Source organism: Astatotilapia calliptera, chromosome 15 (assembly GCF_964374335.1).
Source record: "Astatotilapia calliptera chromosome 15, fAstCal68.1, whole genome shotgun sequence".
Lineage (NCBI taxonomy): Eukaryota > Metazoa > Chordata > Actinopteri > Cichliformes > Cichlidae > Astatotilapia > Astatotilapia calliptera.
In genome coordinates this window covers 11,363,539-11,507,717 of record NC_137436.1, presented here as the reverse complement: position 1 = coordinate 11,507,717, position 144,179 = coordinate 11,363,539, and the positions used below count along the sequence as shown (strand labels likewise).

Here is a 144,179-nt window from a genome sequence, read left to right as displayed (position 1 = left end):
CAACATTACCAAAACTTAATTCTGAAACAAAGAAACAATCATATAGATATTAATTCCCCCCAGAGGAGCTAACTAATTTTTATAGCATTATTAGGCAAATATTGCAGAAAAGATTCAAAAATCATTGCATTTCATTATTACGTCTATGCATGTGTGTGCGCGTATCTGGCTGAAGAGGAAGTGTGGTGTTGGGAGTGAGCGGTGGTGTGGATCTCCATTTGTATATACTCCAGGCTACAACACGAGTAGCAATCTGGAAGTTTTAGACATGGTGTAAAGAATATATTAATGTCCAAATGGCTAAAAATCACAAAGAACCCCCCAAAGGAATACTTCTATATTTCTGAGAAGATTTTTTTATCCACTTACTTGCAGAGAGTTTGCAGAGCAAATATATAAATCATTCCCACGTCTGTATATTAAACATGGAGCTACTTTCAGTGAGGTGAGACTTGTTTGAAACGCAGATGGACCACAGGTGACTCTCAGGCTCTGTCTGAGGGTAACAAGATGTGCCTACTAGCACCTCTACACCTCAGGTTATTAAGTTATAAACTACACCCTATTTTCCACTAGGTTGCCTGATTGACTTTGCTATCCTTTTTTTTCTTTACTGCTGGCTTGAGCTGGCTTTTGCCTCATGAGGTATATAGTTGGATCAACATTTGCTGTCATCCCAATAACACCATTTTCAGAGAAGGAAGCTCCGTATCAAAAGGGTCTGGGGCGCTAAACTAACCTACCTGCAGCCCAGACCTGTCACCCACTGACAACCATGAAAGTATCCAACAGGCTTGTTCTTTAGCTCCTCAGACAGGAACCTGTTAACTGTTCTCACCTTATGCTTAAAGACAAAGGAGGTGTTTGCGGTTAGAGCTCCTCAGAAGTGGAATGACCTGAGGAAATACGCATCGCCTCATCTGTGTCTTCTTTAAATCACTCCATTCATATTGTGAGGCTTGTTTTTTTAAATTTTGTTTGACCATCTTCTAATATAGATTCAGAGTTTTTGTCACTCTAAGCTCAACTTATATCGTTAGTTTTTATGTCAACCATATAATTACAGTGGAATCACATTGCTTCTTAATCTTAGTTTGACGTTGCACTTGAGTCATGAGGGTTATTTTAATAGAAATGCCCATTTTTGTGCTTTACAAATAAAATGTATTATTAATTTCAAAGCTGTTCCAGTTGATTTCTCAGATGTAACAATTATAGAGAAAAGATGCAACACAGAGTAAAGGAAATGTGTTGCAAAATGGTGATTAAAGAGCTATTTATTAGATGGACCAGTTGTGTCCATCTGACCTTATTGCTAGCATACTTCGCCTTTACTTCAACATCTGTGCTCTTCCTCTTTGTCACCAGATTGGCAGCCCCATATTCACCATCCTTTGTCCAATACGCACACTATCCCTCGTCTGCTCACGTCCAAACCACCTCAGCCTTGCCTCTCTAGCTTTGTGTTCAAACTGCTTAACCAGAGCTGACCCTCTGATATACTGATTTCGACTTCTGTCCATCCTGGTCACTCTTAATGAAAATCTTAGTATCTTCGTCTTTGCCACCTCCAGCTTGGCCTCCTGTCAATCTGTCAGAGCGACCATCTCTAAACCATACATCACAGCAGGTCTCACTACCATCCTTTAAATGTTCCCTTTCAGTCTCGCTGCTATCCTTCTATCACAAATCACAAACCTCAATCACCAAAACAAATAAATAAAATAAAACCAGCCTTTCCTAACCCACTGAACTGTGATCATCATAGAATTACTTAGTAAAAGTGCAAAAAACTGTCTTTACATACCGAAATTTTAAGAAGTGTACGAACGCATAACACTGCAAATTATCCTATGATTAGAACATCATGTAGAAAGCGTGTATATGTACTGTATTACCTGGAGAAATGCATGGCCTTCTGACCAGCCACACTGAAGTAAAAGTTGGTGGTGTGCCTCATCTCATCTGTGTGCCCCGTTTCTTCTATCCAGTGGCCGATCGGGTGGCAGTACACGCCATCCACCACATTCTTATCATCATATGTACACCATCTGTCATGGCTCGGCCCGCTTCCTGGTGACAAAGATGACAAGCACGTTAATGCATATAAATCAGGGACGTCAAACTGATTTTCCACGGTGTGTCACATGCGGCCCAGATCTCGAGTGTAAAGTGTAAAGAGGTTAAACCACACATTTAGCTGAGATGTCTTGAAATAAGAAACAGATTTCAACAGTATTTCTCAGTTTTTCTACATGATAAAGAGATGGTGTTGTAGTAAACGAAGAAGAAATGTGTCAGCATGATTTAAACTGTATGACAAAAATATGTCAAATTACATAAAAATAGAAATGAGTTTCAGTTTTCTGGGCCCACTGTAAAAAGCATACATTTCTATAGTGATTGTAAAAAAACAAACAAAAAACAGGCACTTTTCTGTTATTTAACTGTTAAATAACTTAATTTCTGGGATGCACTATAAATAGCCACTGGGGGGGAATTCTTTATCAACAGGAGAAGTTGTAAAACTTCTTATATTCTAAAGCTATCCAGTGTGGCAGATTGGAGTAATCCCTGGGACGGGGGCTGATTCTGGCCTCAGGGCCTTATGTTTGACACCCTTGTTATAAACTGTCCAACCATCGGCGTAACTTTGTGCTGAACATTGGGGGGGGTCAAGATCTATGTCTAAATAAATAAATAAATTCCTAGATGATTAAACATGTAACTATTTTGCTGGTAATACCTGAAATGCGTAAAGAAAATCAACAGCCTATTTATGCAAGATAATTCATAATTTTATTTGGGGGGGGGGGGGGGGGTATATTGGTTGGGTCTGATTATTGGGGGGGTCATAACCCCCCTTACCCCCCTGGAAATTACGCCCCTGTGTCCAACAGTAGGACCATATGACTAATTTCAAATGAGAAATATCCATTTATCCATCCTACCTGTTAAAGAAACTTTCAGAGGAATCCAGTATTGCATTACTGTGCATTCATTCCTGGGTGCAGATGATGAAGTATAAATGCTGAACTCTATCTGTAAACCGTTATATTCACATGCTGAATTTCAACTGTTAATTTAAACTAAAAGACTCAATAGATTTTTCGGATGTTTTTCAGAAATTTTAAACTTTTTTAGGTTTGCAGATTCAATGCAATTTGTTAGCCACTGAACATTTAGTGTCACTTACCGCCATCATGTGGCACTATGAAAACATTGCACAATAGCAACCAAACATGGCGCAGTCATATTTATGTCTCTCCCCGCTAACCTTACAGTAATTACAGCAAATCTGTGAGACGTCTGGAAAACCGTCTACATGTGAACCAGATGTGATGCGCATTAAACCAGAAGTGCACAGGTACCTTCCCAGATAAAGGTGCCTCTGACTCTTTGGATGAACTTGAACCACAGTGTGTCTCTGTGGGGCTCGGCCAGGTGCACCTCACCGATCCACAGACACGGTTCTGCGGGTGACGGGAGTTTCTGTGTGGCTTTCATCCGAACCGCTCTGTTCGGGTCCCAGTTCCCCATTTCAGCACGCGAACCCAAAACAAAGACGTCGACCTCCGAGGACTCCGGAGTGAGAATGACGCCGAATCTAAATAACATGACCGCAGGCTTGCCTAAATCTGTTCAGCCGATTATGGTATGGCGACCTTATGGGTTATTATGGCTTATAATGTTATAGCAGCTATTGCGTTACATTCGCGACGGTGTGACTGTATGGTGTAGCCTAAAAATAACCGGGTGTAGTTGGACAGTTCAGTTTGCAGCAAAGACAAGAAAAAGAGAATGAGGTCCCACTCTGCCAGGATTATCGGGCACCTTGCAGAAGCCACGTAAGACTGGACGGCTCAAAGTACTGCGCTTCAGAAATCGCATTACTCTGTGGGCAGCATCTACTCTTAAGGGAAAAGTATTGTATTTTCAATACATTCATTTTCTTTTCTTTGTTTTTTGTTTTTAACGTACTTCTGTAGTGCAATAAAAAAAGGAAGCGTGACAGATGGATAACATTTATTGCTTTATAAATAACTGGACACCAATAACTTGAGTTTATTATATAATATTATATTACAGTGCATTTCTAACTACTGTAGGCAGCAAACAATACTTTTAACTAAAGATTTTTAGAATTTGAAAGAAAGGCAGACGTGAAGTGCGAAAGTGAGATCAGAGGTCAAATGTGACATGATTTTTTTTTGCAAACTATAACGTGATATTTAGAATACCCAGATACCAGTATAATTTTCTAATTGTGGCATTTGAATTTTAAGTACAGCTTTAAAAGCAAAAGAACAGGTACAAAAAAAGCACAAAGTAATGTGATATTTAAAAACATTATTTAGAATAGGATTCCCTCTATGCTTGTAGTTTGTCAACACGAACAATGGCAGTGAGAAACGTAGTTTTAAATAGCTATACGTAGCTTTATCATCACTTTGGCCTTCAGATCAGCTGTTGACCTAGAACAAGCCAGAGGTCAAACTTGACACAATATTTAACATTTTTATATAGTACATTTTATGTGTAGACAAAACCACCACACTGGTAATGGTATCTAAGTTCTCAGGGGTTTTTTTTGTCAATTTTTAATCCATAAATTATTAAGTTGACCTTCAACTTTGGTGGATATTTATTGTGTGCTTACATTTAAACATGTAGTGCTTCTAGAGGCAACAAATGCAACAAAATAGCATTTAAATAAATCCTACAAACACAATGAACTAAATTTGCCATCCATAATTTACTACAAAAGATCCTTTTTAACACAGAATAGAACATCTTAAGCTGTGTGGTGTGGTTGTGATTGTTGCCATCAGGCGTTTTCATTTATTTGGAATGAGAGAAGGTATTACCAGAACAAGCACATAATTGCTTTGGGTGGCCGAGTGCCAAAACTTGGGCTCTGTCCTCTAATCCTTCACAATCACTCTGCATGTATAGGGCTAACATCCAAATATTTCTGGTCCTCAGTAATAATAACAATAATAATAACAATGACAAAATGCTGGTTTTATACAGAGTAGAAGTAATGTGGTGCACGAGAAGGAGGAGAATCCAAAGAAAAGCAAGGATGCGTGTTAGGCAGCCAAGTTCTGTGTTGCAGTGAGCCGATAGGTTTGCAGTGCTTCAGGGTTTTAATCACATTTCTACTCAGAGATTAGGCAATAACAGAAACTTTAACAAATCCTGCAGCAGAAAACGACACCAGCAATGTGTGGATTAATCACAAGGCACAGTAACTTAATTAATAGAGGCATGCTCAGGACCTGACTCGACCCTAAATGGTGATTTGTGTTCTTCTACACACATCTTTTAAAGTAGAAGCATTTTAATAAAGCAGCACTTTTCTAGATGAATCCTGCCCTTTATCAGCCTCTAGAGAACAGCTGCCTCTAAGACTGCACAACTAGCTTCGATTTCAAATAAAGGGGGTCAACCTTATAAACTGTATTGATTCTTCTTTAGCCGTCTCTTGAGCATGTGTAAAATCTGCACTTACATAGTATTCATTTTGTTAGATTACTTGTTTTTCCCTTATTAGATCTGCTCATTTTTGACTTATGGATGTGCTCTCTTGTCGGTAGAATTTAGGCCATCATGCACAGAATTTGCCACTCATCTGACCGGATGAAATTATGATCCGTACATGCAGTTCACCATTTGATCAGTTAAAGCTGAATAATTGTTGTACACTGCCACCGTGCATGCTATATGCTGTACATGGACTATTTCTAATACTGTGCTTTAGAAGTGACCAACTCCTCTAATGTGAGCATCCGCAGTATATGGACATGCGTGCAATTGGTGGCAAGGATCAGTTTGTATAATCAAGAGACTCTAAACACAATCCCTTTGGAGAGTTCATGTTTTTTACTATACCTGTCATGGCTTTTGTGTTTAAGTTATATACCATTATTATTTGTTATTCATGGCTTTGGTTTTGCTGATGGTTTTCTGTTCATTTTATATTTGTAGTTCTAGCTCCTGGTTTCAGTAACTGTGTCTTCCCTGTGTTCTATGTTTCATATCCAGTCAGTCATGTCAAGTCTGGGTCTCTGAGTCTGCGAATGTCTTGTGCTTCCTGTTTTACTTTGAAAGTCCTTTCCTTAAGTCGGGGTATTCTGCTTTGCATCCTTTGTCTTGTTATGTGTGATTTGTCCTGGCTTTGTTGTAGGGCTGAACGATTATGGAAAATAATCTAATTGCGATTTTTTGCCCCAATATTGCGATTGCGATGCGATTATTTTTTAAGGTCTTTGTCTTCTGTATTATTAAACAAAGACAAGCAATACATCATATAGTATGGCCAATACTATATTACATTAATTTTAAACTGTTCTTTCCTGGAAGACAGACCTCTGTTATGATGACATGAGGTGATGCATGAATTGATGACTGACATTTTTATTTAACTTCTTCAATCACAACAGTATATTTGAACATACACAATAGTTTATTTTTAGCTTACAAACATCTGAGCATAAAGTGCTGACAAGGAACCCTGGTGTAAACATTAAAATGAAAGTCAGTACAATGTGCAGATTGCAGAAATATACATAAAAAAAATCAGTGGCTTTACCACACTCAGTTTTTCGACATCTGTGAACTACTAGACAGTCATTCAATTAAAAAATAATATTAAATAAATAAAACTAATAAATAAAAAATACACACATCTTACTGATCTCTGCAGTCAGTAACATTACACATAAAGTGCAAACATAATAGAAATTGTATAAACACACACACAAACACGCCTTTAAAATTTAAAGGCGTGAAATTGGACGATCTAGCCTTCTGATTAGCTAATCAGAAGGCTAGTTCTGATTAGCGTCACCGCTGTCTCGGTGGAGTTTAATAAACTCGGCCGTCTGCTTCTTGCTATCTAAAATATAACCAGACACTGGTGTAAATTCTCGACTGTCTCATACTTCTGTTTAATAAGTTTTCTGTTTGACGTTTAGTCAGCTGTGTGAAAACCAAGGAGGAACCCACCCGGGGGATTAATAAAGTTTTATTTTATCTAATCTAATAACTTTAATCTCAGCCAAACCGATTTACTCACGAACAAACAAAACACTGAAAAAAGCCCAACAATAACATTTTTAGGTTGTCTAAGTGACTTATATATTACGTTTAACCCGAGCAGCGAAACTCCGCGGTGATCTGAAAATGATGTGCCGGGAGTTGTGCCGTTCTCGGCCGCATCAGTAACCCTCGAGCTCCCGGCTAGCTGTCGAGCTGGTGGGTAGCAGACGCCTCTGAAAACGTCGAAGCACTTTTGCAAATATGGGATATCTTGATAAACCGAGCAGATATTTGATGTTTACACAACTACTTTCTCGCCTGAAAATATGTTAAAAGTTTATTTTGTGACCCAGAAAGATTAGTATGAGTAATTTTAAAACTTAGTAGCGGCCGCCATTGTTGGAAACTGGAGTTTGGCTGGGCCGCGCTATGAATTCTGGGATATGGTAGTAATTTGGACAGCCTTCGGCGCGTCGCTGTGACGTAATCGGTCTACAAATGCGGCCTCAGGAGGATGCAGCCCATGAATTTGGACATGTCCAGAGTATAATCGCAGCCTTTGCGGTTAGAAAATTGCACTTGATCATGTCGCGATATTATCGCAAATGCGATATATCGTTCAGCCCTACTTTGTTGCCACCTTGTTCCCCAATCGCTCGTTGTCCTGCCTGTGTATTTAAGCCCTGTGTCTTCCTCTGTCTCAGGTTTTTATGTTTCATGTCCTGGGTTTCTAGTCCCAGACTTTTGTTCCTTTGTATCATATTTTAGTTTCACCCAGTTTTGGTTTTGTTTTAGTTTAGCCGCTGCCATGTTCAGCACTTGCTTGTATTTCATTTCCCCCACTGTAAATAAAGCTCACGTGTCAGTCATTCATCAGTGCCTGCACTTGGGTCCTTTCTCTCACCACTCCACATGTCTGCTTCCGCAGCCATGACAATACCACATTAGAGTAATCCACCTACCACAAATCAGTTGCTCTTCTTTCCACATGAATGTAAGGTTTCAAAAAAGTGTATAATCCTGTTACTACTAAATAAAAACACTATAAGCTTTTCAGTTACAACCAAAAAAACTGTTCTAGCATGAAAATACCTTGTCAGGCATGTATGAATTAACCTCCTACCATGTAAGTTAGCCTGGTGGTGCCAGTTGACGCCTTTCTTAAATAATTATGCTGATCTCTATTTTAATCAGCTTCAGATATGTGGAGGGTACTTCAAGCTGAGAGTTTCTTCCTGTAATTGCTTCACTGAGTTTTGACAGCTGGGCTAGAAACTCCTTAATCATTTGCTTTAAGGCAAACTCATCAAATTGCTCTTCAGCGCACTGACCCACAAGAACCTGCAAAGTAATGAAAAAATGTCAACCGATTTAGTGATATGATCTTTAAAAACCTGAATTACAAAACCTTTTTGTTACATCTGGCCATTGTCTACTTCACAGTTTTGGCCTTTGATCAAGGACCTCAGTTTGTAGAAATACCAAACATCTGGTCTTACCTTCATGTCTGGGCTTATTAGTGAAAACAATAAGCTTTCACAATAAGCAGTAAGTGTCCATGGCTGATGGAGTTTCAGGTAAGGATTGTGACCAGAACCATTATTAACAGCACAGTCATGACTCACAAGAAAATGTAATAGTGTGTGATTTTATGTATACAAAATAAAACTTGGAGCATTTACATCTTACCAGAGAGTTTGTTTTCCAAGAAGAAGATGATCCACATGAATATCTTGTGGATCATCTTTTGAAGCTATCTGACAGATAGTATTAATCCACTATATTCCTCACAAAGCTGGCAAAAACATGACAGTTTGACTTTCAATGAATCTGACATCACTGCAACATTTTTAAATGAAGAATTAATCACCACACTTCCAACGATGTGCAAGACTGTTTATTAATAAATTAATTTGTAGACATTTATGTAATGCTTGAATGGATTTCCTGAATTACATGGCCTCCAGTATTACTGTGAATTGCCAAAATGAAGACATCCTGCCTCTGAGTGACAAAGTAGTTTATTACTCCTTTGCTACTCTATTATAATTCTTCAGAGTCAGGCTGTCCTAAAAATGCTCTGAAAAACCTTTAGCTGATCCAAAACACTGCACTGAGAGCACTGAGAGTACAGTCTTTGGCTCTCGGAGGAGGCGGATGCACTTTTTCTCCTCTCCCTTGTGTTTTTTGTATTACTTTTCCCTGGAACACTCTCTCACAGTCTGTTTCTAAAACCTAAAAGAGAATTATGGATTTGATCAACTGGTCTCTGAATGCTATTGACACCCTTTTCTCAACGAGAAGTCTGGGCTCGGGAGAGCCCGAGTGCCCTGGAGGGACTTTCCCTGCCGGATACACGATGGACGGGTGGCAGACATGGAGGATCGTGTGCCTGGCGGGACTGTCAATCGAGGACGCTGAAGATATCTACCTATTTGGAACCATGATAACAGGGTTCTTGCTGATCGGAGCTGGCTTGGCCCTGGCTTATCGGAGAATTGAGAAAGCGGAAACGGCTGTTCAAAACCCCCCAAGGCTTCCCGCTGGGATTGAAAGGATGCGACGAGGCGCGACTTCTCAGAATGGGCTCACTGAGTGCAGCATGGTTAAGATCTTGGAGAAGCTTATGGCTGCCGTGAATACTCAGAATAAGACCTCTGAGCGAAAGTTGGATCACATCTTGGAGCCGCTCACTGCGGTCGTGACGTCTCAGAATCTGCTCTTTGAGCACAAGAATGACAAGACCACGGAGCGCAAGTTTGATAACATCATGGAGAAGCTTGCTGCTCTCCAACGGGAGATTAAGAGTCCAGTGTCAAAGAACAGCTTTGAAATTCTCATGAGTTGTTCGCATAAACGAAAAACCACCATCATAATGCGACTATCCCTTCAGCGCCAGCTGTGGGCTCAAGGCTGGAGCCGAACAAAAACTCCCTGATAACGACTGTGTTTAGACTGTTCATTCCCATTCCATGCAAGGCCACCTGGGTTGGCTGGAAGACTGTTTACTTAGCCTGCCAGGGCGAAGGACACTGTCTCAGCTGAACTATGGCCACGCACACATATACATATACACTGATAAGCACTCACTCATCACCCCTCCACATGGACACGCACGAAACACGTACACTGATACGCCCCCGCTATCACCCTCCCTACCCCGGATCCAACACCTCCTCTCATGCTCACCTCGCATCCGATGTGGACACCGGATCAGCTGGAGGCGCAATCGAAGACTGCAGCGGTCCCAGATCAGCTGTACACACTGGAATACTCTCCCATGTTGTTTGTCTGTGTTTATTGTGCTATGGTGTGTTGATATCTGCGCATTCCTGTATTCTGTGTTACACATTTCAATGTTTTTTTCCCCCCTTGCTACCTAGCCTGACCTGTCTCCCCAATGTGATGTTTGTGTATTGTATGTACGGTTGGCTAGGTCTGTCATCTCGGTTGTGGGCAACTGCAACTGACAAATAAAGGCTATCTCATCTCTCATCTCATCATCACCGAGACTCCCATATTAGCTTCTACTCATTGGCTTCCAGTTAAATCCAGAATTTATTTGTTTGCCAGAGTTTGCAAAAGAATAATGGCAGGCAGACCTTTTAGCTATTAGATCCCTCTCCTATGGAACCAGCTCTCACTTTGGGTTTCGATGTCTTTTAAGACCAAGCTTTCTTTTTTGATTAAACTTAATATAACAGTTATGCTTCTATGTGCTTGAGCACCTCCCGTTTCTTTACTCCTCATGCATTTGTCACAAATTACCTTTTGTCTACTTTCTCTTGTAGCCCATCACCCTATACCACCCCACCCCATTTATGGTTCTCTTTATGATCCATTTATTTCTCTCCCTACCAAGTGACACCATATTCATATTATTGCCCTTTCTAAATTTAGTCTTTCATCAAGTTCATACTTCTCTACTTCTCCCTCGCTTCTTTACAATATAAAAGTGCCTATAGACAACTGTTGTTGTTAAATATATAATGATTGAAAAAAAAGTTCATACTGTAGCAGTTTTCATACTCTTAACTTAATGCTGAGGTGTAATAGAAGTTGGGGATCGACTGCAGTCTTCATGCAGTGATGTTCTCTGTCAGGCAGAGGGAGCTGCAGGAAGCGAGACCCCATCTCATGAGCTCTTTTATCCCCTCATATCCAAGTGAACTTTGTTGGTAATCAGATAGGTGTTAGTTGAAATTTCTAAATATATTGCATAAAAAAAGAGAATCCACACATTGCTTAAAGTCCCATCAGGTCCAAAAAATAGAGTTGTACACAGCATTGATGTGCAGGGTGTACCGGAAGTGTGGGATCAGTAGCTGTACACATAGAAGGTAATTATCAAAGTAAAAATTTGAATAAAGATCAGAATAAAGTCCTCTATATGATATAAAATGATTTAAGTAATATAGAAACATCACTATAGAAGGGTTTTATAGTGTATCTCACCAAATTTCACCTTGTAGAGAGGATGGATCTCAGGGAAGGTGCGGAAAGTAGCAATAGCAAAGACCTCTGCCAGATAGTGAGTGCTCATGAGGTGATAGACTGCTTGATGTTCCAATAGATCTGCACTTTTAATAAACAGCTTGGCTAGCAGCCATTCTGCCTCTGAGTCACTGGGCAGAAAGATGTGGTTCTGCTCAGAAGGCTGTTGATGCAGCTGTAATAGAAAATATATTGAAAGATATTGTACTGATGCTTCTGAATAAAACCCCAACCCATTTATAATGCAGATTTCCAATGGTACCAACTTCTATTACACCTCTGTATTTACAGTCCTGTTGGAAGTCATCTAAAAAGCAGTAACCTTGCATTACCACACCCTGAACTGCCCCTCTTCCTAATCTTTGACACATGACACGTTCCCGCCACGACGTTCTGTGCACCTCTTGATCCCATTTGGGATTTTATATCAGGGAGAAGGAACACGAGAAACTGGAGAAACACCAAGGGCTCAGAGAAGAGCTCGAGAGGATGTGGAGGGTGAAGGTAACGGTGGTCCCCGTGGTAATAGGAGCACTAGGTGCGGTGACTCCCAAGCTAGGCGAGTTGCTCCAGCAGATCCCGGGAACAACATCGGAGATCTCTGTCCAGAAGAGCGCAGTCCTGGGAACAGCTAAGATACTATGCAGGACCCTCAAGCTCCCAGGCCTCTGGTAGAGGACCCGAGCTTGAAGGATAAACCGCCCGCAGGGGCGTGCTGAGTGTTTTTTTTTTATTTTTTATATATGAGGGATATATATATATATATATATATATATATATATATATATATATATATATATACATACATATATATATATATATACATACATGTGAGTGTGTGTCTGTATGTATGTATGTTAATATGTACAAAGTCAAGTTAATTTAAGGGGACAAATTTTTTTATATATATAAGAGGTATATATATACATATATATATATACACATATATGTATATATATATATATATATATATATATATATATATACACTCAACAAAAATATAAACGCAACACTTTTGTTTTTGCTCCCATTCCCCATGGGATGGACGTAGAGACCTAAAATTCATTCCAGATACACAATATAACCATCCCTCCCAAACAGTGGTCACAAATCAGTCCAAATGTGTGGTAGTGGGCACATCTGCCATATTGAGATAATCCATCCCACCTCACAGGTGTGCCACATCAGGATGCTGAGCTGACATCATGAGTAGTGCACAGGTGTACCTCAGACTGCCCACAACAAAAGGCCACCCTGGAATGTGCAGTTTTGTCTCACAGCAAAATGCCACAAGCAATGAGGGAGCGTGCAATTGGCATGCTGACAGCAGGAATGTCAACCAGATCTGTCGCCCGTGCATTGAATGTTCATTTCTCAACCATAAGCCGTCTCCACAGGCGTTTCAGAGAATATGGCAGCACATCCAACCGGCCTCACAACCGCAGACCTCGTGTAACCACACCAGCCCAGGACCTCCACATCCAGCAGGTTCACCTCCAAGATCGTCTGAGACCAGCCACCCAGACAGCTGCTGGAACAATTGGTTTGCACAACCAAACAATTTCTGCACAAACTGTCAGAAACTGTCTCAGGGACGCTCAACTGCATGCCCGTCGTCCTCATCGGGGTCTTGACCTGACTCCAGCTCGTCGCCGTAACAGACTTGTGTGGGCAAATGCTCACATTCGATGGCGTCTGGCACGTTGGAGAGGTGTGCGCTTCACAAATGAATCATGGTTCACATTGTTCAGGGCAGATGGCAGCTGAGAATGTCCCAGTTCTTGCATGGCCAGCATACTCACCGGACATGTCACCCATTGAGCATGTTCGGGATGTGCTTGACCGGCGTATACGACAGCGTGTACCAGTTCCCACGAATATCCAACAACCTCGCACAGCCATTGAAGTGGAGTGGACCAACATTCCACAGGCCGCAATTGACAATCTGATAGACTCCATGCGACGATGTGTTGCACTGCATGAGGCAAATGGTGGTCACACCAGATACTGACCGGTTCTGGGTCCCCAGACCCCCAATAGCGCAAAAAACTGCACATTCCAGGGTGGCCTTTTGTTGTGGGCAGTCTGAGGTACACCTGTGCACTACTCATGATGTCAGATCAGCATCCTGATGTGGCACACCTGTGAGGTGGGATGGATTATCTCAATATAGCAGATGTGCCCACTACCACACATTTGGACTGATTTGTGACCACTGTTTGGGAGGGATGGTTATATTGTGTATCTGGAATGAATTTTAGGTCTATACGTCCATCCCATGGGGAATGGGAGCAGTAACAAAGGTGTTGCGTTTATATTTTTGTTGAGTATATATATATATACATACATATATATATATACATACATATATATATATACATACATAGATTAATGTCAGGTATATATATATATAGCGGCGTATATTTTAAAGTAAAGGTTTTAAAACCCAGTTAGTACTAACATCGCTAATGGCACATAACTTTGCCGGCATGTAGGTATGTAAAGTTAGGGTATTATTGCTTTTAGCGTTGCTTTAATGAATTTTGTATATTACAGCAACTTGTTGTGGTATGAGGCCACTTGTATGTGACCGTTTGTGTGGTGGAACCACAGATCACTTGTGAATGTGATTATTCGTGGCTGCTCTGATTTTGTGTTGTAGCAGGTTGAATAATCATTTTGGATTTGACCTTTGTACCCCTTTATGTTGGTCACATGTTAGTCTTTATGCATTCAGTGTGGCAACTTTAAATCCTAATGCAGGTGCATCCTTGCTTAAAGATGCCAAGTTAAGAAATGCAAGTATTTAGTTTTGTGTCAGGAGAGCAGGTAATAAACTGCTCAAGTTTTGGCTTTGGCTTAACAAATTTAGGGGTCCTAGAGGAACCCTTTTGAGTGAGGTGGTGTTACGCCCCTCTGCAGCCCCTAATCTCCTCAATGTGTTCAGCTGTTGCTAATTGGCCACACCTAGTAAGGTATAAATAAACGCATACCTGTGGCAGGCTATTCAGGAAGCTCACTAGTCTTTGCCTTTGTGGCAACAGCCATTTGAGCCAACCTGGGATGTCATTTTAAGCTAAAACCTCTTCTCACTTACACTCTGATATTCGTCTCATTTTTTATGTTGCAGCCTCGAGCTGGGTCATAACACCTCCCCTTAAGTTTTCCAAAAAAAACAGATAGATGATCCTCAGGGAAAATATTCTGTGGAGTCATGAGACAGTTTGCGGATAGTTTGAATTCTGTTATTTGTGGTAGTGAGATCATAAAGCTAAAACAGTATTTCATAAAATGAACATCAAACAATTGATGGAACCATGATTCTGCTCTGTCTGAAAATCCTGAATGCTTTTCTGGGTTCTCCATTAGGTCATAGTAGTTCACAGCCCGGGATTCCAAGCATTCTGATCAGGTACTACACTGTGACGTCGTCAGACTACATGCCACCGATTGGCTGATAAGTAGCGCCAGTTAATGAGTCATTGAGCGCCATTTGCGAAAATTAAAACCGCAATTTTTGAATTTCGGTGATTATATTTGAATCAGGGAAATTTTGCCCCATACAGTCAGAAATATTGTATTTCTGATCACTTATCAGTACAGATCCTTATTTTTACATCTATAAAAACAAAGCTGACACTCAGCAGATGCCTTTGTGTCAAAGTAACTGAGGATAAAACAGAAAAACATGAAGGAGATTTTCCTTGCCTGGGATTTTATAGCAGATAACCTTAAAAATATTCTGCAGTAGATACATTTGTTCAGTATTGAAGTGAAGAAATTAGGCTTTCGTGTTGGAAATTTAAAAAACAAAAAGCAGTGGCAGACACCGCTGTAAACAACGGTAGCCTGGTGGGTAATAAGCAAGCGAATAACGCAGAAAACAGACTTTCTTATGGGAATCTATTCCTGAGAGAGAAAGACGGAGAGCTCTGCATGACGTGTGATTTTTTATCATGGTGGAGTTAAAACAGCAAAAGTAAGAGGGAATTTAAGGTGTTTATTTAATGTTGATGTGAAGCGAAACATGAAGCTAGTTTGGATCTTCTTTTGCTGCTGGTTCAGTCAATGTTGTTTGAAGATAGATCAAACCTACAGCTTCAGAATCTAGCGCAAAAAAGACAAACACAAAGAGCGGAGTGTGAAAATGTTTCACTCAGTACAGTGCGCTCCAGCTGTGAGGCTCCAGCTGCTGTTATGCAGCTGATGAATTGGTAATTGTGCACTGACTGGTCCTGGCATTCTCCTAACCCCAAAGCTGTTGCTGCTGAGAAAAATGTAATTTACACAGCTGGAGAAGCAATGTACAGGAAGTACCTCCCCACTCTGCTTTTTCTGATTTCACAGTAATCCTCCAGTCTGTCTCCCAGTCATTCTCACACATCTCCATAATGATGTTGGTGGTACAGGACCACTGTTTTATCTACTCAGACAATCACTATCAGACAAGTAGTAGTAAACAAAACTAAAGTAAACAAAATCAAACATCAACATTTTTATGTATTTCAAGATTTTTATTATTTGTATTGTAATGGCTGATGGATGGTGAAGACTTTGCAATATAACTGTTGTTGTGAATATTTTCACAACAACAGTTATATTTTCACAACAACAGTTGTGAATATTTTCACAACTGTTGTTGTGAAAAAAAAAACCCAACAATCAAATGATCCCCTATGAGCAAGCACATGGCGACAGTGGGGAGGAAAAACTCCCTTTGAACAGGAAGAAACCTCCAGCAGATCCAGGCTCAGGGAGGGGCGGCTATCTGCTGAAACCGGTTGGGGGGGGGGGGGGGGGGGGTGTAATTTATATTTTACTGCTGTTAATATTTCCATGTCTCTTATAAGTGTGGTGCCCAAGGTGCAATAATCTTGTGTTGTTTTTTAATAATGGGGGCATGCTGTGTTTTCTGTGGTTTAACAGCAATAGGAGGCAGGGGTGGGAGTAAATTCTTATTCGTATTTATGTCCGACTTCTCTAACATGCTTGTTGCGTAAGGTGCCAGAACCTTGTGTTGCTTTGTAATAATGGGGGCATGCTGTGTTTTCTGTGGTTTAACAGGAAGAGGAGGCAGGGGTGGGAGTAAATTCTTATTCATATTTATGTCCCACTGCTCTAAGCTTTGTGCGTAAGGTGCCAGAACCTTGTGTTGCTTTGTAATAATGGGGGCACGCTGTGTTTTCTGTGGTTTAACAGCAATAGGAGGCAGGGGTGGGAGTAAATTCTTATTCGTATTTATGTCCGACTTCTCTAACATGCTTGTTGCGTAAGGTGCCAGAACCTTGTGTTGCTTTGTAATAATGGGGGCATGCTGTGTTTTCTGTGGTTTAACAGGAAGAGGGGGCAGGGGTGGGATTAAATTCTTAGCTGGTGAGTCTTTAGCTACAGACACCACCCTATTTGATTTATTAACAAACAGGCATTCCGTTTTCGGTGCTGTTTGTTCCGAGCTGCTCCGTTGCTGACAACGGAAGAAACCAACCCGATCAGTACTGCCAGCCTGACCCCACTCCGGACTTACCCTTTGTTCGTCCTGCACTGCAAACCTGACGCGTTTTTTCTCTTTTTTTGTGGCTTCTTTTTCAGCCCGCAACTCTTCAGTTGTGCGAACCTTTTTAATAATGGGGGCACGCTGTGTTTTCTGTGGTTTAACAGGAAGAGGAGGCAGGGGTGGGATTAAATTCTTAGCTGGTGAGTCTTTAGCTACAGACACCACCCTATTTGATTTATTAACAAACAGGCATTCCGTTTTAGGTGCTGTTTGTTCCGAGCTGCTCCGTTGCTGACAACGGAAGAAACCAACCCGATCAGTACTGCCAGCCTGACCCCACTCCGGACTTACCCTTTGTTCATCCTGCACTCTCTCTCTCTTTAGTCGGATTGTGTGCTCCCAGCACACACTCCCGTGGAGTGACGGGAGCGTTGCAAACCTGACGCGTTTTTTCTCTTTTTTTGTGGCTTCTTTTTCAGCCGACAACTCTTCAGTTGTGCGAACCTTTGCATGGGAAACGCGATCGTTAGCTCTAGCATAAACGTGAGACATATTTAATAAAGGTTGACTTTCAGCGGTATTTTAAACTCAGCGATACTTTAGACGGACCAACTTTGGAGTTCACTGGTGTAGAGTGTCGCCAAGGCTCTATTTATGCTATTTGGAAGCTCCTTCGAAGCACCTTTGTTGTGACGTTGCAAAGGCCTTTGTTGTGACGTTGTAAAGGCCTTTGATCTGTCCGAGCTTAAGCCCCGCCCCCGACTCTGTTGTCTGTGATGGTTCTCAGGCTGTGGCAGGGTCTGCACGCTTGAAGTACGCGCACTACGTGTACTACGTACTACGAGAAGTGCGGAAGTGAGAGGCTTGTGAAATGGGACGGTCTAGTCTCCGTCGCGCTTCCCAGGTTGCCTAGCAACCATGATACTAACCGCTGGAAACGTGTCATACAACTTTGTTTGACAGAAATGAAGGAGAACATATTTTGTTCATTTGTTTGTTTCTACAAGAGCTTTGTGTGATTTGATAAGTATCTGAGGCTGAGACCACAGGACAGTAAAACATGATTTTTGGGCTTCATTTCTGTACTGAACAGTCATTTAAGATTAGTTAGTAAATAACAATTAGCTAATGTTGTTCATGAGACTAAAGTCATATCACTTTGGTAATGTAAGTATAATATGGCCAATATTATAGTTATTATATTAATCATTATTAGCTATTACAGCAGTGAACATGAACTGTGTCAAATACTGAGCCTCAGTACAGATTCAAGTTGCAGTTATTTATATGTCTTATCACCTTAAATCTTCACTCAAAGACAAGTATCTTTGACAGTGCATATATAGGTGTATCATATATAGGAGACAAATGTTGTTCCTTCAGTATCAGAATCAGAATACTTTATTGATCCCTGGGGGAAATTATTTTTTTGTTACAGTGCACATGTTAGTCTTTGTGCATTCAGTGTAGCAACTTTAAATCCTAATGCAGGTGCATCCTTGCTTAAAGATGCCAAGTTAAGAAATGCGAGCATTTCACTACATATCGTACTGTGTATGACTGTGTACGTGACAAATAAAATTTGAATTTGAATTTGAGTATTTAGTTTTGTGTCAGGAGAGCAGGTAATAAACTGCTCAAGTTTTGGCTTTGGCTTAACAAATTTAGGGGTCCTAGAGGAACCCTTTTGAGTGAGGTGGTGTTACGCCCCTCTGCAGCCCCTAATCTCCTCAATGTGTTCAGCTGTTGCTAATTGGCCACACCTAGTAAGGTATAAATAAACGCATACCTGTGGCAGGCTATTCAGGAAGCTCACTAGTCTTTGCCTTTGTGGCAACAGCCATTTGAGCCAACCTGGGATGTCACTTTAGCCCTTTGACTGCCTCACCAAGAAAAATACAATGAAAAAATTATTTGTTCATATTTTCTATTCCTTTAGCTCAATAATGATCACAATCAAAAAAAAAATTTATACACACCTTATAGTTTTTTAAATATTACCCTCTAACCAAACGGTTGAGATGTCTCTCTATGGTACAACTACATAAAGTTCTACAGACATAACTAGTAGAAAAAAGTAAAGGTTATACTCATTTTGCAAAACAATAACTACCAAATTTTGTGTTTGACCCACTTTATTGTGGTAGTAAAACATCAAACATTGTTGGATTCCATTTCAACAGTGGGCGTTATAATAACAAACCACAAAATGTATGAAACACAAAAATATTGTAAATTTGATCAAAAATTTGATCTGCAATTACCGAAAATTCATAAACATACAAATTCACTTTTGACCTGTTGTTAACATAAACTTTTCACTGTAGTGTTGGAACAGCACTAACATTTTTTATTTTATTTTCCAGAAAATTCTGGTGGTATATTATATACCATTGCCATTTTGCACTGAAAAATTTGAGAACACACTGAAACAGTTCTGGCTCTTTTCTTTTGCCGTTCATGCAACTTCACCAATACCCCTTGATGATTAGATCTTCTGGTGGTACACTGCAAAGCATTCCTGACTGGCATTCAAGCACAAGAAAACATTGCATTTTTGGCATTTCCATCTTGAGACGCCCTTTGGACAGTAATTGCATCAGCCTCGCTTGTCACAGTGAAGTGGCCAATGCCCAAAGCAGTCATATCGCACATCTGGCTGTGGATGTGAGGGTCTTGGGGTGTATCGTTTCTTTGGTGGTGGTGGAGAGCTGGATGATGGTCGGCCAACTTTGGATGCTGGCTTGTTGACTTGTTTCAAGCTATGCGCAACTGCCAGGCGGAATCTTTTGAGTGTGATTGGTTTCTGGTTTAGTTGTCCACATTCCCTCTTGTAGACCAGCCAGGAATTTGCAATGGACAGATCAAGCATGTAACCAAAGAGTGGCAGGTACCATCTTGTAGACTTGGCTGGGGTCTTGGAAGATGGGTCTACTGTATCCTCTGCTTCATCCAAGGGAACTGTTTTTAGGATAGGTTTCCCTTTTTTGCTCATTTTACGCGAAAGTTTATTAGATCTACTTGTTGAAGGAGCATCTTCATCCAGGGAAACATCAAAGCAGCTTTCATCACTATCATCTGCAAAATTGGGTTGAAAATCTGGATCCTCTATTGGGTCATCATCACTCAGTTCACCATCGGAGTCCTGAGAATTTTCAGGTACAAGGGCCAGGTAGGTGCGTTGTCTTGCTCCATAAAAGGATTTGCAATCCATCTAATAACCATTAAAAATAAATAAAATTGTAGAAATATAGTTGGTTTGATTTCCATGTGTCATTTAAAACTGTACTTTAAAAAATAATCACAGAAAGTGAGTAAATCTTTAAACATTAGAACATTTTGTAACATACAGTATTTGTCATGGAAAAATTTAAACATGTCATATTTACATGTATAGATCATTAAATTATTTATATTCAATAGTAAATAGTCAATTTCATATGTTAAAACAACAGTTCTAAACATTAGCTAAGTTTCTACTCTTACCATCAATTGACAAATCAACTGTTTGGTTGAGCATGTTTTTAAAAAAATATTATGGATTTATTACAGCTATTTTCTGGTATCAAATGACATAATCATGTTCAGTAAAGACTCTGACATGTTTATACAACACGTTCTCACTCCCAACTCATCAAACGTGTGAGGCATGGTCAGGTTCCCTCTGCTTCACTGATGGACGCGCAGGGTACCCTCCTCGCGTCGGGAATTGACGTGACGGGTCCTCCGATTGAAGAGATTGCCTGTTGTCGGTATATTTAGACATTTTCCAAATCACATTGTAGTGACGTATACAGAACACAATAAATTGTATAATGTAAACAACTACCTGAAAAACAGGTAGAACGATGCTTTTGTATCGTTTATTGCATTTATGGAGGGAGTGATGTATGCTGGGTAATGGCACAGCTAGCTACTGGGTGACTTTATTCACCCGCTTCGGCTGTTATCAGTCCATACATTAGCGTTATTAGCACAAACCAGTCCCATAGATATGGGCCATCTCCTGCTAGATTGTTCAGAAGGTTGTTCTCATCCATCCAGATGGAGGATCACTAACAGGAGCGTGGAAGACTCCAGAACCCACTCTGGCTGGAATCCGGTGGATATGCAGTGTGTACAGGTAAGACCATTTAAACGGACAGCATTTATAGAATGACTATTAAAAGCTAGCGAGTGTCAGTAATGTTAATGTGGTTATCTTAGTAATACACCGAGTGCTAATATAACAGCTTTAAGATGCATTTGTAGATGTTATTACGTGTTTTACCGTCTTTATGGTGCTAGCTTAAAGTTACGGTGTAAACGTTAGCTTATATTGGAGGAAAGCTGTTACTGTTTAAACGATGTTAGCACAGAAATATTAGCTTCTGTCATGACTGATGAAGTTACTAGTTAATAAAGTTTCCAGTAAAGTGTTTAATCGCAGCCACAGATTGACAGCAAATATCTCGATTAGCTTCAGTGCATCTATAATAAATATGTGCAAGTTTCAGTGCTTCGTTTAAACTGTATGATACTTATACTGACCCAGGGTCAGTGTAAAATACAATCCTAGCTGTGTGAACAAAGCCACTGTAAATTTAATCCTGCATGACAAACCTCAGGATGCAGATTATTATTACTCTTTCCTGCTGGCACACCTGTCACACCTGAGAGTCAGCTAGAAACTTACAGTGACGTGGACATCATGCAAAGACTGCCAGACTCTGTAATACTGCAAATGATCAGTGACTCAGGTTATCACTAAACTTTAAACGGTACCTCTGTGTCTCTGTGTGCTGAACATCTAGGATTGAGTCAGGCTGCATCAGCTGAAGCTGTTATTTGTATATATCAGTATTTTTTATTCAGGTGTGGGGAAAATACGTAAGACTGCAGTGAAGCGATGCACCAGATTAATCCCTGGCCAAAGGTATCGTACTTAAATCAGACTACTGATCCAGCCACATCAGCCTGTTGTGAGGTCTGTTTAAAGTTGACTAAAAGTGAACTGCAGGTTCCTGAGAGGTGGACTGTGAGCACAGAAACACATGTTCATACATACAGCTGCAGCAAACTTACATTAATTTTAAATAGATTTGTTACTCTGATGTCTGTCTCTGTGTTAGTCCTCTGACAGACTGGTGACCTGTCCAGATGTGCTCTACCTATGACTACTGGGACAGGCTCTAGCCTTTTTAATAGAAAATTTCTGTTATTCTCATTTAAAGTATTTAAGTGCTTATGCATATGCTTAGTTGTGACACTGTTACTGTTCAGTGAAAGTTTCTAAAACTAGATGAACTTACTTCAGCGTCAGCAGTTTGAGAAAAAAACTCCCTTTACAGGTGCTGATAAGGCCAAGGGCACAAAACAGCTTAACCATTGATCCGTTGAAGTGTGGTAGGATCAGTTTGTAACTTCCTCCCTCTTCCTTGGAATGCATAAAGGAGTAGGAGCACAACTTCTGTGGCAGCGCTGACATGACTGAACCGTGATGTTTGATGTGTGTTGGCGCAGTAATAAATGGCTTGATCACAGCTCTTTTTTTGATTGCTGATTCCAAGAGAGTCTTTGTGGAAATCCTGTTTGGCTTTTTGTTATTTTAATTCTCTTCTCTGTTTTCCAGAACAGTTCTCCACAGTCGCTGTCCACATGGGTCAGTGGGACCAAGAAGCACTCTGCTAATGTGTGGACCCTGACCAGCAACATCCAGCAGGACCCAGACAGCGTTTTCTTTCTCCCACCTGGAGTTTTTGTTTGTCTGTGACTGGAGAGTCAGATTTTTGTTGAGCTTCACACTTGCAGAGCTAAGTCAGTTTGCAGAGATCCCTCCCACCCTGGCTTTTATGTCCTAGATTTCTTATCTGAAAGAGTAATATTTCAGTGACTGCTGCTTATACCACAGGTTAATACACGCTACTGATCCCTGATAGGAGAATCATCAATTTTGGCAACAAAGAAGCCTGGTGGCTGTTTGTTTACAGTCTGATGATGGGACATTATGCTCTGCATCTTCAAAGTTTGCCTCCTCATTATTATTCATACCTAGTAATGTGAAGTATGCTTATATCTACTATAACTGAACCAACCTGGTGCTCTTCATTTATGGAGGCTGTTGAGTCTGAATGTTGGATATTGTGTATCTCGTGTTCTCTGGGCTTTGTTGTCCTCAGTCTTTTCGCAGGATCAGAAAACAAAACCAGGAGGCGCATAAATGTTTCTTCTCCATGATGTTTCTTCAAATGTTTCTTCTGGATGATGATAAGACTGTGACACGGGATGCCACCTTTGGTCTTGTGATGAAGCAAAGCTCAGGAAGAAGTGGGATTAAATGGTACCCACATGTGTGCTGCTGAGAAGGATGTACAGGGGCACCTGCAGCCAAATCCAAGCTTCAGGTTAGTTGTAGTTGCAGAACGCTATAGACTGAGACAGCTGAGGCATCAAATGTTTGATTAAACGGATGAAAAAGAGAAGTTTCTTCCCTATAATTATCACTTCTTAAAATCTGTAGCAACTTCAAGTCTGTCAGCGTGCTGAGCATGCTCAGAATGTGACAATATATTTTTGTTCAATATTTAATTTCTTTCAGTTGCAATTGTTAAATGAAAAAATATATATATATATTCTTATAATTTAGCAAACTAATTTATCAAAAAAATATACATATATCTGTATTAGTTTTAATAAATTAATTTGACACCTGTATTGAAAATACCATATTGTGTCATGGTCCTGGGTCGTGCGACCCAGTGTTTTGTGCTTAACCTATTTTGATGTTTATTGTTTGTTTAGGTTCTTTAAGGTAGTCCAGTCCTTTTGTAATTATGTTACCTTGTATCAAGCCTCCCTTGCCCTTCGTGTGTTTATGTCTGTGTGTCTTGTATTGTCAAGTTCATGCTGTCGCGTCTGTCACCTCCCCCTGTACTACGTCTCCCCGGTTCATGTCTCATGTCTAATCTCCATGTTTCCTGTTTTACTTTGAAGGCCTGCATTCACTGTCAGTGTATTCAGTTTCACTCCTTCTGTCCTGTCGTTAAGTTCATGTGTGTCAGCTGTGTTCCCATGTGTGGCCACTTACCCTGATCATCCCTCATGTGTATTTAGTCTCTGTGTTTCTTACAGTCTGTGTCGCGTCGTCTGTGTTCCCACCCTCCGTGTTTCCATGCCCGGTCTGTTGTAGTCTAAGTCATAGCCTTACCATAGTTTATTCCCAGTTTAGGTTTCTGTTTAGTTATTGCTCTTGTGCTGCCCTTATTCTTGTTTGCTTCTTTTGTATTCATCAGCCACAATAAAAGGCTCGCTTTTGGTTTAAGTTCACTCCCGTATCACTTGTGTCTGCACCTGAGTCCTCCACGCACTCTCCACACGGTCTGTCACAGCGGACCGTGACAATATTGTATTCATACAGAATCAGTATGGTATCATTGTTTGTCTGCTCACTGATTACTGAAACTAAGAGCTGCTTTGATCTGTTTAGATCTAAAGTATCCAAAGTTGAGCTCTGATGTTTCTTCACCCCTGTGTGTGTGATATGTGATTTCCTACATGCTTGCAGAGCAGAGTGGCAGTTTGTGCTCACAGATGGTGACGGTGTGGAGAGACGGTGGTGTTTCCTCAGAAGAACCAGCAGAGTCACTTGCTGACTGATGTTCGTCTGCACTGCACAGAGGAAATCAACTGACCAAGGTTTGTCCAGTGACGTGTTATGAATGTATATTTGTTTTATGCTTACAGTTATGTTTTTCTTGACAGAGGCTCTGCAGAGGTTAGACAAAGCAGAGAAAACATGTGCTTTACATTTTACTGTGATTTATTGAGATATTTGTTGCCTGATGTTCAGCAGGAATGGAGAAATAGAATCAAAGGAGATGTTTTTGATGTTTTTGTAATGATGTAAGTAAATCTTCAATATTATTTATTTGCTTGGTTATATTAGGAGTGTTTCTGAGTGAGGGGGAGAGGAGTCATCATCCAGGTAAAGTGACGTGGATCAGTGGATACACTTGTCTCCCCTTTAAAGGAGACAATCCAAGTCATCCTTAAATGTTAGTGCTTTCAAATACACAAACATTTTTAAAGGACAAAAATGAACATCCAACTTTGACTGTAATACAAAATAAATCTTTGCATGTGTGTTTTCAAACTCTCAGATGGGCAGCATATCAGTCTTGGACTGTCTAACCTGCCGGAGCAGCACTGAATGACCACCACACATGAGCATGTTCCTGCAACATTCAGCATCTGATCCTTCATCTGTGTGCTTCTGCTTTTGGTAAGTAGAGTTACCCAACTCCAGTAACTCTAAACACATGCCATCCATTTCTAACGGCCTGGTTACTTCCTGTCAGTTACTTTAGAAACCATGTGGTCACCTGACCTAACACTGTTTCTTCTTCTTCCCCTTAATGTTCAAGTGTCACATGTCAAACAGCTGGAGAGGAAACTACACCAGTGTACTGAGATGTTTCACCAACACGTGCCAGATGCTGTTCCTTCATGGTGACATCACCAGAGACAGCCCCACCCACCTCAGGACCTCGCCATTGATCATGATGATTATAATGATGACAGCGAGCGGAACTAAGACTGTAAAAATCCACGACCAGAATGTTTCTTTCTAATTATTAATGAATACTGAGAGCCTCTTTCTGTGTTTTGTCTGTTTTGGGGTTGTTTTTTTTGTTTTTTTTACCTCATTTGTTACTAACAAAGTTCACCAAACTCACACAATTTACATTCTGTATGTTTCCATCTTTACCAGCCACACTCTAACTGCATTTAAGAAAATAATCCTTAGAAATCGTCGTTTTTCTCTTTTGTAATTGATGATAATTCAGTGAATATACTGTACTGCTTCCTTTTATTGCGTCACACATTGCTTTAAGTTTTTCACTGTCCAGTTATTTTTTTTTTACTGCTGTTTGAATTCTCTGTATGTTTGACCCTGTAGACTGTTTGATGGACTGCTTGTCTTCCTGTTTGTAACCGCCGCCTGTTTTTTTTTAATAAAGATTTGGATTTCTGACTTCAACACAGCCTCTGCATGTCCTCCCTTTGTGTCCTCTTCCTCTGTGAATGTGTTGCATGTGTCACAGATTCATTTTATTAACAGTTTTCCCACAGTGAGTTGCATCAGCATTCATTCACAGCACATTTCAGAAGGATTCAGATTAATACAGTGATCTTACAGTCAGAATGATCCTGACAGAGTGCCACTGTAAATTATCTTTCATCAGGTAAATTTTAAAGTTCAGTATTTCAAAGCAGGAGTTATGAAGAATCATACTGGCATTAGGACTAATATTATGTACTTACAAAGTCAAAGTTTTTTAATTATGCTAGAATATTGGAAGACAATCAACTTTTAGTGTTTTCTGCATATTAATTATTCTGAAATAGAGACGGTGACCCTAACTGTACAGAAGCACTAAACAACTGACAATCTAACAGACATCATTGGCCCGAGCTGTCATGCACAGTGAGTCTGATCCTTTGCTGTGAGAGTCTGACAAGCATGTTTCTGGTCAGTTTGGAAGAAATAATATCACAATGTTGATCTTTCTTTCCAATATTCCTTGTCTTTTACAACATAAACTGTGATCAAAGGTACTTATGTTCACAGCATGTAATAATACTGACAGTCCAGGGCATTGTGGTCTGTTGAGCTAGGGTTAGGGTTAGGAATTCAGACATATGTAATCAATATTAAACATCTCTGACGTGGGCCACTGTCCGCAGTGTTGGGAAATCCATACCAGGCTGGAACGAGTCAAGGTAGGTGAGCATCCACAAGAAGACACAGCAGATGCATCCTACTAATACTGACAGGACCAGGAGACTCCAGAAACCGAGCATCTTCTCTTCAGTGCCATCCTCGCCTGTCACCCTCTCTGCCTGCAGCTCTTTGAGTATGGTGTAAAGAAGGGCGCAGAGAAACCCTTATTACTAATTTGTATTATAATTCAATTTTCATGAAATATTCATATTCAGTATTGGTCCTTTTATATTAATAACCACGTATCCACCCAGGCTCATGGTGGGGCAGGGCTCTGTCCTGGGATGCTTGAGTACAAGGTAATGTAGACCCTGACCAGGTATCCAGTCTGTCAGAATTGTTTTCAATATTTGGTTCAAAAACATGAGTGACAACAAAAATCCAACTAGGATTCTTACATATGATGAATGAAGTCTGTCTTTGACTGTATTGTCCAGCTGATCCATCAAACCCCCAGCAGGTGAACCTTATTCATGACATAACACGGCAACAATGTAAAAAATGAAACAGCAACAGTCTAAATGTAAAGTGCATTCTAAACTCCTCTTCAATAAATCATATGCAAAGAGTCATTCAGGACTGTAAAACGTGAACTACAGAACCCAGAGTCTTCATCATTAAATCTCTGGTTGCTTCATTTTTCTATCCTATATCAGATACTTTAAGGTTAGGTTAGGTAAACTTGCATTCTCATGGTGAGGCAAAGTGCTTTATGTGTGTGTCATGAACGGCTATAAAAGGCCTATAATTAAAGAACAAAGCGGGGTTTGAGTTCGAGTTGCGGCAGATTGTCACTACTTGTAAATGGAACGCAGCCTTCCTATGGCGGACAGCTAATAACAGGAATCGGACGCGGTCCACCCGAGTCCACAGCAACCACCATAGCAACCGCCTAGCATGACCTTAAAAACATATTCTGTCTTCATAACTATCAAAAACGTGAAATGATTTGCAAAGTGTTTAAGTGTTACAGCTGCAGAGAGCTATGGCGGTATCTTTGGAAGCTGTTTACATAGCTAATAATATACGATGTAACCATGGAGACAGTCACGTGAGCTAGCGGTGCATGTTTACTACAGTGAATAAGGTGATTGCGTGCACACGCTGCAGAGGGTAAAGACATTACTTCAATATTGTTTTATATTGATATATATTTGCCTTCTGTTGACCATCACCTCAGGTTCACCATTACAGTTTCAGCATACAGATGCACACTGTCTAAATATCAACACATTCAAAAACTCCTGTCTCAGAAATAAGCACAGCTGTTCATGTTTGTCATTATAGTTTTATTTGTAAGAAAATTATGAACTTCATATTGTGCATCAAATAAAAGAACATTTCACAACTCTGAGTCAACAGGAACAGGTAACAGAAATGTCTCTAATGTAGACATGTACAGTGTAGTGTAAGCATTAAAAGATCATAAAGGAAACTAACATTTATGTGAAACTAATTGTAATAAAAAAATGAACAGGTGGTTTATAGATGTAAAAGAAAGAATCTGAAAACAACACTTTTTTGGTCTAAGTGATCAAAGTAGAAAACAGAACTGATGTTCAAAAACAAACCGTAGCTGCACTAATATTACACATCTCCATTGTTGTGGTGAACAGACCTGTTGCTTTTAAAACCACATGCAGTGTGTGACCGTGACTGTTCACTGAGACCATGAACGCCACTTCGCTGAAGCCTTCGCCTTCTTCTTCTAAATTGGAAGCAGAAGGAGCATGAGCTGCTTTGATCTACTGAAAGGAAAAAGCAGAACATCTGAGCTGAAACCAGTCAGCTGAAATCATTAAGACAGGAACAAATTCAATGCAGTGGCTCAGGTGGCTTAGCCTGTTATAACTGTTGATACAAGCTAAATACGGTTAACACACAGTGTCAGGGAGCTCCAGTGTGGGAACTAGTGGCTTTAGGTTTGTAGTCATTTAACTTTCATCCATTCATTCATTTAATTCAGGAGGAAGAAATGTCAGGTTGATGCAGGCTGGTTACATGCATTTGGTCCCATGCTGTCTTTAACTAAATGACTTGGTTCACTTTATGGCTGGGCTGTATGTGGGGTTATATCATGTTATTTGGGCAGGAGTACCTGTCCTCTGTTAGACTTAGAAAGTTTCTCCATAAGTAGAGTTTCTAACTCTTATAGCACATCTGTGGCTGACAGCTTTTTGGTGGCTCTTTTTACCCCACACTGGTTGTGAGTGTGTAAATAGCCCCACTAGTTCTTTTGGGTTGCAGTTAACTTGGGAGGAAGAGGTAGGTCTGCCATGACTAGATGAATAACAATTATCTGGGATACATAAATTTCATAGTGCATGCATGCATCTCTATAAACCTGCCTGAGGGCTGCCATTTTTTACATTCAGTTATTTCTTTGTTGAATCTAAATAATGAATGTGTTACAGTTAAACTGACACTGATCAGTGTAAATGGCTCATTGGGACACAGAAACCTTTAAATTAAACCCTATCACCTGATATCGAGTGTCAAACAATATCAAAGCTGTAAAATCTGTTTACAGTCAGAATTTATAAAACTATGATTGTAAATAAATTCAAACAAGTGAGCTTTTCTCTTTGTGCTGAATATCAACACTGTGATTTCTTAGACTGTAAGCTTTACTTTAGCACAACCAGTTGTAGAAGCTGCCACTCCAAATGTCTTTTGATAACAAGAAAAAAAAAAATACCTTTTCAGTCCACGGCCTGAAGTTCTTCTCTGACATCTTCTGCAATCGGCTTTGGGTCCACTTGCTACATTTGCAAAACCGTCTATCAGGAGCCTTGGTGTTAGTATTGACTCAGCTCTGACTTTGGATGCCCATGTAAAATCTTTGGTTCGCTCCTGTTTTTATCATTTGAGAAACATTGCTAAGCTGAGTCCCATTGTATCGCGCTCCGAATTAGAAATTGTCATTCATGCATTTGTTTCATCTCGTCTGGACTACTGTAATTCTTTGTTTACTTGTTTATGTAAAGCCTCTTTGGATCGTCTGCAAGTTGTTCAGAATGCTGCTGCAAAGCTTCTGACCAAGTCCTCCAAGTTTTCCCATGTCACACCCCTGCTGATTCAGCTGCACTGGCTCCCCGTTAAATTCAGGATCCAGTTTAAGGTTTTGACCTTTACTTTCAGGGCCCTGCATGGACAAGCACCAACATATATAAGTGAACTTTTGCATCCATACATTCCCAGCAGGTCCCTGAGGTCATGTGACCAGGGCTTGCTTGCTGTCCAGCACACGAGGCTGAAAACAAAAGGCGACAAAGCTTTTGGAACTGTGGCCCCCAGATTGTGGAACTCTCTCCCTTTGAGCCTGAGATCTGTGGACTCAGTGGTCGCTTTTAAAAAACAGCTAAAAACCCATCTTTTTAAACTTGCTTTTAGTTGATTTTTATTTTTAGGTTTTAGCTTCTGTGAAGCACTTTGTGATTTTTATCTTGAAAGGTGCTATATAAATAAAGTTTTACTTACTTAGTCTGCTGGTTTGAAGACAATAAACCACAAAAAAGATGATTTAGTCACTTTGTCTGCATCATGCAGCTCGAATGTGTCGTGTAACGATGTTGAATAGCCATCGTTATCCCTCTGCTGTGACAGTAGGATTGTACTGTATAGCATCTCATTGATATGTGAGGAATGCTAATGTAAACAGACTTACATCATTAAAACATAAAGGGCAGGAGATATTTAGATATTTTTATATTTATATTACATTTTATAGCTGACAGATATTACTAAATAGATAGAATTTACTAAATAGCTGGATGAACATGAAAAATATGTCTATAATAACAAATGACCATGAGAGCCAGTAGAATTAATTCAACTGGACACTCAAAAGATGTCCTTAAATGCTCTTTAAGTGGCAGAACAGATGAACAAACAGTTAATTGCTTACTTGAGATGAAATCTGCTCAGCTACTTTGAAAACAGCTTCTAACTGGTTCCTCCTTTAACAGGATGACTGCTCAGGGGTAAGGCCATCATGCAGTCCAGCAACCTTTATGGTTCTGCTTTGATTCACCAGGAACTATTAGGGAAACCTTCCAGCGCCTCCTGTGAAAGACACAGGCATAAACACACAAACATTTATTAACATGTTCCACAGTCTTCCAGTTTGATTTTCTCATCCTGTGGACAACAACGTACATGGATGCAGGTTTATTGTTAACTTTTGTAAGGTTTATTTAGTGAACATATCCAGCTGCAGCTCCACTGTGATCCTGAGCTGGATAAGCACTTAAGAAAATGTGTCAATAAATGGACATACATCAACTTACTATATTTATCCAAACAGACGGGACCAATAATGCTTCACTGAGTTAGAGACTTTAATGTCTCTTCTATGTAAGAATGTCTCATGCTGATATACCTGAAAACTTGATAACAAAGGTTTTTCAGACTACATGTAGCTGTCCTCTATGTCAGCTCACACATTTACATTTATGTCACACTTATTTCTGCTTTCCCATTTTATAATTATTACTTACATTTTGATTAGATACCTTGAGTTTGTAAATGATCAGATTACATAATTGGAATAAAATGTATCCAATTCAGGGTTGCGGGAGGACGAAGCCTATCCCAGCTGATACAGGACAAAGACAGGCTGCCAGTTTATTGCAGGGCTAACACAATATGTGTAACAGAAAATCCACTTAAATGTTTGATATTTCTTAATAATCATAATTATGACTATTATTTAAAGGTTTCTTTATAAATACATTTTGATTTTTTATAACCTCTAAAATATAAACCTGAGCTGTTTCAGATTCTGACCTCTGACCTCACTGCAGCTCCCTCTTGGAAGTACGTCTGCTTCTTGTCTACCCCCAGTGTTGACCGCCTGCCCTTGATATCATGTACTGTACCTGAGGAACAAAAAAGGACAAACACTTGCCTTCATTTAAGAAGTACATTCATACAGAGGTAATCTATGGAAACACACTAGTTCAACCTTTGGGAGAAATCAGTTCCTGTGAAACATTTCTGTAAATGAACATCATGTGGAGAATGAATGAAATGAGTTCTTCAGGTGACTCAGCAGTCCCACACTGACAAATGAAATCTAGTTAAACTATTAAGCATATTTGCTCTTCTGAAATCTGTGTTAAACAACAACAAACATAAATTAGTAACAAAAATACAGCTGAGTAGAGGCTTTACAAACCACCAGCAGCCATAATGCTAAATTTTAATCTTCAAATGTTTCTGAGCCGTCTTCAACCTGCTTTTAACACATTAAAGTCCCACAGTCAATGCAGCCTGACTCAATCCTAGATGTTCAGCACACAGAGACACAGAGGTATCGTTTAAAGTTTAGTGATAACCTGAGTCACTGATCATTTGCAGTATTACAGAGTCTGGCAGTCTTTGCATGATGTCCACGTCACTGTAAGTTTCTAGCTGACTCTCAGGTGTGACAGGTGTGCCAGCAGGAAAGAGTAATAATAACCTGCATCCTGAGGTTTGTCATGCAGGATTAAATTTACAGTGGCTTTGTTCACACAGCTAGGATTGTATTTTACACTGACCCTGGGTCAGTATAAGTATCATACAGTTTAAACGAAGCACTGAAACTTGCACATATTTATTATAGATGCACTGAAGCTAATCGAGATATTTGCTGTCAATCTGTGGCTGCGATTAAACACTTTACTGGAAACTTTATTAACTAGTAACTTCATCAGTCATGACAGAAGCTAATATTTCTGTGCTAACATCGTTTAAACAGTAACAGCTTTCCTCCAATATAAGCTAACGTTTACACCGTAACTTTAAGCTAGCACCATAAAGACGGTAAAACACGTAATAACATCTACAAATGCATCTTAAAGCTGTTATATTAGCACTCGGTGTATTACTAAGATAACCACATTAACATTACTGACACTCGCTGGCTTTTAATAGTCATTCTATAAATGCTGTCCGTTTAAATGGTCTTACTTGTACACACTGCATATCCACCGGATTCCAGCCAGAGTGGGTTCTGGAGTCTTCCACGCTCCTGTTAGTGATCCTCCATCTGGATGGATGAGAACAACCTTCTGAACAATCTAGCAGGAGATGGCCCATATCTATGGGACTGATTTGTGCTAATAACGCCCATTGTATGGACTGATAACAGCCGAAGCGGGTGAATAAAGTCACCCAGTAGCTAGCTGTGCCATTACCCAGCATACATCACTCCCTCCATAAATGCAATAAACGATACAAAAGCATCGTTCTACCTGTTTTTCAGGTAGTTGTTTACATTATACAATTTATTGTGTTCTGTATACGTCACTACAATGTGATTTGGAAAATGTCTAAATATACCGACAACAGGCAATCTCTTCAATCGGAGGACCCGTCACGTCAATTCCCGACGCGAGGAGGGTACCCTGCGCGTCCATCAGTGAAGCTGGCGGGTAAGGCTCAAAAAGTTTGTTCCTCATTGTCAGCTCAGGACAGTCTGAATTATGACAAGCTGAAAAGTGCCATCCTGCTAGCTTACGAGCTAGTCCCAGAAGCTTACAGGCAGCATTTCCGGGGATTAAAAAGGGGACAGGGTCAATCCTACCGAGATTTTGCAAGGAAGAAAAGTGTGCTTTTTGATCGGTGGTGTGTGTCCAGCGAAGCTACTGACCTGGCGTCAATGCGTGAATTAATGCTGGTGGAGGAATTTAAGAACTGCATCTCCGAGCAGATTGCAGTATACCTCAGTGAACAGAAGGTTTCCTCATTACAGCATGCTGCAACACTCGCTTATGAGTTTGCCCTCATCCAGCATACATTGGAGCAAAATGGCCCACGAATCCCGTGGCCAGTGCAAGGCCGTGGCTATTTGTTCAAACGACTCGAAGTAGCTGTCGACCTCAATGTCACGGAACATCGGAACCAGACGACTGTTTTTCCCTACGTCAAACGAGGTGTCGGCCTGACGAATGGAGGCAGTCGGAGGAAGGGAAACCTGCCAGAGTTCCAGCTGTCGCAACCTCACAGCTGTCTGCCTCCACCTCCACCTTCCTCAACTCGACCTCCCTGGCTCTAGCAAGCTCTGCGTCTAAACGCCTAAGCTCCAGCTCTTTCTTTAGCTGGAACTCCCTCTCACGATCCTCCTTTTCTAACTGGAGACGAGCCAGGCGTACACGGAGCTTAGCATCCAGCTTCGAGCCTTCACTTGATTCAATGGAGAGGGGTTCGAAGCGAGGCACTGTCATGGGTTTGTCCTCAGGCAGCCCCTGATCAACAGGTGTCGACACCAATGGACCTACAGCTTGAGCTGGCGCCTGCGGAACGGGCTGAGACGCTGCACCACGCTCACCCTTAAACACTGCAATATCAAAGGTAGCCATTGACTCTAAAACAAAAACTACCTGAGGCTAACAATAACAACAAAGAAACACCACCTCCAATACACAAATGAGAAACAGGCGGGAAAAGTGTGGCCACAGGTTAACCAATAAATAAAAATACCGCCGACCCTCTCCCCAGACCTGCCTACTAAAATCTTAGCCTAGTTAGCTTCTGGAGTGTACCAGGCTCGAGGCAACTTTAAAGGCTAAGCATCAAGTGCACAAAGCACCGACAAGCCTACCCCCGACAGGGAACTAATCCCCACCCAGGATTACTCCGAAAATAATAAAGGAAAAATAAAAAACGAGTGCCTGAAGGAGGAGCTTACGCTCAGCTAGACACTCCCCTTTCGCTAACTGGAGAGAGAGCGCAGCAGATACAACACAACTAACCAGGCCACCGGCAAACAACTCACTAAAACTCAATCGCTGTTCCTTCCATTCATATCCCGGACGAGCCCCCACTTTGTTACGTTCCCCCCGAAGGGGTCTAGGCATGTGAGTGAGGGGACCAGTAACAAATGAGTCCGGAATCAGAATGAAAAGGAAAACAGACAGAGTTGTTCTGTATTAATAGAACTTTATTACGAAATGGTACAGGTGGATTACAAACGACATTAACATTAACTTAAAGGGCCGGCAACGCCGTCTTACCAACAACGCCAAAGAAACAAAGAAAACGCTCGCAGCAGGAAGACTACCAAACAAACACAATAAAAAAGGAGGCACTTCCCACACTTCCTACCCTACTCCCCACCACGGGAAGACACTCTCAGGGCCCACAAGCCCATCTGCTCACTGGTCAGAAAGAGGCTGTCTGTCCAAAATCTAGCACAGAAACGCGTAGAGCCACCGAGGAAAAAGCCACCCTGCTCACAGCTCATCCCCAGTTTAAATAGCCTCAGAGGATGATTGCTGACTGGAGTCAGGTGGCAAACGAGGCTAATCAGCAGCAGCTGTGTCCTGGGGAGAGAGGAGAGTGAGAGAGACAGAGAGGGGTAGGAGTGGCAAGAGGGGTGGAGGCGGGGAGAGTGGGCAAACACCCCACCCACACACTCCCACAGCCTCACAGAACGTAACATTCCCCCCCCCCCCCCCTTACATTGAAGCCCTACCAAAACAACAACAACAACAACAACAACAACAACAACAACAACACCCTATTGCGAGCTGCGTGAGAGTGCATCAGCCACTATATTGTCAGTACAATATACCGACAACAGGCACTTCCGCAGCAATCTCTTCAATCGGAGGACCCTTCACGTCAATTCCCGACGCGAGGGGGGTACCCTGCGCGTCCATAAGTGAAGCAGAGGGAGCCTGACCATGCGTCACACGTTTGATGAGTTGGGAGTGAGAACGTGTTGGTTGTTGTTAAATATATAATGATTGAAAAAAAAGTTCATACTGTAGCAGTTTTCATACTCTTAACTTAATGCTGAGGTGTAATAGAAGTTGGGGATCGACTGCAGTCTTCATGCAGTGATGTTCTCTGTCAGGCAGAGGGAGCTGCAGGAAGCGAGACTGCATCTCATGAGCTCTTTTATCCCCTCATATCCAAGTGAACTTTGTTGGTAATCAGATAGGTGTTAGTTGAAATTTCTAAATATATTGATGTGCAGGGTGTACCGGAAGTGTGGGATCAGTAGCTGTACACATAGAAGGTAATTATCAAAGTAAAAATTTGAATAAAGATCAGAATAAAGTCCTCTATATGATATAAAATGATTTAAGTAATATAGAAACATCACTATAGAAGGGTTTTATAGTGTATCTCACCAAATTTCACCTTGTAGAGAGGATGGATCTCAGGGAAGGTGCGGAAAGTAGCAATAGCAAAGACCTCTGCCAGATAGTGAGTGCTCATGAGGTGATAGACTGCTTGATGTTCCAATAGATCTGCACTTTTAATAAACAGCTTGGCTAGCAGCCATTCTGCCTCTGAGTCACTGGGCAGAAAGATGTGGTTCTGCTCAGAAGGCTGTTGATGCAGCTGTAATAGAAAATATATTGAAAGATATTGTACTGATGCTTCTGAATAAAACCCCAACCCATTTATAATGCAGATTTCCAATGGTACCAACTTCTATTACACCTCTGTATTTACAGTCCTGTTGGAAGTCATCTAAAAAGCAGTAACCTTGCATTACCACACCCTGAACTGCCCCTCTTCCTAATCTTTGACACATGACACGTTCCCGCCACGACGTTCTGTGCACCTCTTGATCCCATTTGGGATTTTATATCAGGAAGAAGGAACACGAGAAACTGGAGAAACACCAAGGGCTCAGAGAAGAGCTCGAGAGGATGTGGAGGGTGAAGGTAACGGTGGTCCCCGTGGTAATAGGAGCACTAGGTGCGGTGACTCCCAAGCTAGGCGAGTTGCTCCAGCAGATCCCGGGAACATCGGAGATCTCTGTCCAGAAGAGCGCAGTCCTGGGAACAGCTAAGATACTATGCAGGACCCTCAAGCTCCCAGGCCTCTGGTAGAGGACCCGAGCTTGAAGGATAAACCGCCCGCAGGGGCGTGCTGGGTGTTTTTTTTTTATTTTTTATATATGAGGGATATATATATATATATATATATATATATATATATATATATATATATATATATATATATATATATATATATATATATATGTGTGTGTGTGTGTGTGTCTGTATGTATGTATGTTAATATCTACAAAGTCAAGTTAAAATATAGGGGAAAAAAAATCAAAGTACACATAGTGACAGCCATTCCTACAATTCCTAAAATGATATTAAACAAATGTATGATACAGTGTACAATAGATAACCGTGACTTATTTAACACGAGTTCAGATGATTTAACTTGAAAGTGTTGTCAAAGTTTAAATGTAAGTTTGGTATTGGAACATAAAATCTGTTTCTCATTACTGGAAAACAGTACTGGTCAGGCAAGATGTTTGTTTCGGGTGTGTTTTTCTTCTCTTCCAAGATATCCACCTCCCTCAGGCATCACCAGGAAAATAATCTGATTCGTGATAAAAGTCAGATAATGATTAACATCTTAAAAATCTACAGGCTTTAAAGTCACAGTCCTTATTTACAAAGAATAACATTTACATATAAAAGTTTATTTTCCAAGATTTATTTTGAGAATCACTGTCTGAATGTTCGGCTGAAATTGTCCACTCCCCTTTCTGTTCCACATAAAGTGATGTACTGTATATGTGGTCTAGTGACACCAGCTCACATGCGTAATGCGTGCGAGCTGTTGTCACCTTTAGCTTTTATCCATGATTGCATTGTGGAAACTACAGAAAAAGAAATCAGAGATGCAAAGAGATTTTTAATGCTTGAATTTGCTGCGCCTCATTAGTATTTCTTTATTGGTATTTAATGTCACAGCAAGATGAAAATTAAAACATACAGCTTTACACAAAGAGTGATTGTTCCCACCGTTCTGTCATGAATAAATTTCCTCCTTTCAAAAGAAAGTGAAAAAAATGTATATTGTACATTGCTTAACATATTTGTTAGGCCATCTGTCATGAAAACACAAAATAAATATTTTAGAAATTTCCCAAAAAGTTGTTTAAAATTAAGAATTATATTGTTATTAGGGAAATAAAGTGAGTTCACATTTTTATACCCAAATTTTAGCCAACACGTTGGACTTGAACCAAACATATATTTTTTTCTGTTCAGGAATGCAAGTAAATAATAAAATTTGGTATCTTAATTAAAAAATAATGAGCTTTACTATTTCTTCTTCTTTTTTTATAAAACAGTAAATTTGAAAATTAATGGATAACAATACTTACAATGCAGCTCGTGCATACTGCTGCACTAACCATTACAGAAACATAAAAAATGATTTTGGTAATTACCAGTGCTTTTTATTTTAGACAACTGTGCTATAAACCTTACATTGGCTCACAGTCTAAATCTTCAGCATTGTAAAAGAAGAACTAACCTTTACATATCCTTGGTAACATTAGCTATGCACACACTATGTGTCAATCATGTGCCTCCTACAACCAAAAAAAAAAGGAGTGATAGTCTCAGATGTGCATGCTACTTTTAGGCGTATAGGAACAAACAATTTTAATTGTATGTATATTCTTTAAAAAGCATGAAATTCTAACAAATTAAAAACCATTTTATCATTTTATTGTAAAAAAAAAAAAAGTCCCCCAATGTCCCCAAACTAATCTCTTAATCTATGTAATACACAGTAGATACAAAAAATGAACATGCCTATTTATCATGATACAACTAACATATAAAACCTGAGAAGCTGCCAGCGTCACCTCACTTGGTACTATATGTACCAGAATTATAGACAAAGAAAGCAGGATACCATGTATTGTTGACTAAATGGTTACACTGTTCTCTATTTCAGTCGGGTTCAGATATGTGTAGGGTACTTCAAGCCGAGAATTTCTTGCTGTAATTTCTTCACTGAGGTAGGACAGCTCTGCTTGAAACTCTTTAATCATTTGTTTCGGGGTAGGTTCATCGAATCGTTCTTCAGGGTACTGACCCAACAGAACCTGCAGAAGCAAAGTTAGTTAGTCAGACTAAAAATATTTTATTTGTGATACTCTTTTTTTTTAAAGGAATATAAATAAAGCATGAAAAGCAAAAAAGATACATACCACATCTGTATACTTGTGGGAAAGTACCCAAAGCATTCCTGCAAACTTTACTGTCTCCCCAATATTTGGAAGAGTCTCCAATAATGTCGTCATGCTTGACTGCCCCTTTGTGGTTGGAGCAGGTTTGTGAAGCAAGCCTGAGCCATAGGGCATCCAGGAGCTGTAGTCAAACTAGAATGAAACAAGTTTTTATAAATGACTTGCTTTATTTTTCAAACAAAGGACATAGCTATTGTATCTATGTAAATAAGGGTAGATATCTGTTCTCATGTTAAACATTATCCACCAATATCTTCAGAGCTACAGCAAATTCTATTATTCTTCTATTATGTTTTTCTGATACATAAAGCAAAGGGAATTATAATCGGAGAGAATAACTGAAAAAGAAGATTTTACTAAATGTTTTATATAGTTATATAAATGATAAATGTGGTCCAAGATTTTGCGTGCCATAATGTGTGTTTTTTGATTTTTGCTTCACCTTATGATAACATTAGGTGAAAGTTGAATATCTGGAAAATGTAGTTGGTTTCAGAATGTCAGAATTTGACAACATTCACATGTTTGCATAAAATCTGATAACTCAGCTTATCGCAGCATGATGGGACAATGATCCAAAGAACTGGGTGCAGTAACTTGGAATGACTTGACTCAGCCAAATGCTCCTAAATTTCTTGTTAAATTATGAGGTGTTTCTCTGGATCTGCTGCAGTATGTATCCTTTACAAAAATGCAAACCAGGGAAACATGGAATAGAGACACTTCTCTGTGGCCAAAAGGCAGTTGAATCAATTCCTTATTGGAGATGCAAAGACTCACTGTACTTGATCAAACATAATTACATAGCGTGCTGTCATACCTGTCCATTATTGAGTGCAGCATGTTGAACTGACACTGTGAAGATCACCATGGTGATAAACTTGATCACCTCCTCAACAGTATTAAAGGATGCCGGAAACCCTGTTAACAGAACGCTCACTGTCAGTCACTATATTTTTCATTATAACCTAGGCTTTATGTGACAAATATAATTAAGGGTATTTATTATTTACCAGAGAGTTTGTTTCCTAAGACGCCGTGTGTAAATATCTCATTGATCCATTCCTGCAGCTCGGTGTCCTTGCACACATCGGATAATAGTGCTATATACTTAACAAAGCTGGTAAAAATATCTACTACTAGCCGAGGGGGGTCTATAACAACCCACAATGGTAATAAAATAGCCCTTGAAAAGTTGGAGCTTGAGGGCAAGAAGTTCAAACTGTTTACGAACAGATACCGATGAATCGACAGTAACATGGAATTTGCTTTTTACATAAATTGCAACACCGCCATCCTTTCTGGGGCGGTCGCAACGGAAAAGATTATAGCCCGTTATGCCTCTGTCAGTAATCAATTTTGTAAGCCAGGTTTCTAATAATATGAGAATATCGGTATCTAACTCTCTCATCCAAATTTTCACAAAATCAAGTTTGGGAAGAAGACTTCTGACATTTCAATGAATGATACCAAGACCTGTTCGAGTTTTAAAATCACAAGGAGTACTTAAGCATTTGCAATCTGGACCGGGATTAGGTTGCACATTTCCAGATAAAAGAAGCAGAAGAACAATAAAACATTTTCTTTTTACACATATTGGAATAAATAAATCAGTTAAATCAGTTGAAATGAGATCTCTGCTGATGATCACGTTTGAGAAGCTTCTAAAAGATGTAAAATCCCACCTTGTTCCCTTTGAGAGGAGTAAGAAGTATGGTTTCTCTTGCTCCACAGACTGTTTCTGCACCTCATGTAGACAAAAAGCTGTCAATAAAAGCAATAAAGGAAAAAAGACTACCGAGGATAACATGCTGACTGACGGATAGACCTGGTAGACCTGTGGTAGAGCCTGGTTGTGGCCTGCTAGGTGATGGTGGAGCCTGGCTGTGGGCTGCTGGCTGGACCTGCTAGCTGATGGTGGAGGCTGGCTGTGGGCTGATGGTGGAGCCTGGCTGTGGGCTGCTGGCTGGACCAGCTAGATGATTGGTTGGCTTGTTCTGCTTATTCTGTTAATTTAATCTTCACTTGCTAATGATGTTTCACTATATGAGTCCGGGAGGAGAAACAAATCCCTTTGGGGTTGCATTAGGAAGTGCATCCGGCAAAAAAAACCCCTGCTAAATTAAACATGTAAAGCTACCCACTGTGACAACCTCTTGTGAATAAGGAAGCAGCATTTAGTATATTATATCTCTGTAGTAGAAGTTGGGGATTGAGTCCAGACTTTGCAGTGATGTTATCTGGCCAACAGATGGAGCTGTAGCTCATTTTAGTCAGACTTCTTTCCCATACCTGCAAGTAGGTAGGATGAACAGCTGTACAGACTCTGAGGAAACATGTTTTTCATGAACCGTTTGATCCTGTCAGACCCAAAAGAGAATAATTATTATTAGTTAAATATAATTAATAATCAAAAACATTAGTAGTAGATGTACTTTTTGAATTAAGAATAATCTAAATGCAAATGTAAAATATAAATACACTGATGCTAAATCTAGTACTAGACGCAATAGAAATATTTTCACACAATTATAAAATGTAGATGATTTTTATCACTGAGTAAATACCACAGTTTTCCTGTATATTCACCAGGAGAATATAAATACTGTTGTATTTGTTTATGAATATTTTAATGCTGATATTTGACTAGAAAAAGAAGTGGTGAAAATGTTTTATAATTAATTTAGCTGAGGTTAATCTAAATTATACCATAAATGTTATTCTAGAGTTGATGACAATAATAGATGTAGCTATAGTTTTTAAATGCACTGTTTTCATAGATTGCAATAATGGCCAAAAAAATCTGCAAACTGCTGCCGATTTATTGGCAGCACAGCCAGGATGAAACCTCCTGTTCCACCACATGCCAAAGCTGCTGTACTGGGTTGAGGTCTGGTGACTGTGAAGGACATTTGAATACAACGACCTCATTTCCACGTTCAAGACACCAGTTTGGGATGAAATCGGCTTCGTGACATTAGCGTTATCCTGCTGGAAGCAGCCATCGGAAGATGGGTACACTATTTAAATAATGCTCAATCCGTACCAAGAGGCCCAAAGTGTCCCAAGAAACTGTCCCACACACTATCACACCACTAGCAGTGGTCTGAGTTGTTGATACAAGTCAGGATGAATCAAGCTTTCATGTTTACAGACATGTATTGCAGCAGAAATAGAGACTCGTGAGACGTTTTTCCAATATTATGTCCAATTTTGGTGAGCCTCTGCAAATTGTAGCCTCAGTTTTCAGTTTGTACCTGACTGGAGTAACACCCGGTGGCGTCATCTGATACTATAGTTCATCTGTTTCAAAATTTGCCATGTGTTTAGGGAACACATGGTAAACACATGTCCAGGGAACTGATGCTCACTTGATATTTTGAAGACCATCCTCTTTAAACTCAAGAGATGGTTCTGCAGGAAATACCAGTAGATCAACAGTTTCTGAAATACTAGTTTTAGAAAGACATAATTTAACTGTGATTTAACTATACTAGCCTAGTTACAGTAGTAGAAATAAATAAATAAATGAAACAAACCCTCCAAAAATAAGAAATAACTTTACAAAAATTGTAAAGACTTTATTAAACTGTATTAAAGCACATGCATTTCTGTGTTATCCATCTGTTTACACTCACATTCGGACATCCTACACACCCAGACAACAAGTTTGCACTTGGCTGACACTTAAAGAGATCAGAGCTATATCATTTAGGGTCACTGAAGAGGGAATAGCAAATATTATATAAAGTGCTAGCATACCTTCTGACAGACAGAAATTATGCAAACAAACAAAAACAACAATCTGCTTTTCCCCATGGCTACTACTGAAAGGCAAGAGTGTGAAAACATTTAAATTCCTGTTAATATAGATATCATATCACATAGAATAACATAAATCCACTGTGCATATCTGTACTCAAGAAAATATAGTTCATCTTATCAGAATAAGTGCGTATTTTCAGATCATATCCATGCGAAGTGAAATGTTTGTTTTATTTCTCTCTCTCCACAGGGACCTCAAACACACACACACAACAAACCTGGCAAGTGAAGTGTTTTCATTAAGGCTTCTTCATAATCTAGTGTGATGCAGGAAGAGATTTTTTTTTTTAGTTGCAGCATTCACAGATTACGGCAGTGAATCTCATGCAGCTTTGACTGGTCGGTTGTGTTTGGTCAGATGTTAACATGGCGTAGGACGCGACGGAGTGAGTGTCCATCCCGTGCGGTGCACATGGCAGGAAGGGGTACAGGCTCGGTCTTGTGCTCCACATTGTTGAAGTGGCACTTCTTAAGGTGGTTCGACATGCTGGGGACATCAGTGAAGCCCCACGCTAACACCGGGCTGAAGGCAGTGCTGAATCGCCAAACCTGGGGTAGTAAATAAAAAAAGTAGTTTTTGATTTATTATCTTTAAAATCTGGCCTTTTATATATTACTTTGCATTTAATATAGGTAGTACGATAGCTATATACATTGGTGCTAACAAGAAATTTTAATAACTATTTTAGAGAAATAGTTAAACACCAGTATACAGTACAGTACACTGGATTTCTGCTTACTTTATTTTTCGTCTGCCATGACACAGTGCCATGAGGACCAGGGCTTTGTCTTCGCTCCCACTGCAGGTCCACTACACCCCTGGTCTGAAGGAGGCTGGCACACACTTCCCTCATAGTCCTTGATACCAATGACAGCTGGCACAAGCTGAAACTGTCCAGGAATCCAGCTATGTGCCACAGTATCTCAATAGGAAGCCCACTAAACTGGTCTGACTGGGAGTCACCTGGAAGTTTTGCTTTAGGGCAAGGCTGGACTCCAAAGGATTTGAGGTGCCTGTCATGAATCACCTTTGCCCCCTGGACAGATGGGTAAAATCTTCTTTGGGAAAACGTGCAGCCATAATATGCCAGGGGGCAGCGTTGCTCCATCCAACCATTGAGACCAGCGTGAATGTCACCGTGGACATTTGTGAAATGGGATGAAAACTGGTCCCGGCGGAATGACTGACCACAGATAAAGGGGAACATATGCTGGTAGCGGGGGTTAGGGGGGAGGTAACGGTTATGGGGGACTGCCTCGACCTCCAGAGCTTCCAGGACGAGACCTAAGCGGAGGGTACGGAAAGGGCTGGGGTAGGAGATCTGTGGGGCAGCATGGTCGCAGGCAGAAGCAGAGGCCATGTCACCCACTCTGGTGTTAGTTACTAAGATTGCAGCAGGAAAGGTGAAAGTCTGTGTGCCAAAGTTAACATGGTAACCATCAATATAGACTGTATCAGAGATCCTTCTGCACTCTCTAGACTCCTCTAAACAGAAGAGCAGGGCTGCTGTGATCAGATCGATCTCTCCTAGACCCATGGGGTCGTCATCCTGCTCTAGCTCTGAAGTATCCACTGCCTTGTCCTCCATTACGGGTTGGAACCTAGACAATGACCTGCCTGGAGTGATACCCATCTGACCATTAGAAAATGAAGATTGGCTTGGGCCCCTAAAGGTCTGGTAGTTCCTCTTGACCCCATGGTTTTCTGAAAGAAAGAGCCCTCTATCTTCTAGAACGATATGACCAGCCCTCTGTGCCACAGGCTTTCTGACATGGAGTGGAGGTGCCATTTGACGGGCAAGTAATTCTTGAGAGTCATCAGCATGCAAGTTATCTTGAACCTCAATGGGACAGGCCGTCTCAAGACAAGCCTCAGGTGCCCCTAAAAATGGTCCATTGGCTGTATTCACAATCATTACGTCTGTTTCGTTTAGAGACCCATTTCCACTCAAGCAGCTTGAACAAACACTTTCCTCCTCAATGCCGCTTTTATGCAAACTATCTGAAGCTGCAGGTGTTTCGTCTTCCAGTCCATTCTGAAAGTCTCCATTGTTGCTCAATCTACTTTTCTGTACAGCAGCTTCTTTGTTCACACGCTCTGCGCTGGTTTCACCAGAGCTGGCACTGCTAACAAAGTCTAAAGCAGCAGCTAAGCTTCTTGCAGTCTCAACTGTGGCCTCATACAGTTTACCAAAGTGCTCTTCATTCAAGCCATTAATTCCACTGAAAATTTTCTCCTTTGCTGAGCCTGGTGGGTGTGGCTGTGCTTGATGAGTGGCTGGCAGCGGGGAAGGTGACTGAATAAATGAGGAGGCCTTAGGAGCACATGTTTGTAAAGTGGAGTGTGTCGCTCTGTTCTCTTTACTAACACTGACAAGTGGCTCTCCTTGTGCAGTAGGTGCCATGGCAATCACCTTGAGGGACTCCAGCAGTGTACGCTGGTCCTGAAGGGCAAGTGCCATGTCCAGCTGCTCCACCTCTTCCACACCACGGCTCAGGCTTTCATAGGAAGTATAATCCAGGCAGCTAACAGGCCATCTGTTCCACTCCATAGTACAGCACACAAGTCCAGCTGGACACACTTCCAGGTGAGCATACATCTGGTTGCGCACCAGGGTGGCGGGGCAACCATATCCACTGTTTAGGCAAGGAATCCTCATCAGTGGGCACATAAGTTGATGTTCATCCACTTTGCAGGAGTGAAAAACAGCCCCACAAACCAAAGGACACGTTATAAGCTCGCAAGAAACTCCTGTTTCAGCTTTGACCGTGCACCTCTGGTTAAAACAGGAAATACAGTGAACATGGTCCTCTTCCATCTTCAGACCAGAGTGATGGGGAGTGACTCTGGAAGAAGACAGTCCACAGTCCTGCCAAAAGATCAAATGCAGTAAGTGTAGGGCGACGACACATTAGCAACAAAGTCTGCTCCACATCTGTGGAGCAGACTGCTTTAATACAGTATCGGAGCTCGAGTCAAAAAGCAACAGAATGCAGTGTGATATTATTACAATACAGTAAATGACGAAACCAAGATTTTTTTTATTTTTTGCTATATTTTGCGTTTTACAATTAGAATAAATAGCATCATCTTGAAAAGACAGTTCACAATGGTCACTGGGAATATACCTGCTAACAACAATAACTGACATGTACGCCATCTCGGCACCACATGAAGTATGTTGCACATTGCATATCTGCATTTACTACAGCTGTTCTTTCTAAATGAGAAATATTAAAGATAAAAGAATTAAAAAAAAAAAAAAGTAGCCGTCTGAGCCCTTGCTTGCACACATAAAATAAAGGAAACTATAAAATCAGTATTATGCTGTCCTAGAGTTTTGGTCAAGTCTTGAAAGGTTGTTACAACTACAACAAACCAGTAGATGTCACACATGAGAGCCATGCCTCAGTACTAAAGATCTTTATTTCAACCAAATAGCATGTAAGCAAAGCATCAAAGCTTCTTAAAAGTGCAACAAGAAAAGTAGGTAATACAACAGAAATGATATTTCTAGGTAGCAGAAACTGCATTTAAAAGAGACTTTTACTGTAGTTCATTGCAGTATATTTCAAAAGAAGTGTACGAACCGTTTTAATTTATTGTCACATATTATTTCATGAAAGAGCGGCGCATTATACTTGCCCCCTCTGCATACAACATAACATGCCTCATATGAATGCACTGGGGAAAAAAATCAGTAGTTACAAAGCAAACCTAAATATTCTGCAGTTTTCTTCTTTCCATGAATGAAGCCTGCATGGCAACTGTGAAACAGTGCCCTCTCTGCTAAAGAATAACAAACTCAGCTGCAGTCACGTGACACACCTAAAAGGCTGTCTCATACAGTACCTTATTAGGAAAATTCCCTGGTCAGTGCAGGACGCTAAAACGTTTTCTTTTTCACATTTTGGACAGGAGAATAACATATCTCCCTAATTTTGTGCATGATTTGAGTCGGCAGTGTGTTCTGTTTATAACATGTTACAAATGAACTTATACTGAAAAACAGCATACTCGTTTTGAGTATAATAAACACATTGCTGTATCTATTATGTCATTCACTGGCAAGGCTCCAAAAAAATCTTACAAAACAAATAAATTGTATTAAAGCAAATTTAGGAGCAAAATAAATCTTCATCTTTAAGAATCTACATAGCCAGTGTAATTCCACTGTTGCACTAGCATTTGATAGTGCACTTAAAGTTTAACTTCCTACGGGCATAAAATGCAAAAGTGTGTTGGCTCATAATGAATGATTCTAGATTATATTAAAGACTTTAACAGAAGTTGTGAACAGAACACATTAAATAAAGTTATTTTGTAGCCAGAGATCAGCTAGTGACATCTTTAAGAGTAGGAAACACGTCTAAAATGTATCCAACGAAGCTGGACATGTAGAAAGGACACTTACTGTGCAGCCATTTTTAAATCTCACGTGTAAAAAGATTAAAAGCAAAGCAAAACAAAATAAAAAAAACCCTGATGCCAGTGGCAAGTTACTCAGAGCATCTGTTTCTGTAACCACTTCAGGCAAACGAGTGAATGCAAACAAATCCATTGGAAAGTTAAACGCTACCCCGTCACTTCTAAACCTTGCAGTATGTATAAATACATAACCAAACACGCGACTAACATCCACAATATTTTAACAAAACAATACTAGTTACTTTTTTTTTTAACCAGCATCTCTTTTCAAATGTCTGACCCAAATAAAGCGCATTCACTGACAACAAACGTAACACAAAAACACAGCGTGGCTAGATTAATGTTCCTCGCTAAGTTTACTTAAAACAAGAGCAAAAAAAGACGAGAAGCTTTCACTACCGTGTACAGTAGTATATTACGAGTCCAGTGCTGCAAGCTTGTTTGCTGTCATCAGCTCCTTCACCATCAAATCAACTTGTTTTTGTAACAATGGCAGGCAGGCTCATACTGTTAGCTAACAACAGCTAGCTAGCTCGGAAGTTAAACGGTTCAAAACAACAGCGGTATAAACCCGGGCTAGCATGCAGGGCACTTCTTACCTGATCGTAATGTTGGCAGCAAAAAGTCCGATCAAAAGTATTAAAAAAAATTACAACAAACCCAGCTGTTAACTGCAGTTACGGCTATAGAGAAAGTGCTAATGATAGCCAGTAGCTAGCTACATATCCTCTCAGCCTTTCTCTTTTTTTGTGTTCAAAACTTTATTGACCAAAGCGCACATCTGTTTTACACGGGGTAAAAGAAAAAAAAAAGCTGAGAATAATCACGGGAGTTGCCTACATAGGCGAAGACATGGAGTTTTGCAACGATGTTAAAAGCAAACAATACTGAAAAACTGGTGTTTTTAACTGAACAATTAATCTAAACTTTTTAAAAAAGGACACATTATGGTCATTGTTTAGTTCCACTTATACATCATGACATCTATAATAACTATGACAGGATAAACCTGTACTGTTATGTCATGGGTTATTTTGACATTGTAGCATTAAAATTTGTAAAACCTATAAAAATATATTTGGAAGCACAAACATATATCATAGGAACACACAAATGTTACTTCAGTAATGTGTGTATATCACTTTAATGATGTGTTTAATAATGTGATTAGAGAGAGAGAGAGAGATAAATTGTTTGGAGTACAATATTTACAACAATTGTAAATAGAAGGAGAAAGTAACAACATACAATTACACTGAAACAATACTTTAGTAAAGTTTCTGATGGAATGTACTGAGTTACATCCCACTGCTGATTCTATACGTGCTGCCATCCAATGGTGTTGGGTTCTGTAAGATTAACAGGATTTTCGTCCAACACCAGTGGATAAGGATGGACAAGAGGGTCCAATAATTAAGTTAAGTTCAGCTTCAATTCATTATAAACTGCAAGTCTAACTAACAAAACTGGCATATTACATCATACAAACCTGATTATTTTATATAGATTAAACCATTAGTGAAAAAAGATTTTTTCCAATAATAACTTGTATTCCTTGTTTGCTTCTGTTCAGCAATTTCTGGATACCTTACAATGCTGTGTATGAACTGATGACGGAAGCTCCTTAATGTGTACCGGATATTTATTTTATTTGTTCATTTTATTATGTCTGCGTGCAAAAAAATAGCTTACAAATAAATTTGCTGGCCTTAAGTCCACAAAACATTACAAATATGACTTAAACGATCATTAGAAAGAAGATTACTGATTTTCCCATGTGCTGGTGATTCTAACTTTTTCGAAAAAGTAAGAAAATGAATAACCTGCTAAACTGAAAATTGCTCCTCTTTAAAAACAGAAGTAATATAAACTTTTGAGTCTAATATGTCCAAGAGAATGCAGCTTTACAAACATTTTTCAACTAACATGCAGTAATTGCTAACAAACAGGAGAGGTCACTGTTGCACCGTTGTTTTTGTTAAGCCTCCTCCTAGGTGGAAAAAGATGGACTGTGCCTCACTTTATTGCTGTTAACAGAAGGACGTGCCACGTTTAGAGGTCGAGGCCACCTACATAACAGCACCACAGGACCCGGGGGAGCTGACTCACGGACACATCAAAGCTGAGCAGAACTGAATACACCTGTCACGAGGTGCTGAAACAAACCCATGCAGTGGGAATATTGCTGTTTTACATCATATCAACATCATATCAACCGAAGTCTCACTGTCATTTAATTTAAAGAACTAAATAAAACAAACAAAATGCATTCAGGTCCACTCAGGTTGAGGTCTGGACTTTGACTGGGTTATTGCAACATCTTGTTTCTTTTGTTTTTTTTAACTATTCTGTTGCAGATTTACTGCTGTATTTGGGATCATTGTCCAGTTGCATAATCCAGTTTAGGCCAAGATCTAGCTGTTGGACAGATGGCCTCGCATCTGACTCTAGAGGAGTTTATGGTTGACTCAGTGACTGCAAGGTGCACAAGCCCTTTGACTGCAAAACAAGCCCAAATCATTGCCAGTCTGCCACCATGCTTAAGGGATGAGTTGAGGTGTTTGTGCTGATATGCCTTGTCTGATTTTCTCCAAATGTGGTTCTGTGCATTAAAGACAAACATCTCCATTTTGATCTTTTCTGTCCAAAGGATTTTATTCCAGAAGTCTTGTGGGTTGTTCAGATGCAACTTGACAAACCAAGGCTGTACTGTGATCTTCTTTTCACTTCCAAACAAGCGACACTTGTCCTGTCTTTTTCTAATTGTGACCTTTAACATTAAACATACTAACTGACGCTTGTAGATTCTGAGATGTAGCTCATGGGTTTTTGCACCTTAATGCTCTAGACCAGCAAACTGCCAAAACGTTGGCTTTTATAAAAGTGCTCACACTTATTGATGATCGATTAATTGAGTCCATTTAATTTTAATTTTATAGAGGGTTGTAGTCTATACTACGTAGTTTTTCACAGAACTGTGAAAACTTTCTTGGTCTTTGTAGATTATTTTTAATTCTCACTTCACCCACCCCCACCAACCTGAAAACCATGTCTATCTGTGCACATTCACGAGGGGGTTAATGTAAAATATTTCAACAAGAAAACAGATATTTATGTATCATCTTTTCACTGTTGCTTATTAAGCAGTTCTTATTTTCTGTCTTTAAGAGAGGCTATCAATCGTCTGCTCTGGATGAGAAGGGCAGACATTGCTGCAAGCGGAACAAAATAAGGACTAGTAACATAAGACTTTTCAAAACGTTGATTGATGACAGTAAGGTTTTGAAGATGTAAAATAGCTAGGTAAGAGTGTTTTGTGGGTGATTTATCTATTTTTTTTGTAATGTCTCTTTTTGCAAGCATAAGCAGCCACTGTATTAATAGCAGAAGGTGGAAACAATGCAAACTCTAAATCAGGAATGTCAAACTCATTTTGCATCATAGGTGACTTTAATCTTAAGTGGGCCGGACCCATAAAAAACATGATAAATGTGTAAAATTACAGAAAAGGTTCCAGCAAATATTTTTCCCAGACTGTCTTATAATTATAAACTATAAAGTTTTCATTTTCACAGAAAATGTCCTTTTTTTGGACTCAGTGTAAGAAGCGACATATATATGTGGTATGAATCCAACTAAAGGGAAAGGATATAATTTGAAAAGCTGTAAAATACAATTAAAATTTCACATTTTCTAAAGCTGTCCTGTCTTGGCCTTGCCGATTTTGGCCTTATGTATGACACCCCTGATCTAAATGGACATCAAACATACAATACCCAGTTTATAAAATAAATTTAAGGGTTTTTTTTCTTATCTGTTTTCACTAATATTGCATAATCTAAATAATATCACTCTTAAGTGGTTGCTACAAAGCCTTGCGGTCCACCCACTCAGGCTGAAGTCCCCGCCCACAGCTGGCCGTAGTATCCAGCAGTGTCTCCTTCTTAAACATGTCACTTCTATTCAGGTTCAATATCAGATGCTCGCTCCCGGAGCCCCGGGCACCAGGAATGGCAGTAGTGACGCCTTTGTATAAGTTTATTTTTGATTCATACCGCCTGGCGTGAGTCACGACAAGGGCCCACTACTTGAGAATACATGCCTCTCGGGAGGGAAACCTTTGCTTATCATAATGGATGGGTAAAGATGAAACAATTACTAAATTCACTCGCAATTTCGCCAAATTTGAGCGAAATTATTTCAGATTCCTCTCTGTAATCATAACTCACAGGGAATAATTATTTAAAAATACATAAAAAAAATTGATCTTACGTCCTAATGGCAGCTCTTTGAATCTTCTTAAGGGTCGAAAAGCTGAGATTCGTGGCCGGTTTTGTTGACCTAATGACTGATAAGTCATCGAGCTCCTTCAACCGAACGCTAGGTGGCGCAACAGACTCTACTCCGTGCTAAAAACATCCAGGGCTTATTTTTCGTGCTGGAGCCAGAGGCCTCAAGTAAACTCAAGTGAGTGGAGATATGAGAAGCAGGCTCCTCTCTGTTTGTTGTTTGCACTTCTCAGCTCAACGTCCTAAAACTCTCTTCAGCTGTCAAATGACTCAAAATGGTGTGTAACGCCAGACTTCAGACTAATCTGATGTTCTTTCTCCCTTTCAAAATAAAGCAAGTGACAAAATACAAGTTAATTGAAATAATGATATACAAAAGCCTGTATCCAACATAAACATCCACACACACATGAACAACTACAGAATAGATTTTTAGTGCCCTGCTCACCTGACGTCACAAAATGCTCAGAATATGAAATTTTTTTGTGCGTTGTGTTTAAATACAGATTTTGCTCATATGCTCGTATTCTTATCTCTCATAAAACATTGCAAGATTTATGGGCTTAGACACGGGGAGGGGGAGGGGGAAGGGGTGACACTTGCAGAGGGGATGTTCATTTTCATGTTTGGAGTCGAGAGAGCAAGCAAGAAATACGAGAGAGAGAGAGAGAGAGACGGAGAGAAAGAGAGAGAGGGGGAAGAGAGAGACTCAAGTCTAATACCGCCGAAGACCACGCGCTACAGAAGACGGATGAAGGCACGCGACATGTCTCAAGGATTCAGGTAAGTTTTAACACACCAGGAAAAAAACATGTTTGAATGTGCATGGTGTTTGTAGCAGAATGGGAAACATGGACTGATTAAAGGTGACAATAAGAACATGTCATGTCATGCTTCCTATTATAAAGGTAACAGCTTAGTTTGTTTATTATTATTATTATTATTATTATTATTATTATTATTATTATTATTATTATTATTATTATTATTATTATTATTCATTTAAACCTAGAGGTACCTTAGGCTGCACGACGGATAATAATAATATGTTTATATGTATATCGTCTATCTTGTAGGCTTCCTCGTATTAAACTCACATAGATTCGTATAATAGTTTCTATTGATGAGTAAAATCGTGAAGAATGCGTCTGTGAGGGGATGACGAGTGCAGCCAGTAGTCCCAAAGACGTCCTTGTACCGTGTTTGGAAAACGCGCTGTCCACGGTCCTGAAATCGGCAGCCTGCCTGATCTTGTGGATGGCTGAGCCAGCATCCGCACAAAATAGCAAGCGATCATTTGCAATGAAAACACCGTATTGTCTGAGAGGTTTTGAAGTAACGGACTGTCTCCGCACGTGTTAAATAGACGTAGAGGCTTGGCGGACCAGACAGTAGTACTGTTGAACCACTGTTGGCCATAGACCAGCTGGGTGTCCGTTTTGAATGCCTTGCTCAATGGCATCTCGCGTCTGGTGGTTGATAATAGCGGGATAAGGAGGGCTGCCAGCTGTAGGAATGTGAAGCAGGGCGTTGATGTAAAGGAGCATGCGTGCTTAGTCAACTCTTTATACATAAACGTTTGGCACATCTGTCCTCGTTTCTCCTAGCTTGCACGTCACAGCAGTTTGTCTTGTTTCTTAGCAGGTGTGCGTGGATGCCTCCCAGGTGTCGTGCTCGCAGGTCATGGATGGGATAAGCGTGGAAGTACTGGCAGACAGCAGATGATATGCCTGCACAGTTGGCACGGCTCACGCGATGTGGCGCAACATGGCATGCGTAAAGATGGGTCTCTTAGCTCTCCTGTGTCTCCCCGCGTGTCTCTTTCGGGTTCTCGTGCTCTCCCACAGCAGCAGCATCTATGAGCGGTCGGTGGTCCCACGTGCTGTTTCCCGCTCCGTGGCTCGCATGGACGGAGACGTGATCATCGGCGCACTCTTCTCTGTCCACCACCAGCCGTCTGCTGAGAAGGTGGCCGAGCGGAAGTGCGGGGACGTGCGCGAGCAGTACGGCATACAGAGGGTCGAGGCCATGTTCCACACTTTGGACCGAATTAACGCCGATCCCAACCTGCTCCCCAACATCAGTCTTGGCTGTGAGATCCGGGACTCCTGCTGGCACTCGTCTGTCGCCCTGGAGCAGAGCATCGAGTTCATCCGGGACTCCCTCATCTCCATCCGGGATGATAAGGACGGGTCCAAATGGTGCATTGACGGTACCCCATCCAACCAGCCACCACCTTCCAAGAAACCTATCGCTGGTGTGATCGGACCTGGATCCAGCTCTGTAGCTATTCAGGTGCAAAACCTGTTGCAGCTTTTCAACATCCCCCAGATTGCCTACTCTGCCACCAGCATCGACCTGAGTGACAAGACTTTGTTCAAGTACTTCCTGAGGGTCGTTCCTTCAGACACTCTTCAGGCTCGGGCCATGCTGGACATTGTCAAGCATTACAATTGGACCTATGTGTCTGCAGTGCACACTGAGGGTGAGAGCCCATTACTGCTTGTCTCTAACACCACCACAACAGTAGAATAATTCACCCCTAGTCTTGCAGCCTATTAGTGGACAACATAGTGAAGCATCACAGCAAGGCTGTAATTGATCACAGAGTTTGGAGCTTGACAGTGACACATGTCCAGCTTTTATATAAGATGTTGTGCCAATCCTGGGTGTTTGATTGTCCAAGTGTGAAGGGCTACTACATATATTTTTATATTTATATATAAAAATAGCTTCACGTGTATGTTTTTTTAAAATTCAAGGTAGCTGGTCTAAGACATTTGATTACTATTTTACTTCTCTTTGAATATCACGTTGCACCTTCCTGTCAGTCTCTTGCTTTTTTGGCAAATGCATCCACATCTCTGTATTAAGTGTAGACCCTCATTAGTTTGGAGGGTTGTATTGGCCTCATGTACAGCAAAACATCTCATATACACTAAAACAGAGTTATGGGTGCCTTGCTCGCAAAAAATAAACAAACAAACATGCGCAACTGTGTAAGGTGACTACACATCAGGTCGTCTGATGTTCTTTTTTCTTCATATTGGCATGATGTTACAGTATTGGGATCCAAAGCTGGACTTTCTCATCAGTGTTATTAAAGTCATCATTACAAGTTGAAAAAGTAGAAATCTAGCAGGCCCTTTATTAACATTAAAACTGTAGGTGTTCTTGTGGAAATTTTCAAACTGTTAAGTGTGAAGGGTGAGACTGCACTGAAAAATGACGTTAGTTCTTAAAATTCCTCTCAGTGCATATAAATTAAAATGAATATCATGTCTCACACAGCGGGGCTCACTTTTGTCTCAAGAAGTCTTGCCAGTGCATTATGGTGGAGACGGGAGGTAAAAAGGAGAGACAGGTTGGGAAGACAAAGTAATTACTATGACATGAATTATGTCCATGGGTTTTCATTAAAGTCTTGGTGAACACACAGTCATCGACTGTGTGCCCAAATTATGAGTGACAGGCTACATTACCCAGGATCCCCCCCTGAGGAACTGCATACTCATGGGGAGTGTAAAACATCTTTGGAAAGTCCTATTATAGTCAGGTGTTGCAGATGGGCTTTGACACAGGTTGCTTTCAGATAGATGAAGATAGGGAGCTAGGGAGGTGTAGTACCTGGAGGCACATCTAGGTGGCGTCAGCTGTCTGACCTTCAATATACCTACAGCAGGATCCTGTGGGACTGAAGTCATAATTTAAGAGTGATGAGAGCACAGTCAGGGGAGGGTGAATTTCATTGCGTACAGTTATTATTACAGTAATATACTTTTGCACAATATAAACTTTTAAGATTTAATTAACTGTAGGCATTCTATTTTTTAGTCTATTCAGACTTAATATATTTTGCCATATGGCGACCTTACTCGACCTTTGAGAAGTCCAGTGTAAATCCACTAATTTGTTTTGAGCAGCTATCTTTATTTATCTCTGAAACTGTGGTCACGACTGTCTTAAGCCCACGAGTTCCTATTCCCTGCCACCTTATTCAAGTTATAATTGCAGCTTGTTGCCAGTAGCAACAGCTAGGGCTGTGAAATTGCATAAATTACCTGTCCCGATTATCATCCGTCTGGTTGCAATGCTCCGAGTGGGTTTTTGGTGGTCATTGTCAAAAGGCCTGTCAACTAATGCACCACCGCCCACCTGTCTCACAGCTGAGATGGAAAGAGTAAAATAATTGGATATCATTATTTCCATTTACCAGTGGAAGAATGAAACGAGGCAATTGAAAATATCATCAAAGGGCTATCGGAAAACCAACACATGGCCACATTGTGTCAGAATAAATGCTTTAGTGTGATGCCTGTGTCAGCTGCTGTCTTCCTCGCTCTGTAAAGCCATGCCATGCACAGAGAGAATACTTTTTCTCCATCACCCATGTTTGGGAGGGAGGGGGGTGGGGGCAGTGAAGCCAATCACACAGCCCAATGTTTACACATTTTTATTTAAAGGTGCTTTTAATTCCCTTTTGATAACAAGCACAATCAAATGCAAGTTCGTGTTCCTGCATGCACAGCTGATTGACTTGTCTGTACAATCCAGGTATCTTGCTAAAGATCCGTTGGCTTCATCCGAAATCCAGCTCTTCACACATTAGTCAAGAAAAGTAGTTCACATGAAAATAGAAGATTTAGGCTCAACAGCTTTGCCGGGCTCTTGATTGGGATAGCATGCTGTTAAGCAAGGACAACGATCTTTACCCCTCTTGGCTTTGATTGCAATCACTAGCCGGCCAACTCTCACACTCATTATCAGTGGATCAGAGCTTCAACTCGGTCAGGGCTTGTTACAGTGAACAACTGGTGGGAAGGGTGGGGGGTGGGGTGCTTTAAACACTTGTTGTCCATCAGCACAATAATTAGAGATGTGTGGTTAAAAGCAATTACTCATATTTAATGATGCCAGTGTGTTATTGCATATAAAAAGGCATGTAATGCAAAACACCAAGATGTGGATTGTATTCCAATCACAGATGAAAGCTTCATCTTTTAAGCTCTCAATGACTGAAAATGGACCCATCATTAAGAAATGGGATTCCAAGACGCTGAAGATACATTTTATGGGACGCCATTTAAAATTTCGCTATTCTCACTGTCTCTTTTGTTGCGTCACCTGCAGGAAACTATGGGGAGAGTGGCATGGAGGCTTTCAAGGAGCTGGCCTCTCAAGAAGGCTTGTGCATTGCTCACTCGGACAAGATCTACAGTAACGCAGGGGAGAAACATTACGACCGCCTTTTGAGGAAATTACGGGAGCGACTACCCAAAGCTCGTGTGGTGGTGTGTTTCTGCGAGGGCATGACTGTCCGAGGTCTGCTGATGGCCATGAGGCGGCTCGGGGTTTATGGAGAGTTCCTCCTTGTTGGCAGGTGTGTGGGTAATTTACATTTTTTTGCCTTTTATTGAACAATTTAGAGCCTGCCTTTGGAAGGCTGCGAGATGCTGCGTTGTCCTCCTGATGTGCATGTCGCCAAGGCAACTGAGAAGAATTAGACCACATACCAATAGCACTGAATAGAAATGTTCTCCAACAATGAATAATTGGCATTTGTGTTGCCAAAAAAGCTGCAAACAATGCCTCAAGTCCATACTCTCTGTGTCCATGCTTCGTCATATTTGTCTTTATTTTAAGGCAGTAGCAGTCATTTCTTATATTCAAATGTGATTATACACGAAGATCATACTGAATCCACCTTCTTTATAAGAATCAATCCCTTTTATTATTAAACATCCTTCTCAGATATTCACCCAGTCCTTTCTTTTCCATATTTCTTCTCTTCCTTACTGTCCCTGTCATTTCTGGTGGTGGCTTAGTCACTGGAAAAGGGCAAGTAGAGTTGTCTCACACACTTATAGTGTCACATTACACCATGAAATCATCCTCAAGGAACATTCACAGTTGTCAATAAAAGTCACAGCGTATTTAATGCTAATTTTCAGTTCATTCCTGCAGCATCTTTCACTCTTCATTTCAGAGAAGGAAGAGGTTTTTTGGCACTTCTCTATTGTAGACTATTTCAGCCATATGCACAGTACTGTTAATATGTATTTTGATACATATGGCAAAACATATCCACATTAAATGTAATATTTTACATATACTGTTAAGTTACTTAAATGGCTAAATGGCTGGCTAAGGAAGCCTGTGCTCACAGAGTCCTTACTGATGATGATTAGACTGCTGAATCCTGAATGAATGCAAATCAAACTCATAAGCCTAGAAAAACAATACAGTACAGTGACTTCCTTCATTTTTGTATGTTCACTCATATCAAAAGGTAGTTCTCACAGACTAAAACCGTTATTGTTCTACACTTACAAAAATGTACGAACCAATTCAACACTGGATGTTAAATGGGTTAATTGCACGTGAAAATCCTTTTGCAGTTAACAGCCATTGGCTCTTTGCGTGTTGCACGCTCTTGTCACAAACTCTGCGACGCACATTTAATCTGGAATCAAAGCTCTGTGCATGAAACATGTTTTAAAGGAGGACTGAAGGTGCATTTCAGTGCTTACCTCACACGTGTCAGTCAGCAGCTGAAGTTTAAAAATCTTGTGTGTTCCGTTATATTTGTTGACATCAGTTAACTGTTCCTCTTAACTAGATTGTGGTTTTCATTACAGAGTAGTGTGTTTAGACAGAATCACTCCCTCTTTGTTACCATTGATGTTCAAGTGTTGCATCAGTCTCAACTGAAGCCGATAAGGTGCATTAGCATACGTTTTTTCTGTCGACAAATTATAATAATGCTGTTTATCGTACACATATCAATCTAATATAAGTTTTATTTGTGTAGCCAAAGCCTCACCTATCATTGCTTTAGACCCCAGCTGCTTCAATTGAATTGAAACACTGTGTTAGTGGATTTCCATAGACACTGTTTGTTCTGGTGCTGAGAACCACTTTACAAGGGAGGGAAGTTAAAAATATTTAAGACACATTCTATACTTCTGCTGGTCTTGTCATGAGATTTGGACATTTTCCCTTCATTACTTAGCAGTATGTAGAAACCTAAAGAAAAAGGTGACAAGTAGCAGGAGAATGATATGAAGTAAAGCTCTGATTGACTTGCAAATGAATTTGGGGCAAACTGTTGATGGCATTTGCACTCATGTGGTATGATCACTAACCATCTCTATTACAAGTTGTCACCAAGAAAAATGCTTAAACTTTAAACTTTAAGTTGTCTTTAGGTTGTGAATAAAAAACTGCTATTGCGTTAGATAAAATCTGTCAGTGACTGTTTGCCGAATCGAATTCTCTTGCACACACTTAAAGATTTGCTGGTGTGATTAGAGCATTTGTCTCCTGTCATTGCCCTTAGACGCCTTTCTGACTTCCTGTTCCATGTTTTGCGTCGGTATATGAAGAGAAGACAAGTGGTGCTCTCATCACGAGCATCTCTTTTGATTGAATATGCCATGTTCAATGCACACATGCATATTTAGGTTCATAGCAGAGGATGGCACTCTTTCTTTTTTCACAAGGCTTTTAAATTATCTATTATAATGACACTCTGGGCCGGCTGCATTGCTTCCCATATCTTTACTTTTCTCTTTCCTCCATAGGAGACGGGAAAAGTGTGTCTTTTTTTAGCTTCTGTGAAAGTCTCGATGGGCAGAAGAAATGCTTCTGGGTCAAAGAGAGACAGAGAGAGATGGAGAGAGTGAGGGCCAACACATGCAAAGCCATGTGTGTGAATGAATGAAGCTGGCACACAGGTATTAGCTTATCAAAGAGAAGCTTGTTTTCGTAGTTTATGCTTTCACCTCTGAGGAAGCTTTTACAATTTGCGTGTGCGTCTGTTTATGTTCGTGCTTTATTTGTGTGTGCATATGTGCGAGTTCTAATAAAAGTGGTAATCTACCACAGAAAGCAAAAAAAGGGCCAGTAAAAAGAAAAGAAAAGAAATAAAGAAGTCCTCTGCACATTTTTAGATGACTTTGCATGCCGTGATCAATTTTTTGGCACTATGCAATATTTGGGAAAGTAGGTCACTTGTAATGAAGAGCTGACAATAACTCAGCGCACTGTTTTAGTCTTACAGCCCCGCATTGTTTGTAGTGGCAGCAGGTAGCTGATTTCAGTGGAAAGAGCCACAAAAAACCCAGTACCAGCACCAAATGGTAGGCAGACAAAGTTAACAAGTGGCTTTTGAACATAACTGAGCACAAAAACATGACAAATGTTGCTCCATGCCTGCTGGGTGTGTAAATAAACATCTCATAATATCAAGTTAAACCTGGTAATATGGTAATAATCTTCTTTCTGCCTTATATACTGAGACACCAGTTCAAGAAGAACCGAACACGATTATTGAGATACAGAATTCAATTAATCTATTTGGCGATTACACACTTTACATCCACTCCACACAGCAGAACATAATCCTGGTGATAGAAATTAGGACAGATCTGAGTGACCACGGTGGGAGGAAGTGGGCTGAGCGGACAAGAGCGTGAAAACTGTTGAGCTGTGAGATTTAAAGCACGTGGAGTGGTGGCTGATTGGTTCGAAGAAGGTGGACAAAAAGATGATTCGACTAGTGTCAGCATTGGTGTCAACGCTGAGTTCAACAGCATGGGAAAGTGGAAGTGGTGTAAATAATAGACCAACGACCGAACACCCAGGAAAGCAGGCAGATTGTAATCCTTCCTTATTGAACTTCCTCATTAACTTCAGTAACCAGTCAAAAAAGCTTCTCTGTATTACCGCAAAAATGTCCGTCCAATGGTCTACACCAGGGAAGTTCATTCAAGGTCAACTATATAGATGGTAAATGGCCTGTATTTGTATAGCGCTTTTACTAGTCCCCCCAGGGACCCCAAAGCGCTTTACACACCCAGTCATCCACCCATTCACACACTGGTGGAGGCAAGCTACAGTTGCAGCCACAGCTGCCCTGGGGCAGACTGACAGAAGCGAGGCTGCCATATCGCGCCATCGGCCCTTCTGGCCAACACCAGTAGGCGGTAGGTGAAGTGTCTTGCCCAAGGACACAACGACCGAGACTGTCCGAGCCGGGGCTCGAACCGGCAACCTTCCGATTACGAGGCAAACTCCCAACTCTTGAGCCACAATCGCCCCCAAAATCACCACAAAATGCTTAATATCAGATAAGTTAAAACAGGAAATATACAGGAATAATATCAGCAACAGTCAGGATGGAATAGGAGCATAATGTTCTTTAAAAATCACACAGGCACACTTGAGGCTTTCACTGCTTTTTTCACCAAAATAATAAAACTTCCAAATACTGTCCTCATCAGGCCAATCAGTGTACTAATTAAAATGTAAGTGCGAGTAAAAAGCATTACACTTCATCACAATTATCCCATTGTTTTTGTGGTAAGGGTACAACTGAGAATATTTGAGTTTAAAATATGACACCAATTTAACATAGTTGGTGTATTTTTTTAAGGATAATGAAGCAAAACCAGTGAGGCAGATACTGCGGCCAATTTCTTTTGAAGCTTTATGCACGTCCTCATTTCATTTTACTTGGCATTAAAAATAATAAAGGAGCGTAAGTGGTGCACCAGACCTAAATGTTTGCAGTGTTCAAAAGCAGGGAACGCTGCGGTTTTCTTTTCCTTGTCTCGTATTTTACAGTGATCACAGAGCAGCACAGAAGCAGACACAAACACAATACCGCAGTGGCTGCATAAACTACAAGTGGGCATTCGGGGATGTTTGAATCTGAGAGCCTTTGTTGTTCTGTGCAGCTAACCTGCTCTTCAGACGAGGGCCAGGTGTGGCGACGTGCTCGACCCACTTCATCCCTTATCTGCGGTCGCTGCTCTGCATTACTTCCACACTTTACATCCACTCCACTCTCGTATTGTCAGTCAGAGGGCCTCTTGTTTTTCTCTCTCTGTTGTCAATCATGATTTTGCCAATCATTTGCTTCCATTACTTTGTTGCTGCAGGCATATGTTACACACACACATTGCATAAAGGGACAATATTTATTCCATCCATATATTCTGTCAGGGAGCTGCCGAGGCACAGTGGCAACATAGATTATCTACTTCATTCCAATCAAGAAAACACTGATGTCCATCTTCTTGTTGTGTTTCAAGTACATTTCAAATTTCTTCTCTTCTATTAGGTAATAATATGTTCCGCAGAAGATGAGACAGAGTGAAATATAAAAGCATAAGAGTAAGTGCAGCTTAGTCAGACGTTTATGGAGACACATAAGGGAGGAGAAGAAGAAGAGGTAACAAACTTAAATGTAAGAGGGAACAGGCTTCGTTAGTTTATTATCATAATACTGCAACTGGTCCAGTTTTTTGTTGCTTCTCAATAGTTTGAGTAATTCCTCTCATTTTTGATCTCACAGGGAAAACAGCAGCATCATTTACTCAAATCTATGTTAAACAAAGGACTCCTTGGAGGATGGCAAGTAAATTAACAAAATGACAAATGAATTAATCTAATTTGGACGTATCATTGTACACTGAACCTTTCTATCCAGTCCCATATATTTAAAAGCTGCAAATTCTGATGGAACTGCAAGTCTGCAGCTGAGTCGCTTACACCTCTTGTCTAACTCGAGAACAGGCTCCCTTAACTTTTAATGTGCACAGTGCCCGCTTTCAAAAACACAGAAAAAGTGAAGCATCATGTAATGGAAACTCTCATCAGTACATCTGAAAATGTAGACTTTTATGTAAGCTGTAGTGGTAACTTCCACAATCAAAAACATGATTCTGCACCCTCAATAAACATGAAGTCATAACTTTTATTAAATGCACCTGAAAAACATCAAATCAAAGTTTAATTTATTTAAAAACTCATCAAGGAAAATGTGCTTGGTATGGTCGGAATGGATATCAAAGCAAGTAAATTTGATTTGACCAAGTTGTATTATGTAACGTTTTACATTGTCCATACATAACAAAATTACATGGAAAATATACATTTAATTAAATTAGTTAGTCAGGAATTTGCTGTAAAAATGCTGGAAATTGCTTTTTGACAATAGAGCTGAATTAAGTAGGATTACAAAGGCATAACAGGGGAAAACGGGGGAAATATTAGAAGTAAAATAATTGAGTAAGGGATTAAAGTTAATATATTCAAAATAAAGTTGAAGTACCAATTTCAGAGTAATATCTAATTACAGAATAAAGATGACACTCCTTTATAAAAAGCCTTGTGCTGGTGGGTTCATCATATTTTATACTTTAAAACTGCTTTTATTAACAAGCAAATTGCTCCTTTTCCAGGACATTAGTGGCCTGAGTGGCCTCATCGATGTTTAAATCTTTGTGTAGTACAGGCTAGGTTGCATCATAATGCACAATAGGACACTTGTTCAAGTTGTTTAGCCGTGAAGGTGTAGAGTTTAGGTAGGTGAGGCATCTGGGATGAAGGCGTTGCCTCGACACACAGATTAGTCCAATAAACTGCAGCCATGTAACACTGACTTCACTGGTTTTAGCGTCTGCGTTTTGCAAACTGAAGCTGACTTCACTTTATTCTTTAGAAAGCATGCCAGCCTTGATCTTAAAGGTGGATTTTACTCTCACAAGTACAACGTTTTTCCTCAAATTTCAACTTTATTCTCAAAATGTGACAAGTTGAAAAAGACATCCTCGTCTTTTTCAGATACTGCTACAGTTTACACAGAGCGATATATAATATATTGAGTTATATTTTACAGTCGGATCAGCATAATGGCAGCCAAACAGCTGACAGTATTCTACTGTAAAGCTTATATTCCGTATAACACAGCAGCATGTTTCGCAGTATTTGTTGCAGATTGCAGATGTGACAGAAATGCATCATTAACGAATCTGACAGTGTAGTGAGCGTGTGTGTGTTTGTGTGCCGTGTGTGTTTAACTGAGGGCTCCTCGGGGACCATTAGACTCTCTCACAGTCTCAGGAAACCTCTGAATCTGGAATGTTAATTTCAGTTCAGCTCTGTCTGCTGAGCTGTAGTTCCTGAAATGTTCGAAAGCTGGATGCACATTTACTGTACGGTGTCATTATCGTTGCCTCTAAAGTCTCTTCCCCAGTAGGCCTACCGTGCTTGGTTTCTGAATGGCAGCATGGAGCGCATCCACCTACTCATTTGCTTGCCTGCTTGCTCTCTTGCAATTAGCATCATTCGTTTTCTCTCTCCCGCTAATGCTGCTTGAATGCTGTTATTACTAAACATCGTTTGCATAAGCTGCTTTTCCACATGTAACGCTCATTTCTGTCCCTGTCTTACAAACACAGTTTCGGTCCGGGTCCCATTTTGACTGCTCAGTTCTTGTTTGTGTTTTATTCCTGACAAAATGGACACTGACACAGGAATGCGGATGTTCTGCCTCTGTAATAGCTTGGCACCGGTCATTAACGCAGTATGACTGCATCTTTTAAGACGGCACTGAGGTGCGAAGAAAGCTGCAAGCCCGTATTGTGTGCGTCACATGCATTTCTGCATTTGCCTGTCCTGTTCCATTTTAAGGGGACGCTGAGCCGGAATAAATGAAATGTTTAAGGCAGGAATGAGAGACAGAGAGACTGAGAGAGAAGGGTTGTGGTGGGACACATTTAAAGTGTTTTTTCCATCATCTCTAAGGCTCTCATCTCCTCCACATCTCAGGAAGGAAAGCGTGGAGGATGTGGAATTTTGCCTATTGACTTCTCCTTGCGAGTAATTTGGCAAATTGCAGGGTTTCAGCGAAGAGCGATGTTATCTCTGGCAATATAGCACTGAAAACACCGCCAAAATAAACGGGTATATTTGCCATCCAGAACTGTAGATCCAGAAAGGGTTAGGGCTAAATTTCTGATTTATTCTGCTTGGGTGTAACCCATAGTAGCTCTCACTGAGTCAAATCTTTAAAAAAAATATGTTTAAGGTAAAGGAAACTCTTTGGATATCAAGTTTAAGGAGTTAAAATCTTTTTTTCCAATTTGGTGATGGTTTCAAAGTGAAATCCAACACTTCAGAAGAGTGCGTTTCATGTACTGCATTCGTGTTTTCACCATCTTAGATTCTCCTCTTTATTGGTGATGTGCTTCATGTTTGCTTTCAAGCAACGGCTTCCTTTTGTTAGACTTCCAGTTTCCAGCAAAGTCGTGACTGATGAATCAGTTCTGAATGCAAAGATTCGAGATAGAGAGAGAAGGTGTGGAAGGCAACACGAGGCCTGGGAGAGAAACCTCCTTCTCACATTATCCTCAGTCTGTGATGTGACCCTCTATTTTCTGACCCCCCTGCTCTAAGGAAAGTTTAGAGTTTCATGAATTAAGGGCAGTATGTTTGTTTGTTAGGAGAACAGGGCTTACAGTACCGCTGGAACAAAAGGCTCGTGTGCTGCTTGTGCTGCAGTCACCATGGAGATTTTGTTTGGCCTCGAGATGGAGTTGGTATGATCGTCTCGCTGCAGATCTGTCACTCAGTCTGTCAGCGGGGGCTCCACAGAATACAGCACAATAGTCCCTTCTCAGAAAATATGGCTGACATCTGAAAAATTCATCCCAGCAACAACAGTAACAAAGATGGTAATTATAAGATAAGAAAACATTGGCGATGATCATTCAGTAATGGAGCCTGGCTCGCGAACACTTGTGGCTCCGAAAGTATATTCAAGTTGAGTCAGAATTCACGATTACATCTGTTTGTGTTCCACTGTGCAAGGGAGCACAATGAGCTCCATTTGAATATTTATAACACGCCTCTGATGTTAATTGAAAGCAGCCACACTTTGCCAAGGACATCTCCCTCTCTGCAATTGAAGCCCGGTGCTCCCAAAGTGCACAGCGACGGGTGAATGACATTGGAGCGATCAAAAATAGCACTCGGGCTTTGCATCTGGACACAGTTGTCAGATCCAGATTAGTAGAAGCTGAGAAGCTTTCTGCTGCAGACAGCTAACAGTGGACCAACAGAGTAGCGAAAGATGCCACAGAAAATCTGAACCTCCACTCAAAACATCACAGAAAAAAGAAAAGCAATCAATAGCAATGTTTTTTACAACGGTTTGCAATTTAAATAGCAAACATTGTTTTTCCAGCTTTTTAGAATCGCTGCCAGTCGGACTGCCTCAAGTGTTGGACGGTTTCTCAGATGAAATAAGCGACTGGAATTCATCATCCTGGGCTCTGAGTTATTCTCACGTAACGCCGGATAGTGCTCGCCCCAACCCCGGCTGGGTAAAGCAGCGGGCTGAGTAAAAGGAGAGGCAATCGGCAGTGAATTGAAAAAAGAGTAGAAGAAAAAAAAGTCTTTTACCTAAAAGGCCTTTGTGAAGCAAATGGATCCAGACCTACCTCGCTGGCTTAGTTTCCCATAACCTATAAATATTTATTACTTTTACAGTATTTCTTTTCTCATGGGCAGTTAATATGGTACAAAACCATCCCCATAAAATAGTGTATTATGTAAATAAATATTACGTAAGGCTACAGTTTGTCTTTAGGAGAGAATGAGGCTTTTTGCCCTTTCTGTTAACATTTAAAGCAAAAATATTGCATTATTAGATTTTTGGGGTACATGTGGCATAATGATAGTTTTCTAACATGTTACTTGTACAGTTGTACAAGAAAAATCTCAAACTTACACCATCCATCCATCCAGTCGCTTCCGCTTATCCTTTTCAGGGTCGCAGGGGGAGCCGGAGCCTATCCCAGCTTTCATAGGGCGAGCGGCGGGGTACACCCTGGACAGGTCGCCAGTATGTCGCAGGGCTAACACACAGGGACAGACAACCATTTGCGCTCACATTCACTCCCACATTTACACCTATGGGCAATTTGGATTAATCAATTAACCTGCATGTCTTTGGACGGTGGGAGGAAGCCCAAGTAAGTCAAACATACACCTTAATCAAAATGATACTGGTTAATAAGTCCTATAGTTATATAGTAATAATGTAACAAAATATGCTGAGAATGGAAAGAAAAACATACACTTTAATAGAAATTCTGCATTAACTTTATCAAGTATTCATAAAATATCATTGAGATTTTTGTGATGAGATTTTTTATTGAACTGACGTCTCTTGGCAGTAAAAAGCAAACGCTATTTTTTCCCAGCAGTGTTTCCTGTCTTTGTGGAGGACAGTGATCTCCCAACTCAAACTGGAGCATGATGAATAAATAAAAGCAGCCTGGATAGGCTTTAAAGGCTTCCCAGCAAACCCAGGGCCTCTGCGTCTCGCTGTTATACCGCCAAGTAGCTAACAAGCCACCACTTCTGTTTTAACTCAGAAGAACGCAGATTGAGAGAAATAAGAGAAAATGAGGAGAATGGAAGAGCGGGGAGACAGAATTTGGTAGACAGAGGATTAGTGCTTAGCTGAGAAGACTAGCGTTGGTGTGATGAGATCTTCATCCGCCTGAACAGTTTCAAATGAATTAAGAGTGTTGTGGGATCGGGATGAAGATGGAGAACTGAGACCTGAAAAAAAAAACAAAGATAGCAGCATTGAAAATGTATAAAACATTTACTTAAATACTGCTCTTAAGAAAATATATGAGACTCTTTTTTTATTTATTGGAATATTTAAATTCATTATGTTTTGACTCAGTGTGTTCACTACTTTCCTACAAGTCATATGTTCACCTTATAACATGTGATGCTTGTGTTTTTATTCAGGTGAGGTTTGTAATAGAAATGCTGTACTATGCTATCAGTCACCATAACAAAAGTCCTTGTAAGGATAATAAGCTGCTGGGTTATTTGTAACATCTCAGCATGCGTTTTTATGGTATGGTGCGGAGGTATGTTACTAGCCTGTATGTCCATCGGCTTGGTTGTCCTTGAGTTTAGAAATTGTAAAGAGTTTCATGAATAGCTGTTATTTACAGGCTGAGGCGCTTGGGTGCAGTTTATTTCATCAGTTTTCATTTCATTTAGGGGTCTTGAGGTTTTTGGTTGCAGTAGTGAATGTCCTTCAAGAAGCCTGAAGTACAATTCCTGAAAACTATTCAAAGAAATGACAAGAACATTTGCCTAGGAGAGTTCAGGCTGTGCTGAAGAACAAAGGTGGTCATACCAACTACTTACTCACAAGCTCGTTAAAATTAGATAAATATGAAAAAGTATATTTTTGCCTTTCCGTGTTTTTCTGATTCAATACAACTTTGTACCCATTTCCCATTTTCAAACCAAAAGAAATGAGGCATTGTAATTACACTATTTCCAATGCTAAGCACAAAAATTGCATTCACTTGTATGTAGATCACTAAATTTAACTGGAGAATGTGCAAAAAGATAAATGACACCAAAATAAGATATAAAAGAGAAACAGTATGAGGTTTAAACCTTGAAAGGGAGAACTTTTGTCCATCATCCTCTGCTACACCCTAAAGGGCTATTAGGGTGGAGAAATTAGGGTTAGTGTAAGGCAAGCATTTAGATTAGCTTGGAAATGCAATATGCCCATAAACACAAATGTTCAAACATGTGGGTTTAACATGACGATGAAACATTAAAAAGACAATTTTATTGACTTTTATTACTTTTAGAACAAATAAACGTTGGCATTTTAAATTTGTGTGAAGCAGACAGATTAAAAGTTTTTTTTTTCTATTAACTAACTGAACTTTTTGTACAGAGCAATTAGGAAACTCTTGACTCCCCTATCCCCCCTTCTTCTTTTTAAAGTAACGCTTCTCATTCATCCTCCAGGGGAAACAGTGCATGTGATTAAATCTCTGCCCTGCCAATTAATTCATGCCTTCATAAATATACAAATGTGCTATCAAACTGGAACTAGATCATCCGGCAGAGCGAACAGAGCTCTCGGTCTGCTCTCTGTTGTGTACACTTCTATTAATTATACAGCTGTCGACACACTGTGCTCCTCTAAACAATGCCACACATCATCGAGCCTTAGTATGTTATCAAAATGCGCTCGTCTTAATGCTAAGCATATGCCGTTGAAGGGATAGCAGCTTGCTGACTTTACTCGCCGAGATAAATACTGACTTAGATTTATTAGATTTCAGTAGATTTTTTGGGGAAAGTATGGAATAAAGGGGAAGTGAAATTTTATTATTTTATTCTAAAAGCTTTTATTGATCTGTGAACGTAGGCATACACTCATGGACCACACGATAGAGCGGTGTTTATCAAGTCCTGCCTATAAGATGAGCATCAGTGTAATCTTATATCACTATAACACTGTGAAACCTCTAAGCATCTTAATCTTAGATCCTACAGCTTTTTTCAAATCATTATCTCGATTTTTTTTCGAGTCTGGCTTCCTGTCAGATTTGGAATTTAGTTCCAAATTCTTTTAATTACTTTTACATAACATCATAACTGATCCAATATAGAAAATCGGCAGCTTATTTTGCCATAATCACTGACTTTGAACTCAAATATTAAGCCCAGTGCCTTCCCAGTTTGTTCTAATTCTTTAACAAATCATGGATGTGGATTAATATTTCTTGGACAGGTTTCCGGTGGCTGCTTTGTAAAGAGACAAAAAGAGATACATGAATAAAGACTCACATCATAACTGCTTAATATCACCATAATGCTATTTACAATGTTGTCCATGGTTCATCTTCAGAATTCGCCCATAAGATCACCTCTGAAAGAGTCACATGGATCATTTATGGATGGTGAAATAGACGCTTTTCAGGTATTATTAATAATATTATTTCATCAGCCAAGAATTATTTTTGCAATACTTTATAAACGTGTTAGTCTGTGTTCGTTCTTACTGGCGCTTAGTGGGAAAACTACAAAACTAACACTCTTGAACAACAGCGACTCCTTAATCTGCTTAAACAGGTGTTCCTGTAGTATATCTAACCCAGGTTATGTAATAATGGGCCTTCCGATATGCGGTGTGAACATTGAGGTGACATTAAATCAGATTTGATCCCATTAGGCATCCCTCTGGTGGCCCGAGAGTTTTGATGAGCTGTTTGGAGCCCTGCCAGACGACGCCATCCTGAGAGAGGCGAGCGAGAAAAGAGAATGTCATTTTACCTCATCACAAACTCTACTGTGAGAAACAGTCGAGCACGTCTTCTGCGCGTTGTGCATTATTCATGTCGCGTGTTGAACAGCACTTCTGTCTCTCCATCTATCTCTTCTTCTACGCCCCTCCTGTCTTTTTATCCGCGAACAGTCGGCTTTTCTCTCACATAAAACCTGAAGTGTACTGACCACATTAGGACGCGTTAAATGCAGTTAGCCTCCAACGTATGTGTGACTCGGAACATCGAAATGGAAATCTGCAGGCTAGTGTATGAGTCTTTGTGCCTCTCCCTGTACTACATGTACTGAAATGGAGGGTAAAGGACAAGGACTGTATTCACTTAGACTAAATGAAGTAAACGTGACCAGGACTAATGCAGTTCACGTTTCTCCAACTCTTGACTTAATTACAAGGAAGAAAATAATGAGTCGGCTGAATTATGATCTCCAAATATACGACAGAAAATACTGTAAACATGTTGAAACATGTTAGGCAAATATATACTGCAGTAGTTACCCACATAAAACAGATGTTATGTTGTGTTATTTTGCCCACTCACAATTACCTAACACTGTTGCTGTCTTTAGCAATATTAGCTGCATGCAGCAGAGGATTTTTAATGAATTTTGGAGCCTTGGAGAACAACATTCATTAGAAGCTATCAAAAAAATGCTACATAAAGCATACCTTTGTCAACCTATCATGCATTGCAATATGTCAATACAATTGATATCAAATTGATTAATTAATTATGCAAATATGCAAACCTGTTCTTCCTAGATACACCACTCTGACTAAAGCATACTTGAATGGCACTGACTGAGCTGTTCTTAAACAAAAAGAAAAATGACCAGCGATTAAAGTCAGGGAGCCAAACAAGATGAGAAAAGCTTTTCTAACTTTTTTTTTTTTTTACATTTACATTTTCCAAAGCTGCTGAATTGGAATCCATCCATCCATCTTCTTATGTTCATCAGTTTCAGGGTCGTGGTGCTGGAGACTAGCCAAGCTGTCTTGGGGTGAGAGGTGGGAGTACACCTTGGACAGGTTGTCAGTCTATCACGGGGCTCACACATGGAGACAGCCAACCATTCACGCTCATATTCACACCTACAGCCAATTTAGAATTGACACTTAACCTGACATGCATGTTTTTGGACTGTGGGAGGAAGCCAGAGTAAAAGGAGGGAACGCACGCAGTCACGGGGAGAAAAGTCCACAAAGACCTTTTTGTTGTGTTTCAACATCAGGCTTTGGAATGGAGTGCTGTAATGTACAGTACTTCTGGAGGTTTCTTGCCTAAAAATAAACAATTAAAGTAACCTACAGCATGCACATTATTGCAAAGATGGTACTGAGGAATATTAGCATAATATTAAATTATTAACTATCATTTGAAAGTATTGAATATACCTTATTTATCTTCTCATTTCACCTCTTATATAGACTGGCGCTATTATGCCCTTTTCTTATTTGAGCCTTCTTGCCCAAGACTGGGCAGGTTTTTGGACGGGACCATTTATCCAACCCAGAACTCTCAGAACTGTTTGGATTGTGTTGTAAGAAAAGAAAACCCCCAAGCCTCTGCAGCAGGTGATTAAAGCAGAACATCGCCAGTACTCATCGACTGAGCATCAGCGACATCGTCAAGGTGCAGGGCCCAAATTATATTAAAAGACAATATCCAGCCCAGTCACAGCCTGTTCACCCTTCTGCTGTTTGGCAAGCAGTACAAAAGAATTAGTATCAGACTTCAACACGCTATTTTCCCTTAGGCTGTGAAACTTGGGAACTTATCTTGCGCAAGCAACAACAACAGTTAGTTATTTATTCATTAAGTTTTAATTGTTTTTTTATCCCCTGGACTATGAATTTTGTAATTCAAGAGCATACACCCATTGCACAATGCTTCATCATACTGTGCATATAAAATGCCTTTTATTTTTATCAGTATGGTTACACATCACCTGGTGCTGAATGTGCCAGTTGAGTATTCATAGGATTGATTAATCAATCGATTATCATTCCATCATAATTCTTTGAGTTTCCAGCTCCTGGTCAGTAAGTTGATCATGGTGTGGTTTTCTTTTAGGACACAAAGCCTGTAGAGAGGTGATGGGATCGAAAGGTTGGACATTAGGGTCAGCTGGAGCTACTTTAACAACGTCTGGATTACATGGGGTTTATTTTTAGGATGTTTTTTTAGTTTCCTGCAGGCTGAAGGAACCCACGTGGATTTTACCACGAGAAGAGTGGAATAGCTCAACCATAAATTCTCACAAATTAGTTTCAATGTCTCCTTTTTCTTGACTGGCAGTAATTGTTGAGGAAAAGGTCAGAGACTTCGACCTGCACCTACATGAACAGGCACACGTCCTTATCCATCATCCAGCGCATCCTGTGTGTGAGGTGCCTAATTGGTTCCGCGGTGAATCATATCTAATTGGCGTGTAGCTGTCTATAGCGAAGGTACGTTGAATCAGTAGACTGAATCCCACATAAAAGTGTAGAAGAGTGTAAAAGAGAGTAAAAGCTGAAGAGCAGTGCTGCTGGAAGCTTTCAATGGGACAGAGAGAAAGAGCAAGTTCATTGTGGTGTTATTTATCTGTTAATTTGTTTTTTCAGTGTCCCCATCACTGGTGTTTTCCATCTCTCTTAGAGCCCAAATCAAATTAGCTCAGTAGGCTAGAAATTCTTGCGCACAGGGTTACAAAAGTAAACAAACAGGCAAGCTGACTTGATTGTGTAAAGTCTGCATTTATTGTTGAGGCACTATTGCTGAGATGATTACGGTCTTCTTAAATTGAGGCTTGCTGCAGGGGACGTGAGATAAGTCCCCAAGCCGCCATGCTAATTTAGCGCTGCACAAGAGCCGAGGCTGCAGTCTACCTACTTGTGATGGAATATTATTTAAATAAAAGCCACGCCTGACTTAAAGTTTTGACTTGTGCTATGATACTCTTCTGTCATCGTTTTTGCTTTGTTAAAGGATACTTATTCTACAGCCCAAGCAGAGAAATCCATAAGATTTGGACCACTGCTGAAGTTTAACACTGCTTTGTTGCTAGTTAGGCCTCCAGTATTAATAGCATACCAGCCACCATAAGCCTCATTATTTTTCTGTGTCTTTAAAAACACTTTTATTAAGGTAATAAAAATGTTGGGGAGACTGGGGATAGTTGTAACGTGGGTCAGTTGTAACACTTCCAATTTCTCCAATCAGGGCTAAGTTTCAAATGATGTGACTCATCCTGTGCATGCCCAATTCAGTTCTGCTATCACATGTGAAAAATCAGCACATTTTGTCAAAAACAGACAATTTAACACCAAAAAAAGTAATTTGTATGCCAAAAAGTAAGTTTTTCTACTTTATTTCAATTTATAATAGCATTATCTGCTTTGCAGTTAAAGTCATCAAGCTTAAATTATGTTATTTGTATGTCTATGGGGATATATTCTGTGTAGGTCTTTAGTGCTAATGTTTTAGCCGTTAGCTGTAATGTTAGCTAGTTCATGGCTATAGGAGTCTGGGTCAGTTGTAATAATAATGTACGTTACAACTTACCGCACTATTACTTTAACTTATATTAAACAAGTTGGGGCAACGACATCAGCAGAGAGAGGTTCACTGGTCGCTTTTGTATATGCGGTTAATGCCATTGGCAACACAATTCCTCCACTGTTTGTGTTCCCACACATACATTATGCAGACCACTGTATCAGAGATGGACCAGTAGGAAGTACTGGTAGTGGAAATAAATCAGGATGGGTGCAAGAAACAGATTTCCTCATCTTTCTGAAGCACTTTGCAAACCACACCAAGGTAAGCCATGATAAAAAGTAATGTTATTGCGATGCTGGTGAACAACTACATTTTTTCAGCTTCATTGTTATGTTCAAAATTGGTGCAAGAGTTGTAGGTTATAATGCCCACTGAGCCAATGAGGCCAAACTCAAGGAAGACCAACCAAAATTAATGAAATATTCAGTTGCAGAAAATTCCATAATTTGTCTTTTTGGGGGGTTGGAATAAGTTCAAAAGCTAGATTTCTGCATTCTGTCACACACACACACACACACACACACACACACACACACACACACACACACACACACACACACACACACACACACACACACACACACACACACACACACAGAGCTACATAAATGGCTCTAAGTGCATTCATGTGTTGAATAAACAAAGATTACATGTTAATGTTTTGTTAGTACCCTTATTTCATTGTGTTACATTTCACCCCAGGATATGTTACAACTAACCCAGACTATGGGGTCAATTGTAACATTTCACTCTTTGTGTTTGAGGCCATACCATGCAATGGGTAATTGTGCTGCAGAGAAAATAGCTGCACTATTTAATAGCCGAGACATGTAAATACTTTGCATTACATTTTGAATCCACTACCTTAAAAGAGCTCCAATTTACAGACAGAAATGTCAAAAATGTTACAACTATCCCCGGTCTCCCCTACTTTGGCTCTGAGAGAAGTTTCATTGTTAAAAGTTACAGGGATAACAGTGATTTAGCACAGTGCTTCAGTTTAAAGATTTGGTGTAACTAATATCTTTGTGCTTGTGCTAAACACCTATCCTCTCCTGACTAATGTGATTATGATCAAAGCGAACAATCTGTCCTCTCGTACAGTGATACTCAATTTACAGCCTGTAAGACAAATGAGTCCCACCACAGGATGACAGCTGGCCTGTCAACCACTTTCTAATTCATTTTAAAACACAGTCAGACACATCTGCAACTAAAATGCATGTACAGCCTTTGATCACAGTAAAATATTTCCTCACTATATTTGGAGTTAAGGCTCTGTTTTGGGACCCCACCACCTTCGCAGACACATACATATAAAGCTTGAGCAGCAACACGGCTTTTCATAAAAAGACATAGCAGGCAACAGTAGCAAAAGATACAGCGTGATACATGTGATCGGAGAAGAAGAAGAAGCTGGAGTGAAGGTTGCAAGATATCCAGCAACTGTAGGCAGGTTAAAGCAATTTAAATGCTTTTATGAGATTTCCTAGCTGGGTATTCATGGAGCACGTGCAAAGGAATCAGCTGAGCCATCAGCTGATAGGGGCTGACATTAAGATCAGCTGATCTGCTATGCCCTTTGACCTTGTGGCCTACCTGAACTAACCCTATGGTTGATTGATGATGTATGAGTTTGATGATTTATTTTATAGCCTTAATGTGAAACCTTCTACTAAGTTCATGTAGTTCATGTCAGTTGAAAGAAACAGGACACTAAAGTTTACCTTACGATAATATTATTAATAATAGTTCATTTTTTTAATTAAATCAAATTAAATGTAACTTTTTTTACTACTTGGTCTCTGACATCCATCCATTCAGCAAGTGTCTCAAACCCTCGTTGTTTACATCGTGTTGAATGAATGAACAAAGCAGCTTTTGTTAACAGCTTTTTGGGTTTGTCAGTCTGAATTAATAGTTGAGTACTAATTACAATATTCAACAATCCTTTATAAAACAACTATGCACAGAATATCATCAGTGTCTAACAGTACCTCTTATTACTATGATGTTTTGTCCTTCCTCAAATCTTCTTTATCTTCTAGTCTTTTATTGTCCACCCTTTGACCATAAGATCATAGTCTCCTCTTTTTCTTCTGTCTGTCTGTAGCGATGGATGGGCAGACCGTTACGAAGTTGTGGAGGGTTATGAGCAGGAAGCAGAGGGAGGCATCACAATGAAGCTCCAATCAGCGATGGTCAGGTCCTTTGACGACTATTACCTAAAGCTACGTCTGGACAGCAATACCAGGAACCCTTGGTTTCCAGAGTTCTGGCAGTATCGTTTTCAGTGCCGCCTCCCAGGCCATCCCCAGGAAAAGAAGAACTACAAAAAAGTCTGCTCCGGTAGGACATAACAAAATTTTTGACGTTCATAAGTAGGAGTGGATATTTTTCAAACAAATGACTAGTCACAGAGTTTAGTTTTTCAGGCACTGTCTTCTTTTCTTCTGACCATAGGGTTAAATATGATCATGAATATAAGAACAGAACTCGTGAATATTAATAAAACCTGTGATTTATTTTTTCCCCCCTGTGTTTTCCTCCATGAATATTCTCTCCATTTGCTCGCAAAAGGTGATCACGGTAAATTGTGTTCTTGACTTGTTGATAGCTTTTCAACCACAATTCAAAAACTGCTCCAAACAAATCCACCCTGCAGAATGGCATTAAGACGAATTGGTCAGCATGCTTCTAAATTCAAACGATCAATAAAAATCAACAAGTGGTTTGTGATGACACTCAGAGCTGTAAGGTTATGGACGCTTTTCTACTTTGTATCACACGTTTACAAACCTCTTATGTTCCATAGATCTTCGAGGTGGTAAGTGTATCTTTCTAGACACGATTATTACAACAACTGTCTGAATTTCATCTGCACTTTGTTTGCATTTGACTCCTCCAAGACAGGATGAGTTTGACTGATGCTTTTTTAAACCCAGCGCTCTCTGTAATATCTGCGATTTAGTCAAATAAAGTAGATGGGTAGATGTCTTCATCCTGGCAGGCTTAGAGTGCGAAATTCATCAGTCAAACTCTGATGCAAAGCACTTGCTTGTTTGGTCTGTACGAGGAAAAGGAAAGAAAACAAAAGTTGACATATACGTTGGAAAGCTGCACAAATGAATGGCTCACTCAGCACACGCTGCTGACACAAACACCTGAAAAATATGTTGTATGGTGAGAAGTTGCATCCCTTTCCCCCCCCCCACTGCGTGTGCATGTTGATATCACAAGCAAAACATATCAGTATTTTAAATGCACTGTCAAAGGAGGCAATAATAAATGTAGTTTTGAAGAGATCATTCCCCCCTCCTTCTGCCAAACACTGTGACTGTGGGACAGTGCCTTTAGATGACTGAAGTACCGCTTGCACAAACAGTGAGGATTTTCCCAGGCACTGGCTGTTCTCCTCATCTGTTTCCTATTGAGCTTTTGGGCATCAATGCTAATATATTTTGTTGCTGCACAAAAAAAGAGTTGTCTTTGTTTCTATATTCTTCATGTGTTCTTCGAATTTCATCATACTTCTAATGCTGTCATTCACACAGAGTAATAAATCTTTTAATACAGCAGCACAAAAAAATAGTTTAAGGAATAGTTGCATTTAAAACTCTTCCTTATGAATGTTTTTTTAATCTTCTGCCCTTTGTGATCAAGGTTAAGAAGAGGGGAAGAGATTGACAGAACTAAAAAAAAAATGAATTGAGGTTAACACGGTGATTTGAGTTGTACAGTTAATTTCTCTATCTCTCTTTCTGCCTTGAAGCAGATTTTCTACACTTGCAGTTTGGAATTCTTTCGACTGTTTGACGACCTCTTCTTTCATCTCTAACAGGAAATGAAAGTCTGCAAGAGAACTATGTGCAGGATAGTAAGATGGGCTTTGTCATCAATGCCATCTACGCCATGGCTCATGGCCTTCATGATATGCACAAGGAGCTATGTCCGGGACAGACAGGGCTCTGTGAGGCGATGGATCCCATTGATGGCAGCAAACTTCTGGACTACCTGCTCAAAACATCCTTCAGAGGAGTCTCGGGAGAGGAGATTTACTTTGACGAAAATGGAGACACCCCAGGAAGGTAAGAGGAAGAAGAAGCTAATAAAAAATTAAGAAAAGCCAAGAAATGAACATAGAGATTTGATATCACCATCTGGGTCACAAAGTGCATTTCCCCTTCTCCCACTCTCCAACTCATTAGCACACATGTGTGTCCCAGTCTAGAGCATGAGAGGATGTAATTAGTCTGGACTGGAACAGATTTAGTGGATTGTCCACTGCGGCAGTCACTTTCATGTCTTTACAGTCCAACGGACAACATTTGACAGTCAGAAAACACAGCCGTGTCATTCCTCTGTCAGCTGGAGGTTAGGTGCAGCGCATCCTGGTTCAGTATAAAAATGAGGGCACACTGTGCACTGGTATGAGCGCTTGATGTCACATAACAGAGTTGTAAGCAGTTTGCGGCTTCAGATAAGAGGAAAGGCTTAAGCTGTGGAGTTGTTATCATTAAATTACCTTTCACTCTGATTCTCTCCTTTCCCACTCCCTCTCAAATCCTTCCCTTTCTCACTTAATAAGTGTGTTAATACGCAGTCCTCCGTCTCTCCTCAAACATCCAGGTATGACATCATGAATTTACAGAGCGTGGGTGATGATCGCTATGACTACATAAACGTGGGGTCGTGGAGCGAGGGCATCTTGAGCATCGATGACAACAAACTGTGGATGAACAGCAGCGACATGGTTCGCTCAGTCTGTAGTGAGCCCTGTTCCAAAGGACAGATAAAGGTAGGGATTCAGATCCTCCTTAAAGTAAATTCCCATACGAACTCATCCGTATCCTTCTCTGAGATATCACCTCGGCACATTTCACACTCTTCCAGAGCGACCTAATAATCATTTAATGTTTGAGAAAAATGCAAAATTTTTCACGTTTTAGAAGACAAAGAACAATTAAGAAGAGGTTTAGTTGACAACCAGAGCTTTATGCGATGACGTAAAGGGCTGTCCTATGGATTTCTCAATCTTGTTTTTACCTCGCCTTAATAAAAATAGACTTAGCAGGATAACTGAGCTGGAAAATACTTTGATCCAGCTTCAGGCACAACAAGAAGTCGGATTCTCTGAGGCTTTACAGGAAAGAATAACTTAACTCTTTGTTGCGATGCATAAAGGTGTTCTTATTTCACAAAGCCGGAAGAACGTAAAGCTTTAAAAGACCCAGACACAGTCCTCTATCAGCTTGAAGGCTGAAAAACTGTAAAGAATACTCCAGTATCATTGCTTTTTAAACACTTCTTAGTTTTATAGACTCTTGTAATACACAGTGCAGCATTCAAAATGTTTGCATTTTCTTCAAGAACTCAATCTGCCTTCTCTGTCTGATAATGAATCCGAGTCAGTCTACTTGCTTGCTACTTTATTAGAGGTACACCGAATGAAGGTGATCCACACTGATTAAATCAATTTTATTAAAACGTGTTAATCTATCACACATCATTTTGTGGCAGAGGGTGAATATTCCTGCTTGTTAGACTGGGACAATATTGGTACAGATACAGGCTGGCTGGAGAATACGATTCATCATTATGATAAAGCACTTATAGACAAATTGTCAGTGTTCAGCACAGGAAATAGTTATTCTCTGTGTATAGGGATCAACTAGAGTTGACCCCTTTTAACAATACTATTCTTTCTCTTCCTCAAAACACTGGATCAGAAAATCAGAGATTATCATTGTATGCTGATAATACCCTTCTTTGTGTAGGTAGTGCAGTTTCCTCTTTACCACATGTTTCCACTTTTGAGTTGTTCCGCTTATTATGTGAATATAAAATCAAATGGACAGCAATTAAAAGCATTCTGCCCTCCCGTATACCAGAATCTTCACGTTGACGTGTCCTCTTGTACGTCATCCACTGTAACACAAAATTGTCAAGGTAAATACAGGCACATTTGAAACCTAATGTAATTTCCCACACTAACTCAACGCTTTTATATCAATATTTTAAATGGACATACTCACTTGGGTCGATATTTACTCTTTTATGATCCCCTTTGCTTCTTCTGGCTATTTCCAAATTTTAGTATGCACTTCTAGTTCTCTCTCTTGGTTTGATTATGCTCCTTCCGTCTCTTGGAGATGAATAATATGGAATATTTTGCTGCCTCACAGATTGCAGGACCTAGTAATTAAATTTGGAAGGTGTAATTAAATTTCTTTTGCTACTTGCTATACTGGTAACAAAAAAAAGTGCATGCAGATCTTAAAGGGCACAACCATTTGCCATTTTCTAAATTCCAAATGCAGTATGTTTTCTTTGTTGTTTCTGCAGTACAGTTATGGGGAAGTGATGTTTGAGTTTGAAAGAAAGGTCTCTGTGTTTAATGGAATTTTGAGATTTACAAGCAGAATGTAATCTACCGTGATAATCTTTTTTTTCTATCGCAAATTAGGATTAATCATGTGGGCATGCAATGTCCCATCGGGATCAGCACTCCCTACAAACCATCTTAAAAATGATTTGCCTCATCAGATCAATACTAGGACAAAGTGTGAAAAACTTTGCGTGGACTTCAGCACTCCACCTACTTCGTATGTGTTCATGTGCATGAAGGTTGCGGATGGAAATGGGGGAGGTCAAGTAAAGACATCAATATAATCATTAGGATTAAGCATTGGGGGAACCACAAATGTCTAACTTTCCAATTAATCTCTACTGTAATTAAAAAGAGAAATGTTTTAAGAGCTGAACCGGTGCCCTTACTGTACATCTGTTCCCAGTAAATATGTCATTGATTTTTCTTGCAGTGAATCTTAATCCTTTATTTGCTTAAATCACATGCTGGCAAGAAGGCTGCTGATGCTACACTGTCCTACATTTTTAAATCCTCCTCCCATTACAAATGATTTAAAGAAGGGATAATGAAGGAAAAGAGAAGTCTATGTAAATATGACAAACACGGATAAGTTCTGATGTCACATAAAAAGTTTAGGTTTGCACCATAAACTCACGGGACTTGCGCTCTACCTGAGCGAGGAGATGGACCGTTTGGGACAGTAAGCAATAAAACTGGTTTTGAGCAAAGGCTGAATAAATGCCCTCATTTCCTTCATTTGGGGACAATTGTTTTCAGACTGGCTATGCACCAAGTTGCCTCGAGGGAGGGTGCATCCTCTCTCCTAGCTGCTCATGCTTCCCCCCTCTATCTGCTTTGTTTCGTGCCCCACTTATCACCCTGCTTTACATATCACAGTGCTGGTAACAGCTTCTTTGGGAGCAGAATGTAAAAGCAGCCGGCCTTGTTTTCTAAACACTCTGTCTGGGGCTCAAAAAACGCACAAACAAATCCTCATTTTGATATCCCCTCTGTGCTGATTAATTATTTAGGTTGCTTAAGGTGAGATGTGCTTTTTTTCCACGGCTCAGTGTAGTGACTTGCTACCGAGCTTTCTTTGGCATGTTGTTGACTGTGTGTTGTTTCTCTGCGTGCAGGTGATTAGGAAGGGTGAGGTGAGCTGCTGCTGGATTTGCACCACATGCAAGGATAACGAATATGTCCAGGATGAATTTACCTGCAAGGCGTGTGAGCTGGGATGGTGGCCGGATGATGACCTGGCAGGTAGGAGAAACAAAAACAGAAACTGTGTTTGTTTTTATTACATCGTTCATCCACACTCCTTGTCCATTACCCCTGAAACGGTTCACACTTATTATTTTGCCCATTTCATGCGTTTACCCTTAGCTCAACCACAGTACTTTTAGTGGGGCTGACTCCCCTGTTCTCTCAATAGTCATCTTCCCCCACCGTAAGGCTATTCACACAGCACCTCAGTGTAACAACACCTTTTTCACCATGCAGGTCCTATGCCCTTGCTTTCTTCATTTCCTCAAACCTTAACACCACTCCCTCAAAAAAATGCTGCTGCTCATTTCCTTCCTCTCTGCTCTTGTTGTGACCCGGTGCTTGTTCTGACAGCGATTTATAAAGTTGAGAGGAGCCCTCAATTCCCAGGTGTAAAATCCTATTACTGCCATGAGAGGCTTGAGGATACATTTCAGCAGTCTGTCAAGAAAGAAAAGTTTCCTTCAGTCTCATTACATTTGAAAAATACTAATAATCAGAATCAGAATCAGAATCAGAATACTTTATTGATCCCTGGGGGAAATTATTTTTTGTTACAGTGCTCCATTTTAAACCATATAGACCATAATAGAGAGAGGTAATATGCTATTCACTGAACAAGGGTTTACAATTGTGAATGTGTATTTTTGAAAATATGCAGCAGAAGAGTAAATTTCAAAGGTCTTCCCAGAGCTTAGAAACACAAATAAGCGATGTGAGGATTGTGTTAGATAAGTGAATGCAGATACATTTCATCTTTGCCACCCGTGTCTGTTTGCATGCATAAGGGCAAAATCATCTGCAAGCTGAGCTGGGTGTGTGGCCAAAAGAAAACAAGCAACAGTTCTCTGTCCCCACTTCCCCCTGCATTTAAATGAAACCATGCTATAAGAGCTGGTTTACACCTTGAGATGCTCATTACTACCTTTCTGATTAGAATCCCCAGAGGACGACAATTTTGTTTATTTTAAAATTTCATATGTCTTATGATTTGGCATATTAGGATTTAGCATGCAGACCAGAACTGGGTTCCTCCGTGAAGTCACTGTAATGCTATTAGCAGAAGCATGTAATTTATGAAGTGTTAAGCTGGGGAAGTCTAGGGATGTCATTTTTCTCCAATTAAGCTCTCCAGACTTCTTCTCTGTGTTGGATGATGAGTATGCAGGGCATCATGACAGAAGAGAAATAGAGCTTTGGGGTGTGTAGGATGAAAAATGCAAATGAGTTCCTGTCAGTGCCATAGCGCAAATGTTGGGGGCACATGTATGGGCAGCTATAGGTGTACAAGGAACTACATAAATAAGAAAAAACACATCTATTAATATGGTCATCAGCATTTAAATATTGTCAAATACATTTAGGACAGTCTAAGAAATCCAGAATCTAAAAATTTCAAACCTTTTTTTCCAGCGTGTTGTTATTGCTGTGTGAGGCTTTGGCTCTGAGGTTATACAACATTATTTCCAACACAGATTTTTCGTTCTCTTTATACCTTGAACATAACACAAAGACTTACCATAAGAAGTATTTAACATATATCAAGGTTATTAAACTTTTCTGATGCTGCTGAAAGTTCATTTTTATTATCATATAGAAAATGATGTCATCATGTCAAATTATTCACTGAGAGTAGTTTAATACTGTAAGTGTTAAAATAAAATTCCGAAAACCAAAATGTATTTAAAAAATTGCCTTACCAGTGAAGTCTATTTTCAGTGTACAACCATTAACTGTTACCCAAAAAGACCGAATGCAACAATTAAAATACTGCAGTATATATATGTATATATATATATACATATATATATATATACACAATAATATGTGCATGTGGAAGGCACTAAAATCAGGCCATTGCCAACACTCTGATTTGCTTTGCCCACTCTTTCATTCTCCTTGACTAACTGCTTCCCACCATCTTTTAATGCACCTTTCATTCAGTAAAACTAACCGCAGGATGAATTAAAAAATTGACCGAACACTGTTTCCTCTACTGTTTCCAGGTTGCCAGCCCCTGCCGTTGAAGTATCTTGACTGGGCAGATGTGGAATCTATAGTTGCTGTGGTTTTCTCCTGCGTGGGCATCCTGATCACCTCCTTTGTTACCTTTGTGTTCATCCAGTACCGTGATACACCTGTGGTTAAATCCTCCAGCAGAGAACTCTGTTACATCATCTTGGCAGGCATTTTCCTAGGCTACATCTGTCCATTCACATTAATCGCCCGTCCCACAGTGGCCTCCTGCTATTTGCAGCGGCTCCTAGTGGGCCTTTCATCTGCCATGTGCTACTCTGCCCTGGTGACCAAAACTAACCGCATTGCACGCATTCTGGCTGGCAGCAAGAAAAAGATCTGCACCAGGAAACCCCGTTTCATGAGCGCCTGGGCCCAAGTGATCATTGCCTTTATGCTTATTAGTGTGCAGCTAACTCTGGAGATTACACTCATCATTCTAGAGCCCCCCGAGCCCATCAAGTCATACCCCAGCATACGTGAGGTCTACCTCATCTGTAACACCAGCAACGTAGGCATGGTAGCGCCGCTGGGCTACAATGGCCTCCTAATCATGAGCTGCACATACTATGCCTTCAAGACGCGGAACGTGCCCGCCAATTTTAATGAGGCTAAATACATTGCCTTTACCATGTACACTACCTGCATCATCTGGTTGGCCTTCGTGCCAATCTACTTTGGCTCTAATTACAAGATCATAACCACATCCTTCTCCGTCAGCCTGAGTGTAACAGTGGCACTGGGCTGCATGTTCACACCCAAGATGTACATAATCATCGCCAAACCAGAGAGGAACGTCCGAAGCGCCTTCACCACATCTGACGTGGTGCGAATGCACGTCGGAGATGGGAAGTCTGCGGCTCAATCAACAAGCAACAGCTTCCTGAATATGTTCCGCCGGAAGAAGACTGTAACAGGCAATGCCAAGTGAGTAACCTTTTGTGCTTTTTCATCTTTCTGTTTGGATTTCATTTCTGGGGTCACTGGTTAGAGACCAAAAAGGTGACTAAACTCTCAAATTGGAAAAAAAAAAAATCATATCAAGCTATCACTTTTTTATGATGTGTTTGCATGTCAGTGGTCTGTTTTCATCTTTCCAGTACCCCAATGAGTGTTTGTATTTATGTAGTAAAAACTGGTTTTTAGGCACATCCCCCTCCCCCTGAGAATGAAATATCATCAGCGAAATTTAATAGGAAAGTCAAGATGGGACGTTTGCTGTTATTGATTTAAAGCTGAAAGGCCATTCAAACGTGTCAGGGATAATGAAAGTAGAGATTTCATGTGGCGATTCTAGATGTAAGACTTGCATATAACTTTTTTGAGATCCACAGCAGTGGCACATGGACAAGTGACTAAAGTAAGGAGCGGGGCAGAGAAGGAGAGTGATCCCAATATGTTTAAGTGTTGTCTCTTACCCTTGCTATGCAGCCTATCTAATCTTCTAACCCTTCAACCTTCTATACTGAGGAGCGCACTGTCAAGTGTCAAGGCTGGCAAATGTTTTGGAGTCATTCAACCTCTTTCTTGGAGAGCTGCACTGCCAGTTTGTCTATTTTATAATACAGTCTGGGGAATAATTAAAGTATCCACCATTCAGATAATCACAGCAACAAGACAGCTGAAAAGTGTTAAAGCTGAAATCAATTTTTTCTACAAGCTTTTTCCCCAATACACTATGACACTAAAAAAATCTTTAGGTCAAAAAGATGTGCTGAAAGTAATTGTTTTTTTATTGATTGGTTCTCATCTTTTGGATCATTTGTTGCCAACCTGCCTGGATTCTAGATCTCATTTAAAGACATCATTTGATAGTGTGATCCTGGCACTCCTGAGCTGGCAGTGGCAAAAATATTTTTGACTATGCAGCCCTCCAAGAGGGTGATCTGCCACCCTGCTGCTTTCGGTTTATCCTGAATTAACCTCACATTTAACTTTTCTCAGCATGAACACCCTCCCCTCACCACCTCCCCAACTAATCACATTAGAGCCAGTCCTAGCTCATTCTCCGCTAAACACTGTGTCGTCATCAGGCCAGTCCGGGCAAAACCCGAAATACTTTGCAAATGCATGCACCCCTCTTTAACAATAAAATTAGACAGTCAGGAAGAAGACAAAAATAAATGAGATGGATGGCTCTTAAATCTGTTATTTCAATGTCTGACAAAAATGTATGATCATAATGCTGTCTGCAGCACATTATGAATCACTGTTTGTGAGGCTGATAAATGTGACGCTCTTTAGAGGTCATGAGTGAACACTTTAGCCAAGCTCTTAATGTCAAGTCACGTACTTCAAAAGTATTTTAACATGCAATGAAATGTTGAAATGCTGCTGCTCTGTTGTCTTACGTTGCTGCTATGTTGATGTTGTTTTTCTGCCTTCACCTCCTGGTTTCCTGTGATAGTAACTTGGGTTTTTATCTCGTTCATAGTTCTAATGGCAAGTCTGTGTCATGGTCTGAATCAGGTCCAAGACACCCTCCGAGGGGGGGGAATGTGTGGCACAGACTGTCTGTGCATGTGAGGAAACAGGAAGCCGGCTTGAATCAGACGGCGGTCATCAGGCCCCTAACTAACACCCCCGACCCCCACAGCTGTGAGCCCTCCACCTGCAACACTGGCACCGCCTCCCAAGATCCCCCCCCAGAACCACCTGGCACTAAACCTCTGTACAACCTGACGGAGGAAGACGACGAGGGCGACGCGCAGCGCCCCCTTTGGACTCCAACTAGCACTGATCGGCTGCGAGGGCGGGAGTCGGATTTGGATGAGCCGGCTTCTCTTTTGCCCTCCCACTTGACAGGCCACACCACAGATCGCTTGCACAGGGATGTGGTGGACACGCACAGCTCCCATGCACCTGCACTGAATGACCGCACTGCCAAGGAGGCAATGCCTGCCAACGAGCCTTTGAGCTTGACACCCTCTCACCTTCCTTCAGCTCCACAACACGGGGCATTTGCAGAAGAGGGGCTTGAGGATGAGGAACTGGACCTCTTACACGGCTACATTTATGACGCCAAGGAGGAAGGGGAGAGGGAGGATGGGGAAGGTGAGGATTTAATTCAAAACAAGGCAACACTGGAGGATTCCCTAGCTCTGTCTCCCCCCTCCCCTTTCAGAGACTCTGTGTATTCAGGGGACTCTGTCACCGGCTCCCCCATCATCGATTCGATGCTCGGTAGCCCCTCGGTCTACACCGCCGACATCCTCCGAGACTACGCACACAGCTCCTCAACACTGTGAGAGCAAAAACCAACGCTGGCACAGCGGCTGTCAGCAGACTTGAGCATCACACAGAGTGCATTACACCGACACACACCGACACACAACACGTGCAACGATACGATTTAACATTTCGAGTTTTTAACATTTGTTTATTTGCTCTGACATTTGCTTGCTTAACTGTATTTATTACTCTGCTGTTAACAGTAAGTGGTTAATCGAAAATACAGGTAGACCACAAATTATCTACGAGTGCTTACGTTTCTGAGGGGCCGTGAGTGCACAAAGCCTTCCTGAAAAATGTAAAACTGGGACGCGTGCCAAAACTAGTCAGCTCTCACGCCAAATTTTTTAATGAATGAAGTAACACGGAGAGTCATAATAGAAGATGTAGCTGTGTTTTTTTTTTGTTTTTTTGTTTTAATAGAGACAGTGCAATTGTAGAGTCTGCAAAAAAGAAAACACGGCAAGAGAAACACAGTAGTGTTTGCGCAGCGCGCTTACACATCACAGACCAAACTTTCTCTAAAGACTGCAATAGCTTAAGTGCATTTCATGCCAGTTTTGATTAGCTCTGCTCTTCTGCTGCAGCACATGCACAGGTCTGTTCATGTGTATAGCAGTCAAAGCTTCATTCAAGAAAATCAACTTTTCATTGAGTATTCATTAAGTAACTGCACTCTTTCTCTAATCAAACCTCATTGCAGTTTATATATTACAAATTAACAAGAAAAGTGAAGTATGTTGTTTGAGTATTACATTTATGTGCCGCAAGGTGTGCTCATCACAAAAGTAGTATCAACGAACTCAGATCCTGCTGAAGACTCGCGCTGTATGATATGTGACTATGGTTACAATGTGCCAAGCAAAGTTGTTATCAGCCTACAGCCCCCGCTTTCTGTTTTATTTATTTATTTATTTTTATGACGTAGCTGGTAAACAGGTAAATAGGGTGATTGTAGATGATGGCAATGCTGTTTATTTCGTTTACACTAAAACCATAACCCTGAGAATTTTTACGCGCGTGGGAAATGACAACAGAAAAAGATTTTGCTTTCCATGCTGTGTGGATATTTCCCACATTTTCTGAGTTTGCTGTGTCATTGTAATGGAAAAACACAGTAAGTTGTACAAGTTATCAAAGTTTGTAATACTGTTAAGCCATCTCTTGTTTTTCACGCAGGTGGTATGTTTGTAATACTAATAAATGTTTCTATATTTAGAATGTCGACAGAAAAACAAAGTTTATACATTTTGCAACTGTCCTCGGATACTCGTCAAAAAGCAGTGTGTTTGTTTTTTTGGGGTAAATTTTAAGTTGAGCCAGTTGTATCCTCTTGAACACATTTGGTTGTAAAAGTAACCAATGATTGATTGCTTCTTGTAACGAGATGATACATGTTTCAATTTTGTTTAAATCTTGCATTATAAAGTTAAGTAATTTAATTGAGGTTAAGTTTCTTAGTTCTTTTATCTATAAGAATGCAAATAATTTCAAAGTACGAGACTACACAGTACGTAGTGCAATTGTATTGTATTTCCAAATGTTTTTAGTCTATTATAGTGTAAGTTGTTAAATGATCTTAACCAGTGTAAAATATATCAGGTGCCACCTGAAAAACACTGTCAAATCTAGAACGAAATAGGCCTTTATGTTTTGGGTGAGCTGAACATGAAAGATGCTGTAAAATAAAAACAAAACTTATATTAAAAAGACTGATTACTGCCTATATTAGCTGAAAAAACCAAACAAACTAAAACTAAAGTTATATTAGTGAGTCAAACATATATCCTGACACCCCCCAAATGATTCTTTAAAATGTTCCAATCTGGCCGGCCTGCAAAATGTGAACACTGTAGGGAAAGAGGGCATGCATTTTGGACCTCATAATTGCACCGCATAATGCACTGTGTTGTAAGATGTTAATAATTGCATGAAGAAAATAATTATTCAAATTGGCCAAAGATTTCAATTGTCATCACTTTTACAAGCCTCTTATTGACTGCCCTTTCATATCACACAAATAATATGTTTGAGCCAGTGTGTCATAAGTTATATTATATAGTAAGTTGCATGATATATTAGCCATGCAGTCTGCTTTTACAAACACTTGTCATTCTAAAGAGCTCCCTTGTTTGACTTTGGTACTGTAATAGAATGCTATCAATGCAACAAGTCTGTTAAATTTCGTTCTACCTAGATGCCAGGGGCATGTCTAGACGGGGGTCATGGGGTGGCACCATACCCCCATTGATATTTTCTTGAATACTTTACTGAACTTCAGGTTTAATATACTTGTACTTAATGTACGTATTTCTGTGTTATCCTTTTTCCTGCTTATATGCCACTATATTTTAGATGCAAATGTTATATCTTTAGTTTTTTTATTTTTTGAAGATAATTTCTATTATTAAACCTATAGGTCAGGGGTGTCAAACTCCAGGCCTCGAGGGCCGGTGTCCTGCAGGTTTTAGATCTCACCCTGGGTCTACACACCTGAATCAAATGATTAGTTCATTCCCAGGCCTCTGGAGAACTTCAAGACATATTGAGGAGGTCATTTTAGCCATTTAATCAGCTGTGATGGATCAAGGACATATCTAAAACCTGCAGGACACCGGCCCTCGAGGCCTGGAGTTTGACACCTGTGCTATAGGTCAAGCAAACAAAAAATATGGAAGAAATTAAATACATCAACAGCTGGAACATACATCAATGGACCAGTAATTGTAATATATAGTTATTGTAGTTGTTTGGGCTAAACACATTCAGAAATTCTAATCCGATTCTATATAATGTGTACCCTTACTTTAGGGTTGTTTTTTTTCCAAAATATATTTTGATTATGAAACGAGTGCACTATTAAGTTGCTTGAATAGGATGATAACTTTCACTTGTGTAAAAATCCTACATGCAAAACATTTATCCAACACAATTTCCTGACCTGTACCACCGCATTTAAAAAACCTGGGATCATGCTTGCTCCTCTGGCATTAACATCAGCACAAACTTGTGCACTGGGAGCTTCATAGTATGGGTTTCTACAACCTAGTATCTCCTGTAGGTGTAAACTGTACGTTTTTTCCATGTAGTTAAAGTGGAAAAACCGAGATCTTTTTTTTTTTTTTTTAAAGATTTCTATGTCTATTAACTTGATTTGAAATGGAATATCCTTGAACTTCTTTACATCACAAGAAAACAAGAATTTTGAGGTGTTTTTTGAGCTATTGTGCAATGGTTTTATTATTTTTGGCTCAACTGAGATAGTATGGGATGTGCAGAGCACCTTTACTAGAGAGCCATGTTTTTCAAATTAGAGGTTTGGTTCCACTGAGGATTCCTGAGGATTTTTTTTCACTGTTTGTTTTGTTCTTTCACTTAGATGTGCTAAAATGACCCCCGCCCCGGCAATTTCCTGAATTTAGCACGCAAAATATTTTTTTTATTTTTTATTTTTTTTCGAATACGAAACCAGAAACCATGATTTCCGCATGAAAAGCTTTATGTACTCGCACTAGAGGGAGAAGCATACTGTATCAAGATTTGCATTTCCGCCTGAGTCCTGTGACTTATCAGGTGGTTGTTGAGCGTCAGGAGGAGGAGGGGGAGGAGGAGTAAAAAGGAGAATTAGAAAGTTGGGGGGAAACTCGAGTACTTTCTATCGCATCTGGTCTTCAGCTGTAACACCGGCCTAGTCCTCCGTCGCTCCTTGCAGGACATCTATATGAGCGAGAAAGCAGAGGTTGCCTGAGTTTGAGAACAGCTGTCAGTCTCAGCATGGCCGGGGGCTCGGTGTCCGAGTGCAAGGAGTACTTGTTTAAAGTGCTGGTGATCGGAGAACTAGGTGTGGGCAAGACCAGCATCATCAAACGCTACGTTCACCAACTTTTCTCGCAACACTACAGGGCGACGATCGGGGTCGACTTTGCACTCAAAGTTATCAACTGGGACAGCAAAACGCTGGTCAGGTTACAGCTGTGGGACATCGCAGGTAAGGACACGCTCGCTGACGTCATTATAATTACGTTTCAATAATGGATCCGGTGATTTTGGAGCCACGAGATACCAAATCTAACTTTTCCGTGCGTCACGTGTCACATTGGGGAAGTTTCACTTGAGCACGCCACATCGAGACTTCAGAGATATGTTTTATCAGAAAATGATTTAAGATGATGATGGTGATAATAATAATCAACCAGAAAGGCAGATTTTATTTATCTATTTTGCAAAGAGTAAATTTTTAAACCCGCAGATGGCCACGAATTCAACGGCGCACGGGGGGAATTTCCAGTACAAAAGACCAGTTGATCACGTCTGCTGTTCTCTTGCCCACTTTATGATCACAGCAGCTCATAATTGTCAGTGGAATGTAGGTCACGTTGTTATTATCGACTAAGCCCCGCCTCGCTAAACTCGCCGTCATATTGTGGTGTAATTCTCACCACGGCTTACAAGTGTCTTTTGTTAAACTGGTCACGATATCCTATCACTGTTACCGTCCTGTGATTCAAACGGCCTGGCTCTGTTTCCGAGAAGATTTCAGTAAACTTAAGTAACTTGGCACACAGGCCAACCTGTGCATTCCAGCAGCTTGAGTAAGCAAGCTGAGAGGAATCAGAGCAGTGTAAATACAAGTTTCCTGCATGCAGGCGGCACTGCTCAGACTCCCAGTGTTTGTCATCTCCAGGCCCAGAAATATCACACTGTAAACAAAAGAGTCTGAGAATGACGCGCTTGAGAGGACAGGTGAGAGAGAGGAAGTGAGCAAAGATGAGAAGTGAGCAAAAAAGACCGACCTTCAAAACGCAAGCAGGAGCCAGGCTGCCAGACACGGTCTACGCTGCTCTTCAGTCAGAGGGAATGAGGGTGTGATGTGACGTGGGTGAGGGGTCTCTGCACTGTCCCATTAGCCTCTATCTTTTCATGTTTGATCCCAGTGCCAAAAATCCATCTGACACTGGGGCTTTTGAAATTCAGAACTGTGCTGACTGCGTTGCAACTCCCAGCTCTAATTTGTGATGGTTATCTTTGTGTTGAACATAATGAGATCATGTGACTTAAGGGCCATTAGGAGTGTGACCTCGTGGAAATCGTTGTGGAACTGTCAAATTTTAGGGCATATTTTAGAAATTTTACAGTATTTATAAAAGGCAAAGTATAAACTGAGGCAGTTTACAAAACGGAAAAATAATAATTTGTCTCTTTTTTTGTATCAGTAGTGAAACATATATTACGCTTTTCAAAAATGGCAAGGTGAATAGGACTGCAGTTATTTTGTGTGTTTTCTTTTCTTTATTCAAATGAATTGACTATTTATTGGGAAAAATAAATACTTGATTAAAAAACTGTCCAAAGAATGCGACAAAATTAGGTTTTATTACATTTTAAGCCCAAATCATCACCAGAAAGGTTTAAAAAAGCAAACAAGTACTTAACAGCCTGAGCCGCTGCTGCCTGAGAAATAATTTCAGTATCCATCAAAGTGGCAAATTGTGTTCCTGACATTTTTAAGTTAGATAAGATTGCAGCTTTTGGCATTTCTGACAGTCTTGTTGCTAAAATGCCGTTTCAAAGTTGTTGTTTTCTTAAGGCTAATAACAGAGCTTTTAAAGACTAGAATAAGTTGAGCTCTATAAAGTAGCCTAAAGAGACAAAAATTCCATGTGCTGTGGGTAAAGCAGAGAATTTTCAATGAGAAAAGTCTATATGCCAGGAGGTTTGAAGTGGGACAAATTCTGGGCGTAAGTCTTCCTACTACTATTCTGATAGTCTTGGATAAAAAAGGTTGTTGGCTTCTCATCTAACTGTGTTTTTACTGTTGTTGTCAGTCTGAAGTTAGATGCAATGGGTTAAAGCCATTGTGGTTTGATTACAGATGTTTAAAGAAGTGAAAAACAGGACTTCTATAACCTATACCTCAAAGGAATTTTTGGTCACTGTGTTTGTTCCTCATCTTGGTTCTTGGTTCACAGCCTGTCGTACCGCTTTGGTGATCTTAAGTGCTGGATTAGTATCACATTGTTGGATTAGTCAAGTTATAGTGAACAATAAGACAAAACTACAATCATAATTTTAGAGACCAAACAGGGTTTCAAGGGTTTTAAAAATGTCTGTCTGGCTATTATATAAAGTTTTCATGATTTAAAAAAAACCCAACAAAAACAATCCCTGCCTCTAGATATGTTCTATTCTTACTTTTTGGCGGGGTTGAGCAGGTCCTTCCTCTCCCTCAATCAAACAAAGCTCATATGCTGAGACAGATCAGGACAGATGGTTAGAAGACTGCTGTTTTTCTTTTATTTATTCCACCGCTTACAGCAGTGACAGAAAGGGGGCGAACATTTGGGTGTCGGGGGGGGAGTCATCACAACAACTTGCATGTCTGTCACAGAGTGAGTGGCAGTGCGGGCTCAAGTTCCCCACCATCACTTTGGCCCTGGCAGCACAAGCTCAGTGTGCAGGAGCATCTGTGACTGAGCGCCAGGAAGTGCTGTCTGCCTGTCACAGACCGACAGCACTTGATTAGAGGATCTGCGAGGGTAAATAAAAGCCTGACACACACACACACACACACACACACACACACACACACACACACACACACACACACACACACACACACTTTGATAGGCTGATATCATTAATTAAGACAGGGGAACATGCTAGCATAGATTAGGGAAGTTGTGTGGATCTGGATGGTCTCACCAGGTAGGACGACTCTGTTATTAAACTGCGTTATTCACACCTACATCAAGGCCTGCCTTGAGGACACTTTGAGGATAAAATAAGTAACGACACGTGGGTGTAAAGGCTAAAAGCTCGAGGTGTAGTTGCCAAGTCATTAAGACCATTAATGAATGGCCATTAAGCCATTTAATGTACAGAAAAGGAGGAGGAATAATCATCTTGGCAACACTGAAAGCAACTTCAGAGCTTCTTTGTCTTTTACCGACCTCACCAGTGATTACAGTCTAGGAGGAATAACAGTAATCAGAGGACTGTACAACATCGGGGAAGTCAGTGTGAAGCATGCAGGTTTCCCACCCCTTTTCCACTCTCTCCTGGATTTACTCAAGCCAGTGGACACAATGATTACCGCTATGGCATAGAGTGAAAAGGCCTGCACCTTTTGGGCTCAAACATAGAAGTGATGAACGGTTTCACATTAATGGGATGTGTGCAGTGACTCCTATTGCGGTCCAAACTTTTTGTCCCATTAGGATCCCTCATTTCACCTGAACTTATTATACCTCAATGATAAACTTCTCTTTATCTCATAGCGCTGCCGCTTTCTAACAGGGTTTGAAAAAGTAGATGCTACCCAGGACGAGGTTTCCAACACAGGTAAACTAAGGAGGAAGGAGAAGTCTAATTTTTAATTACTTTTGCAAAAATACCCCAAAACTGAAGTGTTCTGTACAAAGAGGCTCTTATCTATTTGTTTGCACAAGAGCCAAAAAGGCTGGCGAGGAGCTGTAACCGATTTGATGATTTGATGCCGAATGTTTATGTTATCAGTAATCTGAAGAAACAGTCACTCATTTCGATTACAAATAACAAGAAAACAGGGAAAACAAATCAGTTTTCCGTTACTAGAAGGGATTTTTTTCAGTCGCCCATTGTGTTTGATTTGACACTCTAAAAACTTAATGGTATGACATTAAGCATATTGAGAAAAACATATACCCGTGATCAAAATATGTAATGTTCTCAAACATTTACACAACTGATTCATTTGCTATCAAAACAGTTGCTGATTAATTTTCTGTCAGTGGTCTGAAAGATTCATCTTCTTGCTGTTTGTGCTCTACTCGTAAACGACCGAATGAAGCCAAATCACTGCCAAGCAATTTAGCTCCTTTTGCCAAGTATGACAGTGCATACTAAATGTGACACTGAGACGTTTTCAAGCGCACAGTGTGGCAAGCAGTGCAGCCATCGACGGAAATGGAAGCGAAGGCAGAAAACACAATGTACCGGTCGGTGCGAAATGAAAGGAAATACCAAATGTAAGTATCTTTGTAAGGTGTTGGACAACCTCAAGGTGCCAGAACAGCTTTGGTGGTTTTCGGCATATATTCACACATCTGAAGTCTAAACTCTCTTGGACAAGCTGAGCACCATTCTTCCAATTCTCTCATTTGGTGATGATGAAGACCAGTGCCTCACACCTAAAGCTTTTCGTTTCCAATTGGGCGTCCAGATGCAAATCCTGTAATGTGTGATTCACCTTTATTTTCACACTCTTTGCCTCTCTGCTTTCGGACATCTGGATTTGTTGTTGTTTGCCCAGGTTGTCCTTTAATATGCCACTTATCTGTTTGTATATAACGGGAATAAATCTGATGCTTGTCATCAAATGTATATCTTAAGTAGATCATCAGTCCTTAGATTGATTAAGGATTCAGTCACCTGGGCCTAGAGGCCAGTCATTGACACCCAGGCAATCGCTGGTTGATAGGGAACAGTGCGTTCTCCGGGATCAGAGAAAGACTTCCTAACCACTTGCCAAGTGGAAGTGACTTAATTTGTGACGTACAACCCAAACGGAAGCAAAGACCATTAACCTTCAAAGTATAAAATGAGCCTTTTGAAGTATTTGGTTGCAGCAGTAGGGCACAACTTTTACCTAAAAGGTGAAAGTTCTCTGTTTCCAGCACTTTTTCAAGTTTCAGGAAAACTCGTAGACTAAACTCAGGCAAGTCAGTGTCTTTTATTCAAACTACAGGGAACTGTGCTAATGTGCTAACAACCAAAGGAATCACAAGGAGATTTTTAATACAGCACCCTCTTTGTAACCAGTCCCCTTTGGCGTTGTGTCAGGAAGGTCATCCGGTTGCCGTATTACCTCATAAGTTACCTGATTTAATGGTAGAGTGGTTGTGTTCTTTTGGCTGTTATCGGCAGTTGTAGTAGTAGTAGTAGTTACTGACATTTTGGTCACTTTTTGGTGTATTCTTACCACCAACAATAGAGGTTAAGACCAAGAAACCTCTCCCTACCCGTTCTATAAAGTTGCACAGATTCCCACTGGGCTGTCAGCGGCAGTAGCACTGTAATTATGAATTAAATTTCTAAATTAAGGTGCACACAAAAACCTCTTAGCACAAAGTGAGGAGGGAAAAAAGGCTGTGGATTCAGTTCAGACTGTTCAGCGGTAAAGGCTGTAGTAAGCTGTAGTAAGTCATGTCTCACATGCTGCTCTGAGGAATTTGAACGTGCCAGTCATGTGTTACGCTCTTTTGAAACTCATGCTGAAGACTACCTTCGTGACTGGGCCCAATGTTGCTACTTTAGTGTTGATGGGGGGAGTGTGCGGGGAAGTTTTTCAGCCAGTTGCTTCCTAACAGCAGACGGTGACTGCTGCTGTTGTTACTGCCATGTCTGGCTTGGACAGTTTCTATGGTAACCCACCCACAGGATAGCAATATCTACGAACGAAGAGGAAACTAGGGTTGCTAGGGCTTTGGATAATGATGAGACTTCGCTTTATTTCAGTCTCTCCCACACAGCAAACAGAGATGATACAGTGAATCTAACTAAACCATTTCAATTTCATCAAGTACTTCTGTAACTGAAAATTTATGAAGATTTCATAAGCAGAGTGTCTAACTGCACTTGAGGTCATGCATCCGTGTTTATCAGTGTGGTCGACTGAATTAGAACAACCCTGTTTAAAGCCCTTGAAATTCAACAAAGTTGGTTTTCTCTCTGGGTAGATTTAGTTTTCCACTTCTTTAGTTTTCGATGCTGTTGCCTAATATTGTGCTTTTAATGCAGAAGCACACACCTTTGTACTTTCCTGATATCTCATGCTTCTCTGTGGCATGCTCTGAGTAAATACGCAATTCTTGCTCAATCCATTCCCATGTTTTTCTGCTGATTGGGTTAGGAGCATATGACACTCGTTACTGCTTTTAATGTAATTAAATTTGTTCTTTTTTTTTTTAAATAGTAAAATGTCCTTGAAAATTGCTTTTACAGGAAAGTAAAGCAGCTTGATAGATGGATCTCAGATAGAAAATCTGTAGTCTGTATCCATTTAGAATTTTATTTCCTATGAAAATCCATACAGTGAAAACTTTTTTTAGGCATCGCGGGATTTGCATTTAACTTAAGGTTTGTGACTTTTAGTGGTTCCACAGTGTAGTGGTTTACACATTTGCCAGACAAGTGGAAAGAAAAGATGGGAAAGAGCCTGGAAGGAGACACAAACCTCTTGAATCATGAAGGGCATCTGATGTAGAAATCTGCCAAATCAAATACGTGGAGCAGCTGAAACTACCTAAGGTTACCTAAGGTCAGTGACTCACATGGGAAAAACCACAGCAACTTGGGAATGCCCTGAAAAGCAAACAAAAAAAACCCAAACAAACCCTTAGACAATCGTATAGCAGCCAGGTATGTGGAGCAACCACAGCAGTCGGAGTATCTGAAAGGTTAGTGAGTGATATATGGAAACCTTGCGAATACCCGAAAAACTTCTAATCCAGTTTTTGACAGTTCAGCAACTTATTGCTTATTGTGCAATGTTTTTTCCCCCCAAATTCAAGATAGAATCATAAAACATAAATTCTTCAGGACAGTGTTACAATTCTCGCCAGCAAGCAGGCACAAAGAATGTTTTCAGGATTTGTTTTTCCAGATCTTGTCTGTTTTTGGACCTTTTGGAGAAGATTGGATTGATTTTAAATATGCTGTTGTTATACTGTTCCCTAATCCAAATTTTTTTTTTTACTAATCTGAATAAAACATGCTCTACTATATTTTAAATCAACTAATACAAGTGAAAATATTTGTAAATATCAAAACTAATCAGTGGTCAGCATTGTTCTGTCACTCCATTTGGGCAAAATCATATGTCGTCCTATAATACCTTGCAATGAATGAAAAGAAAAGAGGCCTTAAAAATTATTAAGACAGTACTTCCATCTATATTCTGCCCTTGCCTTCGCTATCCTGGATGTATGAGCTTTACAAGGCTTGGAAATGAAAGCCTTATTTCAGTCTATCGGCTCTTTATCCCACTGTGTCGTGTCTCTGGTGAATTCACCTGGGGTTATATCAGCTAAAATTAGACTCTCAATTATGAGCAATTACCGTCAGGCCTGTGGGCCCCACAGTGTATTCACTCTCTTGCTCACACCCGCACTGTGCCACGCCACTCCAGTTTATTGCGTGACTGGGTAAGTACAGTAAAGTGAAAGTGCGCTGGGTAAAGCTTTGCTCGCACTTCCTCAATCTCATTTTTGCTTCATTATTTGTTTGTGACTCAATAATAGTAAAGACTGCAAATTATCTAACACGCTGAATACTTGGAACTTTCCCTGGAGCAGTGTAGCATAAATATGTGCTAAATCCATCACATGTTATCTCAAGCTTATCGTGGCCTGCTGTAATTGCAGACACTCGATCTAAATATGATAAACGAGCAGGTGCTTTAAAGGCTTCATTTGTGGTAATATGCTAAGTAACTATACCTCTGGGGGTGACCCAATATTTGAATAGTTAGTTAAGCATAGCATATGGACTAAAATGTCCTCAGCAGCACCAGCAGCAGTCTTAATCATGTGATTACAAAGGCAAGTTCAAACTGGATGCTGTTGTAAATTTGTCCCCATTAGAAAATTAAAAGACCCATGTTTTTCTTACATGCAAGGGCATTTAAGAGCCAGGACCTCTTAGAGGAGCTGATGTTGCCTTACAACTAGGAACCATATGCAAGAGAGCATATGTCCGAGAAACTGTTCCCATAGAGATAAGATGGATATGATTTAAAAAGTAGAAAAGCAAACATCCTTATCTAAGTTTTGACGTTAAAGTGCTTTTGTTATATCTGGTAAATTTAAACCACTGGCTCTTGACAGGAAAAAGATTAAATCTGTGGAGGAATCTCCAAAGCTGTATGTCTAAAAAGGAGCTCATGCTTGTGCTCAGTCCTACTAGCTACTAGTGGTTTTAGGTTGGCGCAGTACTGACACACTGCACTGAAATATTTAGACTGGCCCATTTAATGAGTGCGAGCTAAAGCCTTGTAACATTATAAAAAAGTGTAATCAAGTAACCTAATAAGTCAAATATATGCATATATAAATTGACAGAGTAAGTTTTATTTTGAATGTGATGTAGTGATGCTGGTATTTAACTCATCTCTGCTCTATTGCTCTGCTGAACAAGGATACTTGCCTGCTGAAACATCAGTGGCTTCCATGCATAAACAATTCAAATAGAGCTGTGTCCTACTTTCATTTCTTTTATTGTTGCCAACAATTGTCTGAGCCTACTAACAACCCAGCACCTGATACAGTTCACTGCATTCGGTATATTCCTGGCCAATGGAGACTGTCCAGAGATATGAAGTATCACAAATTCCAAAGCTGTTGCTACTGCTACCTTCTGGAGGTTGCTTTGCTTACAAGCTTGCAGTATTAAAAAAAAAAAAAGGGTGCCCTTCATCCATCACTTGCATCAAAGTATCAACTGCTTGACTTCCCATCAAAGACCATAAAGATGAACCATTAATGATGCGGCAACCCCTTAATTCTTACAGAGACATTTTGGGAAAGTAATTAAGACCTAAGGTTATGTAGTTCCTAAGACAGTTTTGGTATTTCAGCTGCCTGATAAATCTGCACACTATGGATGTGTAACACTTGCATGTTCCCTGGAAAAAGCCTTTTCCTTTGTACACCTTTGGAGATGTGGTTTAAGCACATTTTAGAGTGTACAAGTGCATTGCATGTGCTGAACTCCCTGCACACATGAACTAAAGTGAAATAACACAGGAAGGTTAAAGCATGTAATTCAGTTCCTAGTATTATTTACTTACCCCCAGGGAGTATTTCCTCTTTAAAGTTTCATTTTAAAAGTGCAAATAAGAAAATGGAAGTACTCAAGTACTGAGGTTTCAGTTATAATTACAGTTATTCTATGAAACTGTAAGCATTTCCATGATGTTTTGGCATTTAAAAAGCATTTACTGCACTGAGTATAAAATCTGTATTCTTAATAGTTGGTTGATTTAAGGATCCATATGTAACAAAACCAAAGGAAGCAATTGGTCTTCACTGGTTGTAAAACTCTTAATGAACTGGGGTGAAAAACTGCCTTAAAGTGATTCAGATTGAAAGTGACACACCTTATACTGCTGATAATTTCCCTTGCTTTGGCTTGGTGAAATATCACCTCAGATTTTCTTAGAGAATAACTTCAGAGAGTAGGCTTATTATAGTGGCAGATTACTCCCGTCATTCATAGTGTGTGTGGATTAAACCCGTGGCAAATGAGAAAAATAGGTCAAATAGTAACCATCTCTATCCTCATCATTTTTGGCCACATTTAGAGGCGAAATTATTTCATTTCTCACCAAGTTGTTACAAATTGGAGTAAGAAATGACAAGTCCGAGTACTAAATATTTATTTCTTCAGATACTGTTCTGTTCATTTCAGGTGAATTATCACGTCTTTGCAGGGTCCATGATTTTTTATTTTATTTTTTTCCTCTCTCACAAACTCCAAATCATATTATTTATCTTTTAGTTGCTTTTAGCTGTTTTGTAAAAACTGTGCATTTACCGCTGCATCCTTTTCCCACCCCTCAGGTCAAGAGCGATTTGGGAACATGACGCGGGTGTACTACAAAGAAGCCGTGGGGGCATTTGTGGTGTTCGATGTAACAAGGGGCTCCACATTTGACGCCGTGTCTAAGTGGAAGCATGACCTAGACAGTAAGGTGAAGCTGGCTAACGGCAACCCCATCCCCTCAGTGCTGCTCGCCAATAAATGTGACCAGAAGAAAGAGAACTCCAACAGCACAGCTCTAATGGACAATTTCTGCAAAGAAACTGGCTTTCTGGGCTGGTTTGAAACCTCGGCTAAGGTGAGAAAGTGCCAGTGGACAAAAGCCGTTTAATTTTATATGCATTCCTCTTTAGAGCTGGGTGACGCTCTTCTTTTTAAACTTGTGTCCTCTCATATTTATTCTGCACTTTAAAACATCCTACAGCAGCATGAAATGAAAAGTTAAGGCAGGCTGAAATATTTCCTTTAAAGTCAGCCGAGTCATTGTTAAACATGATTAGTGCTGGATTCAAATCACGTTTTACACGTGAATGTGACTTGTGTTCAATAACAGCTTTGTGCTCAGTGCTCATGTAGCAAAGTCAGAATAAAAGGAGATACTTATTCTTTTACTGAACAGATTTTTAAAGACAGGAAATCCTCAAAAGTTAATCCAAAGAGAAGTGAGACATCTTCTGTGTGGCGTAATCACGTTAGGTTGACTGTAGTTATTGTGAAATTGTTACACGTTCTTGTTTTTTTTTTTAGTCAGAAGCCGATTCAGCAGTTGTTCATGTTAGCATTTTTGATTCAGAATTCAGTGTTACATATGGAGGCTTGTAAGTAATTTGCATTAGATTAAAGGGCTGCAATCTGTTTAATGACTTAAATTAAATTACCAAATACATTGGAATAATGAAATTTCTTTTCAAAAAGACAAGCATCAATCCAGCTGTCTTTGGCATGCATGCATGCATGCACAATATCTGGTAAAAAAAATTTGTTGGACAGCTGGTGTGATAAGGTATCACATGACAGTGATGGATGTTACAGCCCAGAGCTGCAAGGATTAGAGGGATAAAGGTTTGAATGATAATGTTTTGTAGTGTTTCTTTTCAACTTGCGCCATGATGTCACTGGTTTGCTATTACTATCTTGAGATTGCTGCCATCTTGCACTTGCTTTGTAAGCTAATTCTCATCTCTCTCTTCCACACACTTTCATTTAAAGGTCCCACATCCTACTGCTTGGAGATATATTAATGTTAATGTTGTTTGTTCTCTACGCCCTTTTAAGGGACTGTTATCCACGTAGAAAGAAGGGAAATTCAGATACGCTCGTACTTTACAAAGTTTAGAAAAATCTTATAACTCTTTGAGAGTGGATTGGAAATAGGGCCTTTAAAAGGTAATTAATTAACTTATAAAATGTTACGATAGGTATAATATTTCCATCTGAAATAAAGTGTAGTGCTAAACTTAGTTGTGCTAAAAGTTCTGTGCCTCAGTTGTTAGTACATGTTGTAGAACTTTGTTTTGTGATCATGAATATTCTACATTTTAAGACTCCAGGGAGACCTCTTTTTTTTTCCCCCTCAGTGAGCCGCTTCCTTCTTGGAAACTTCAAAATGACAAGCCGATAAACCGGGAAATGCCTACAGTCACGCACATGTACATTTCAAATAACAAACATCCATTATGTTTCCATGTTGTGGAATGCTTTGATGACTCTGGAATCAGCTGTTCCCATTTAGCTCATTCTAAATAACTGTTGTTCCTGGAGCTGTGCTACGTACCGAGTCATGTGACGTGTCTATGTGGGCGTGTGATGAGTGCAGAGCCAGTTCCTTTCTGTGGGTTAATGTTTTGTGTGCCTGTCACACTTGCACTAAACTCAACCCACAACAACCTGCGACTGGGATTCTGTTAATAAGTGCCAAACTTTCATGCTGATTTAAATGACGAAGAGCATATTTTCCCTAATACAGTACAAGGGGAAAATGCAATGTCACGGTGAACTATGAGTTATAATGTCGTCAACAACCACATGCCATTACAATTTATTAAAAGAAATTACTTTAAGACTGGCTTGATTGAGCTAGCATACCAGTAAGTACTGTTTTTAGCTCAGTAGTCTTTAATAGAGTAAATACTACAAACCAGTTTATTTCATTATATTTTAAATCTTTATTTTATTTCTGTTTGCCTTTTTTGAAAACATCTTTGCTACTGTAGAGTCTGAGCAAAATCCATAAATATTCATTACCTCTTCAACCCATGCTATGACAGCTTTTGGGCCACAGTGTGAAGGACAAAGGCAAACAGTGATTTTCAGCCTGTCTCTGCTGGTCTCACTTTTGCCTTCTGTTACCCAGCTAAACAGGCTGGTTCACATAAAGGGCTTTCGTGAACTTCTGAAACTGCTCTGAGGACCATAGTGCAGGCCAAGGCAGAGGAAATTTCCAGTCTCCATACATACTGTGCTGCAAATGACTTTTTGTTTTAATTATGATTTTTTTTTTATCACCTCTCTAATATATGCTTTGACCTTTCTATAGGACAACATCAATGTGGATGAAGCTGCTCGATTCCTGGTAGAGAACATCTTGGCTAACGACAAAGGTTTGCCATATGAGGAGAGCAATGGAGACAGGATCAAACTGGACCAGGAGACTGTGGCTGCTGAGAGCAAGTCAGGCTGCTGCTAACACTCAATCCATTCACATTAGCCTCCCTTTGGCACCCATCCAGCCTGTGGCTTCTGCTCTCTATTGCAGCCTTGGAGAGGAATATATTTTTTGGGGTTGTTTTTATTTTTTTTGTGTCTTCAAAGCTCCAGGAACTTCTCTCTTCACTGATGCCCATTTGACCTCTGTATCCGTAGTTTTTACACAGATACATTTTATTTAGATTTGCCTTAACCGTTCCCCTTCTTGTATCTACACGACTCTTTCAGGATCTTCGGTGCTGTCTTCATGTTAGGGTGCATTTCACCACCACCAGCAAACCTCGCCTCACTCACTCACCCCTTGTTGTTCTGACAGCCTCTGAAGGCTCGAGACTGTATCACACTGAAGAAGGGTTCAATCTAAGCAAAAGGCTGAGAAACCCAAGCTCTAAAATAACCTGTAGCCTTTCAAAGTCTGTGTGTTTTCTTTGCTGTACTTTCTCTCAGCCTCCTTCTGTTTATTTTTGTCACCCAGCAACAAAAAAGTGTCTCAGAACCAACGCAGGTGGACTTTAATGGCCCTTAATTTTTCATCTTACAGCAGCAAATCATGTTTGTGTCTGTAGCTTTTCTCTTTTTTTTAGAGTACCGTGTAAAAAAAGCAAGTAAATGGGCATCTTAGTTAAGTATTATCTTATTAGAAATGTGTTGTCTTAATGCCATATTTTCTCTAAAAGTGCCTTAATTGATTCATATTTTAGTGAGGCAATGGATCACGCATTTACTTTACACAGAAGTATACAGCCGGACAATGAAGTATTTCAGTAATATGAGTAATAATAAAAACTTTAATGATGATACTAAATGAGACAATAGGAAACCTTTCTTTGATTGTCTCTCCACTGGTACGATAGTATGTTCATGTATGTTTCAGTATGCATTTTTAAATTGTGTTGGATTATGTATTGTATAACTTTGGAATTTGTGAAAAGCAGAAACGGACTACAAGGACTACGCTCAATCTGTTGAACTGTTCAGATGAAATGCAAAGGATTTTTTTTTAAACACGTTTACATGTAGAAATACTTAAACAAAAAAACAAAAAAAAAAAACTCAAGACCAAAACTAGAATAAACATTCGAACAGGTTTGTGCTGTCCACTTGTGATTAACTTGTCTGCTCAACTGTATGAATTGATTAAATGTGTTTATCGGAACTCTATACATATGTAACAAGAAAAGGACAGTGTACATTACCAATCTTTTATAACCAATCAATCAATCATGTTGCATAATCTGCTGGTAGATTGTATGAATTAGTAAACGTATGCCGATCCGTATACCTAAAAGATCATAGCAGTATAACTATTCCTTATTATATTAATACCCTGCTTTTATTGGCATGTAGAAATTCAAGCATGGCTGAGCTGGGAATATTCTCCTAGTAACAAATTTCATATTAGCATTATGAGCACAAGCACTAATGCTTGTGAGGACTTGGATCTCTTCATAGGAAATACACACTGCAATTGTTGATCAGAAGTGCTTTATTAACACTAATTTTGAAAACTATATATACCACATTTTAGAAAACACTATACCCATTGTGTTAAACTTACCTTTAAGTAATTCAAAGCACTGACGACAGCTGTATTTGTGAAAACTACAGTGTGTGTGTGTGTGTGTGTGTGTGTGTGCAGGGTGCTCCATGTGACTCCTCTCACGAAACAGTGTGTGATAGTCATCAGACAGGGTTCTCTCACTACTAGAGCTTGTGCTCTTCCACACACCTAGCACAGAGATCTGCCAGCTGTTAAGCCTACAAGCACTAGTGTAACTTTTTTCATTGTTGGTACTCCAGTCTGCTTCCTCTTATGAAACTCTGCGGCATATTCTGTAGTTTTAGGTAGTAATGCTTTTAATTTCATTTTATGTTAAGGAATTCTTCTAATATATCAAATATACACCGCTTTCTTGTGGTAGATGGGAAGATGCTTAAAATTTAAATATGTCCATCCTTCACTATAGCAACAAGAGACGCAACTGTTCAAGGCCTCTCCCTCCCGCGTTACAGCTCGGTTGCGTAGCAACGCATAAACTTTCAAGAGCAGTTTGACAAGGACAGAGAGACGATGATAAACAAAGGCCGCCTCTAGAGGTTCCTTCTCTTACTGTGTGAGTTGCCCGCGTCTTTTCCACAATAATGTCCAAGGCACATCCAAAGAAAAAGGAGTCATCTTCCAGCAAAGTGTCTTTATCCGACCGGCAGACGGAGTGAGTTCAGTGTAATGAAAGGAGAGACATAGTTAGCTTTAGCGTTAGCTACCATTAAGCCACTTAAGAAGAGATGTACTTTAGTATTTACAGTATTTCTTTCGCTGTCTGAGGGTAAAAGGGAACTGGTTGGGTTTATGTAATAAATCGTGGAGCTGGTTAACTGTGTTGTTAAAAACTCGCACAGAACAAATGAAGTATGTCATAATTTCAGAGCAGCGTCTCTAGCAGCCACTTCCTCTGAGAGCCTAGGAGGTGTGGGGAAATACAGGGTCCCCATTTGGCCCGAGTGGAATGATGCAGACGTCAACAGGGAGAAATGGGACTCAAACAGAGGTCCTGAGGATGGCAAGCCAACCAAGAGTCCTAGTGCTGTAAATATGAAGAGGACAATATTTACTTTTTTAAAATAATCAGTTAATTTATCATTACCCAAACTACCCTGTAAAGAATATATGTAATATGTGTAGCTAGGGTTACGTAAATTGTAAAGTTGTGTTAATTTATGGTTTCTGTACTTCACATTCACTTTGTTCCCTTTTGTATGCAGCCATTTTTTGAGGATCCCGAAGGAAAGCTTCTTCTGCCTCCGTGTTTGAAAGTTCACACCTGGAAGCGCCCAGCAGAGTTTATTGTTGACAAGGTAACCTTCATGCTTCTGTTACCTGCCCGCCTCGATTTTGCACTGAAGACTGCTGTTATACAAAAGGGCTTTCCACCTAGACATCGGCAGTTCATTTCATGTTTATATACCTTGCAAGGTTAACAATGATATACAGGGTCCAGAATATGCGTGCAATAGGTTTACACATGAAATTTTAAGACAATTCCTACTTCCTTTAGCCTTTTCGGCCATTTGTCATTATTGGATACTTTCTAGACTACAGGATAGATCTACTAATAAAAAAGGCAGGCTAAACCTGTTTTAACTTTCTGTGTTTCTTTGCCACACAGTGTGAAATATAGTTATGGAAACATGCTCTCTAGTCACCTCCAATGAAGTTTTAATTGCATCACTCCACTTTTCTGTTACCCCCTTCTTAGTGCAGTATTGAGCAATTACTGCAGGCTTCCTGTTTTTTGTATTAGTCCTTGCCAGGTCACATGCTGCCTTTTCACTCAAGATGTCAAAATCATTTAATTAATTTCATAAAAGAGGAGCAGAGCCGAATCACAAAAGCCATCAGCCATGCAGATGGAGGCAACAGCTCTTCTACAGCATTCTGTCTTCAGTCTGTTTCCACAGAAAGTATTACTAGATTAGCAACGTTGTTTTTGGATATGGTTTAAATTTGGTTCTTGCTTAGAGTTGCTTGCAATTGTACAAAACGTTTTTTTTTTTTAAATCTTGCAGCCTGCCTCATAGTCAGCTGACCCATTTATCCATATTTAATTAGTAACATGGTAGAAGCTATGAACTTGGTTGTCAAATATTCAGTGCAGACACAGTTCTGGGAGTGTCATAGTAAGGTTACACCAGTTTAGGCCCTGGGTTGAGCTGACTGTGTAGGTCCCTCATTCTTGTGTACTTTAAATTGGTGACCTTTGACAGCAGTATTGTAATGCTGATATGTTATTATAATGAATGCTATGCACACATGCTACTATACACTTTATACTGACTGCAGCTTTTTCTGTGAGTTTTCTGTGACGATTCTCAAGCGAATAAATGTCTTTTATAATTTACCTACAGTGAAAACTCTTTTGCTTTATTTCAGACTCCCACTGTCGTTGACAATCAAATGACATTTGACCTAGTCTCCCCTAATTGTCATCTGCTTTGTAGTGAGGTTAGTATTCAATATTTGTTTTCTACTTTACACTGACTTGTTGTTAGCTGTCATCCATCAGTGCTCAGATAGTCTAATTCCAATGTCAGCAGAGTGATGTCTGACTGACAGAAACAAATTATATGGGGGAAAATGTAATGCCCTTTGTGAATTAAAAATCAGATGATTGAGGGTTTCGCTAACGGATGCAGACCGATTTTCCTCTCTCTTCTCCATCCTGTCTCTGCTCCATGCTCCATGAAGCTGATGAGGTGGATTGTCAGCGAGATCCACATTCTTTGGATGCAGTTTAACTGCCCATCTACAGAGCACGAGGGATGGAGACCTTGGGGGCACATCTACTCTATGTGTAAGGTGGTGAATGGTCATGTGCCACTTTTCAACAGCTATGGCAAATACATCATCAGACTTTACTGGATGGTAAGGATCCAGACAGAATGCAAACACATACTCAGACATGAGTATGGTTCGGAAGAAGCCCTTTTTACTAGTGAGAATTGCTTTGGTTTGACGTTTATGCAGAACTAGAAAATTCTCTTATCGCTGCTTAGGAAGTCGCAGCTTTACAGCAACTGTTTATTAATGAATCTTTTAAAAATAGGCATAGCTGGATTGCAAAACATTGTCATACATTCTTCAACAGACTGCAGGATGTAGCACATGAGTAGGGAGTGGTAGCGGACTGATGGGGGATGTAGGGGGGGAAGGGATGAGAAAGCCTTATCCTCTCAGAGCTCAAATCAATCAGTCTCGCTGCTGTGCCAAAAGTGGCTGGGCTTCATACATTGCCTGATGAATAGATAAGGCTTAACAGGAGTCAGCTGCTTCTCACAGAGCAAAGCTCAAGTTTTATAACTACACTTAGTAAAACCCTGAGAGCAGGCACAGCCTATGAGGATGATAGCGTCGTTCAGTTTGATTATGTGTAAGTGTAAAGACTTCACAGGTTTAAAAACATCGCACAGGAACACAGTCTGAGGGCTTGCATTAGAATCTCTGTATGGCAGACCTTGCATCTTTCTTTTTTTTTTCAGAGGGAGAGACAATTTGGGTCAACAAGAGAGTGAAAAAGACAGAGTGATATTGTTCTGTGACTGTGACACTGTGACTCTTGCCTTGACAAACAAGACTGACATGGTTGTAGGCAGCCGTCCCCGTGCCAACCTTAGCACGCTAGCAGATGGTTGTTGAGATGGCATTAAGCACCCAGCCCCCATCACCCTCTTCCCATTTCCTTCTCTGTTTTTCCTTAAAGGCTGCTCCTTTTCTCTCAGTCACTTGATTCTTTGTGGTTCCGTGCCTATATTTTTCCGTATGGATCCTGTCAACACTGTGTTCCCATTCCTGCTTTTCTTGATCTGTCCTATAATTTCCCCAATTGCACTGTATTTTCATCCACCGGTCCTTATCTGGGCAGTGGTTTGACGAGAAAAGGGTAGAGCAAGTGAGAAATGGAATATTCGTTCGACCTCTGTGTGGGTTTGCATTACTTGGGTACACTGTTCTGATAGATAAGGAGAACTGCGGATGTGATTATTACCTGCTTTGCTGCGTTTCCTTAAGCAGCGTGAAACTCCCTCAGATGGCCTCCAGATAGACCACAACACAGATAATGGCTTAAGACACAAGCATAATCATGGCAAATGCTAAGGAGAAATGTGGGACAGCAATACCAAAAGGCTGTCCTATCCTGAAGATGCAACCCCAGTTCCAAAAAAGTTGGAACTCCAAACTCCAAAATAATCTGCCAGATAATCATCTAAACAACACAAATCAATTGTTTAGCCCTCTTTTTTGTGGAGCACTCATTTTTTTACGTCGTTTTATTTTTCACTGTCTTTTCTTTCCTTCCTTTCTTTTTTTCAGGGTTGTTGGAGGAAGATATTAGTGGATGATTTTATGCCATTTGATGAGGACAATAACCTGCTTCTCCCTGCCTCTACCTGTCAGTCAGAGTTATGGCCAATGCTGCTGGCTAAAGCTCTAATTAAAGTGGCAAACACAAAGTGAGTTAACATATGTTCAGACAGAAACTTTATAAGTATTTTAGCACTACCCCAAGGAGCTGGGGAAATAATTTATAATCCTAATGTAATGCTGCTTTAGAACAGACCTCGAGTTTTTTGTAAGTAGCAGCGAATAAGGCCACAGTAAAAATACATCACACAGTATGCACCCCAAGACTGTACACTAAACCTAATTTCAGCAGGGTTACTGTACAGTGTTAAATTTTAATTTATTTCAATAAATATATATGGGGATAAACTATATATGCGTGAAAAACGGAGCAAGTCATTAAATCTGCTCACTTTGTTTTTTGTTATTTCCTCCCCGTCTAAGTGCATTGTAGATGTTTTCATGTTTCCAATTTTCACCGTGAAACTTAGTTTCAGGACGTTAATCTCTAAGCTGGCAAACATATGTGTGTTGCCCACATTTGTTGAAAAAATTTGAAGCTTACACACATGCACAAGAACCCCTGCGGAGTGCCATTTGCTGACTTGGCTGTACCTTCCCAGGACTTATCCTGTGTATTTGCCATGGGTGTAATTTGACAGTGTAATTTGGTGGCAGATAGACAATGTTCATGCCTCTGATGGGGCTGTTCTGTTGTCGCTTGAAGGTTGAGACATAGATGTTTCAGCTAGGGCAGAAAATAAAGAGTCTTCCTCATAATAATAATAATAATTTATAAGACATACGTTTTAATATAATAAATGTCTAATTTACCTGTTCAGGTGTTCGCTACTGCTTTTCAGAAAAACTTTTTGTCATTTTTTTGTGAAAGCTGAATATGAGGTCTCGTTCACTTTGGTGCTGAGCAGGATTTTTGGCAGGATTAAAGACTATGGCATTACCATGTAAGTTTTATGAATTTCACTTACTCGAACATAGCATGAACGTGGACTGGACTCCCAAAAGGACCAATTAAAGCAAGGGCAGCTGTCTCTTTCAAGCGAAAATTATGTGAGAAGGATACCTAATATAGACATTCTTGCACACACACTCCTCAGAATTATTTGAGCAGTTACAAGGTTTACCAACTAATGCAAATTCAACAATGCTGAATGTAGCCTGAACCTAAATTTTTGGTGTTCTTGATATGTATTAAAAAAAAAACTATACTATAAAAATGCCCAAGTCAGGATAATGTGACTCTTAGAATACTACTAGGTATCAATGACCTTTGTTGTCCTATTAGCTGTAATTCAAAAGCATGACCGGAAATTAATGACACAATCTAAACACAGTTCTTTACTATGTTTGAAAACAGAAAGACACATTCAATATTTCTTCTCAGTTAACAGCATTCTCATGATTTAACCACCCTGTCACCAATCACATTAAACACTTATTTCCCGCGTTGAAACCGTCACCTCACATGATCTGTTTGAGAACAGTGCCAGTGCTAAAAACGGTAGTTTGAGTGCTGTATCTGGTATGTTGCATATTTTGAACAAAAGAAAAAAAAAAAGTTCTTATGTGTTTGTTTCTCAGTTTGTCAGATGTCTGCGGGGGGATGGACCAGTTCACTTTTATCCACACCCTCACCAGCTGGATTCCAGAAACTCGTCCTATAAAGTAAGGACTTTAATGGTTGACCATACTTTTTGATCTATTGTATGATATGTGCTTTGTATGTTCTATGTCACTTTCTGTTCAATAAATTATACACTGACGGGATGCTTCATTAGTACACCTGTTCAACTGCTCATTAACACAGGTATGTCAGCCAATCACATGGCAGCCACTCATTGCATTTAAGGATGTCAATATGGTCATGATGACCTGATTTAGCTCAAAATGAGCATCAGAATGAGGAAGAAAGGTTATTTAAATGACTTTGAACGTGGCGTATTTGTTGGTGCCAAAAGAGCTGGTCTAAGTATTTCAAAAACTGCTGATCTACTGGAATTTTCCCACACAACCATGTGCTCCAAAAAAGAGAAACTATTCAGTGTGGAGGATATTGTCTTGGCAAACTTTAAGCCCCCTAGACATTCAAGCACAACAGCCACCTGAGTATTGCTGTTGACTACATCGATGACTTTATGTAATGTGCCATGACTCAAACCTCGCATCATCTCAAACTGGTTTTGTGAACATGACAGTTAGTTCACTTCACTCAAATGGCCTCCACAGTCACCAGATGTCAATAGATCCAATAGAGCACCTTTGGGAGTGTGGTGGAACTGGAGATTCAGATCATGGATGAGCAGCCAGTAAATCTGTAGCAACTGTGTGATGCTGTGATGTAAATACCAAAATCTCAGAGGAATGTTTGAAGGCAATCGGGGAATCCAGTACTGGCAAAGTGTACTAATAAGGTATCCAGTGGATATACATGGAATATATGTTCCGTTTACTGTGTGTCTTTGTTAACAGGGCTGATATTTTTAATTTTTTTATATAGTTTAAGGTCTGTGGCAAAAATAATGCAGAAAATTGCATCTGTCCTCAGAGATGGAAGGAGATATGTTGTATACTGGAGGGAGAGTAATATCAGTGTAGAACTGCAGCTCATCAGTGATAGAGCTTTAATGGGGCAACAGTATTTGTTGGTGGACCCAGGGAGTGTTATTCTCTGTAGCTCAGCAGGTTAGCTGTTGTTAGTGGGTCACCTGGGGAATCTTATCAGCACGTGCAATAAATGAGCATGACATTTGTTTGTGTTTCAGACTGATTAATGAAACATGAAGTTGTAGTTACTTATGCACTTGCCCACACAGAATACGCAGGATCTAATATACCTCAGTTACTGCAAGGTAGAAGTTCTGACAATATAAACATAGTAAATAAATATATCATTATGTTAAATATTATGTGACACTGTAAAGTACCCTTAGGATGCTTCTTTCTTTTGCTTGTAATATTCAATTAGACTGCTAAACACAAAGACGGTCAAAAACGCTAAAATAAATAACACATTTACATCCTCTCTGCCTGTACTAATAACAAGTAACTGTATATTAGTGCAGCTAATACTGCCACTTAGCAATATTAGCTCAAGTTGTTTTTATTCATGCACTGCAGCCCTAACCTTTCTAGACATTACCATACTGAGTTATGCATGAGAACTTCAGAATTGTTCGGACCGGACATTAAAGGACTTGGCTTTTCCTTTAAGCTCCACAGTACAAAGTCGATGTAATGTCCAATTGAGCTCATGCAAGAATAGAGAAATTGATTGCATGGAGAAGTCAAATGAAATGAGTTGGTGACACATGTTCATCTCCTGGATGCTCTGTCCAGTCATCACCTGTTTCCAAACCTTTGAAAGTGCAGACTGGTGAAGCTGGTATACCTGAACGACACTACAGACTTTTATTTTTGCTCATTCATTTCTTTGTGAGATGTTCAGGGGGTTTCTTGCATGTACTGGCTGTAGTATCAAGTCCACCTCCCCCACCCGTCCACCTCCACCCCCGAATCAGTGAAAAAGTCAATAATTTCCTTTGGATGCATGCTTGCTTTTTCACATGACTGTGTATACAACAGCCTATTGTATTGCAAACAAAGGGACAGTATAGGAAGAGGAACTGAAATTGCAGTTGTCACAAAGACACTAAGCAAAAGTGTACTTCATTTGACATCAGACACACTTAAAATTGGAATGAGTTACAAATAAAAAGGGTTTAACTCACAACTACTAGGGTTAAGCCTTGTTTCACTTTTCTGAGCTGAGCAGTTTCAGACCTGCTTTCCATTCATTCAGGCCTGCTTTCAGAACAAAATGACTGGGTGTGCATCAGAAATTAGTGAAAATGATCTATACCTATAGACCTTACAAAGGATAACCTTGGAAAAACGCGGGAGCATGGTATAATGGTTGTCAAACAACATCTTTATTGATATATACTCTGGTGTCAAAACTCATCATCAAGGGTACTGGTGACATTGTGAAATGTTTTCTATTTGGGGCAGATAGTTAACAAGTGATTACAGTGAAACTAATATAACCTGCTGTAGCCTGATAATGTTGTCTTTATCTCTCTTTCAGGTCAGTGTACTTGAGAGAAATTTGGGATTTCTTACAACACTCCATTCCTACATTTAAACACCTGGAGGACAGTTTGCCAGTGACGAAGCCTGAGCCCACAGATGCAGCTCAAGTGAAGGATTCCACCCTAAGTAGCAGCAAGAATCAGCTACTGGAGTCAGAGCAATGTAAAGGTAGATATTGTGCCTCAGTTAGACACAACAAGTAAGACACAAAGTCACAAAGAGGCAAATAATTATGCAATTATACATACTTGCAAACTTTTGTCTCAATTACACACTCTGCTTGCACATTTAATTGAGTGAGTAAGTCAATGCAGTCAGCCATTACTGTCATAATTTGTATGCACAGAATTGCTTTGCTGCTCAGTTAATTAATTTATCAGCAGAAGGTTTTAGAATCATTTCTGTGTCCTGTGTCTTTGTAACTGTGCTGTATTAATGGATTTATATGTCATGTCTACATTTCCTTTGGTGAATTAACAGCTATATGCAATATATATTTCCTTTCCCAAGGCACACCAGAAGCCAGTCTGTTTCTCACCACAATGACATAAAAAGGACAAAACTGAATTACGTGAAACTTGGTAGAGAGGTAGAGGAAGGTCTGCTTAATTTAAATACGGAGGTCCTGCTTAAAAGTTCACAAGTATAGAGTTAATGCTTATAGAGCTAAAGAAATCCAACTTGTAGCAATCACAGTTTTGGTCTAGGGATTTACTTTAGGACAGGACAGGCTTAAGACCTAAAGTCACTACTTTGCTGTACTGCAAAATGCCAAACTTTCTGAACTCCGTTGTCAGCCCTGGGGCCTCTTTCATGTTACATCAAGAATAACTTCCTGTCTTTTGTGAGGTCTGCCGCCCATATATTATGGAGTGCAGAGGGTTAATGTGTGTATGGTGGACCATGAATAAACCAGCAGAGGGAGCTTTAGAAGGGTAAATTATTTGGTGCTCCCGCAGGGCAGGAGAGCTTCCCCGGTCAACTGTGGGAAGATAAAAGTGAAACGTCCTCACAAATGTATTTGTTGCTTGGAGTTGTTTCAGGCCATAGCAGAAATACAATGCTTTTTAAGGCTGTACAGTTCATTTAAATGCTTTGCTCAAAATGCTAATTGCGTGGATAAATTAGCTAAGGTCTTGGTGTTGCATATTAAAGGTGAAGGGGCAAAACAGGTAATTATGAGGTAATTATGTGGAAGAAAAGCTTCCTCTTGTATTAAAACCTGCATATGTAATATTCAGAGTATTGAATTCAGAAATCCTTTTGTGATGTTTTGCTATTTTCAACTTCTATATAAATTAAAATCTATCTTTGTTTTGCTCTCACATTCACCCACCTGCTCTTTCTGACAGTAGACTGTTCCCTGTGCTCTGCTACAGTCTCACTTGTTTGGAATAACTCAAGTGTTGCATATTAACATAATGTGATGTCATGCATGTGAAGGTGGTATTACTTCACAAAACATTTTCTGCTTGAGGGAAATCTGCTGCATTGTCCTTTTCTACGTATGCAAACACTAAAAGACCCTACAGGTTTCTTCTATTTCGCTGTTTTGGTGCTTACTGTGAAATTCCAGTGAAATGCAGAAATTAGTAGTCAATGTGACAACAACTTCTCTTTTCAATTTTTAATGTGTAGCCTTTATATTAGCCTGGCGGTGTTCCCATCACTCTTCACCATGGTCGGCCAAATTGATTTTCCATGTCTCCTGGCCCATGTGCTCTTATATGATATACTTTTAAGATGCACTAAAGGGGGAAGAACTCCCTAAAGAACCTAAATATAGCCTCATTGTTTATACCCGTGGAGGACAATAGTGTTTTTTAATGTAATCTTTCTAGTCTGGGAAAATAGGGGTAAATGTAATAAAAGGATAGAGTGCAAATAGAAATACACAATGTATCGCCAACTGCTGCACCTCTAAGAAAAAACAAACATACAGCACGTGGAACACAAAAATTAGAAAATACACAGATATATAGGTCAACAATCTTCTTATAGTGTGAATGTGAGAGAGAGAGGGTGGGAGTATCTGTGTCTTTGTCTCAGATGTACTTGATAGTGAAGGTGTAAAGCTGCAATAACGCCCCCAGGAGCCAGAGGCAGACTGGCTTGATACCAGGACAACCGTGCAATCCACAGCTCCCAAGAGTACCGTAGACTTAAGGTCACACTTCTCTGCGACATCCCCGGAGGAAGGCCACACGACCAAAGGGTGAGAGGACCAGAGGCAACGGGAAGTTGACCCTGCTAGAGGCGGGCCACCCTTGCACGAGTTGAGATCCAGGTCCCAAGGAGGAGGTCCAAGCCAGGAAGTCGGCCAACGACCACACCAGAACATCCAGCCATGCACCGTGGAACCAACAAACAGAGAAGCCTCCAGTGGGGAGCGTTGACCATGTCCCACAGGGGCAAAGGCTCAGCGAGCTCCAGCCATGCACACACACACTCATACAGGCCGTTCGCTCACTCACTCTCACCTAGCAGTAGGTTTAAAAAATTATTTTCCGATTCAAATCGATTTTAGCTTGAATAACGTGATATTGATTAATTAAATCCTGAATCGATTTTTAAATATAAATGTATTTTGCCAGAAACGCCAGAATCTCAGGTTAAAGCTCACAAAACTATTTGAGAGCAGGTAAACACATTCGGCACAAAGATGTAAACACGGATCGTGCACCCAACAGCACATAAACAGACACGCCATCGGGTGGTGAAAGCTGACATCTCAGAGATTCTGATGCCGACAGGTTTCGTCACTCTCTGACCAAAATTCACGTCACCAGCAGCAAAAGAAGATCAAAGCTACACTTCACATTTAATAAACATTGTCATTAATTCCCTCTTGCTTTTGCTGTTTAAACACACGATAAAATCACACTTCCTGCACAGCTCTTTCTCTCTCTCATTGTACTGAATAGAATAGTTTGCCATCTCAAATCTCTGTTTTCTTCATTATTCACTTGCTTATTAAACATCAGTCTAGTGTTGTGTACAGTGCTATCGGCCTGTTGTTTTTTTTTCTTTTTCCAACAAGAAAGCCTAATTTTGACTGTTTAATACCAAAGAAATTTAAACTTTGTAAAATCATGGCAAATTGCAAAACGCTTGGCTGTGTCTCTAATAAAACCTCTGTAACTTCGCTCTGCTTCACTTCAGCAGCATCAGGTAATGTTCATATGTTGATTCATGGTTTTCTTCTGTTTTTGATGCACTGCAGAATATTTTTAAGGGGGTTATCTGCTATAAAAAGCCAGACCAGGGAAATTTCCTTCATGTTTTTCTGTGTTTTATCCTCAGTTACTTTGACACAAAGGCATCTGCTGTGATGAAGTCTCACACGTGTCAGCTTTGTTTTTATACATAGATATAAAAATATGGATATGTACTGATAAATGATCAGAATTATAATATTTCTAACAGTCTGAATCAAAATTGAATCGAATCGGGACCTTGTGAATCGGAATCGAATCGATTATAGAAATCAGTGACGATAACCAGCCCTACACTCACCGACCCACTAATGACACATAGAAAGACATAAAGACACATGTACACATATTGACCCCCTCCCCTTAGAGGTGTTGGCGAGCAGGTGCTGCCGCGAACCAGCAGCAAACTGGGACAAAGCCAAAGCGTACCACAAACTGCCTGTACGACCCCCATTCCAGGCAGGGGGTGTGAAACAGGTTGTAGGAAGCTATTTTGTGTATGGTATTTTTTGTCAGCTCTGCTTTCTCTTTTGTTGGATTTAATTTAATTGTTGTGTGGCGCTTTCACTATATTGATGTTACTATTTAGAATCAATCACATTTAGTCTAAAATTAGTTGTATATTAACACTTATGACAATGCAGTTTAACTGTACCTGTTATTCTTCATTGCGTGTGTTTCTCAGCAGACCCTGACATAGTGGTTTGTGCTGCCTGCTACCCTTTTCAACTACATAACGGTTCCTTTGGGTTTCGCCAAATGGTATGTCTTTTTAATATTCCTCCTAAAATGTTGACCACGCATATATGTTGACTCATAATGTGCAATTTTTAGTCTTCAGACTTTTGGAACTATGAAATTTCGATTTCACTTGCTAGAGATTGTAGTTAGGTATTTAGTGCAAATTTGCGAGGATACAAATTCACATTTTGATGTAACTGTAACATGCACATCGTGACAGGTTTAAAGTATATATACACAAATTTTATGTAATGATTTCATATACTGTACTGTGTCTTGAGTCAAGACTCATTTCTTTATATTTATTTAACTGTAATTTTCTAAAGGCTCCTGAGAAATAGTTCTGCAGGCTCTCCAAAGGTTTTTTGTATGTTAACCCACTTAACATGTAACTATGAATCATCCAAGCATTAATAAAATCACCTAATTCACAGAATGAACCAGTGTTGTATCCACACAACTTAGCAAAGAACCAGTTTCAAATGGTATCTTTAGGCACTTTGTTACAAGTGGTCTGTTACAAAAACACATAATTTGTTCCCATTTCCTGAGCTTAATCTTTGAAAAATGTGAATGATAACAGAGTTTGACAGGCATAAAACAAATAAATAAAAAATCTGACATATTTCAGCATAATTAGCAGTTTATCCTTAAAAAATCTGAGGCCTGAAAAATGTTTATAGCAAATGAACAGTATCTGAAAGTCTTGTGCTTAAGTAATATCCAGCAAAGATCTGGCACAGGACCTGAGAGACACACTAGACCCTTTACTTGAGCCATCTACTGTTCGTTGAAAGCTCATCAGAAATGGTCTCGGTGGAAAGCTGGCTGTCAAGAAGCCATTCTCTAGAAAGGGAAACAGCACAAAGGGCTGAGGTATGCCAAATTACACAAGAACTGGACTGAAATTCAGTAGCAACAGGTCTGATGGAAAATTTCCAAGTTTTACATTTTTGATTTAAAATGCCACCAGTATGTATGGTGGGGTTCATGACAGTGAGTGTCTACAGTTATCTGTAAAACATACTGACACACTGGAGTCTCTGTCATGGTTTGGGCCAGTTGTGTCGGAGATCTTTTCAAAATTGATGGTAAATGGACTGGTGCTTATATAGCTCATTGGCAGGGGTTCCAATTGTCAACAGGACAGTAATCACAAGCACACTGCCACTGCAGTAATTATACCTGGGTGGAAAAACACACAATGAAACTCAGTCAGGGATTGGCCTCCCCAGAGCCTGTACCTCCACATTATTGAAGCAGTGTGGGATCATCTTGACAGAGAAAGGAGCAAAACACATGCAAAGAAGAGCTTTAAACGTCCTTCAAGAAGCCTGGAGAACTATTCCTGAAAAGAAATTTTTCCCAAGAGAGTTCAGGCTATGATGTTTAAAAAAGTGATCATACCAAATATTGACTTTAAAGCTCATTAGAATTGTGCAATTGCTGTTTTTGCCTTACATACTGTATTTTCATGTATTTTGGCAGATGTGTCTGAACTTATTGCCTGAATGATTCTGTCCTCCATGCTAATATGTCGCTATGTTTTTAAACTAACACCTTAGATAATCACACAATATTGTTAAAATGCAGTGGGTGTTAAAGATTAAAAAAATGTTTACTATATACACCCCTAAACCTGATTGGAGAACAGTTTCTAATTATCTGCCAGAGTATTTTTTAAATATTAATGGTTGACTCCTGCATGCATGATTTCTGTGTATGTGTGTCGGTTATGCAGGCTAATTCCTCTGAATTTCTACGTCGTTATGGCCTCTCCTTGCTACACAGCCATGCTGTCCTGTTGACTCGTACCCGCGCATGCCCGCTAGAGTCACCACCCAAACCTCCACCTGTGCCCCGTTGGAAACTCATCCGTCAGCCCAAGGAGATCTTGGTCACTGCTGAACCAAAGAGTAAGTTAGAGGAAGATTGAAACAGGAAATGAAAGATGTTAAAATTAAGTTTGGAAAAAAGGCGGTGAAGGAGAATCAGGAGGAGTATGCAGGGGAGGATATCAAACAAATAGAAAAGCACAAATTATGCGATAGCGTGTAGGTGAATGTCATAAATAAATATGACTCCAACGAAAAGTGAGTGTTAATGCAGGAGATTTAGAACCTGCACTAGAGAGGGCATGCAGCACCGCATGCTGAAATGAAAATAGGAGTAGGGCAGCTACATTATTTCAGTTTTGAAAATAGCTGCTGGCTCAGGCATATCTGACATCAGCTGATCTCTGAGTGAAAAACAGAAAATGAAGTAAAAAGAGTCCGAGTGTGAAAAATCGGTGCTGGCATGATATGTAAAGGTTTTTTTTCTCTCCCTTTTTTTGTAGAGATCCCTTTGTCAAAACCAGAGCAGTTCATTGAGGTTGCCAGCCCTTTTCTCTCCTACCGTACCAGGAGCAGCGGGGGCTCAGTTCCAGAGCCGTGCGTACACTGAAACTGATAAATTTATAAATAACATTTTCTTCTCTCCTTTCTGATGTCTTTCAGTAGTCTATAGGTAACCTGAGCCTGACCTCTTTATAGAAAAAGGAAAGCATGATAACAGCTTCCATATGGAGGTCAACAAAGTACATCACCATTATCATAATACACCATTATCACCTGGTTTTTTTTTTACGATCTTACCTAACCACCATCTCGACTCTCTGTTATGAATGCATTCGTAGTAATTGAGAAATGTGAACTATGGGAATTTTGCTTTTGTGTTTTACAACCCACAGTGGAGTAAAGATTAGAGATTTGCTCCTTTTGCTACCGTAATACTATATATTTTTGTATCAACAAAGAAAAATGGCAGATTATAGAATGCAATGAGATCTGTGCATGGTATGATTATGATATGTTACATTTGCACACAACTTGGTGCTTGAATACGTGTCTTTATGTGTCAGAGAGACCAAGCAAAACACTCCCAGGAAGTGTTCCCACAGATCCCCTCTGGTCTCCATTACTGAGGAAGAGGAGACTGAATGTCAAGAAGGCCTTGAGCTTGACGCGGCTGAATGCACCACTAACTCACCAAACTGCACTGACAAAATGGAGGTATATAGCATTATGGTCCACGAGGGCGAAATATTTTCAGATTTCACAAATATTTGCAAACAAAGCATCGTTGTAGAACCGCTGTTATCCCTCAAATAGAATTTAAGCATCTGTGACCTGTTGGAATGCCAAAAAAGGAATGAATGAAGACATTATTTTATTTCTGCAAAAAGATTTGTTGCCCTTTGTCATGTCTTCATTTCATTGCTTTCCTGTTGCCTCACTCGTCTCTCTGCCCTGCATGTATGCGGTCAAAGGCTATTCAGAGTAGTTCTGTGTGTCAGTGACAACACGGCTGCCATCCCCCAGTCTCAAAGTCACTTCTGTTGTCTCCCAGCCAGGCCACTACTGACCAGGGGCACATCTGCACTAAAGAGAGAACCAGCTAGAAAAGGGAAATAACAGGGGGTGGGGATTCATTGTAGCAGACACATGCAGACAAAGAGAAGAGGGCAGAAACAAAGATAACAAAGACTAAAAAAAAGGGTGGACAACTCTATTGTTCAATTAAAATTTTTTTGGGGGAACTAAAAAAAATAAGAAAATATAAACAGAGTCACATTTGCACTGAAATAGATGAAAGCGGGGCAAGAAACTGGGAAGCGGGGAAGAGAGAATCTCTGGTGTGTGGTGGTGGTGAGCTGAATGCGTGGGTTTCATGCAGGGAGAGGTCATGTACTGTGCTGATGAAAAAAGCAGCGCAATTAGATGATGAGCCATCAGTGTCTGCGTCTCCTGGGGGCTTCATTATTACACTTCACTCCTAGCATAGGGGAAAAAATAGAGTTCATATTAATCGCCCTCTTGTGTAACTGTGACCAGTTATAGAGCGGTTAGGTTAGGGCAGTGTGGACATGCTAATTTGATGTGTCGTTTGATGTGTGTGCAGGCGTGTGTGTGTGTGTGTCACATGGGCCACATTTATCTAAAGTGTGTGTTCCTGCTCTTGACAAGCACATGGCAGGGTCACGTGTTGACAGACTATAAATGACATGAGAGGGGTTTTTTCTTTTGGTTTTTTTTTTGATCCAGCTCTATATTTCTATGAGAGAAGAAGGTGCCTTCACATGATGCGCGTAATACCCTAAATGCCCCACTCTCTCAACCGTAGTGTGGGTTAGAGCATTATGTTTCAACTTCTAATATGAGTATGGTAGTCATTAAACAACCAAGCACCTGCATAGTTTCAGTTTGCATCACTAATTACAGTTTATCTCAGGGGGAGAATGTTAAATTAGTTAAGAGTACATTGGAAATGCTTTAATTTGTCTGTGCAAAAATAAAACGGTGGGGTGGCTTTTGATAATGCCATCTTTCTCCCATCATGACTGTGATTTCTTTTGTGGAAAATTGCTGAAAAGCCAAAAGCAGCAGCTAAACTCCTAGGAGCCCTGTGTGTAAATTGTGTCTGTCTCAATATCTCCTTAGTCTACACAGGTAAAACAAGCAGCGCACCAAAGTGCCGTGCTGTCAGTGAACAGGACCTACCACAGACTGGAGCTCGAAAGCTTAAAGTTTTATGCACACAAGACACGTTGACATACGCGCTGACATTTTTGCAGCAGGAAAGTGTTGCTATACAGTGATGAAGAGGAGGTCAAGTGTGCCTCCCAATCACAATGCCTCTTTCCGTCTGTCTGGGTCTCTGGGTACTTATTCAAATATGCGGTGACTCACATACAGAGACACACACACTCACTCTGACTCATCAGAGAGTCTTGGCAGGGGTTGCTTTGAAGTTACACGACATGAAGATATATAATTCTTCTTCGGAGCTGAGTAAACTGTTGGACGTTCACCAGAATTTTCCCAGAGGGGAGCATTGTTTGAAATACATTTTTAAAAAAAATTCTTTTAAGGAGGTGGGGAGGCTGGAGGAAAGTTGGAGCCAGCTGATATTGGTGTACTAATTCTTGCACTTCTCTTTGATAGCTCTAATGCTCTTTTAAAGACCGCAGCATCTTCCTTCTTGCTCACACCAAACATAATGCTACTTGAAGCATATGATAATAACTAATTAGCTATGTTTCTTTATTGTGCTGGCCAGATAAGCATGAAATCAGGACTGTTTAGTAAATCCCCTCTCAGAGAAGCAACACACTAAACAACATTATAACTCCTCATCTGTCACTGACAGTCGGGGTAAATTAGAGCTGGTATTCCCTGTTGGTGTTTTTAGCAGGGGGAGGGGCAGACCCTGTCACATTAAACCGTGTCTCAGTGTTGGGTGAGAATGGCCCAACACCACAGCTGGCATGGAATCACTAGAGGGTGGAGGCGTATCTCTGCCAGTGCTACTCTGTCAGCAACACACAGTTCATGCCTCTCTCACTTTCTCTTTTTTCACTCTCTCGTTGTCCCTTTAGGTTACTGCAGAGGACAAGAAGAACAGTGATGACATCTCCAATGGTAAAAGCTGTTCCTTTGCAACACCAGGCCCCTAATGCGAGCTGTCTTTGAATCCCAACATAAGATGGCTTTACCCGAGGTCAAATATTAGACTGCCACAAATAACAAATGCCCCTTATTTTCAGTTTTTTCTGGATTTTTTATGCAGTTGACATATGTTATGGAGGTCTTCATTACTGTTTGACTCGAACGGCATCCATGCATCATAGTCCCAATTAATGTAATTAGACGTATTTTTATCTCTTGCCTCCAATCCAACCATCGTCCTCTCCGTGCTTGTAGCGGTTGGTCGAGACGTTTTGAAAAAGATAGGACTGAAATTATGCTTTGTGACAACCGGCCAATTCCCTGCCTCCTCTCTGCCCCCGTTTAGTTGCTTAGTAACACCTGCAGTTTGAGTTAACGGACCACCATTGCTCAACAGCAGAGACGGTGGCCCTCGCCACCTCAGCTTTCTGATCAGACTCTCGCTTTAAGTAGAGCTCGGGGGCAGACTGTTTGTATGTGTATGGGTGTGCATGTGTGTGTTTTTTGGGGATGTGTGCATATGTCTATGAGATGCATTGAGATAGTGGGAGTCGGGGAGTGGGAGTGAGGATGTGCATGTGCGCTTACACTGTGCCATTATGTGGGAGTTTGGCCAATTCGGCTCGCTGTGTTTAAGATAATGATTTGAGTCTAGGATAACTTGCTATGAGTCACAAAAGGAAAAGCGTTTAGTTACTGAATTTTGACAAAGAGGATATCAAGAATTTTACCCAGTGGCTCCACTTTCAGCTAGGTGTCTATATTCTACATGCATACTACGTTATACCAAATGACTAACACAAGAAAATGCATGTATATAAATGTATTATTACTCAGGAACGGTGCCACCTTATGTTCAATTTAAACTTTATTTGCAGATAGGCCCCAAACTGAAATCAAAGAGCCTGTAACTGAGGAATCCTACTATGCGACTAACAAGCCAGTCCTACAGAAGACCTGGGTTGACCTGGAGGACTTTGATAAATGCTTTCAGTGAGACACATATACATACATGCAGAAATAGGTTCTGATTAATATCATAATCGCTCATGCTAAAAAATAAAATAAAGTAAGCGGGGTTATTTGTATTCTAATTTCAGGACTCTCTTGGTGTTTCATAAGCCACAGACTTACCAGCATCATATTCAGAAATCACATTTTAAGGTACAGACTGTGCAAGTTCTATCTACGGGACTAAACTTTGGTTTTATTTTCCCACGTAACTGAATGTGCTTTGACATACAATTAGTAATTGTACGGGACATATTGTGATTAACTAAGCTGGTTTTATCTGCAGAATACTGTCCTCTCCAAAACAACAGTAGCCGTCAAATGCAGTGGATCATCCACACAGACACTTAGCTCCGGATCCCTTGCTGTAGCAAGCCCTGAAGTAAGCATGTAAACAACAGCAACACTCCAATATGCATACTAAGAATTGTCTCGACTTGTTATTCTGAAATTCATACTTTCTGACCCTTTTGGTCTCTGTCAGTCTTCCCCTCTCTTTGTCTCCTGCTTTGCCTTTCTCAGCAGCTGCTTTTTCTGACATTTCTTAAGTCTTTGTCTCTGTATCTCTCATTTAGGTGCCAACTATGAAGCCTCCACCTGTTTTTTGTTTTTACTTCTGTTTATTTGAATCCCCCACTGCAACCATGCTCCCTTCTCTTCTCTGAATTTTCCTTCAACTGCTCCTCCACTAAGCCACCGTTCTATTAGTTTATCTTCCATGTCTCCCGACGGCTTTCTGCTCTTTCTCTCTTCCACTTGTCCTTCTCCGTGTTTGTGTTTCTTCCAGCAGTGTCCAGAGGTGAGAGGCACTTATTACCTGTGTGTGGACAGCCTGCAACCTTCCCAGATCCTCATCAGCTTCTCTTCTCTTCTTCTCTGGGGACATGCAGCTGAGGAGAGTAAGGGCTTATCAGTGCACAGACACAGACACACATACATGGAAACACAAACACTAACTTTCCTCGCAGGTACAAACCGTGCATCAAAGACATATTTAATCTACATTTTGGGTTATTTTTATTTTTATTTTGTGAAACCACTGTAATTTTGTTCCCTGCAGAGTGCCACCAGTGCATTTATTTTTTTACTCCACTTTCACAGAACAGGAAATGTCAGCAGCACGTAGGTCTGCAGTTCTCATCGCCGTGCCACACTCCTGGACAAGTCTGCAGTCTCAGCTGCCAGTTCTCTCCATCAAGACCACCTCCACAAAGGCAGCTGTGTTAAACTTGCCCTCGGGGTAGGACAGCACTGATTTATATTAAGAACTGTAGAGTATTTTGATCAAAATGATAGTCTTAGATTAAATTTGCAGCAATGCCTTTGTAGTATCATCGTACTGTACTTATTATGCTCCATTGTTTCTTTTGCCTAGGATTTTGGTGATGCTATGATTTCCTAATAACACATTACACTCAACACACAATACTAAGTAAAAGCATTACAATTGTATCCATTCTAATCTCATCCTTATGTAGCTTTAAACCTTATCTTCTGACTTCATTGTCAAGTTATGTATTGAAACAAAAAATCAGCTGTTTTAGCATTTCTTAACACTTCAATTCTCCTCCTTCACATTTACTCTCATAATCCTAAATTACCCTAAGCGGTATGTAATTGTCATCACGGGAACTTGTTCTAATAATGGTGAATTTTTCCTTTTTTGTACAGCACCTGTGAGATCTTTTGACAAAGAAAAGAAAATGTTCATGTTTCACACTTGTTGGGATTTATACAGCTGAGCAAAGATCTGTTCTGCATAGCTGTAGAGCATCCTGCAGAGGGTACCCTGCAGAGGATATCTTGCCTACCTCAGATGCTCTGAAAAGCAGTAAAAAGCATCTGTCCTAGTCTCTATTATTGGGTGTGACTTGGCCTAGAAGCAGAGGGCCTAGTTTCTGGGGTCAGGTGCAGGTATGGAGGAGTGCAATTACCACTGAGCCATAATCACACACATAGCACTCAACTAACCATGCCCATAAACCTCATAGTATTAGCTCTCCAAGACATAATATCTGATCTTGCTTCTGGGCAGCAATCATTTTAAAGCTCTCTTTGTATGCCCATTTTCATATGTTAAACTTTATGGTCTCGCCATTCACATGCTGATCTGTGCTAATCTGTTAATGTTAAAGAGGTTTTTTTTCCATTATAATCTTGTTTTTAAGTCTCTTTTGTCTCAGTTTCTGTTTTAGTTTCTTCTCACTGTCTTCTCTCCCATACGCCTTATCTTCTTTTGTCTCGCTCGCATTTATTTCCCTTTTGAATGTTTCCACAGTACTAGCCCAGCTCTGCCTCAGTGCTCATCCATCTAGTTAGGGCTGTAATGGCTAAATTATGTAAAGCTAATGGGGCCAAGAAAGTGGAGCTCCACTCTCTCATGCCTGACCAGGCCTTGTGAACTCAGTTTGGTATTTGGTGGAGAGGACATTAGGCTACTGCACATCTGACTGTCTGACCTAGTCGGTATTATTTGACAGGAACATAGCTCCTCTAATGCAAAAAAAAGAAAAGGAATTTCTCTTTGATTTTGTAGCTTCTGTTAACAACTGCATGAATTACAGGACCCACGTTTTTGCACCAGACCATCACATTGTAACTAGTTAATGAGTGCTATTCACGTTCTCTGTCAGTAGCTTTAATTGTTAAATACAGCAAAATGTAAATAAAAACAAAATGCAGAAACACATTTTTTTTGAAATGTGGTTGTAGGACAAAAATAGTTGGTGATTCTACACAAATAGTTTGATTTTCTTTTGATTTCTTTATCCTAGATAGTTTTATAGTTGAATCTAAGAAGGAAACGTCACTCTGTGGTTGAACTAATGGCAACACGTCAGGCCCGGTGTGGACAGACTGAAGGTCACAAGCCAAATAGGCTGGAAACCACAGGTTTTAGGAAAGTGCAATGAATGAGTGATTGCTTTCAGAATGCAAATTTTTTTGTGTGCTCTTCCCATCAGGCGGCATGTGCTGTGCATCCACATAAATGCAGCATTGGGTTACCATGTCCACCTCTGCAGCAAGACACCATTTATCTTTGGAGAAGAAGAAACCATCATGCCACACCTTACAAAGGTGCCTTTATTTATGACAATGATGGTAATTCCATTGTAGTAAATGGGTGGCTTTCTGAGCGGTGGCGCTCCTTTCAGAATATTATCCTGCAGCCGTATTCTGCCACATGCTGCTACTAAATAGATGCACATTCACATTTCTGATATAAGATTTGACATGTAAATGGCTTTCTTTCTTTCTTTCTTTCTTTCTTTCTTTCTTTCTTTCTTTCTTTCTTTCTTTCTTTCTTTCTTTCTTTCTTTCTTTCTTTCTTTCTTTCTTTCTTTCTTTCTTTCTTTCTTTCTTTTTTATCTCCAGGAAAATTTTCACAAAAATAGAAGTGATCGCTTTGATGATACAGTATATGTAAATAGAAAGGGTCAAAGGGGCGCATACTGACTAAGAAATATAAGGGGTGGTTAAACACATGGAGAAACTAGCCCTCATGGTGTTCAATTTAAGCACATCTGTCATGATATTTTGTGGTGAAATCACTGGAACAGAATAAAATAAAGGGAAACTAAAGAGAATATGTGCTTTTTATCCTACCTCATGACATTTTTTTTTTTTTTAAAAGCAGAGCTTTTTGGAACATAGTGACAAAGAGGATAACATTGCCCTTGTTGCAATCTCCTCACTGTGGCATTTTGAAACTGGGCTTACTCCAGCTTCAATTTAAAAAATCACATCATGTTAGTGACTCTGCTCTCACACATTTTCTCTTACCTTTGTATAGCTGAATTTATATTTTTCATCTTTCTTTTGTCGATTGTGTAGCCTTAGCCCATCACTGTTTATGTGCATATAGCAAATGTTCTATAAGCAATTCTGATTTGATCACCATGGAAGTGCACCAGATTGTAGCATGATACACTGTCCTTGTTTACTTTCTGTCTGTGTAAACTCCCAACACTAAATAAAACTGAGATGCCTCCCAACTGTTCTTCTCTTTTAATAGGAAAGTGCCCATTTCACTGAGCAGGCCTCTTCCATCTTTAGGGCCCTGTCCAGATTGGTGGCTTCTTTTAGTGATAAGCAGCAGCAGCCAGCAGTAAGAAAGGGTCTGGAAGAAACTCACTGTCCCAGAAACATCAGCACCACCCAGGAAAAATGGGAGCACTGCAAGGTAGTTTGCTCATAGGTACACACAGATTCTATGTAGAGTGCATAGCTCAGCATCCTTTATACCTTTGGCAAGTCATTGACAGTTGACAGCTGCTAAATCTATATGTTGAAAAATTCGTTTTACAGTTGTTAGGCCATGTCTTTAATTTAGATTAGATAAATTACATTGATTTATGACTTTGAATGACCAGAAACTTAATTTATTATTGAACAAATATGTTTGGCTGTTATAGAAAATTAGTGTTGCTTAATTGACATTGATTTACAATAGCTCTGAGGAATAATCATTTCTGACTGGTCAGAATTTCTGAATTGCCTCAATGGAGTCCATATTTATGCGACTGTGGTGTCTTTTACTTGGAACCGAATGCATTTTTCACAAGCCTTACAAAGATACCAATGGAAGAAAAGGTTTTCATTTAAAGAATTTAGGTAGTGGTAATGACTGATGTGGGGTCTAACAACCCTCCTACACATGAAAGGCTATTGGTCATAGGAGCTATGGATTCACATAGTTACAATTTTGCAAAATGTGCAACCACAACAAAATGACCGTACATCCTCTTTAATTTGGTCATTGCTGCTGTCTTTCCTCCTTGGCCTTGTGTTACACACACCCAAATGGTCACATTTGCTGATGATCAATTAATTAAGTCTATTTGATTAGCAGGTCCTGGCTGCTACCTACCCTCCTAATTCAAATGGAAGCAGTAAAGGTGTACTTGGTTTTTCACACACTCCTATATTTTAAATAAATGACACATTGTAATGACACATTGTAATATGCCATATATTGGTGTTCATCTCAGGTTGTATTTAGGTGATTTTAAGACCTGCTCAGGCTTGCTTGCTTGTTATGTCCTGGTATGTAAAACCTTAGAATTGACAGGTGTGTTTTCTTTTTACCATGACTGCATGTGTTCTGGTGTTTGTAGGTGTTTAACTTGGCAGTTTACCACATGCTGCGTGAGGCTCTGGGGAGGAAGCTGAAAGCAGATGAGCAGTTTGCTGTACAAGCTCTCACTGCTGACCCTTCACTGTTCCCTGAAGAATACCCCCCTATATGTAGGTGCCACTTATTTGTTTGGAGATATTGTATGCTATCATGTTATATACATAACATTAGAAGCTCATAGATGTAATCAGTTGTGCTAAGCTTATAAAAGTCTGTATACCTAAATATATATACTAAATATATATACATATATATATATATATATATATATATATATTAGTACACATATATATATTTATATATGTGTACTAAACTCAGTAGCTTTAAACACTTTAGGGCACTGACTCATCCTAAGTAATTGTTCACATTAGAAATATCATAAGATTGCAACTACACATTAAATCAAAAGAATATTAATAAATGTGTCTTTGTTTACATGCAGTGTCGCTCTTTTCATTAATTCATATTCACCCACAATTTGCTGTTTTATGCCCTCATTCTGTTTGTTAAGTAAATGCAGATTTGGAGCCCCCAGAAATGTGGAGAGACAGGGAGCCAACAGACAGAGAGGTCAAGGCAGTGACCGTTCTGCAGGCTGGATTCAGAGGGCACTTAGTGCGCGAGATCCTTGATGCCTCAAAACCTGGTAAACAACTGAATGTACACGCGCACACACAGAGAATATAATATTTCAAGGAAAGTGGTGTGATTCAAAGCTCATCTTTCAAATCAATAATAAAAAATACTGGCTTTTGAGTAGACAGCGCCAGTGAATACTTTATTTTCTGTGCTCTGTGAAGGAGAAGAGAGACACAGCAACTACAGCAATTTAAGTAAAAATAGAAAATGTGCAAAAAGACCCACAAAAACACAGGATGGCCTGTTTTTCATTCCTAGATTTATTATCCAAAAAACCCCTCACACACAAAACACCTGTTAGTTCTGCATTCACTGTATAATTTAGCCTGCTGGCGTACATCGAGCTCCTGAGCAGCAACACAAATATGTATTGATGAGACTGCCACTCTTACTAATAAATCCTGACCGATGGAGGCTAACCACATCGGGGATACACAGACGAGAGGAAACATGCGCATCATATACATGTGCAAACAGCGTTCCTGCATCACTGACTGATGTTCATTAGTGACATCAACAGAAAGATAGGGAAGAGAAGACGGGGAAGCAGTGGACACTTTCTAGGAAAAATGAGAGATTACATAGAGACAGTGTTGTGCAGCTATTCCAGTCTGGCTTTGGAATAATATACTGTTTTAGTATCAGTGTTGCTTTTGAACAGTTTTCTGGTAAATTAGAAATTTCCCTCAGTTTTAGTGAAAATATTTGGATGTGTTTTTAGAGATAATGTAACAGTAATCGTCTTAATGTGAAGGTCCATCACTGTTTGTTGATTCCCAAGGAATCGCTGAAGGCGATGTACTGCACAGCCATCCTCTGTTTATTGCTGTGCCTTCTCCAGGCAACAACACATGACACTGTGACCCCTCTGAGTAACTTGTACATATGGGGGTATGGACAGTTTCATTAGTGTGGGGTTTGCCTAAAGCAGCACTGTAATACACCAGAAATGAGAGAGTGCCTAATTTCCCATGGCTTGAAAATGTAGCTTGAGCATCTCAGACATCTAAAATACCCACATCATTAGAGTCAGTCTGCCGGCATCTCGAAATTATTATGCTGGTGGTCGTGTGACATTAGTATGAGCACATGTACATGCACACACTGAACAGCTTGACTTTTTTATGAAATTGGCCTAACATAGTTAAGTTCTTTCAAATCAAAGCACAAAGTGCAGCCTTTAGAGTTCCACTCAGAGTGATACTGACTGTCTAACAGCACTTTAAAAAACCATTCACTCAAAACATGCCACAATGTCCACATTGCCCAGGATAGTACTTGTTAATGACATGGTCCCCTTCAAGCACCTCAGTAGTTCCCCGGTATTTATGCGCACTGCTTTTGCTTTATTTTCTTCCACTCTGTTAGCTCCATTTGTAAATCTCATTTGCCAGTCTTACATTATGCTGGTCAGTTTGAAGTGCCACTTAGAAAAGAGAGCTGAGGGCAAGGATGTGTGGCGGGAAAAACTGGGGATACCTTTTGCCACATGTGAATATGTGAAAAAAAAATACAGCATTAAACAATCTCTTCTGAGCATTTCTGTGCACACGCACACATTTACTAATACATGCATACTTGCAAGTATGCAGGATTTCTTGTCAAAAATTGCGTTCTGTCAGAGGGCTTACCTCTCAGGTGAGATGAGTGTGAAAATTAAGTGTCAAGGTGAGAATAATCTTCTCCTATCAGCCTATCGCTGGATGAAGTAAAAATGCACTTTGCAATATCTGCTTCCCACTCTGAACTAGGTCAACTTCAATGATTTTTTCATGCGTTTGACAGCAACATGGGTTTTTCTTTCATCTTTAATGGAGGCTACTTTTCTGTGCGTGTGCTCATGTCGTTCAGGAACGAAGGAGAACCTCAATGCGTCCAAGATCCTTTCATCCGTGTGGTCGACAATTGAATGTGATGCACACAAACATGCAGCTTTCTTGCTGAGGTAAATGAACAACTGAGGTCTATCAAAGTGTATGACAGAGGTGACTAAGTAATAAAAATGTACTGACTGTGTGCGCTTACATGGTGAGTCTAGCAATCGTAGTGGGTTTTTTTGTCAACACAAATATTTGAAAGTATATGAAAGCGCTGCAAATGCGTTCCAGTGCCAATGCTGTGTATATTGCATGGCATGCGTTTAGCCTCTCTGTTGCACTGCATGTCCAGAATCTGCTCCCTCTCCTGGTTGTGGCAGCCTGTGGGGGACATGCAGGGAGCATTTTCCACATTGTGTTCCATCTTTTCCCAGTGGTACCATCTGCTGTTTATACTCTCCCCGTTCCAATCAGCTACCAGCGTCTGCCGAATGACCTGCTGCCTGGGGATGCATGTGTGTGTGCATGAGCAATAAAAGCTCGGTCAATGTGTGTACGGCGGATGAAGAGGTGGTTTTCTTAGCTGACATAAATAATCACTTAAGTCAAAGATCACACTGAAAAGCAAAGTGCATCCTGGTTCTTTCTTATGAAAGAGGCATAGATTGTTTTCTGGGACTTTGTAATGAATACTTCAATTAACTACTTAAATTAAAACTGTATTCATGACATAGTTTTTGCTTAAGCTGAAATTTCTAAATGTGCTCTGAACTTTCTGTTTCTTGCACAGGCATATCATCAACAATTCTAAGAGGAAAGCGGACCTCTACCCATGTCTACGAGATGAATCGACTAAAATCGCCTTTGCTGATTACACTGTCTCTCTTCCAGACACAGCCAACTCATGGGTCTTGGTCTTTAGGTCAGAGAACATTATAAACTCAGTGAAAGAGAATTCCTAGGCTGTCTTGGAAAACCCTGGTGGAAATGCATGATGTCCTCTTATAACCTTGCTACCTAGCCGTGCTAGATATATTATATATATTGATATATTATCGGCTTGATCTTTTTACTGGTTCACAGAGAGATTTTCCTGGTTTCTGAGGAGGTGCTGGTGATACCAAAGGTCTACTCTCCAATCCCTAATTGTCTCCTGCACGTCATAAATAATGACACAGGAGAGGAGGTAAACACGGTCTTCAACAGAGTAGCACCCCATGTCTATCAACCCAATAAGGTGTGTGGATATAACATGAATTTTTTGCGTGGTGCTTTTTTTGAACTTTTCTAGTATTATATATAGAAAAATCCTTTTAAAACTCTTTATTATAGTATTTGGTATTGATATTTTCTTTCCAATATACCTCCCTTCTAAAATAAAATTATAATTTTATGATGAACTTTCTATCCCCTGGCCCAGCTTGGTTATACCTTTGTAGCGGAAGCTATCACACCTGAATTACCCCCTTCTGGTGCAAAGTGGAGGATGTGCTTGATCGGCTCAAAGGAACCACTTCCAAAGCTGTCCCGCGACACCCCAGTTAGTGAATTCTCAGTAGAGGAATTACGGGATTATTACATTCCAAATAACAAAAATCTCATTTGTTGGTAAGAGAATTATATGGCATACAGTGTTGTTTTTTAATGTTAATAAAATGGAAAAAGCAGGGATGCTCTGAGAATTTAATGCTATAATGTGAAATGTTTTATAGTTACAGAGTACATGTAACAACAGACACTGTAGCAACCGTTCAGCTTCAGACTTCCCACCCAGATGTATTGATACGTCTATCCATTCTGGACCATGAGAAACAAGTAGCTAGCAAAACCGGGAAGGGCCATGTGGTGATTCCTGTTTTTTTCTTCCTGGTGAACAAAGGTGAGGTGTCATTGGGTGCAGTAACCAAAGCTTGTGATGATCTGTGTTTCATAATTTAACACTCGACATATGAAACCAATTTAACTGTCTCACAGTTTTACTGTTTCTTTCAGTAAATTTTTGTGACCGTAGTTGTTCAGTAGTTCTTGAAATTCCACCTTGCAGTTTTAATTGGTGAGAGCTACTGCAGTCTGCCAACAGCAAACCTGAATCTTTATTCTGCTTACAGTAACATTTGTAGTGTAGTGTAAGACAATCACACACAAGACACGTCAAATTTATGAGGAAGGTGGTATGCTACTAATGTTAAAACGGATTCAGCAGTCAACACTGCTAATATTAGGGTTTGGGGGGTTTTAAACATATGCTGCACTTAAAAAAAAAAAGAGGATTATCTTTCCTCCTACTCTTTTATTTCGTTTTTCTTTTCATCTTCTAGCTGTCCAACAATCCACAGCTGGCCAGCAATTTCTACAAAATCCTTCTTAAAAGAGTTCCATGTTCCTCCCGACCTTTTGAGTATGATTTTCGTTTTGCAGAAAACATTTTAAATGTGGCACTTTTTGTTCTCTCATATGCTGAGAGAAAGCTCTGCTGTTGTATGCTCATTTTAAAACCAAATTGTACACAAAACCGCCCTTGAACCACTTCGGAAAGCACGAGCAAGCGTTCTTAATGTGCTGGAACTCTACCTGTTATTCAGAGTTAATTTTAAATGTTAAAATAATAGGAGAAGAGCTTTAGAATTTTGCACTTATTTGGACCAGATGCTAGAGTGTTTATAAAATGTTTCCTAGTATATTTATTATTCTTGTCTTTTATCAGCATTAATAGATTTCTCTTTCTGTTACAGACACCGAAGAAAATAAACAGGAGCAGTCTCCTTCGGAGAACACTTTCCAGCAAAATGAAGGGGAAGACAGCGCAGTTAAAAAATCTATCTCCTCATCTGACCAGTACCAGCCTCCCACAGAGACTATGGTATCACTGACAACTGTCTGCGTGGTATCTGCTATTGCTCAAACACTTAACTATTCTCACTTTCATGGGCATCTCACTTTCCCTCTCTGTCTCTCTCACCCACGTGCTTGCTGCCTGTTGATATCATTTTTTTCTGCCAGATTACGCCTGTAAGCACACACACACACACACACACACACACACACACACACGCAAATTTAGTCTCACCCACACTCACATTCTCAGAGACACAATTTGACAAGAAGAGGAGAGTAGCAGAAACTGGAGGGGTGTTGTTTTTTTACTGTCTGACTTATCAGTGCTTGTCAGGGAGCCATGATTTGTGCATGATTTATGACTCACTGTAATGTCTGAAGACCCCCCATCTAACACACCTGTTGTCTTAGTTTAAGGGTTGCAAAAGCATATGTTATGCTCTGTAGGTGTGTATCATCACATATTCACATGCACAGGCATACAGTGGAAAATGAAAAATAGTTATTGTCATTCATTATTATTATTATTATTCATTCTTTTCTGTGGTGATTTTTTTTACAGTGATGCATCTGGTGAATAATAATTGCTTTTCCTCAGCAAATACTCACAAATACACACAGCAAATTTTTACAAATACACACAGTTAATGCCGCAGTTAAAGCAGTGAATTAAGGCTACAAAAACATGTATTTTTACAGACCTGTTAAGACGTTCGCTTCGGATACGCCATGTGTGTTTTTAAATCTTTTTTTGGGAACACAGTGAGTCAGTAGCACTAAGACAGATAATGTCGGATGACACTGATAGCAGCTATTGATTAGAGCTTAGAGCAGATAAAGACTTAAAGCAGAGGGTGAGTGAATAGAGTGGCGTTGTTTGCCACAGGGACTCACAACACACACAATGATGCATCGTAATGGTGGAATAATTGTAAAGACTTGTGTAGGGTGAGTTGGGGGGGGACTCAAAGATATATGTAAGCGAATGGGAAAAAAATTAAATATATGCCACTTTTATTTTTTGTAGTGCTTTTTCTGTTTCTTTATACGCTTGATTTACTTCTTGGAATTTTGTCTGAATTCTGTCCTTTCTGTTCAGTGTGATGGACGTGGGTGTTACGTGAGATAACCTTGGCTAACCAGCCCTCTGCCTTCACTTAGTTTTTGTGGTGAACATGCACTTTAATTGTTTACCACAGCAGCAAAGTGGGTTCTAGGTCTTTTTTGTCTCCCTGTGTCATGAACACTGATGCAGATGTTTATAGTATATTGTCAGGTTGTGTTGGCTTTAGTTCATAGTTTTGATTCCTGCATAAATCATGTCGTATATGCCTTTTTTTGTATGTGTGTAATGCGTTATATTGTACTCTGATGCAGGTGTTTTACATTGTTCATCCATGTTTCACAGGTTCACAAGTACGTGGTGCAGGCAGAGGTGCTTTATAAGACTTGGAATCTGAGTGAATCCCAGTTGGCTTTTGCTTGTTCAGTCAAAGACTTGGAGAACAATGAGACAAGAGGTACATACTCAAGGCATTTACTATTACCACATCAGTTTCCAAGGGGGCAGCCAGGAAAGAAACCCTGTTTGCATCTTTTTCCTGGAAAACATACACATATGATTGGATTGTTCACTATAGTGCCATGAATCTTCTCACAGATAGGACTGTAATGGGCCATAAAGCAGTTCATTTTTATTATTCTATCAAAACTTTGTCAGCATTTAAGCACTTGGTTCTGAATGGATTTTCTACTAAGCCCTTAATGTTTGTTTTCGCACAGTTTATTTTGTGTTCAGTCTGAAATGTGAGTGATACTCAGTAGGCAGTGTCAGGGGCCAAGGCAGGCACAGTTTATTCTTTGCTTCCACTTGCCATGGGCCTGTAATCACAACTGTAATGAAAGCCAAATGAATGCAGCTGCTTTTGCAGATCATAGAGTGTGATTTCTTGTGCCCAGTGGTCGCTGGCTGTGGCAGTAATCCCGTCCTCTGCCACCAGCTCTTGGTTCTCTGCCTTTAATCATGCTATACAAATTGGATCAATTGAAAAATCACGTCTTTGAAATTGGTTGAAGCTTCTTAAAAAAAAATAAAAAATTGAAGGGGATAAAATAATCGCAGCATCTGTCGATGCTGATTTGAACGGGTTGCTGCATGGGGAGAGCGTGCATGAATGCCTGGAGAGGAAAGCAAGCTTGCTATCACCGAATTTCTGTTGTGTTTTCACCAGAGCTGATGCCAAGGTTCCCCGTACTTAACCATTCAGTTATTCCATTTGCATGATATGAAATCTACAGGTGACATGTGTGTTTGGGTGTGTGTGCGTGTCAGTGTGTAAAATGAACACTGTCATTTGAGACTGCCATAAATAGACAGTGTTTTTCTGTCTTTTTAAATGTCGTTTTTCCTGCATGTTAAGATTTTTTTTGCCAGTTTATGCTCACATTAGCCCACATATCTATCTATATGCCAGTGTCCATACAAAACCGTCTATGTTTTCCCTAAGCTTATGAAAATGGGTCAGTGGGATGTCAAATGAAGCAGGCTCTTGCCCCCTGGTGTCCTGGGAAATATCTCAGCAGGAAAGTGAATTAATTTCATCCAGTTTAACTCCGTCTCAGTGGTGAGCCTCTGCCCTTGATCATGCTCCCTGCATGCTACATGGATACGCACGCACTACATGGCACGCCAAGCCTCAAAACCTCTTTAACAAGCTGTTTAACAATCTGTAGTTAACACAAAAACTGCACTGCTTATGTTTTTGAATGCATGCACATTTTCACATATTTGCCTAAAGTCCTACTGTTGGAGGAGTCAGCCTCAGTTCTTTGCACCGTTACCATGAGAACACACAACAGTCTTTTCTTACAATTTCTTCAAGCATGTCCAACTTAAATCAGTTTTCAGGATCCTTTTGGGATAAATTCCAACAGCACAGATTGATATTTACATCCAGTTTTAGCATTGATTTTTTTTTTTTTTATGTCTTGAGATAGGAGTAAGTCATTGAGTATTCACCAAAGCTCTTCAGGCAGAATGGCAGGGTGTCAGCTAAATGATGGATTATTACGCCTTTATATCAGAGAAGTGAGACTCATAGTTAATACTTCATCTAAGCTGGGGATTGAATCTGACTCAGTTTTTAAAGTGCAACAGTGCCATCTAGCATACATTCAGCCGCACAGCACCTTTGCTGTTTGTGTGGCAGTCCCCATCTTTAATTGTTTAAGTAGAATGTGAATATCTGATACTGTTGAATGTCTATAGACATGGCATGCATTCAAAACTGAAGCATTCTAACATTTCACATTAGAATTTTTTTTTAAAAATCTAAAATTTTAGCATTTCCCAATAAGGACATTAAATAACTTAAATCTAGATCTAATGTAAAGTGAACACCGTAGTTAAAGTATTTATGAAGCTAAATGCACAGCAGGTTTTCTGAAGACAACAGAAAATGTTAATGTTCTTAATCTCTGCTTCATAATGCAGTAAATAAGCTTGAGGATGTAAAGCGTTCATCTACCACTAGCACACCAAATCGTGATGGCCTCAAGTCTGATGCAACCAAAACCCAGCGCAAAACCAAAGGAGACAAGGGGAAGCCAGCTGTCGCTAATGAAACGGTAATGTATTACAACAGTATGGTACAGGAAAGACAAAACACCGCAACTCTGCAAGTCTGTCAACTGCACATAAGGAGTAGAAATATAAAAGCGCTTATAGAAAGGTATATGCATGCATTCACATGTATATACCCATGTTTATACAGTCACCCACTCAGATTGAAGGCCATGTTTACCTAAATGTATTTTTCACAGCGACTTTTAAGTTAAGAGAAGGTGCTAAGATATGTCACAGAGGTCTTGTTGTAGCTTGAGGAGTACAGGATGGAGGCATTTGTTTTGACAGTGTAGTTCACGTCTCTCCAAAGATGTTCATCCAGCTATGAAATGCTAGGCAATGCATATCAGGGTGAACCAAATCTCTGGCCTGCCTGTATACAGGATGTCTGAAACACATTCACCATTCATGATAACATAATCTGCATGGTGAGTGTGAATAATAGTCTCAGATAAGAACTTGGTTCATCAGTCAGAACCACTCAATAAACCTATGATCCACATAATAGCAGCATTTTGATCAAAGCTGTGCCACACATTAAATTCACACATTAAGCACGGTGACATTTAAACGTTTTTCTAATACTGACCTCCTTCGTTTTTCATTTAAAATTTGATGGTAAGTGCAACTTTAATGGAGAAAAGACACTAAGCGATCTCCAAATAAACTAAAAGTTATCTGTTGTGTAAAACAAAGGCAAAAAAACTAAGTTTGAAGTAGACATGCGCACTTTAGCAAACCGACCTTCCGCTCTAGTGTTTGTGTGTCTCAGCATGTGTTATTTTTTTTCTGTGGGTTCTTTGCACTCTGTGTGCAAATGTCTGTGCAGAGCCTTGACCTAACTAAACCAAACTGGATGCTACGTGTTGTCACGGACAACAGCAAAGCAAAAGGCATCGGCGTTAAGAGAGACACAGAAAGAATAGACCAGATTAAAACCATTAAAAAAGCATGGGAAATGGCCGAGCCGGGACGCTCTGCCAAGGTAACCCTTTTAATTTAATATATTCTGTCTTCTTTTAGAATATATAATGTACTCTAATTTATTTATTTTTATGTATTTATTTAAGTGGGCTACACTGAAACATACGCTTCAGACAGAATGATTTACTATGTCTTGCTTTTAGGCTTTTCAGTCTCGTCTCCATTTTCTTAAACAAGTGCAGCAAAAAGAGTGTGGTGATGCTGCTACAGAGGAAAACAATGGTATGAATCTTTAAAAATGGAAACATATTTATGTGAACTCATATGGTTTATGGTAATGTGAGCTTGTCCTATTGGTACTTCTATAGATGCTTCAAGACCTGGTCAAGACATCTCTCAGAGTGCATCCAATCAGAAGTTGACTGACACCCCCTGCTCCTTTCCTCACATGGACTACAGTCACTTTACCAGGTTCTCCATTGCTATACTTTTCCGTCTCTGTCCCTTTTCACTCTTTCACTATCTATTTGATTGTTCAGCTTGTCCCAGCATGCAAGCTTAGACAATATAGATGGGAAATGACACACAGCCAACAAAGAAAGTTACATCATCTCATTGTATTTTAAAACAGATGCTTGCATTTTCCTCCCCCTGTTGAGGTCCTGTGGCTAATATGCAGGATGCAGTCTAGTTACCTAATGTAGATTTGTGGACGTGAATTAAGAGCTGGAAGGTTGGTGAATATGTCGGTGTTCTTGTTCTCAGGAACAGATTGGTTCATACAATATCTGCAGAACATTATTAGTAATTTCCTGTCTTTATGACCTTTGCTCTCATTGGTCCAGTGTGAACAGCAGTGTTACATTGTATACTTAACAGGGCCTGAAAGGGCAATGCAAGGACTTCAAGCTACAGCAGTGTGTGTAATGTATGGAGATAAGGTGGATGCTATTTAGTACGGCTACTGGCATAATGTTTTTTAAGCTGTACCTTTCATTTTTAAGAATGTAATGAAATTATTTACATAATAAGCATTATATTATTTTGCTGTTTATTTCTTCTTTATCCTTTTAAACTCTCCCTTCTCTGTCTGGGTTTATTCTGGGTACTTGGACTTCCCCCCATAGACCAAAGACATGCATCTCAGGTTAACTGGTGATTCTAAATTCTAACCCGCAGCCCTAAATAGGATAAATAGTTAGGAATATGGATGAATTGATAGCTTTGCACTTAATCATTCATATTCTAGTGTTTGATAGTAACTTGATTTGAGTGGGTACTTTGAACATCAGGGTGATTAGTACATGACACAGCAAAAACAGTAAGTAGTTTATTGTTTTGAAATCTCTAAACATTTGGATTTACAGGCTATTCATGCATTAAAAATATACACAAATGTAACATTTGTGAGCCTGCCATTCCTCCTCTTATATAGCTGACTTCAGTTTCTAACAGCACAGCTAAATGTGCCTCAGCCCTCAGAATGACAATACAGCAGCTCCACTACTGACATCAGTTACTGAAGGACTGACAGTAACAGTCACCGAGAGTTTTTACTGCAGCTACATTTTTGTTGTTGTTTATATTTTAGGTTCTGATTTCTATATTTTGAGGCTGGCATTATTGTGTGGGTTAATCTTTGGTTCTGATTTCTACTTTAATGTTACTCTGGTTTCCTTTAAAGGCTAGTTAGCATATTTTTCCTCCTTATATTCTGTGTTATTTAACCTTCCCTGTGTCCTTAACTTAGAATTTCGAGTTCTTCGTCATCTTCAGGGGTTTTATGTTTGGTTGATTTGTGCTTTTTGTGCCTTGTTCTTGTTGCATTTGAGTGCTAGTTACTGTTTATGGAGTCTGTTTGTGATTAGTGACTCTTAGTTATTTCCCGTTTTACTTTTCCCCCAACCTCATTGTCTTGATTGTGTACAACTGTGTCTAGCTTTCCTCAGCTGTCTTTCCTTGCCTGCTCTCCCCATGTGTATAAATAATTCTGTCTTCGTGTTAACTTCCCCGTGTGTTTTCTTTCTGTGATCTGCTGGGCTAATTTAGAGTTTGGGTTTGTAGTTTTCATTGTTAGTTTGAACTGTGAAACAAAGGCTTACCTTCTGTTTTATCCCTCTGCCTCCAGAGTATACATTTGGGTCCTTTAACCTGCAATTCATGACGATTACCAAGAGATTAATTTTTAAATATCTTTGATATCAATGCACATCTAGGATTACAAGCAACTATGAGTTTGCTGCCCATCTATGTGTACCCATCGTAAACAACTATTTGCACTTAATTTTGAGCATCAATAGGGAAAGGGCTTTTTGGTTTTCGTATAAGTCGCTTAGCAATTGACCAATCACATTTCACTTAACCTTGGTTGCATATAGATACATACTGTACAGTGTAAACTGATCGAGTATAGTTAGGAAACAGTTTCACCATAATCCCCCCCAAATTCCACGTTGAGCACCAAAGGTTAAGCCAACAGACTAGCCAATGGCTTTCCAAATTGGTCTATGTCCTGTGTGTGACTGTATTGTCAGAGTAAGAGTTTTAAAGGGAAGAATCTCCCTCCACAGTCCCCCCTGGGTTTCCCATTACTCTCCCTGACACCATCTCTTGTTCCCTCCCTCCATCTCTCCCTCTGTCCATCCCTCTCCAGGATAAATGAGATGATATTTGGGTCTTTTAATTAGAGAGCTATTTCAGGGACACTATGAGCTCGTTACTCCAATGAGATGTGCCCCTCTCCCATCACCTCTCCATCCTCTCCTGCTGTGAGCGTGCGCATGTGCGTGCCAACACGTGTGTCCAGCTAATGGTGGCTGTCGACACTGGCCTGCAATATGAGCAGAGAAAGAGATGTGTTAAGTTTATTAAAGGGTGTCAGGCACATCAAGATTCACACTTGTGTACACACAGGCGTGTCTATATCCTCAGTTTCCCTCTCCAAAAATTTGTTTAACACCTGATCCTGACACAGTAGCTACAGTGCATGTAATGACACTGTGCTATAGTACAAAGTACTTGAACATATCTTCAGATTTCTATTCATTCTCATTAGATGGGTATACATTCATGTGACAGAAAAATGCTGTGCACACCGTATACATTTAGTTCTTGTGCATACATGTAGACACCAAAAGGATTCTCCAGTGGTGATGGACTCATACATAGAAGAGGCCCAGCAGAGGGAGCGCACTGAAAAGATCCAGACTTACCGGTTGGTCCGAGAGCATGTGTTGGAGTGCAGAAAACAGGAGGCGTTCAAAAGGAAGGAGCTAATGAAATGTCAGCTGGAGATGTATCAAAACATGCAGGTAAGGGACAGAGAGGGAGAAGAATGTAATGAAACAGAAAGAAATGAGCCACTGTGGCTATCAAAGTTAAAAGGAGTCAGCTGCCTTTCCCTCTAATTCTTTAACTACTTTCTCGCTGCCATTTCTCTTGTCTCCAGGCAGCCTTTGAGCAGCGCTGTAAGAACTTTCACAATACGTGCGACGCATTTAATAGCCGTCATCGCGCAAGCATCAAAAAGGAACAAGAAGAGAAGGAGGCTCTGGAGGAGGCCCAGTCCGCAGCTCTGGAAAAACAAGCAGCCTTCACCTCTGCTTCCGCACAGCCACCCAACAAGCAAGACAAGAAAGCTGGCAAGAAGAAATGATAGTCTTTAGCACCAACATCCAGTCTCAATTCTCCTCAGTAGACATCTCAGAAGTAGTCACACTGAATTATCGTCATTGTGTCCCAGCATTGTTTACGTGCGCCTTACGAAACAACATCAGATGGGAAGTTTATTTGTTCACGATTCAGTGCGTTTGCCTTTTCACTACACCTTTAACTTTGAAACAACTAGTTGCTCTAACTATAGTGTTTATTAAATGTTCTAGTTTGATAGTAGTTTAACAAAGATGTTCACACAATTATAATATTTAGATCATATCCCATGAGATATTTAATGTGTTCTTTACCTATACTGTTCATTAATAGCTATGAAAGCAGGATTTGTAGTTTTTATTCATTTGAATCTAAAGTGAATGTTCACTGTCCATGTTTTCTCTTTGCTCTACACAAGAATAAAACACGTTTCAAATTCTCTTGCTGAAACTGTAAAAATATTGCTGAGCTAACCTTAAAACTGAATTGGAGGTCTGAAGGATTTTTTTTAATGGCAGTTTTTAGTTTAAGTTAAGATAAGATAACTCTTTATTGTCATTGCACAGTCATACATACAACGACACGATACGACACATCACAATGCAACACAAACAACACAACACATTAACTTAACTTAGTAATAAAAAATGAAGAATAAGGCTTGTAAAAGCTGTCCTTGAGTCTGTTTGTCTGGGACCTCAGCAGCCTGAACCTCCTGCCAGACGGCAGCAGCTTAAACACCTGGTGTCCTGGGTGTGTACAGTCCTGTAGGATGCTGCGTGCCCTCTTGAGACAGCGAGTGCTGTACAGGTCCTTCAGGTCCATTTTTCTGAGGATTCTCAGAAAGTGGAGACGCTGTTGGGCCTTTTTTTAAAACCGCAGAGATTTTAGAGCTCCATTGGAGGTCTGTGTCTATGTGCACACCCAGAAACTTGAAACTGGACACCCTTTCCACACACTCCCCGTTGATGCTGACAGGCTACAGCTCGGACTTCCTCCTTCTGAAGTCGACTACCAGTTCTTTTGTCTTGGTGGTATTGAGGTCCAGGTTGTTGTCCACACACCAATCTGACAGCCTGTGAACTTCAGCTCTGTACGCCGTCCCATCTCCCCCAGAGATGAGCCCCCAGAGATGATACAGTGGTATCATCTGCAAACTTAATGACTGCGTTGTCTGGGTGGGTTCTAACACAGTCATGTGTGTACAGTGTGTACAGTAGGGGACTCAGTACACAGCCTTGTGGAGAGCTGGTGTTAAGGCTGAGGGCTGAGCTAAGATGAGGCCCCACTCTAACTCTTTGTACACGGTCTGAGAGGAAGTCTCTGATCCAGGCGGCAGGTGGTAAGAAGGAAGTCCGATTTCCTGCAGTTTAACTATTAGTCTATCCGGGAGTATCGTATTGATATCGTATAAATTAAAAATTAGAAAAACTTGAAGGTCACATTGAGGATTCTTTTTGAGTGATAGTTTCTGTATTTAACTTAATTTTGAATTTAAATAAAAAACTATTTAACCACTTAATATGTCAAACATAATATGTCAAACAAACAAGCTTGCAAGGATCTTCCTTTTGCCTCCTTTGGCTTCACGGAGAAGCCAGTCTCACTTGCAATGTATGGCTGGGACCTTCTGGTGCCCAATATCTTTGATTATATTCCCCCAATCTTTAGTTTTCTTGAAGGTCACTATATTGACCGTACGACTCGATGCATAGTGGGTACAGTCAACCTCCCACAAGCTGAGTGGTACTGATTGATCGCTTGATTGATATATTCTTGCTGATACAGTCACATTGTGCAAGACAAAGCCAAGCACATAACAAAATGTAACACAGGTAGGTGGCAGATCTTTACTGCCACATGGCAACGATTGATTAACATCAAAGCTAAGTGAATGCACAGACTCAGAATGCTGCTGGTGTTTTGTTTTGCTTTTCTGTGGTCAAATATATCTAATATGGTAAAGTGCCCTTTATCTTAGTTTAGTATTTAGCATGCATGTAGTTCTGTGTACCTCAGAGTCGGCTGATCAGCTGAAAAATGAGAAGTTAAATTGGAAATGAAAAGGAAGAGGGTGCCATCTAGTGGACATTAATAAATTCTCATTACCATGCCTGCACTGTGCTGTCTCAAGATTGACAATAATAAATAGTTCAATTTTTTAGCTGCTGCATGGAGGAAATTATCATTATGCTACGCGTGTATATGTGCACATTCTAGACTGCGTGCATGTTTGTGGACCAGATAGCAGGAGGAGAAGAATTATATGTGCCTGCTTGTGTAGTATGTGTGTCCTGCAGCAATTTGCTCCTCTTCTGAGGCTTTTGTACTTTGCTGCTGAAAACCTATAGCATAAAATTCCTCTTTGCAAAAAATGAGTCCCTGTTATGGAGCTAAATTAGGCACATTCAGCATACGCATAACACTTTAGTTGAATTCATTTGTGTGTGTAGTCAAACATGCATACAGACTACAAATCTATCTAATATTCCACAAATATGCCTTGAGCACAGTGTTATTGCCATGCTATTTTATGTGTACAACTCATGCCGTGTTTTGTGTGTCTGTTCACTCTGTCAGGGTTCATTTAACCAATGACTGTTTCTACTCTCGCAACAGCATGACAAAGCTAATCCTGAAAGCCTCAATACTGGAACAGAACATTCCCTCTTGCACTGTTGCACCATTCTCACTTGCCCGATTCATTTTTTCCCTTCTAAAGCATTAGCTGTTATTTGACAGTTTCCATACATCTAAAGCAGACCTCGCTCTCCCTGCAGGGTGCTTGTGATACAGTGGTTGTCTGTCAGTGTATGTGTGTTGTATTATTCTGTTGTTAGAGAGATCAGCCATGACTCTAATTGACAGTGACGTGTGTGTATTAACAGAGAGGTGGTTTGTTAATTGGCAGCTGGTGGTTTGATGCAAATGTGTTGTGAGCAACAGGGGAACTCTAAAGTAACCTTGAAACCAAGGGGACAGACAGCCACTGTATATGAGTCTGTGTGTGTGTGTGTGTGTGTGTGTGTGTGTGTGAGAGAGAGAGAGAG

General features: G+C 40.1%; 5 protein-coding genes and 4 long non-coding RNA genes across 29 annotated transcripts in view; 4 read left to right on the top strand and 5 right to left on the bottom strand.

Annotated features, from left to right (window-relative positions):
• Positions 1–4,122, bottom strand: part of epm2a (EPM2A glucan phosphatase, laforin) — an 11,350-nt gene extending 7,228 nt beyond the window's left edge. The window contains exons 1-2 of the mRNA XM_026143096.2: positions 3,372–4,122; positions 1,899–2,073 (exon numbers count right to left, since the gene is read on the bottom strand). Coding sequence (XP_025998881.2) covers positions 1,899–2,073; positions 3,372–3,618 — 422 coding nt within the window. The 5' untranslated portion in view covers positions 3,619–4,122. The remainder of the gene's footprint in view (positions 1–1,898; positions 2,074–3,371) is intronic.
• Positions 4,123–16,393: 12,271 nt separating this feature from the next.
• LOC113006596 (uncharacterized) lies at positions 16,394–25,741 on the top strand. 7 transcript variants are annotated; one of them, XR_013901691.1, is made up of 8 exons: positions 16,394–17,211; positions 17,296–20,204; positions 21,077–21,155; positions 22,644–23,415; positions 24,576–24,706; positions 24,957–25,065; positions 25,171–25,292; positions 25,435–25,741. It is a non-coding gene; the product is annotated as an uncharacterized LOC113006596 (long non-coding RNA). The 7 variants fall into 7 exon arrangements; XR_013901693.1 differs by lacking the exon at positions 17,296–20,204 and having other exon boundaries at positions 16,434–17,232; XR_013901695.1 differs by lacking the exons at positions 16,394–17,211; positions 17,296–20,204 and adding an exon at positions 17,218–17,232 and having other exon boundaries at positions 22,649–23,415.
• Positions 25,742–28,063: 2,322 nt separating this feature from the next.
• Positions 28,064–35,478, bottom strand: LOC113006444 (uncharacterized). 2 transcript variants are annotated; one of them, XR_013901690.1, is made up of 4 exons: positions 35,356–35,478; positions 32,751–32,829; positions 31,584–31,675; positions 28,064–30,860 (listed from the first exon to the last, which is right to left on the bottom strand). It is a non-coding gene; the product is annotated as an uncharacterized LOC113006444 (long non-coding RNA). The 2 variants fall into 2 exon arrangements; XR_003269754.2 differs by lacking the exon at positions 35,356–35,478 and having other exon boundaries at positions 32,751–33,365.
• Positions 35,479–38,265: 2,787 nt separating this feature from the next.
• Positions 38,266–41,087, bottom strand: LOC113006763 (uncharacterized). Its single transcript, XR_013902041.1, has 3 exons — positions 39,629–41,087; positions 38,770–38,940; positions 38,266–38,664 (listed from the first exon to the last, which is right to left on the bottom strand). It is a non-coding gene; the product is annotated as an uncharacterized LOC113006763 (long non-coding RNA).
• A 1,270-nt stretch (positions 41,088–42,357) lies between these two features.
• LOC113006950 (F-box only protein 30) lies at positions 42,358–47,899 on the bottom strand. Of its 2 annotated transcripts, none has more exons than XM_026143215.2 (3): positions 47,662–47,899; positions 43,374–45,503; positions 42,358–43,182 (listed from the first exon to the last, which is right to left on the bottom strand). In XM_026143215.2, the coding sequence occupies exons 2-3, from the start codon at positions 45,450–45,452 to the stop codon at positions 42,988–42,990; spliced, it is 2,274 nt and encodes a 757-aa protein (XP_025999000.2). In that variant the 5' UTR covers positions 45,453–45,503; positions 47,662–47,899; the 3' UTR covers positions 42,358–42,987. The 2 variants fall into 2 exon arrangements, with proteins under 2 accessions (XP_025999000.2, XP_025999001.2); XM_026143216.2 differs by lacking the exon at positions 47,662–47,899 and adding an exon at positions 47,462–47,602.
• A 4,077-nt stretch (positions 47,900–51,976) lies between these two features.
• grm1a (glutamate receptor, metabotropic 1a) lies at positions 51,977–87,465 on the top strand. Of its 3 annotated transcripts, none has more exons than XM_026194417.2 (9): positions 51,977–52,134; positions 52,993–53,836; positions 56,482–56,731; positions 74,986–75,221; positions 76,714–76,960; positions 77,502–77,670; positions 80,379–80,505; positions 82,515–83,451; positions 84,994–85,243. In XM_026194417.2, exons 2-9 carry the CDS (start codon positions 53,107–53,109, stop codon positions 85,100–85,102), a joined length of 2,805 nt encoding a protein of 934 aa, XP_026050202.1. In that variant the 5' UTR covers positions 51,977–52,134; positions 52,993–53,106; the 3' UTR covers positions 85,103–85,243. The 3 variants fall into 3 exon arrangements, with proteins under 3 accessions (XP_026050202.1, XP_026050200.1, XP_026050201.1); XM_026194415.2 differs by having other exon boundaries at positions 51,978–52,134; positions 84,959–87,465; XM_026194416.2 differs by having other exon boundaries at positions 51,981–52,134; positions 52,996–53,836; positions 84,959–87,465.
• On the bottom strand, positions 78,336–90,864 carry LOC113037398 (uncharacterized). Its single transcript, XR_003274625.2, has 4 exons — positions 90,549–90,864; positions 80,459–80,498; positions 78,908–79,067; positions 78,336–78,800 (listed from the first exon to the last, which is right to left on the bottom strand). It is a non-coding gene; the product is annotated as an uncharacterized LOC113037398 (long non-coding RNA).
• rab32a (RAB32a, member RAS oncogene family) lies at positions 88,716–103,126 on the top strand. The gene is made up of 3 exons (XM_026194418.2): positions 88,716–89,743; positions 99,354–99,631; positions 101,870–103,126. The coding sequence occupies exons 1-3, from the start codon at positions 89,530–89,532 to the stop codon at positions 102,017–102,019; spliced, it is 642 nt and encodes a 213-aa protein (XP_026050203.1). The 5' UTR covers positions 88,716–89,529; the 3' UTR covers positions 102,020–103,126.
• A 197-nt stretch (positions 103,127–103,323) lies between these two features.
• On the top strand, positions 103,324–141,579 carry adgb (androglobin). 11 transcript variants are annotated; one of them, XM_026142551.2, is made up of 35 exons: positions 103,324–104,153; positions 104,472–104,588; positions 104,803–104,895; positions 105,971–106,042; positions 106,286–106,462; positions 107,909–108,048; positions 109,541–109,624; positions 112,044–112,216; positions 115,949–116,025; positions 117,746–117,920; positions 118,343–118,436; positions 118,907–119,057; positions 121,424–121,466; positions 122,372–122,486; positions 122,594–122,657; positions 122,791–122,886; positions 123,292–123,403; positions 123,606–123,744; positions 125,468–125,582; positions 126,520–126,687; positions 127,622–127,751; positions 128,153–128,287; positions 130,132–130,225; positions 130,888–131,019; positions 131,181–131,334; positions 131,518–131,705; positions 131,810–131,976; positions 132,830–132,981; positions 134,341–134,452; positions 136,426–136,559; positions 137,387–137,542; positions 137,685–137,763; positions 137,850–137,952; positions 140,609–140,792; positions 140,930–141,579. In XM_026142551.2, exons 2-35 carry the CDS (start codon positions 104,547–104,549, stop codon positions 141,134–141,136), a joined length of 4,257 nt encoding a protein of 1,418 aa, XP_025998336.2. In that variant the 5' UTR covers positions 103,324–104,153; positions 104,472–104,546; the 3' UTR covers positions 141,137–141,579. The 11 variants fall into 11 exon arrangements, with proteins under 11 accessions (XP_025998336.2, XP_080146350.1, XP_080146351.1 ...); XM_080290224.1 differs by having other exon boundaries at positions 104,467–104,588; XM_080290225.1 differs by having other exon boundaries at positions 103,324–104,252.
• Positions 141,580–144,179: the final 2,600 nt, after the last annotated feature.

Bases quoted from the DNA above. Each gene is read 5' to 3' on its own strand.
- LOC113006950 (XM_026143215.2), bottom strand. From the start codon at position 45,452: ATGGAAGAGGACCATGTTCACTGTATTTCCTGTTTTAACCAGAGGTGC. The intron at 43,183-43,373 runs GTAAGCAGAAAT...TTACTACCCCAG, and splicing joins CATGGCAGACGAAAAATAAA to GTTTGGCGATTCAGCACTGC.
- grm1a (XM_026194415.2), top strand. From the start codon at position 53,107: ATGTGGCGCAACATGGCATGCGTAAAGATGGGTCTCTTAGCTCTCCTG. The intron at 75,222-76,713 runs GTAGGACATAAC...CATCTCTAACAG, and splicing joins CTACAAAAAAGTCTGCTCCG to GAAATGAAAGTCTGCAAGAG. The intron at 77,671-80,378 runs GTAGGGATTCAG...CTCTGCGTGCAG, and splicing joins GTTCCAAAGGACAGATAAAG to GTGATTAGGAAGGGTGAGGT.
- rab32a (XM_026194418.2), top strand. From the start codon at position 89,530: ATGGCCGGGGGCTCGGTGTCCGAGTGCAAGGAGTACTTGTTTAAAGTG. The intron at 89,744-99,353 runs GTAAGGACACGC...CCCACCCCTCAG, and splicing joins ACAGCTGTGGGACATCGCAG to GTCAAGAGCGATTTGGGAAC. The intron at 99,632-101,869 runs GTGAGAAAGTGC...ACCTTTCTATAG, and splicing joins GGTTTGAAACCTCGGCTAAG to GACAACATCAATGTGGATGA.
- adgb (XM_026142544.2), top strand. From the start codon at position 104,182: ATGTCCAAGGCACATCCAAAGAAAAAGGAGTCATCTTCCAGCAAAGTG. The intron at 123,745-125,467 runs GTAGGACAGCAC...TCTTCCCATCAG, and splicing joins GTGTTAAACTTGCCCTCGGG to GCGGCATGTGCTGTGCATCC. The intron at 130,226-130,887 runs GTAAATGAACAA...TTTCTTGCACAG, and splicing joins CATGCAGCTTTCTTGCTGAG to GCATATCATCAACAATTCTA.